Consider the following 144,179-nt stretch of genomic DNA (forward strand, 5'->3'; position numbering starts at 1 on the left):
CGAAGTACTAACTACTAAGTACCTCATGCTGACAAGAGCATTTTATGCAGTATTATTTTTATTATTAATATTATTATTATATTTTATTTATTGTCATGTTAATTATAATTACTACGAGTATATTATATTAGTTATTGTACTATTCCTTATTATTTACTAGATGAAACCCGTGCGATGCACGGGTCGGTCTATTATTTTTTTAAAAAATATTTTTCATATTTATGGGATTATATTTGTTGTTTTATTAGTTGTACGTAATATATCATTTTTTCCGTATTTGTTTTAAAATATTAGATAAAATTTCTAATCTCAAAAGATAACATTTCGTATTTAATTAATGTAACCATTAAAATCTCATTGGTCAATTATGCTTATGTGGCACTTGAATTATTTATTAAATATAACTATAATTTATAATCCTACATGGCACGTTATCTAATCTTAGGTGGCATAATCCTATTGTAACATTTTAAAAATATTAATCCCATGTGGCGCTCTAATAATTTTTTTAAAATAAAAATCCTACGTGGCGCTCTAAAATCTCGCAGAAGAACTCCCCTTTATATATATATATATATATATATATATATATATATATATATATATATATATTAGATTAATAATAATTTAGTTTAGTTCAATTTCATGGTAGGACATTTCACCTTAGGCCCTGTTCACTTCACCTTTAAAAAAAATATTCTGTAAAAATAATTTCAGTTTAGTAAAAATAATTTCAGTTCGGCAGAAAGAAGTTCAGTACAGTAAAAATAAATTCAGTTCAGTGAAAATATTTCAGTTCTGTAAAAATCAGTAACTAAGAAGAAATATAACAATAATTTAAGTTCAGCAAAAATAATTTTACTTCAGTAAAAATAATTTCAACTCAGCAAAAATAAGGTGAAGTGAACGGAGCCTTAATTTAATTTAGGAGTCTATTTCATTCAATTCAATTCAATTCAGTCTAATTCATCTCAAATGTCAAAACATCATGGCCTTAAAAAAAAATAATGCACTAATTAATAGTATAGATGATTAATAATGTATACAACTATTCCCTTCGTCTCTTAATGATAGTCCCTCCTGGCCAAATTTTAGTCTCAATTATAATGTTCACCTCATTTGATTTTTCTTCAAACAACCATTAGTATATTTTTACCAAAATTCCCTCCAATTTGCAACAATATTTGTGCAAATCTAATTAGATTTCCCATGTAAATTTTGCATTTGCATATATTATATTACTTTCTCTCTCTATTTTTTTGCATTACCTTTCCAATGTACTTTTACTATTTCTTATTCACGGAGTAAATTTTTTAATTCCCGTGAAATTTCACCAAAAAGGACTATCATTAAGGACGGGGGAGTATTATTAAATAAGACTAATTTTGCTTATATTTGGTATCATAAAATAATAACCCCTGTTATAATATACTCGATCTCATATAACAAAGTATTACGTACCGTTGTGATCACAAATTCTTAATTAAGGTGGACTTTCATTAAATTATTGTAAGATGGGTGAAAGTTACCCTAAAATTAAATATTTAAAGTTTTCCTTGTATATTACATAAGTTACCATTTTTCTACTTTAAAATTTAATCCTTAAAAACACTTATAGTTTTAGGGTAATCATATATTATCCTTCATAGCATATCATATACAGTATCTATTAGAAATCAATACTATATATTAAAAGGCGTTCTAAACAAAGTATACGTGCCATGTGGTGCTCTTCTCCCACATGTTTTCCATTGTATGTTAAATGTCAATAATAATCCTCCATATGTTTCATTGTATGTCAAATGCCAATAATAAAAATAAAAAGGTTATCCAACAAAATCGAACATGCAACTTTTAACTGTAAAGCTAAATGTCTTACCACCAATCTATGTCATACTTATGTTACTTTTTTTAATGCAAAACTAGTATGTACCCCGGGCGATGCCCCAGGTCGCTAGTTTGCGTACTTCTTGCTTTAATTTAACAATTATGTTCGACTATTTGTATAATTAGTGTCACCTTTTTTTTTTACTTTTTATTTTTTACATCATATGTATTTATATTTTAATCTTGTGAAAAATAAATGAATTATATTGGTATTATTACCTCTAATTTAATTAATAAGTGAAAGGAATATTATAATACTAGTTTTTAGCCCCGTGCAATGCACGGATTTATAAAGTAAGATGTATTTAATAATAATAGTAAATTGAAATTGAATTAATTGAAATTTTTTCAAATTTGAATTTATTACTGTAAATCCTTTAAATTCTTAATATAAATATAACAAAAGAATTTTAATTTTTTAATAGATTTTTTTAAGAAATTAAATAGAAAGCATTTTGGAGGGAAAATTTTTCACAAAATTATGCCAAGTGTCCCCCTTTGGTGATTACTTTAGTATATAGTATAGATTATGTGAAACTTGAAACATTAATAATAGTTGGTTGAGATGGTAAAAGTATTACTTATATATATCGGAGGTTATGGGTTCGAATCTTGTTGAAAGCATATTTTATTTTGTTAAATGAAGTGGCTAGCTTACATGGTGCATATACTTATGATGATGACGTGGCATTGTGACATAGACACAAATACTTTGAAGAGTGCCACGTGGCACCGTTCCTTTAAAAGGAACGCCTTTTAATATATAGTATAGATAGTAATAGGTAGTGAATGACAATATAAATATATAGCAAAATTAATTACTCTCTCTGTTCCTGAAAGTTCGACTTTCTTTGAAATTGCGCGATCTTCAATGAAAAAAATTGTAAAAAGTTGATATTTCATGGATTGTTTATAATAAGGAGAATCTAATAAGACAGCACATGCATGCTAATATATATTAATTGTATAACTCATAAATTGTGGTCAAAGTTATTTAATTTTGACCACATGAATAGTAAGTGAGTTGAATTTTTTGAAACGGAGGTAGTACGACAAAAAATTGCATAAATTGAAATGAAATTTAAATGTCAATCCCATGTAATGACCCAAGGGATTGCCCTGGCCTAAATATTAGTTACACATTAAAATACAAACAAAATCATTTCAATTTGAAAGTTACCCTTAAATGGATTAATTAATGTTACTATAAAATTATTAGAGTCACCCTTAATTGACCGCATCATTATAATAAAAAAATTAACGTAGGACTGCTTTATACAAGATTCATTATTTTGCCCGTCAAAAAAAAAAAAAAAAAAAAAAAAAGATTCATTGTTTTGTGATAGATTAGTATAGTTAATACTATAGAAAAACAAAATCACAACCCCTAGACGGCTAGGCGATATTTTTGTCAACTTTGACTACATATTAAGGCCCCGTTCTCTCTTTAATTTTTCTAAACTGAAATTATTTTTACTGAAATGAAATTATTTTTGCTGAACTAAAATTATTTGTACTGAACTTAAATTAATTATATTGAACTGAAATTATTTTTGCTAATTAAACTGACATTAATTTTACAGATTTTCTATTGTAATTATTTTTTAAGAAAACTGAATTTTACTAAACTAAACTTATTTTTACCGAACATGAATTATTTTTACTGAACTGAAATTAATTTTACTGAACTGAACTTATATTTACTAAACTGAAATTATTTTTACTTAATATTATTTTTGTTGAATGTATAAATATAAAATATGCTATGTATTTGTCATAAAACATAAAAATTGGAATTTATCAAATACATACAGTAATGTATTAATGTAGATATTTATTAAATAAAATAAGATACGTATAAATAATGTTAATACTTTTTTTTTTTTTTTTGAGGGATTAATAATGTTAATATTTAGTATAGAACAATGTTCATTGATTCATTCCCTAATTAGTCAATACATGATAAAAAAAATTCTTCTTTTTGTTGAAAATAGGTGATAGATTTACCTATGAGCTAAAGATACATATAAAGATATACGAAGTACATTACAAGTGTCTTTTTGATCTTTTTAGCGTGTGAAGTTGTACACTTACAACTTTACAAGGTCCATCCTAAAATTGTCAACTACTTTTTCTGAATAATTTATTTGGGTTAATGAGCAACTTACTTGTTAAAAAGTACTCCGTAAGAGCTAAGTACGTAGGTAGTCGTAGAGTATGCATACGTAATACGTAGGACATGAATACTTATCATAATTAATTATTTTAATTTATTAATTAATAAGACAATTAATGAATTTAAATTCTTTAATTATTATGAGGGACCTATTACTCTATTAGGCTAGCAAGTAGCAAGACAAATCTAAATTAATAAGCCTTCCCTTCAAATTGCACAACTTTATTATTACTCTTATATTGTCATCAATGGTGTCTATAGATAACATATTTTTAATTGACAATGACAATACTAATCACCTAGACACTAAGTATCAATGAAAACAAATAATATTGCAATATGAGGAATTACAAATCAAACACCAACTTTTGCCGACCTTTTTAGAGTTTTAGTATTATAATTTCTTTTGAAGAATATTTTAATTCGGACAAGTATTGGGTGAACATGTCTCATCAAGATAGTACTAAGAAAAGTATTGGGTAAGACATGTCTCAGTTCATTATGATATAGTATACATTCTCAGCCCTGCTCTTTTATTATCAAAGATATTTTGATTTTGTTCTATTTTTAATTAGCTGTATACATGTATTAATGTATTATAATCATCGCCCAAAACCCACATGTTTCACATCTTTTCAAAACCCTTATCCAAAAAATGTGTGAAATGCATGAGATAGGACCATATTCACAAATCGCAAATAATGAGTCCACTACCTCTTGCATTACAACATTCTACGTAGACGACGCATTATATAATTTAGGTATTATATAAGTGTATATAGAGCCACATATTTTAAAGATGTAGATGAGAACAATGTGGTCATCTTGTTTGGTACACAAATCTTAAACTTTATTAATAAAACAAGATGACATTTGCAAATAAAGTTACTTCGCACTTCTGTTCCTTAGAGAATGCTTTATTATTTTTTGTGTAAAAAATTTAAATCTTACAAACTTTGAACTTTGACCATGTTTCTTTTCGGAAGAAAATTATGGGAAATAGTACTATATCAGGTTTCACTAAAGTTTGAAAACTTTAAGAGAAATAGTTCAAACAAACACATATTTCTTTTGTTTAGAATTAATTGTAACATGAGTGTGGGTAGAGAGATTAAGAAAAGAATAATGCTATACATAATTCTTAAGGCTACATATAAGCATTAAATACAATTTAAAAAATTGTTTAAATTTATGATTTCATTACAAAAACACACTAATTACATTGAAAAAATAATCAATTTGGATAAGCAGTGGGTTTTGGTCCCCACATGGACATGATATTAATAATAAAAAAAAAAAAGTCTTGTACAATGAAAAGGAAGTTAGTGGGTGTTGATTCCACATAGGATACTTTTGGTATTTTAGTAGGAAAAACTTACTAAAATTAATTAACATTGCAAATAAACCTATTTTAGAAATGTGTTACTCAGTACAACTTAGGGCCTGTTTACATTTACTTAATTTCAGTTCAGTTCAGTTCAGTTCAGCTCCAATCAGTTCAGTTCAGTTCAGTTCAGTTCCAATCAGTTCAGTTCAGTTTAGTTCAGCTCTTAATTTCCCTCTCACATAAAATATTCATTTCAGCTCAATTCAGTTCAGTTCAGTTCCAATCAGTTCAGTTCAGTTCAGCTCCAATCAGTTCAGTTCAGTTCAGCTTAGTTTAGTAAATATGAACAGGCCCTTATTCTAGAAAAAGTTTATTAGATTATATTTATGTTTATTTTAAAATAGGGAAATTCTCATAGGTAGTCTCGTACTTTTACATATTTCAGTTGGTAGCCACTTTTTTTTGTGAATTATCTTTGGTAGCCTCAAACTCTTAACGTTTTCACTCCCGTAACCATATTTAACATAAACTGTTAAGTGGGTGAAATTTAATCGAATTAATTTTAATTTAATTTTTTTAAAAAAATTAAAACACCCCTCCCCCACGCACTAGCCCAGCACCTCCCTCACCAAACAAGTAGGTGGCTGGGCACCGCCACCAACGCCGTCAGTGAAGGTGGAGATGGGAGGGGGTGGCTGGGCAGATTAGGGGAAGGGTTGTTTTTTTTTTTTTTTTTTTTTTGAAGCATTATTTTTTTTAAGATTAATTACATTATGATATAACTAATCTTAGACCTTAGTTAAGCAATTTTTTTAATCATTATAAAGCTAATTTCGGTTAAATTTAACATCAACTAACGATTTTACCTCAATAAAGTTATGAAAGTAATTTCTTAAGAGTTGGCGGATACCAAAGATAATTCATATAAAAAGTGACTACCAATGAAAATACGCAAAAGTACAAGGTTATCAATGAGAATTTCCCTTTAAAATATTAGTATCTAAATTTTGTAATTTATTTGCATTCGAAACAGAAAACATTTACTACGTTTTTTTTTAAATGTGTTGTGAAATACTAAAAACAGTATAATTTAATACCAAAACGTTACTAACGTAATAAAAGACTAAAACTATTTTTTTTTTAAGGGTAAGAAAAAAGGAAAACATCAGGAACCCCTTCTCACGAGGGGTATTCGTAATGCAAAAAGACTCAAACTATTAGAGGACCGATAAATCATCTTTAAAAAGTGTACAATACTATAATAATACGAAAAATTTAGCATGGTACATAGACTTGCGATTTTGAGGTCAAGAGTTGTGGGAAACTCACCTTGTGACTTTGAGGTCGATTCCCTTACCTCTCCCTCTACTCTCAAGCAATGACCTGGGAGCTGGGCTGGCTAAACCTGTGAGAGGTGCCGGCTAAGGGCCTGTTCATATTTACTTAATTTCAGTTCAGTTCAGTTCAGTTCAGCTCCAATCAGTTCAGTTCAGTTCAGTTCAGTTCCAATCAGTTCAGTTCAGTTTAGTTCAGTTCCAATCAGTTCAGTTCAGTTCAGCTCTTAATTTCCCTCTCACATAAAATATTCATTTCAGCTTAATTCAGTTCAGTTCAGTTCAGTTCCAATCAGTTCAGTTCAGTTCAGCTCCAATCAGTTCAGTTCAGTTCAGTTCAGTTCAGCTCAGTTCAGTAAATATGAACCGGCCCTTAATATAGTCCTTCTTCTTACCTTAAAAATTGAATAATAATAATAATAATAATAATAATAATAATAATAATAATAATAATAATAATTAAAAAAAACATAGACTTTGTATATCCATACTATTTACAGCCTCAATATCGAGTATCAGACATAAGACACATTGTTTCCCCTAGGCTAATGTGGAGATATAATATACTGAAGGAGACATATATGGCCATGTGAGTGGTGAAGTTGTGTTGAAATAAAAAGGAAACTTTTTAATTCAACTGCTACACTTTTACGCTGAACAAATTAATGCTAGATTTCATTTTTCATCCTTTTAAGCTGAAACCAGGAGGAAAGAGAATTAATTAGAATATAAAATATTCTCAAATTTGGGGGGTCTTTCAATAATCGAAGATTTGAAGGCTTAAGTTTGGAGCTTTCAGTATCACATCATCTGAAAAAGATTTAACAAATAAAGGGTTTATATTTATTTGACCCACCTTTAAATATTTTTTTTTTGTCCCTATTTTTCACAGAAGATAAGCATATTGCAGGAGAATTCTTCATCTGCTTTGTTTTTTCAATCTGGGTATTTCTCTATCTCTTAATTTCTGTTTATAATTTCTGGGTTTTTCTGGGTTTTTAACAATTTGTTGGAAGGTTGACTATATATGTTGTCATATTTGAGTTCATTGGTTTCATCATCATTGCTATTACTTTATAAGTATGAATAAAGCAAAAGATTTATCTAGGATTTTGTTGTCTTTTTGTTTTTTGTTTGCTGTAACTTTTTGTATTATTTAGGTTCTTTTGGAATTACAGTAACAATGTTTTAGATAAATGATGAAGTGGTGAAAGTGTAACAATAGTGACAATCTTTTTGTATTTATGTTTAAGAATTTTTTTGCACAGTGTCCTAGGAATATTGATCCTTTTTATTTGGTGTTTTTGCTGGTATTGTTGGTAAATTTCTTCAAGTGCATCATCAGATCCATGGGGATGTGTCAGTAATATGTTTGTATAAGTTAATAAAGTCTTCGGGTAGTATCGGAAACTTGGGATCAAATTCCGTCTACATCTATATCTTCGCGGTGTCTTATATACCATAATTTGAAAACTTGTTGAATTTGCACCGACTTTTGTGATAGAAAGTGAGCCTAGAAATTGCTTGTTGATGTTTGAATTCTTTGGAATAACAAGGGTTGGTGGAACTACCATTTTCCACTTTCTGTGGATGGACCCCTAACTTTAAGCTTGAAGTCTTTTGGGTAGATTCTTTTGTTTCCTAATATTTGGGTTTTTATTTTTCTTGATTGTGTATTTTTTGGTCCTGCAGTTGTAATTAGACTTTGGGGCTGTTAATGGTACTTTGAGGGCAATATACTCAACCTGAAATTTTTGAGTCTTATGCATGTCTGACCCCGTGGCAGCTGTCGAAAACGGGGGAGGAGTAGCATTGTGTCCAGCGAGAACTCAATCTCTTAATGTCTTTGCTTCGAATTTAAAAGACGGCATTGGTGCTGTTTCGAATGGGGAAATCTCTCGTACATCTTCCACGGCTTCTGGATTTCGAGTGGGAGATATCGAACTACCGAATGGAGAATCTTATTCAGGGTCATTGCATGGAAATGTGCCTGAGGGGTCTGGGAAGTATAAATGGTCAGATGGTTGTGCTTATGACGGTGAGTGGAGAAGGGGGATGAGACACGGGCGGGGCAGGCTTAGCTTTCCTTCTGGAGCAGTTTATGAGGGTGAGTTTTCGGGTGGTTATATGAGTGGCCAAGGTACATATTCGTGGCCAGGGCGTATGACATATAAGGGTCGATGGAGACTTAATGTTAAACACGGATTGGGATATCAAGTTTATGCCAATGGTGATATCTTTGAGGGATCCTGGATGCAGGGATCTCCAGAGGGGCCTGGGAAATATACATGGGTAAATGGGAATGTTTACATAGGAGATATGAAAGGAGGAAAGATGTCTGGAAAAGGATGCCTTACTTGGATTAACGGAGATATGTTTGAAGGTAGTTGGCTGAACGGAATGATGCATGGGTTTGGAGTTTATACATGGAGTGATGGTGGTTGTTATGTGGGAACTTGGACACGAGGCTTGAAAGATGGGAAGGGTGCATTCTATCCGAATGGTAGCAAACTTCCAGCTGTCCAAGAGCTCTACTTAGGTGCTTTAAGGAAACGAGGGGTATTACCAGATTTGAAGAAGCAGAACCAGGTGTCCCATCTTCATCAAGCATCCACAGTGAACATGGGAAATGTCAAGGTTGGCAGAAGTCGTGAAGCTCGTCGCCATCCATCTGATAAGCTTTCAAAAGGTAATTTGCTAAATCTTGAGCAATCCCGTGAAAAAAATATATCTCTTGAGAGACGTTGGAGCCTTGAAGTCGCAATTGAAAAGGTTATTGGACATGATACATCATCTGGTTTCGCTGAATCACTTACTGAAGGAAGAGATAAAGAAGCTGAGACAAATATTCCTATTGTTGAACGGGAGTATATGCAAGGTGTTTTGATCAGTGAGATGGTTGTTAATAATTCATTTTCTCCAAGGTCTAAAAGAGCAAAAAGGAGGCAGAGGAAACTAGCAAAAGACGTAAAGAGACCAGGTGAAGCTATCATTAAAGGTCATCGAAGTTATGATTTGATGCTCAGTTTGCAGCTAGGGATAAGGTAAATTCACCTTCTTTACTCTGATTTAACACAGTTCTCCAGGTATTCATTTTTGTTGTTGGTTTTCATGCCATCAAGCAATTTATTTATTAAGATAGAGTCTTCACACTTTCTTCGGAATAGTAGAACATGATGCAATTGTTCAATTAATATCTATAAATCATTTGAGATTTCATAGCTCTGTTTTGGCCTAATGGTAGACCAAAGTTTGTACTGAAATTGGAAGTCTGAGACTCAGAGTTATGGGCTGCTGTTTTCCACAGTCTAATTTGATTTAGCTGATATAAGTAATGTTCTTCTTAGAGCCTTGGATCTTTCTCAAAATTTTTGTATTCCTTATCCCATTTTGGTGTTAGACAATTTTCTTGTTTATTTTGTAACCAATGTTTTTTTGCCATTGTTGGAAAGAGTTGAAAAGGCATGCTTGTGTTATCATATACGTTTTCATACATATGATGGTGGATTCTTCGGTATGCTATACTGAACTTGCATTAGATTTTGATCAGATATACTGTGGGAAAGATAACTCCTATACAAAGACGAGAAGTTCGAGCATCTGATTTTGGTCCACGTGCAAGCTTTTGGATGAATTTTCCTAAAGAAGGGTCACAATTGACACCCCCTCATCAATCAGATGATTTCAGATGGAAAGATTATTGTCCAATGGTTTTCAGGTTTGTTGTGGACTCTGAATTCCTTAGACATCTTTGCATATACATTTTAATTCATAAAGTCTATAAAGAGTCTGATCAGACCCCAGAATTAAGTAGATCTTTACTAGTTGTCATTAAGAATTATGCCCTACTTGCCGTCAGCAATGCACATTCAGATTTAATTTAGTGAAACTCACATTTGATGACTCATGGTCATGTTCTCATGCAATGAGCTCACTTTGAAATGCATGGTCCTTCATAGATATAACTATAGAATGATTTAATCTAATTTAAGAATTGAATTGTGGGTGTTTGATATGTAATAGCAACCATGAAGATAATGCTGTTGCTTCTACTTTACTCTTATGCTAATGCATTTCTGAGGTATCACTTCTGTTTTAAATATGATAATGTTTTGGATTGGGCTCCAAATATTACACATGTTGCAGACATATTTAATAAGCAAATTATCTTATCATGAGAAGGTTTTCTTTCATTCTTCCCCCTCATCTTCACTTTTTCTGTGGGGTTTATTATCAAGTTTTTGTCATATTTGCCATGATAACTTTGGAGTGGGTGTCTTTTCATGGGCCCAGAATTTGTAAGGCTTTCATGGCTGTGGAAGATGGGTTTCTTAAAAGTGCTTAGTATCAGGCCTTTTTCTTTCTACTGACTTTTAGGACTTTTTAAATAAACTTGTTAGTATCATATGCTTCCACCTACTCAATAAGAGGGTAGTGTTTTTTTTTTTTTTTTTTTTTTCCCTGTTGCAAAGGTTCGCCTAGCAAGGAAGGTAAGAAAGTCAAACACTCATCTCGGGGAAGGTGACAGGAGACTCTGATCTCTGTTTGGAAATGAGTCTCTACAGAATGTAAATATTTAACAGATTCTTTCTGCAGAACATTTGTAAAGTTCTATGGCAGCTTGCAAAAACATGAGCAGTGCTTATTCAGATGTGTTTTAAAGTTTGCCTTTCTTATATCAGAGTATCTATAGGATGTGCTTCTTTAAAGTTATACTTGTCCATTACGTAATGAGAGACTTGTCTCTTCCTCCCTCTTCATTCAGTTTATGGGCATTCATCACACTCTTTAGATCATCAGCTTTTACACTTGAAAGGCTAACATGCTTATTTTTGTAGAAACCTGAGGGAGATGTTCAAAATAGATGCTGCTGACTACATGATGTCCATCTGTGGAAATGACGCCCTGAGGGAATTATCATCGCCTGGGAAAAGTGGCAGTGTCTTTTTCCTCTCTCAAGATGATCGCTTCATGATTAAGACGCTGCGGAAGTCTGAAGTAAAGGTTGGGGCTTAGCTTATATCTTATGTTCTGTCATAAATTTCAGTTTTCTTTCTATTTCACATTTTCACTTCACCTTTTGCATGTTTGACTTCAATTCTCTCTTAAGTAGATATCATGTCTTTTTTTTATAATACTGTGTATTCTGTTGTTAGAACCATGTGACCTTAGTAGTTGGTGTGAAGTTTCTAATAGTGTTAGTTTTCATATGCTTTATTTAGCTTTCATGATTTTTTTAGACAATTATAACTAAAGGTCATATGCATAAAAATCTCTATTCTAGAATCTAGACATTATATCATCCTTCACAATCACCATGTATCATTCATTTGTTTGGCTCATAAAATTCTTTTGTTGGTCCAAATGTAATCTCCTGCCCTGTTAATAACTTTGTACAGTACACAGGCTGTGTTTAGTCTGAAGCAGTATAAACAGTAATTCTTTACGGATCCTGCATTTCTGCCATCAGTCTAGGAGACTAAGGTTATGTAGCCTTTACGATTTTGTGATAGTGTAAACATGTGGGGAGCTTGTTTCAAAAAGATATACGAATAACATCTATAAAAGGGATAGATTGACTAACCAAACTATAAAATCGGATTGTACAAGCCATTTTTGTTATAAGGAATGTAGTAGTATGTGATGTCAATTTCACTCAGTCGCATACTGCATATTATCAATAGTGGTTTCAAAAAAAAAAAAATGTTGTAGAGCTATAATAACATCAACTAAAGAATATAGAGGTTACTACGTCTTATACAATTTTACTATAATAGTAGCTTAATAAGCATCTAGAGAATGGATGCCTTTCTAACATTTGCTTCTATCTCGTTTGACTGAAACTTCTACATTTGTTAGATGGTGCTATAAGTCTTTTCCCATCCAATTTTTGTCCGTATTCTTTATTCAATCCCTAGATATGCTGATTTAGCTGCTCTTTTTGTTTTTTTTTTTTTTTCCGAATTCCAACATTGTTGCTGGTGCTTCTAGATTTTGTATGTCAAATTAAACCTCAACAGTTCTCATTACTAACTGTTGGTGCCCTTCTTTCAGCTTTAACATATTAAATTTCTATTCACATTGATGTTAGCAGCATGAGAATACTTTTATTTTGTTTGTTTGCCAGTTGTTCCCTTCATATATTCACTGAAACTCGAGATTATATCAATCATCTTTTGAAGATGAATACATGATGTTCTAAATTTGAAAGTCTACTAGAAGATTCCGTAAGATTTCACTGGGATTGTTTATGACCATCTCTGGCCAGAGAGGTTCATAGTTTACTGATTGTATTCAAAGCCTGTAGGAGTGTGTAAGTTCTGGTTTGATTAACAGATGAGATTTTAGGCATGTGAGCTAAGTGGGGCAATGTATTGATTGTATTCCTTTAGTTTGTTTAGATGTTTAATAATCTATTCTGGAAGGAGGTATACCTGCGTATCTGTGAGGCTAGGCTTAAGTTTGAAAAATGATTTATCATCAATAGTAGACATAAGTGGCACTGCTGTTGATGTTTTGCATGCTTGGTTTCTCTAATAAATTTTGTCTCCATGTGAATTTCACTATGCTGCTTACTACTGCTTAACTAGATTGAAGGCTATAAATGTCAATCTGCTATTATTCTGTTGCAAAAATTGTGTGGAACTTATGATCAACTTCTGCTAATAGTGTGCATTGATTTAGGTTCTTTTGCGGATGCTTCCTGAGTATCACCATCATGTGCGTACACACGACAATACACTTATTACCAAGTTTTTCGGCCTTCACAGGATCAAACCTTCTAGTGGTCAAAAGGTAACATAGTTGTACTGTATTGAGTAACAGCATAAACTACCATTGGGAGCTTTATAGTTTATCCTAGAGTTATTCCTTTTCTAATATAATCCCTTCGTTTTGAGATAATTGTTACATTTTTCTATCTTGGCCGTTTCAAATTAATAGTTTGGGACTTTGGGTCATATGACCCATAATATTTTAGTACTATTTCTAAACATTTGCCCCCACTTGCCTTGTTTTATTTCTCCCCCGGTCTCTATTTGATGTACTTTCCACATAAAGGCATCCTTATTTACTTGACACATTTCTCTATCTTTCCTTAAATTGCTTAGACCCATATATATTTTTTTTAATTATTTCTCTCTTTTAAATTTGGACCTACTACCCACAAACTACAATAAGGAAATACCTCAGCACCCACTAAGTATAATATAAACTCCAACTACCCACAAAATATAATAGGATTTTTTTAAAAGAAGAAAAAAAAAACTCCACTACCCACCATTAATAATTAAAAAAAATGTCCTACGACTTCTGGTTACTGTCATAGAATAAAATAAAAAGTCAATGAGTTTGCATGAAATTATTTGCCGGAGAAAGAGTGTCGAGTACATAGGGACGGAGGGAGTGTTCTTCTATTACAATGTTCTACTCTTTACACTTCTCTTATTATCGTAGTGATCACCTTGGTTTATTAGAGAAGAAAAGTGTAACCATTATGCCGAAACGGAGGAAGTAACTAAAAAATGTAGCAGTAGTTAAGGCTTATATTCTTTTGGTGACCATTTGTCATCCCAAAAAGTTCGTTTATGATTTGGATTAAGTCCCTAGAGACTTAACTTTGTCATGATTTGGTTTCTTGCAGTTTAGATTTGTGGTGATGGGAAACATGTTCTGCACTGAATTAAGGATTCATCGAAGGTTTGACTTGAAGGGATCTTCTCTAGGGCGCTCAGCAGATAAAGTTGAAATTGATGAAAACACAATTCTTAAAGATTTAGATCTAAACTACAGCTTTTACTTAGAGCCCTCTTGGAGGGAGGCACTATTAAAGTAAGTCATGATAAAATTTTAACTGTGTGTCTTAATGTGTATGTTATTGGACTTTGTATCCGCATTGACCATCTCACTGGCCTAAGTAACTACAAAGTGGGGATCCTGCTATGTTACTGTCACATCCTGTAAAGGTTTTAGCTATTGAATGTCCCTTTAATTATTTGCCTTGTGAGATGGATGGATTAACAAAGTTTTGATTTACTGAAGTGACTGTATGATAATTGGAACAATTTTATATGTTTGAAGTATTTCTGTGAGCTTTCAGGCCATCTGCTCTTATCATCCATTTTGAACTTCTTTCTATAATGACTGAACAGGAATTTGTAATTATTGATTCATGTATGATCTGGTGGTTTTCATATCTGACTAATTCTGTATGGAACTTTGCAGCCAGATTGAGACTGATAGTAAATTCTTGGAGTCGCAGCACATAATGGATTACAGTCTTTTGCTAGGAGTGCATTATCGTGCTCCTCAGCACCTCCGTTCAATCATGTCTCGTACTAGGAGCATGAATTCAGATGGTTTGGGCGTTGTAGCTGAAGAAGGTTTGTTTCTGAGCTACTACCAACTATTTTCCTTTATATGAAATTTAGCTTTTGAAATGTAGCTTTTTCAGAAGTGTACAGTTAAGGAGTGAAAGAGTTTCTAAATAGAGGTTTATTATTAAATTTCTGACTTGAGTGCTGCCTAAACATGTCCACATTGGATCAAATGGATCAATTTTTTTTTTCACTCTGATAGGATTTATACTATCCAATTATATAGCAGTTGAGCTTAGTCCATTGTTTTCTTGCATGTTTATATGACCATATGGGGGTGTTTGGGAAGTGGGAATTGTGGGTGGGATTGGGAATTTTAATCCCAATTGAAAAAATAAGCCATGTTTGTTTGGTGGGAATGGGAATAAAAAGGGGATTGGGAATGAGATTATTTATGGGTGAATTCCCACCATTTTATTACCTAGGGAGGGTAGGTAATAAATGGATGGGAATGGGAATAGGGGTGAAATGACATTTTTGCCATTACTAAAAAGAATAAAATAGTATTCTTAGTAAGGATATATTTGTAAAATTGTTATTTATTCCTTATATATTCCCACCCACTATCCAAACAAGGTATTGGCATATTTTCATGTATTCCCATCAATTAATTCCCAATCCCATTCCCACCTTTTAATCCCCAAACTCCCATTTCCACAATCCAAACGCCCCCTATATGTATTTGGAAAGAAGGAAATTTCACTGCTTTACCCCTTCAACTCTTCAACTAAGATTCTCTTAGATGAATTATATGCATGATGCCAGATTTCTATATCTACCCATGATGGCCCCTTTAGTTGGTGGTAATAAACAGAGGTAATGAGAACAGATTTTAAGTGTAATCTAGCAAGGAAAGTATCATCCTAATGCCCTTGTTGGCATTGGCATAAGATTTTCCTTACAAATTCATTCTCATTACCAGACATCCTTTGAACTTTGTTGATACTTGATAGTACTAATTTTGACAAACGTGGTCTTCTTCTCCACTCTTTCTTCCGTAGCTGTTATTTGCCTTACAGCATCAGTGCTACTGAATGTCATTGGGCTTGTAAGCTTTGTTCTTAAGTCACTAGCAGAGCCATGTATGGTTACAGTGTTGAAGGAAACTGTAATCTAATAGGAACAAAGAATTTTGAGTGAACTTGATCTACTGCTTGACGTGATATGATGCAAGCTTAAGATAAATATTCCCAGTGGTGCAAACTCTTGAAAAAGTGGTGATGACTGTAAAGTCGTGAATCATTTCCTTTTACCACTTGTCGAGATAATGTTATTTGTTGGTAATCCATGAACTTACTAGAAAATGCAATGTGCAATTTTTCTATATTTTGATATATCTAAATGGACATAATGGTAGATGCTTGGGATGATGGCATGTTTGCTTATCCACAAAGCCTTGTACTGGTTCCAAGAGGAGACGACAGCAGTGTTGTTGTGGGTTCTCATATAAGAGGCAGTAGACTGCGGGCAGCTTCTGCTGCAGGTCATGAAGAAGTGGATTTGCTCCTTCCGGGCACAGCTAGGTATGTAACTCACTTTTCAAGGTTTTCCTCAGTATGTCCACCAGACATATCTGTATGTGCTTTATTCTTTTCCTTTTACAATATATATACTAGTTCTTTGCCCGAGCAACGCTCAACATATTCACAGGAAAAAATTATATTTATATATTATTATAAGTTTGTATTTGTTTATAGATTGTGTATATTTTTAATATTTTTTTTATTTAAAATTGTAGTTATTGTTCTATTATTTAGGCTATTTTTTTTTTTTAAAAAAAAAGGTTTTTTTTTCATCAATTATCTTTTTTTTTTCCTAAGGAAAATAATTAAAAAATTAAAAAGTTTTTGGCGGGAATTTTTTTAATGTAAACATGACACGTGTAATTCTAGAATATTCCTGGTGATTACTTTAGTATATAGTATTGATTGATATATATATATATATATATATAAATATATATATATATATATATATATATATATTTTAAATCGATTGGTTTCATTTGTGATGGGATGTTCACCCTCTGCGAGTCTGCGGGCCACTACATGTAAATCAAAGGACAAGTATGAGACTTAATGACCTTTACGGTAACCATGAAACTAAGTCATTGTTGGGAAAATAAGGTTTCATTTGGTCATATAATGTGTTTATGTGAGCTTAATTGGAGCCTTGAGGGATCTCACTTAGTCACTTTTTCTTTGAGTGTTGAGGCATGTTGCTTATCTAGCTGTCAAATACTTCTGTCTTTGACTTCCAGTTAGTGGTTTTATCTGTCTCTTTTGAAGGACATTTTGAAGTGAAATTTAAATTTGATTAAAAAAAAGATTATTCAATTATAAAACAAAGTGAAGGTTGGAAAAAGCTGTGTATTTCTTTCATATTCTTTACCATTTTGCTATTCTCTTGACCGAAATTTGAGGGTGTCAGATGAATCGGGAAGCTGGGCTATTGGAAACTTAGAAGCAAAAGTTCCGTCTAAGAGAAACGTCACATGTATATCTTCTCTAGTGGTGGCTGCCTATATATACTTTCTTGCATGATACTTTCTTCATGAGAGGATTTATATTAGGGGTAAAGGGTAATATAAACTAATAGTTGCTGTCTACACACCCACTATAGCAAGGTTTATCTCTCTCCTCTCTAATGCTAGGCCTTGCAGCCGCAACTGCCCACTTTTTTCTCTCTGAACCTCTTTGCATAATCTTCATGCAACCCTGCCATATCTTTCTAAACTTAAATAGTTAAATATAGGATATAGTATGGATTTTTTTCATGTTAGCTAAGGGTGACAATGACCTTATGGTTTTCTGCTAATTCCATCCGCATCTCTATCACTGATACTTCTTGATCTAAATTGATGGTTTCCATCTTTTGACTTTCTTTTGCTAGGCTTCAAATCCAACTTGGAGTGAACATGCCAGCAAGAGCGGAGCGCACTCTAGGGGAGTCTGAAGCACCACATCATGAGGCTTATGATGTTGTCTTATACTTAGGTATAATTGATATACTGCAGGATTATAACATGACCAAGAAGATCGAGCATGCGTATAAATCTCTTCAATTCGATTCATTGTCCATATCAGCAGTCGACCCAACGTTTTACTCTCAACGTTTCTTAGATTTTATTCAAAAAGTTTTCCCACCTTTAACTGAGACTTGAACAGTTTCTGACTACTACTTTTATTTAATTTTCAACAAAAAAAAAAGCCTCTGTAAATCTAGTGAATGTCATTTCTTGTTTTAAAGTGCGTTTATTTTCTTCAAAAGCAACAAAAAAAGTGTTCGTGAACATGATGGGGTTTATAATCTGCATCATCATTTTTGTGCTTGGTCTGTATTAAACTATTATGTATAGTAAATAGATTCATTTTTGTGTATGATTTTTGTTAGGGGTGAGCAAAAAATCAGGGTACTTGAATTGAAACCGGAACTTGTTAGGAACTAGCAGTTATGAGTAGCAAAATTGGGAACTTATTGCAACATGTTACAGTTCAAGTCCTCAATTTTCCGGAGCCAAAACCCCACCAACACCAGTGTTAATATCAGGTACCTAGATGCTAGAAGTCTAGAACCACAACCGGAGTGTATGAGCCCACATCGTTAATCAATCTAAGCCAAGTTTTAAAAAGAAAAAACGAATAGAAAGACAACTTTAGCCTAGATCATAAACATATTTATGTCCAAATCATGCAACACATCTTTTTTCTAAATAAATCGGAAAAAAAACTATTCAAGTATAATGGGCACCTGCACTCGGTTGTTCAAGTTTCGGTTTGCATTCTTTGCAACAAGCTTCGGCTTTGGTTCTAATCTTGAGGAACTTGTTGTAGTAGGTTTTGACCCGGGAATTTTAACAGGTACCTTGTATTGCTCACCCATCCCCTAATTTTGGTATAGTTGTGTGAAAGAGTTGATTTGTTCATATACCCGCTAAGGCCCTGTTTGATTCACCTTAATTTTGCTGAACTGAACTTATTTTTACTGAACTAAACTTAATTATACTGAACTGAAATTATTTTTACTGAAATTAAATTATTTTTACTGAACTGAAATTATTTTAACTGATTTTCTATTATAATTCTTCTATAAGAAAACTGAATTTTACTAAACTGAACTTATTTTTACTGAACTAAAATTATTTTTACTGAACTGAACTTATTTTTACTGAACTGAAATTATTTTTACTTAATATTATTTTTTTTAAGGCGAAAAGAACAGGACCTAACAATCTCAACAAAAAACATACTTAGAAAATAATTTACAATCGTGCACAAAATGAAAACTTAGCGTTGTAAATAGGCAATCTCCGACAAATGTAGAAAAGAGAGGGATGAATTTCCATCCTCCTAAAATGTCAAATGTAATTGTAGGCTAATGTAATTCTAGAAACTATTTCCTACGATAAAGAGGTTTCTTCCCTAAATATAGTGTTATTTCTAGCCATCCATAACTCCCGGAGTGTGGCTATAAAGTAAATCATCCTGCTGCCGTGAATAACATTGTCGCTCATATATTGACCTTGAACAAAAGCATAATGTTATTCAAAATAAGCTTGATAGGACTTGCTTAAAACAACTAGCAATGCACACTTACTATATATAATTGCAGAGAGATATAATATTAAAATATCATCCCAAAAATAAGTTTAAATTTTTTTTTTATTTTTTTATTTTTATGAATAGCACATGGATATTTATATCCCTAAAATGTTCTTTTACATATTTACCCCAATCAATTATTTATATATATAAAAAAGTGTGCTTAATTCAATATTTAAATCCATCTTTTACTCTCTTCATTTCTTTTTGTTTTTCCTATTTGTATTTAGGCTCTAAAAAAACTTTACAAGAATTATGTAATTGTGTGATGTCTTTGTCTTAAAAAATATTTAATATTTATTAGATATTTATCTTTTTAGAACTCGATACTTTTTTTGTTCTCTCACTAAATCAAAGAAGGTCTACTAAAATCTCGTACATTGCACAACTACATAACATGTAACCCTTTTATCGCCTATATACCAATAGTTATAGTAAATTATCATGCAAAAAGGCATTGGACATAAAGAACACCTGCAATGATTCTTCTCAAAGGACCTAGATTACATGGACACTTCATCCATCTACGTGTCCGTGTCGGACACCTTATCAGACCCCGACACTCATGGGACACACGACGATACATCTCGGACCGTATCATACTATTATATGGGTTGTTCAAATTTTTTTTTTAAAATGAGAAAAGTTAAGTAAAATATAAGATAAGAAATTGTTAAATACTGTAGGTGCATTCTAAATAGCTCATTGTTAATGTGATACAATATGATCTAATGAGATCACGAAATGACAAATATGTGGTCAATTTTATTTTTTTTTTTAATAAATACTCCGTATATATTATTATATTATAGGAAATTTTTACTTTTGCTACCAGCAAAGTACATGCATTTCACTTTTGCTACCGGAGAAAAATTTTATTTTATTTTGCTACCATACAAAAGCAAGTTTGTTAAAAATTACTACTACTTAACGGAATCCTTTAGTTTATTCATAATAATAAAATAAAAATTAAAAAAAAATAACCAACTACCCTTAAAAACAGTCAGCCCATCCTGTTAGCCACCCTCCCCACTCCCCCTTCCAGCGGCCGGCGCCGGCGACCCTATCCCACTTCCTTTCCCCCACAAACGCAGCCAACCCCTTCCCTTTTCCCCTTCGTTCTTGCTGCCCCACCCCAACCAACACACCAAATAAGCTACTTCTTCTTCGAGGGACAAGATTGCCGCTTCCACGACGAATAGGACTTCGTCTTCACCGGAAAATAGGGGGTGCAACTTCGCCAATGAAGGTGACAGTCTCTGGAGTTGTCGAAATCCGACGAATAGCGGTGGTTTCGGGGCTCCGGAATTTCGATCACGGATGAAGGTTAACCCATTTTTTAAATTTTTGGGGGAAATATGATTGTTTTCGGTGTGGTGGATGGGGTCGGGGCAGCAAGAAGGTGAAAAGGGAGGGGGCTGGCTGCGTTGGTGGAGGAAAGGGAGTCGGATGAGGTCGCCAGTGTCGGCCGCCGGTAGAAGGGAGGGGGCAGGGTCGCTAACGGAAGAGGATGGGCTGGTTTTAACTTTTAAGGGTGGCTCCTTTTTTTTTTTTACAAAAAAATTTTAATTTTATTTTTTTTGTTGGCTTAGGGGGAGGCAGTTAGGGTGGCTAAGGAGGGAGGGGTGGCCTGAAGGTGATAGTGAGGGTGGCCGGATCTCACTAACTGAAAATGTTAAGTGGTAATAATTTTTAACAAACTTGCTTTTGTATGGTAGCAAATAAAATACTACCTCCTTTACATATTATTTGCAACGATTAGACATTTTTCCTCTTTACTTTATGTCAAATCGTTGCAAATAATATGTAACGGAGGTAGTAAAAATTTTCTCCGGTAGTAAAAGTGAAATGCGTATGTTTTGCTAGTAGCAAAAGTGAAAATTTCCTATATTATACGAGTATGAATTTTAAATCTTAAAAAATGGGTGATAATAACAATGTTAGTTTTAAAAAGTCTTTTAAAAAAATTATCGATTGCAGATTTAAGCCCCGTTCTCTTCACCTTATTTTTGCTGAACTGAAATTATTTTTACTGAAATAAAATTATATTTGCTGAACTTAAATTAATTTTACTGAACTGAAATTATTTTTGCTGAACTGAAATTATTTTTACTGATTTTCTATTATAATTATTCTTTAAAAAACTAAATTTTACTGAACAGAACTTATTTTTAATGAACCGAACTTATTTTTACTAAACTGACATTATTTTTACTTAATGTTATTTATTTAAGGTGAAAACAACAGGGTCTTAGACCCTGTTTGATTCACCTTAATTTTGCTAAACTGAAATTCTTTTTACTGAACTAAACTTAATTTTACTGAACTGAAATTATTTTTACTGAACTTAAATTTTTTTTACTGAACTGAAATTATTTTTACTGATTTTCTATTATAATCCTTCTTTAAGAAAACTGAATTTTACTGAACTGAACTTATTTTTACTGAACTGAAATTATTTTACTGAACTGAAATTAAGTTCAATTCGGTAAAAATAAGTTCAGTTCAGTAAAAATAATTTCAGTTCAGCAAAATTAAGGTGAATCAAATAGGGCCAAAGGCTATTCAGTCGTTATCACCTTAAAACTGACTAAAAAAGAGTTTATTAGTTAGGAAAATTAGGATTACTCTTGAAGAAGCGAAGGAAGAGAAAAAAGATGGACAGAGAGTGGGGATCGAAGCCAGGAAGCGGTGGCGCCGCCACTGCACAAAATGAAGCCATCGACCGTCGCGAACGTCTCCGTCGTCTCGCCCTGGAAACCATCGATCTCGCCAAAGACCCTTATTTCATGCGCAATCATCTTGGCAGTTATGAGTGTAAGCTGTGTTTGACATTGCACAACAATGAGGGTAACTACTTGGCTCATACCCAAGGAAAGCGCCATCAGACTAATTTGGCTAAGAGAGCTGCTCGTGAGGCTAAGGAGGCTCCTGCTCAACCTCAGCCGAATAAACGCAAAGTTAATCTTCGTAAAAGTGGTTCGTTTCGTTCTTTTAATCTTTTCGTTTTTTTCTAATTTCTGTAATTTTCCCTAATTGTTTGTGTGATTAATTTTTGAAGATTGTTAGATATGTTTTTTGTGATGATTTAGTTGTTGTTTAAGCTATAATAATGGAAGATTGGTGATGTTTGGTGAATTGGGTAATTGTTAATTTTATTTAATTTTTGGGTTTTGAGGCTAGGTTTGAAGTTCAGCTTGAGTACCTTATAAAGGGATTTTCTTTGATGATTTTTGTTGATGAGAAAAGTTTGTGTTTAGGAGTATGTTTTTGGGTTCGAGGAGTGTTTTTTTAGGGTTTTTGGCCTTTATTTTTGTTGATGCTTAAGAGAAAACTTTGCTTGAACCTCATTGAAGGAAGGGAAAGGGTTTATGTTGGGGAGGTGAGGGGAGAGTTTTCGAGGGTTTTAGTTCCGGTTGATTCTCGAAGTGATTGGGTTCACTCTTTGGTTGATGCATTTTCACATTTGTCAGGCAGCATGGGGGATTTGAATTTCTTGAGTATAATTATGGTAACAGCATTACTAGCGACAGAGTATTATTTATGTGTGGGGCGTTCCCTACTGAGCGACGCGCTGCACTTCCCAGACCCGGGTGCAGTGATAAGTATGTAAGGGTTGCTAGGTCGTCGCCCAGAAGCGACGCGCCATATTGCCCAATTGTGGTGTCAAATAATCAAGGACTTGGAGTTGGGATCAGGAGGGAGCGTGGGAGAAAAGAATTTAGTTTGCGGATTGGTTCTTGGAATGTGGGGTCTCTTACGGGAAAATCAGCAGAATTGGTAGAAGTAATGAAAAGACGACGCGTGAACATCATGTGCCTCCAAGAGACAAGATGGACAGGAGAAGGAGCTCGAGGCTTGGTTTTGGGGTATAAGGTATGGTATGTTGGGCAAGAAACGAGCCACAGAACAAGGAATGGTGGAGCTAGGAACGGAGTTGGTGTGGTTCTCGATGAGAGGTTGGCAAAAGAGGTGATCGAGGTCTATCGGAAGAACGATAGGTTGATAAGGCTGAAGTTGCTATGTGGCAAGGAGATTGTGAATGTTATCAGTGCTTATGCTCCCCAAGTGGGTTTAGATGCAGAAGAGAAACGACAATTTTGGGAGGACCTAGACGAGGTGGTGCAGGGTGTCCACCACTCAGAGAAGTTATATATTGGAGGGGATCTAAATGGGCACGTTGGGGCGAGCCGAGATGGCTATGAGAGTGTCCATGGAGGCTTTGGGTATGGGCAGAGGGACGCCGGTGGTGAAGCTATTATGGATTTTGCCCAATCATATGATTTAATTTTGGCTAATACTTGGTTTAAGAAGAGGGATTCACACTTGATAACTTTTCGGAATGGAGCAAATGCAACTCAAATAGACTTCCTGCTCACAAGGAGCATAGATAGACAAAGTTGCATAAACTGTAAGGTTATCCCAGGGGAGAGTGTGGTCACCCAACACCGGCTATTGGTAATGACTATTCGTCTGAAAGAGAAGGCGAAGAAAAAAGTTAGACAAGAAGAACCAAGGATAAGATGGTGGACCCTAAGGGATGCAAAAGCTAAGGTTTTTACAGAAAAGGTAATTGAAGAAGCGGATTGGGATGGAGAGGTGGATCCGGACATGACCTGGTTACGAATGAAGAACTGTTTCCTAAGAGTGGCCAAAGAGGTCTTAGGGGAAGTAAGGGGAAGAACTTCGGTACAGAGAGATACTTCGTGGTGGAATGAAGAGGTGAAAGCAGTAATTAAGCAAAAAAGGGAATGCTATCAAGCCTTAGGAAAATGTAGGAGTGATGAAACCTTTGCAGCGTATAAGGAGGCTAAGAGTAAGGCAAAGGCAGCTGTTCGCCAAGCAAAAGAAAAGGCATATCAGGAGGTTTATGAAAAGCTTGATTCCAAGGAGGGAGAAAGGATCATTTATAAGATGGCAAAGAGAAGACAAGAGGCAAGGAAGGATATTGGCATGGTGAAGTGTGTCAAAGATAAGAACCAAATGGTCCTAGTGCAAGAGGAGGGCATCAAGGACAGGTGGAAGGGGTACTTCGATGAATTATTTAATGGAAGTAATGGAGTTGTGATAGGAGATACCTCTATGAGTGATGAAGAAATCAACATGGAGTATGTGCGAAGGATTAGGAGAGTAGAGGTGGAGATTGCACTGAGGAAGATGAAACCTAAGAAGGCGGTTGGCCCTGATGGGGTACCGATAGAGGTGTGGAGGTGTTTGGGTAAGATTGGTATTGATTGGTTAACAAACCTTTTCAACAAGATATGGACGGCTACAAGGATCCCACAAGATTGGAGGAAGAGCACCTTGGTCCCGGTTTATAAAAACAAAGGAGACGCTCAAGATTGTTCTAACTATCGAGGAATTAAGCTTATGAGCCATACTATGAAGTTGTGGGAAAGGGTGATTGAACAAAGGTTGAGGGCATGCACAAGCATTTCAGATAACCAATTTGGTTTTATGCCTGGGAGATCTACTATGGACGCAATCCATTTGATAAGACAAATGATGGAGTTTTATAGGGTAAAGAAGAAAGATCTTCATATGGTCTTTATTGATTTAGAGAAGGCATATGACAAGGTGCCAAGAGAGATACTTTGGTGGGCAATGTTGAAGAAAGGTATCCCACGAAGGTATGTAGACCTAGTTAAGGATATGTATCGGGATGTGTCAACAAATGTGAGGACATGCGGAGGGTTGACAAAAGATTTCCCTATTACAATCGGATTGCATCAAGGGTCTGCATTAAGCCCTTTTCTTTTTGCAACGGTTCTAGACGAATTAACTAGACCAATTCAAGATGAGGTTCCATGGTGTATGCTGTTCGCAGATGATATCGTTTTGGTGGATGAGACTAAGGATGGGGTTAATGTCAAGTTGGAGCAATGGAGGCAAAGGTTGGAATCTAGAGGGTTTAAGCTAAGTCGGAGTAAGACTGAATATTTGGTATGTCGTTTTGGCACTCAGAGGGGGACAAGCAATGAAGTGGTGAGTTTGGATGGAAAGGATTTGACCATGAGTGAATGTTTTAAGTACCTAGGGTCGATCATCCAGAAGAATGGTGACATTGATCAAGACGTGACCCACAGGATTAAGTCAGGGTGGCTTAAATGGAGAGCGGCCACGGGAGTGCTATGCGACCGCAGCATTCCCTTAAAGTTGAAGGGAAAATTCTACAGGACTGCCATAAGACCAGTGTTGCTCTATGGTACAGAATGTTGGGCTTCTAAGAAAGAGCATATTAAAAAGATGGAGGTTACGGAAATGCGCATGTTAAGGTGGATGTGTGGAAACACTTTAAGAGATAGAATCAGAAATGAGGTTATTCGCAAGAAAGTAGGTGTGGCGGGCATTGTAGATAAATTAAGGGAAAATCGTCTGCGTTGGTTTGGACATGTAAGACGGAGACCCGAGGGTGCACCGGTGCGAAGAGTGGAAGAGTGGGACCATGGAGGGATTAAACGAGGAAGAGGGAGACCAAAGATGACTTGGTTGGAAGGAGTGAGGAAGGATATGAAGTGCATGGATTTACGTGAGGATGAAGTTTTGGATCGTAAGGGATGGAGGAGAAAGATTTATGTTGATGACTACACGGAATAATCAAATTTGGTTCATGTTAGCCGACCCCACTTTTGGGATTAAGGCTTTGATTGATTGATTGATTGATTGATTGATTGCTCTAACTTGCCAATGTTGGTTTCATAGACGTGTCTTACGATTGGACAAGGATAAGGGTATGGATTCCATACCCGACACTTACCTTAGTCACCCTACAATTGGACATTTGACGAGTTCATCATATACTGTAAGGCCCAAGACGAGATTGATGGCAAAGAAGTAGCATAGAAGAGTGCAATCAATTTATATGAAATAGACCTACTATTCAGGGAATGATAGAGGTCCAGGGTTGTGTTGGAATTTTATATTCATGTATCTAAACAGATTTAGTAAAAAAAAATTAAGTCGGCGTCATATTAAGTTAATTACTGGGTTTTGGGGTCCCAAACTCATAATATTATCAGCTCCATGTTTCAATATTTTATAAGAAACTGTATTGCTTTTAATATCCTTTTAGATATTATCCCACTGCAGTAGTACTTGCTTTCTTGCTGAAAAGAACACCTGTGCTGTGTCCCAAGCAATATCTTGAGGAAGCTTTGTCTACTTGACTGCTCAGATATGTACTTGGAAATTCATATCCATGTCTTAAGCAACATATGTTTTCATGATATATGGGTGGTCCTTTTTCAACCCTATCTGTTCATTTTATCTTCAGTAATTAGTACCCAAACCCATGTTTGTAGTCTCTCAACGCTTTATCGCCTATAATCCTTAAGCCTCGCTTGAAATTCTAGGAAAAGTAATCCCTAGCTATTCTCTTCATGGTGGTGGTCTAATTGGGGAAATTAATTTGGCCAAAGGGGCAAAGATGCGTAGTAGGAATACCTTTTTGAAAAGTTTATTAAGGAAACGGAGAGAGAGAGAGTACCAAGCAGAGAAAAGCAGACCAATTAGACTTAAAGGTCAAAGACTTGATATGTGAGAAAAGAGGAAGGTGCCATAGGAAGAGGAGAGAGAGAGAGAGTACCAAGCAGAGAAGAGTAGACTAATTAGACTAAAGGTCAAAGACTTGATATGTGAGAAAAGAGGAAGGTGCCATAGGGGCAGAAAGTACCAAGCAGAGAAAAGTAGACCAATTAGACTAAAGATTTAGTAGCAGGTCGGATTTGGATCTGACCAAGACAAGCGGTGTAAGCGTGTACGTGTAGGGTCTGGGTTTGAACCGACTATTTTTCATGGACTCGGACTAGGAATTCCTTTTATAGGATTCAGATCGAACCAGTTTCTTCGTTACAGGTCGAATTTGAATTTAATTGCCGTCCCTAGGGGTAAGGGTAGTTCAAGGGGTTTGACAGAAATGGGATAAAGTGAAAGTACAAAGAACTTTTTAAACGGAAAGTGTTAGGAGCTTTCAGAAACGGAAGTATTATATACGTTGGATCTTGGTAACTTTCAGAACACAAGTCATGAGATTTGGTAATGCGATGTCTGACATTGTGTGTGTGCGTGTTTTTTTTTTCTTTTTTCTTTCGTAATTAGATAACTGTTTGATATTGTTATTGCATCAACTATATGTTTCCTGCTTTATATGTGTTAACAATAGAGTAGTATCATGAGCTAGAGTTAACTGCGTCTATGTTCTGTTACTTGTAGCAACTTCTGATACTTACGCTAAAATTTTGTTGAGATGTTATCAACTTCTGATAGTTTTTACTTACTGTTTGTCTATGTTCTGTTACTTGAAGCAACTTCTGATATTTGCCAAAAATGGGTCATGGGTGGAGAACCTCGTTTTCAATAATGAAAGCATAATGTTGGCATCTTTTTTCTAGTCTGCAATTACATTATGATATACTCTTATTTTATCAATAACCAATTATGGGGAAGAACATGTATCCGAAGTAGGATCAATAAACTGGTGGCCTATGGAGATTTTGAGTGGGAAGTAGTCTAGTATTCCTGTAAATGTTACAACTTACGAGTCTTTTGTGATTTTACTCTGGACTCCTGAGCATTGTTAGTGACACCATTAATTTAATTTACAAATTTATTAACAATGGGTAAATCAAATATTGTCATACGATCTTATCCAATTTTTGGGTAGTAGATAGATAATTTTATCGGCATCATGTAGTAGCATTTAGCCGCATGAAAGAGGATTTATAAATCAGGATATGAGGTTATTGATCAAAGTCAGCCAACTGGCTTTCCTTGATATCCTTCGTTCCAGGATGGATTGGACCTTACTTCTACAGTCTTAGCTATATTTTGTTGCAAAATGATTGTCACTGTTAGAAAAATTTAAAGATATGAATGGAAAGTGGTGATAGAGATTGGTTGGGTAAAATGAGCTTATCCTGTTATATCTTGTAAACTTTTTACTTTGATTCGTATAATTGTTTATGTTGTTATCTTGAGGTCCGTCATAATTCATGTGGCTGTTTTAGTTGGAAGAATGGCCATTCGAGTTCTTGTGAAAGTACATGGTTTCTCAAGGAGAGTGCAGCCTTTCCCCTGTAACTTTTACGCTGTTGGCTGTACTGTGATGTGTGATCTTCAAATTATAGTGTCCAACTAGCTATAGTGGAAAACTTTTAACCACAGCTGTGAAGCCCAGTTCTTCCTCCGTTGGTCCATCATGTTCTCTGTTTGGAGATAATGTGCCCTTTCAAATTTAAAATTATGGTTTCTTCTGAAAGATGCTTTTGTAGAAAGGTTTTTGCTAATTTTTTCATCTCTGTTTTGAGTAGCTATATCTGAGGTTTAACGATGCTTGTAACATTGTCTATTTGTTTCACTTTTATGGGTATTATTATGTTTGGAGTCAGAAGTCAGATAATCAGATATGCATGTGCTTGTCATTCATGCTTATATATTTGTATGTGGTTCCTTTTGAAAAGATGCTTGTATTTTGTTGTCCTTATATAGTACAGTAATGGTTTGCACTATTATTTCTTATACAGTAATTGTTTGTGCTATTATTTTTTATACAGTAATTGTTTGCACTATTATTTTTTATACAGTATATTAGTTGAAATCCAAAGCAGAAAAACACCGCGTATGTTTTTATGTTAATGTTGAAGTTTGATGCCTTAATTAGCCATTTGTCTTTGGTTATTGGAAAGACCATATTAAACTTCTGCCCCTGGAAATAGCTAGCATCCTATTCGTGAAACTGAGGATTCATTTGATACAAACAAAATACCTTGTGTAGTAGTGTTTGTGTGTTCGTGCCCATCTCTCCCTCTATCCATCACCCTGTTCAAGTCATGTATGTTGAAAGTCTTATTATGACGTGACAACTTCTCAGACATCCAAAATAGTACCCATGACTTTTATATCTGGGAATTGCAATTTTACAATTTCATTTAAACTGCTATAGTGCAAAAGGACTAGGGCTGTTTAATACTGATTAAGCTTAGCATATTGGAGTTATTTTCATGCCTACTTAAAACTTGGGCAACTAATTTGTGGCCTTTGTTTCTTCAGTTATTTTGGTTGAAGTGACTGTTGAATATACATTAGCTTGTTGGTACTGATATTTATTTTAAAGCTTGTGGGCTGTTAGGATTGTTGATTTCGGTCTTCCTTTTCTTGTAGGTGAAACATAATGCGGCATCCTGCGTAACTTTATTGCTATTGTGTTTTATGTGGAACTGGTAGTGCTTAGTAGCATTCTCTTCGGTTGATTAACGGTTTTGTACCATAATGTGATTGTCTAACTTTTTCTCTCATATTCTTGCAGTCAAGATTGGCCGACCTGGGTACCGGGTAACTAAGCAATTTGATCCTGAGACAAAGCAGAGGTCTCTTCTTTTCCAGGTACTTGCTAAATGCATGCTTGCTATTTGCAGAATTTGCTTATGGACCTAGTACTCTGTTTTAATTTTAGATACTTATATCTCTCCATGTGATTGCAGATAGAGTATCCTGAGATTGAGGACAACTCAAAGCCAAGGCACCGGTTTATGTCTTCCTTTGAGCAGGTAAATTTCGATAAGTTGGAAATTTTGAACTTTACAGATTGCCCAATTAATGTTTATCTTAATGTTGTTTACTTCTTGAATAGAGGGTTGAAGCTTTTGACAAAAGATTTCAATATCTCATGTTTGCTGCAGAGCCTTACGAAATTATAGCTTTCAAGGTAAATTTTATATAACGTGTAACCTTTGTCAAACCATACAAATTATAAACTAAAACTCGTAGTGATCTTGATCTCTTATTTATATTAATTGCTTATGCATTCAGGTTCCTAGCACAGAGATCGACAAATCTACCTCCAAATTCTTCTCACATTGGGATCCCGACTCCAAGATGTTCACGGTATGTCCTAAACTCTTGCATCATACTTTTTCTCTGTTTCATATACGTTGACACATATGTTTTAGGGCTTTAGGTGCGTATGCCAATGCATAAATTCAAATATGAATATCTTTGATTAGCTATAACAAAAATAATAAAAATGTGGTTCTCCGTATGGAGTATAGACGTTGAGACGATTCTAAAAAGACCTCGTATCATGTGTTTTCTTATATACAAATCACAAAAGGAGGTCAAAAGTAAATTACTCCGTGTATGAATAGTGACTTAAGTAAAACGTGTCACCTAAAAAGAAACATAATAACTTATTAATTACGTAGTATTAATTGTTAAATTCTTTTCACTTTGATATTCTGCTTCCAAGATGTTCATGAGATCACAATGCCATTTCTTGCATTATACCGAGTATAATTGGGAAACAGTACCTCCTAACCAAAATTGCTGTGATCTCATTTCTCAAATTTATTCTGAATTTTGAGCTTATTCTTGTGCAATTTTGCAGTTGCAGTTATATTTCAAGGCGAAGCCACCAGAGGCGAGCAAACCACAACCTCCTCCAGCACCAAATGGAACTTCTGCTCCAGGGGTCCCACCAAGGCCTCTTGCCCCACCTCCACATGCTCCTCCACCTCCACCCCCGCAGGGACCTCCACCCCCACAAGGACCTCCACCCAGTGCTCCATCTGGAAATCCTCCAAGAATGCCGCCACCTCCTCCACCGCCATCAATGGGCAATGGTCCAAGGCCCTTGCCTCCTGGTGCTCCTCCAGCTCCACCACCTCCCCCAGCTGGGAGTGCAGGAATGTCAAACTTCTCGATGGGGAACCAACCGCCTCCTCCACCCCAAGGTTTCCCTGGTCAACAGATGCAAGCTCCACCACCCCCACCTCCCAACATGGGCCAGTAATTGAATCTACAGTAATTTTGGTCTGGGAATTTTGTGCTAAATTCGAAGTTGTTTTCATGATCGCCTTGTATAAGATTGTACTATTATAGGTTCGTTTTCTAATGGGATAAATATCAGTATTAACAATCTTGTGAGAAGGATGGACGATTTTTTTTTTTTCCCCGTATTACACTGCCAATTATCCTTTGTAATTGCTTGCATTTTTTCCCCTTGTTTGTCGTGTGTGTGCCGCTGTGCGCTAAACTTCGTACATCATTATGGCTCGAATGGCAAATCCACCAGAACAGTGGCTTGGCCCTTTGTTGCCATGAAAAACGTTGCAAATTCACTTATTCACGAAAGGCCAGAGAGTTTGGAAGGGGTTTACTTGGAAAATATTTTAGTTCTACACTCCCTACTACTAGGAAAGGGAAAATACAAGTTGATTTTTAATCTACTACCTCCGTTTCATATTTTTTGCAACTTTTGTCAAAAATGGATGCTACACATTATTTGCAACTAATCTTTTCTTTCCTTTTTAGGTTGTCATTTCTCTCTTTCTCTCTCCTCATCACATGCATTCTTAATTTTCTCTCTCTATCTTACACTCACAAACAAATTTTGCCTAAGAGTCCGTGCACTCTTCAAAGTTGCAAAAAATGTGAAATGGAGGTAGTATTTATTTGAAAGGATGACATATCAACATTTAAAATACTACTCCGTACTATTATCTTTTTGAAAGTTCTTTAGCCTTGCGCAAACTCTTAACAATCTTTAGCAATTAATATCTTTAATTTTCAAAAAAAAAAAAAAAATTAATATCTTTAATTTTGTATTACAAAAATTATAAAAGTTAATGGAAAATCAAAGTGAATTTTGAGACAAACTAAGGTATTGTTTGGTTGACATGGGAAATGAGTTTTCATGGAAAAAATAGTTTCCCGCCCATTTCCTAGGAATTGACCTAAGTTTGTTTGATTGATAATATAGGAACACAAATTTCCTAGGAATTGATTTCCTACGTTTTATTAGTTAGCTTGATTATTTTTTATTTAAGTTAACTAATTTAAAGAGAGAGAGAAAGAAAGTAAATTATTAGAGCCTATTCTCATTGACTGAACTCAGTTGAACTGAACTGAACTTATTAGAGCTGAACTGAACTGGACTTATTAGAGTTGAACTAAATTGGACTAAATATTTTATAAGAGAAGGAAATTAGGAGCTTAACTGAATTGAACTGAACTTATTAGAACTGAACTGAACTGAACTGATTAGAGCTGAATTGAACTGAACTGATTAGAGCTGAATTGAACTGAAAATAAACATATTAGAACAGGCCCTTAGTACTAATAATGCAAGTAGGCCCCACATTAATTGTGGTAAATGTGACTTACCATGTAGGCCCCACAATATATAAGGTGAAATTTTTAAAATAAAGTTTCGCAAGAAGATATATGATTTGTTTCTAAGTACTTGCAACATTTTTTTTCATTTACCACAATAAAGTTCTAAATAAAGTTCCCTAATTACGAACTTTAATAGAAGTTATCTATTTTGTGATACAATTCTCTACATTACTTATTTATATTTAAATTAAAAATATGCAAGAAGGTAAAATGTTATACTCCATACCCTGTAGTCGGTATGAATATTGCACAAAATTGAAGGAACAAATACAATACAAAGTCGGTATTTTGTATAATTCTACATAGTACTACAATTACGAGTAGTATTAGTATAAGAAATTATTTATATTTTTCTAGTGAGTAATGATATATGCAGCTTTTAAAATGCTTTTATTCAAGTATTAAGTTGGGAATTTATCAATAATTCACGGGTGAATAGGTGTAATTAATGTTAATTTTTTGTCTATTCTTTCTATTTTTAGCTTTTTATATGCAGTTCTTAAAGCTGTTTCCTATTCTAATTTCCAAAATAAATTTCACAATAAGTTTTTTTTTTTTTTTTTTTTTTTTTTTTTTTTTTTTTTTTGAAGGAAAAATTCACAATAAGGTTAGGACAAAAAGAATTCAAATTTTGAAAATTATTTCCAATTAATTTGTAACCACAAAGGAGGGAAAAATGAAGAAAATATCTGAAAATGTGACATCCTAAATGGGCCAATGAAGATGAAATTGACCCCATAAACAGCTTGTACTTAACTCATTAAAAATACTTAAAAATTAAGAACTGTACTTATGATGACAGCATTTTCTAACTCATTCGAACACCTGGATTATCCAAAGTGCATGCTTCACCTGCTCCTTTTTAGTCTTTCGTATGATTACTTAGCTCATTCCTCAAACCTGTCAATTGCAAAATCTTCATTATGAATTTTGGTTTAATTTTGCTTATCTTTTCATAATCTGTATTTGTTTATGTAATTAATGATGTCTGAGGCTATCTGGTACATTGTTGTGACGGAGTACATAGTACAATGCTCCATAATTTTTATCACATTAATCCTTGTTGCATATTGGTTAGGTCGGGCCAATTTCGAATGTAATTTCTTATTTTCTACTCCGTATAAACATGTTCTATTAGGTGTTTACTTTTCTATTTAGAGCCTGTTCTCATTGACTGAACTCAGCTGAACTGAACTGAACTGAACTCAGCTGAACTGAACTCAGCTGAACTGAACTGAACTGAACTGAAATGAATATTTTATAAGAGAATGAAATTAGGAGCTGAACTGAATTTCAACGTAAGAGAACAGGCCCTTACTCCATCCGTCCCCTTTTGATAGTCCCTTATGGGCATTTTTCACATGAATTAATAAACACAAATAAGAATAGTAAAAGTACATTGAAAAAGTAAATTAACATTGGGTATGCAAAAAAGTAAAGAGAGAAAGTAATAAAAGTACATGGGAAAACAAAATTTACATGGGAAATTTAAATTTGCACAAATATTGTTGCAAATTGGAGGGAATTTTGGTAAAAAATTAGTATTAATGGTTGTTGGAAAAAACAAATGGGGTGAACATTTTGGGACTAAAATTTACCCATAAGGGACTATCAAAAGGGGACGGAGGTAGTATGAAATATGTTTGCCACTTTTTAGTTTATGTGCAACCACGAAAAGACCAAAAAAAAATCACATGTTATTCAATCGAGTCAACTCTTAAAATTGAGATAAATTTAGCAGGATGAGGTAGTAGAACAGGTTTAGTTCAACTAACTATGAGTAACTTTTAGGATTGATTGTTGCCCCATTTCAATATGGTTTCACTTTATAAGAATAATGTTAAATATTGCATAGTTTTGTGATCAATATTTTTAATGTATAATCTCAATGTCATTTGATCAAATCATGTAAAAAAACATGTTGTATTATCAAACTTGAATAATCACGTAGATGTAAAGATGCAAACTGACTTATATTTCGCGTCCAAACTCGCAAACAGAGTAGCGGGCTTGTCGAACCAAAATGAGCTTCTTACGAGCTGAATTTGGGTTTTTAATTAAAATTACGTTTTAGACTTGCCTAAACCCGCCCGATTTCGGGCTGGGTTGATAATTACCTTTAATATCTAGGCATATGAAAAGCAACTTTTAAACTTGAAATTTATCACCATTCCCAAAGTCACATGACTAAATTTGACCTACCTTGAAAAAAATCAATAATACAATTTTTGATGTATCAATATTTATAGAGTTCTTGCAAGTCTTTTACAAGTAGTTAGACCCTAATACCAATTACCAAACCCAAAAAATGAATCTTTTAGAATACAACTTAATCTAAATCAACCCAATTCGATTGTCAACTTAGGGTTTGTTCTCATTGACTGAACTCAGCTGAACTAAACTGAACTGAACTGAACTGAACTGAATTGAGCTGAACGGAACTAAACTGAATATTTTATAAGAAAAGGAAATTAGGAGCTGAGCAGAATTGAGCTGAACTGAACTGAACTAAGCTGAACTGAATTTCAACGTAAGAGAACAAGCTCTTAATCAAAATTTTAGAAAAGTGAAATAAGGAAAGCTATAAGAGTAGAGTATTCCTAAACAATCCCCCCATTTTAAGCTTGGAAGTTGGAACCTAAGTAGTCGAAACGTCAAAATCAAATAAATAGTAATCCAAAAACTCCAAACGACCAAACAAAAAAAGACCCCGCCTCGAAAATAACGGGTTTTAAAATTTGCACCGTAACAATTAACTCATTAACACCAACACAATTACACAACACAACATTTCTCTTTCTTTCTTTCTTTCTTTCTTTCCCTCCTTCCTTGATCTTCCTCTGTCTCTTCCTTGTTCAGATACCACCTGCTTTTCTCCCAAACACGCCACGTCACCACACTTTCAAACTTAACAGAACTACAAAGCAAAGAATTCTCTTTCGCCGTTTTTTTTTATAAAATTTAAATAAAAGACTCTTTATATTCTGTTAGCTGATCTTTTTATTGCAATAAAAGCAACATCAGCTGCATTTCAGAAACAAAAAAACAAAAAAAGAGAGAGAAAATAAATAATAAAAATAAAAATAAAAATAAAAATGGGTTCAAGTTCGAATAATAGTGGAAGTAGTAATTATGATTTATCATTCAAAGTTTTGTTAATCGGTGATTCTGGAGTTGGCAAAAGTAGTCTGCTTGTTTCTTTCATTTCTAATTCCACTCATGATCAATCTCCTACTATTGGTAATTTCCCTTTTTTTTTTTTTTTGGATTTTGAATTTTGATTAACTTCAAACTCACCGACAATTGGAGTTTCTGAAATTATTTTTAATTTTTATTTATTTTTGTGGATCTGGAAGAAGGTTTGAATTATTGAGATGATTGCTTGTTTGTTTGTATAATTTTTCCAGATAATTTAGTCAATAAAATAGTACAATTTTCGTTAATTGTTCGTTTTCATCTTAATTTTTATATGTTTATTATTATTAGTTCATTTTATTTGAGTTGATAGTTTTACCAACTTAGGCAAATCGAAATTGAAAGCGTAACCAACTTGAAGAGGGTGGAAGTAGTTTATTTAATTTTGTTTGATTGATGAGTATAAAATATCTATGGTTGTATGATAGATACTGTATATAATTTTTTTTTAATAAGAATGAATTTCATGAATTTATGGAAATTTAATTGAAGACCAATGTTCCAGTAAATTACAACAACTACAAATTTTTATCTATTTTCCAAATTTCATGTAAGTAGTAATTATGAACTACGGATGTAAGCTTGCTTTTTTTTTTTGTGTGTAAATCGTCACTAATTCATAGGTGTAAGGTGCAACCGCGTACACATCTATTTGCAGGAGTATTATTTTAGTTCATTTTTCGAAATCAAAATAAGCTCTCTATGTAAGGATAGAATGATAGATGGTTGTGGAATTAGGTATCTTGTATTAAGTCAATTAAACTGCAATTACGTCCATTATCATAATTTTGGTAGAGGGAAAACCAGATAGGATAGAATTTAATGAGCAATGTGTCTTTCTTTTTATTGACAATTTGACATTGCCAAGATGATATGCTCGATAAGCTTGGTTTTTGTATCATTTTTTGTAGGTGTTGATTTTAAGATAAAGACGCTCACTGTTGGTGGGAAGAAGTTGAAACTTACAATATGGGATACTGGTAAGTGGTTACTAGTTGCACAATGCACTTCTTTGCTACTCCATATCTTAAGGTTCATCTGTTTTTTGTATCTCGATTATGTGGACATAAGAATGTAGTAACGAGAGAGAGATCACTTTTTTTAGACTTGCACGAATAGGTGGGCATTGGTTGTTGAAGCTTGTATAATTATATCCCCAAAAAACATATGTAATTGTCCTATATTGATACAATAAGAGAGAGTTTATTACTTTATAAGGCTAAGTGACTACTTCGGTTATAGTCCTGCAATTAAGGTGGAACCTATTTGGACTTGTTTAGTGGTCTCTTTATGATGATGGGCGCAGCCCTGACCCAAATTTGTGAAGTTGACTCTACTCTAGGCCATCTCACATCATGAAAATATGTTGATCAAAATATGAGATGAGTTTTAGTTTTAGAGTGGAAATGTGACTTTTATACATTATCTATCTATGGTCTCTAGCCACCCCTATCTTACTGTACATACATCTTAATGTTTTCTCTATGATTACTCTACGTAAAAAATTTATTGCAAATTCCAACATTGAATTATCTTCAATTTGGTAGAGCAGTGCTAATATATAGGCATTATCTACTTTGCAGCTGGTCAGGAGAGGTTCAGAACACTGACAACTTCCTACTATAGAGGTGCCCAAGGGATTATTCTTGGTATGCTCTATTTCAGAATATATCATTTTTTATAATTTAGTTTTAAAAATAATCATTTTCATAACTAGAATAATCCATTTCGGAGTGTTGTTTAGGTATTCTAAGGTAGAATTACAAAACTCTCTGTCAAGAGTTGTTTAGCAGGTGTATTATTGTATTAGATTTTAGGGAATTGATAATAGGAATTCTACTTTCTGCTCTCCTCTCTTTACATCACTCATTTTTGAGTTTTTCATAAATCAAATTTATGCAAGTGTTAATACTGTATTCAGAACATGCAATTAGATTTATGTCTGATCTTATGTCTACTTATCAATATGTTGCTATAACAAGCATGGAAAAGCTACAAAGCTGAATAGCATATACTCCATCAGTGTGTTTGCACTTTGCAGTCAGTGCGAAGAATCAATTAACCATTAAATCTAGCATCACCCATTCATGAGCATTGCTTGACAAAACCATTTCTTACTGCTGGCTGATTTTTATGTAGAATAGTTTCATGTCCTCCTTTTGACTTTTTCCCGTTTCAATGTCTTTACTTTTTTGTCATTTTAGTGTACGATGTCACAAGAAGAGAAACTTTTACCAACTTGTCTGATGTTTGGGCTAAAGAGGTTGAGCTTTACTCCACCAATCAAGATTGTGTCAAGATGCTCGTGGGAAATAAAGTTGATAAGGTATATCCTGTTTATCCACACTTCTATGCAATCTTGAAAAATATCTGTTCTTTGTATTATTAGGGCTTGTACTGCAACATCTACAAACCGTACATTAGATATTACTAAGTGTTTAGGTAACTATATTGATCTCTCCTAGCCAAGACTCTATTTTCCGATGAATCTTGTTTAAGTGTCTTTTTATGCTGACTTAGCTGTCTCCTATTCTGTACTGGAGGCTTGTGTAGTAGTTGATATCGTTGTTGATTTGTTTTTCATCAGCATCATAAGTTATGTGGCATTGAGGGTGATCTTTAGGACGACTTTAAATTAACAATTCAAAGGAAGACTTCTGAATTTGATATTATCCATCCTTTTTGAAAAGCAGACAAAATGGTTTTATAAATCAAATCCATTTATTTACTAAAAGTAGAGTTTTTCTTGCCCCAAAATGGTTTTATTTTCTGATATATTATATTGGAATATTGTGCTTGTTAGATATTGTGCTTGTTAGATATTAGAACTCACTGTTCTCGCTGATTTTTATTTTAGGATTCGGAAAGAGCTGTGACTAGGGAAGAAGGGATAGCACTTGCACAACAGTTAGGAAGTCTATTTCTTGAATGCAGCGCTAAAACTCGAGAAAATGTGGAACAGTGCTTTGAAGAGCTTGCTTTAAAGGTAATATATTTTCTCTAACCTTAAGAGTGTTTCTGTTTTTAAGTGCCGTAGTGTAGGTCTTTTGGACTTGAATGTGTGTCTCAAAACATTGATAGTTCATGCTTAAAATTCATATATATCATGAATATAAGATGGCCTACTGTCTTTCTAGTAATTGTACAATTGCTGGTGGTTCCACTTACATTTGATATTCCATGGTTACAGATCAAGCTTGGAAATTTTAGTGCTCTAAAGTCAGGAATTGATCATGTTTAGTGTTTGTTTGGTTGGATACATGCACTTACATATATCCTATTAAGTTTCTCTTAGGAAGTTTAGTGCTTTAGGTTAGGAATTGATCATGTTTACTGTTTTTTAGTTAGGTACATGTACACCCTAGAAAGTTGCACTTTTCACGGGAGGTGATTAATAGTTGGATGGTCTGCTTAATTGGGCATGTGGGAGGAGGAGGAGGAGGAGGAGGAGGAGGAGGAGGAGGAGGAGGAGGAGGAGGAGGAGGAGGAGGAGGAAGGGAGGGTGGGGGTAGGGGACTTGCAAAGCAACTTCGCACATTTCTAGAGTAACTTTTTGAGAAGTTCAAATCCCCGCATTCCAGCTTAGCTTATATCTCTGTTATTTAGTATAACAAGTCTCAAATAGAAAGGTATGTAGAGAAATTAAAAATTGTTGAGTGGATAGAGACTTGTAAAAATAGAAACTAGCTCAAGATCTAGCTTGTATAAACTATTTTAACTTTCCCACTCACTCTTCTAGCATACATCAACCCTAAGCCTTGCCCATAATGGCACAGGACCTTGGAACAATTGTGCATCCACATACTCTTCCAATCCTTTGCATAAAACTACCGTATAAATGCACATAAAACCTTGACTTAACGTTATTGTTAATAGTTTGTCACTTCAAAATGCAATTAATGCCCCAAATAACCTCATGTGATTGTGTATCAATGTTAGTATTCAAGTCACAGCTCCACCAAAATGGTCACTTGAAATCTGTCTGTCAATGGTAGGGTAGAGGAATTTAGCTTTGTGTTAAAATTATGATGTACAGAAACTGAATAAGGGTTGGCATTTGAAGTTGTAATTACATTTAAACTTAATCAAGGTGTGCATGGAAAAAAACCATACAAAACTGGTATTAGGGGCTTATTTGTAAAGTTCATAGTGGCTGCTAAAGTATTTCTATAATTTTGGCTACTTAGCTCTGTTATCTCTCCTTTATTTGTCCCTGAAAAAAAGGGGTGATGCTCAAGGTATGCTTAGATTAAAAATATGTCTGTCTTACTCTTCCATAACATAATAATTGTAACATTGTAATTACAAGATACACTAGAAGTTCTTCTAGTTTAAAATCTTACGATTTAATTTGAAGAAATTTTTTAAATTTATTACTAATTCATAATTATATATAAAAAATAGTCATGCAGAGTTGACTGTTTTAAGTTGTATTAGTAAAATCTTGAATCTTAGATTCATGTATGTCACACGATTCGATTTACAATTCCACCCGATTTTACATATTTTTCTTAACTAGCGAAATCCTTACAAACTTAAAACATGTCTGTGTAGGTATTTATAAATATATATTGTCAGCTATTGGTTGCTGAATGGGTAAATAACTATTATCTATCAATAATTAGGTTTCAAACTCATAATTTCAATATTTTAATTAAATTTAGATTAGATTTGACGTCTTGATTATGCATGTTGGTAGAATCTTACAATTCTACGATTTGATTTTACAATTCGATTCTAATAGCCCCTTCTGATTCAAAGTAGAATCTCGGTTTTTATAACTTTGCTTTGAAGAATATCAATTTTGTATAAAATTTACTATTAACATGTAATTATAAGATTTTAATGATCAAAGACTTATATTGGCAAACATGCATAGTTGACATATAGAGGCAGAGTGTTATATACACAGAAGAAATACAATGATTAGGGGCATGAGTCAACATGTCAAAGCAGAGGGTATGAATTAATTTATATATTCTAATTCTCTTTCCATATTTGGTAAGTTTAGATACTTTATTGGCTGAAGCTTAAACTAAGCATTTTACAAAACTTACCGTGATTGTATTCATGGTGCGTACATAATTCTTGCTAATTTTAGTTCATTCTGTGTTGTAAATACAATGTCAGTTTTCCGTTAAAATTTTACATGAAAAGTTGATTGGACGCTTAGCCCTCATATAGCAGTAATGTCGGCAACATGCTCTAGTCAAATGATTTGGGTATTAATAGTGCTACTTCTACTAAATAACTCAAGACCTTGTAATATATGGAGGGGGAATGGTTGGGGAGAGTAGCTAAGGAAGGAGAAGGCAAGGGATGAGCTTTGGACAGCATTTTCAACCCAAATTATGCAGCATTCAAAAAGTTTGATTTGTTAGATGGATCTCTATTTGTCCTGAACATATTCTAACCAGCATGAAGTATGTATTAACAAATCTACATGTAATTAGTATGAAACTGTAGGAATCAGGATAAATTTGACACTGCTGACTATTTACAGATTATGGAAGTTCCAAGTCTCTTGGAAGAAGGGTCAAATGTGGGAAAAAGGAATGTATTGAAACAGAAGCAAGATCAAAGAGCGTCTCCTCCAGGTGGTGGTTGTTGCGCTTGAACAGCCACTGTGACTCTATATACTTCAAAAAGGAGTCATGTACCGCAGTTGCAACTTCATTATTGGTAGAAGTTTTAACATGTTGCGGTCAAATTATGTACATGATAATTCTTTTTTTCACTTTTCTGCTGTTTTGTGTGTTTCATTATGCTGTTTAGCTGTGTATCGTCATTCATAGGAATTAGAGCTTCTACAAGTTTGTGTATAATAATAGTAGACTTTCTTAGGTGTGGCTTCTCTTATTTACTTGGATTCGTCCCTTCGCTTGCTTCGTGAGCTTGTATGTATACGTCAACGAAAAGTTTATATATCGTTGATAATTTAAGAGTTAATCATGCTATAATATCCATGAAGGGGTAGGTTGAAGTCAGTTAGGATTGATCCTTAAACAAGAGCAACTACTTTCACACAATCTGAAGATTTGAGCGCACTCCTTCCTCAAGAGCACAACCTTTGCCTACCGACTCTTTAGAGGAATGTGGTGTTTCTCTTCTCTTGTTCAGTGCTATTGACTTATAATGTTCTTTTCAGCCATATGTTTCAATGTTTTCTAATTTCATTTCTTTGATTAATAATTTAATATAAAACTAGTTTTATGCTCATACCATGACTCGAATAGTTGATTGATTTTTAAAATTAACTATCTTGGCTGAATGTCGTATTTTAACGTACTTCGTCTATTTTTAATGTTGGTCCTATTTATTTTTTGGGATTTAACGTACTTTGTCTAATGCAGTATTGTAACTAATACTCCATCCATTCTTATTTTATTGACACAATTTTAACTTTGTACACTATTCACATAGCTTACTTTGACTTCATGTGTGATTTAGCACTAGAAAATATACAATTGTGTGGGCTCTTGTTAGATTTGTTGCATCATCTTTTTTCTATATATCAAATGTTTATTATTTTTGCTGATGCGTAATTAAAGGGTTTTACATTTTAAAGTATGTGGTAGCAACATGCTAAATAAAATGTGTTAGCTAATATGGAATGGAGAATATATAATTTAAGTTCAAATTAACATTTAAGTTCAGTTCAACACTAACACACCATTAAAAAATTTTGTCTCTCTAGTTTTCTAGAGCATCTCTCTCTAAACCTTTCCTAGGTGCTGTTTTTTCGAAACCTTTTGATTTCCTTTAGTCTTCTTCTAAATTCCTCCTCCTCTTCTAAAACTTTCTTTCTGTTTGTATCATGAACCACGACATTTCTGTCTTTATTAATCCTAGGAAAATGGGACCTGTTTTTAGACCAACTAAGGAAGAAGAGTTGAAAGCCTTGAATGATAAGAGTATCTTGGTAGTAGGGAAATTCAAGGATTGGAGGGGCAGTACTTTCTCAGAAGAGGAGATACAAAGCTGGATTTACTCCTCCTGGAGATTTAGAGGCTTGATAATTGTGGAAAAAGTTGATAACCTTTTCCCCTTAAAGTTTACTAGGGAGGATGACTGCAATGCACTACTTAGGTATGGACATGGTAACTATAAAGGTGCATTAATCATTTTCAAAAAATGTTACATTGGTCATGCTCTACGTTCAATGAACTTTGATGGTGCCTATTTATGGGTGCGAGTTGAGGGATTGCCGGTACATTACAGCAATGTATCCATTGCGAGTAGGGTTCTTGCTAGGATAGGGCGTGTGCTCTGCTTTGACAGTGATTCACTTCGACCTCTAGTACGAGAAGCGTTCAGAGCGAAGGTTTGGCTAAGCCTGAATCGGCCTTTAATCCCAGGTTTCTATTTTGAGTTTGAGCAAGGAAGTTTTGAATGGGTGGACATCAGGTACGAAGGAGTTTTTGTGTTGTGTAGAACGTGTGAGAGAATAGGACACAAAGAAAAGTACTGTAGACTAAGCCCCCAGAATAGAAGCAGGGAGTTGCAGGCGGCAATGTACGCGGCGTGTGATAGCTCGGGGGAAATCAGGGTAGACCCAACATACTTGCCTCTGTACACGAATAAAATCATGGGCCTGAAACGTGTAGAACGAAATAGAACCTCTAGACTCAATTTAATTGAGATCAGCAACTCCAGAGAGAGCAAAGGCGACAGTGAATCTGAGATGGATTGGTCACCGGAAAGTCCAATACAAGAAGAGGCGGATGATCAAGAGGATGCAGAGCAGACAGGGGAGGATGAAGATGATGATGAAAGCAGCTCAAGCTCATCAAATATGAAGAATAAAGAAGGAGATGAGAGTGAAGATGATGATGATGGGGATGACAGTTCTGGAGGGGGAGATGGTAAGAGTGAAGGTAGTAAGAAGGAAGGGGATGGAAAGGATGGGGATAAAGATAATAATGCAGGAGGTGGGAATGGAGGATACGACACTGGTGGTGGAGGTGAGAGTGGTGGAAGTAAGAGAAAGAGAGATGATGGTGATGACGGCCGGAGAACATTGTATGAGAGGAGAGGTGTACGGATTTCCTGCATCATTTGCCCGAAGAAACGAGCTCGAGAAGGCGCGTGGGGGACACAGATGAAGGAAGGAGATGAAAGGGAGTTAATGGCTTCTGACCTGTTAGCAGGAGCAACTCTTGTTGCAATTCGGGCGGGCTGGAAGATGAATAATATGGGCTTTATGATGAATACAGAGACCCGGAAGCGAAAAAGGGGATACATGCCTATTAATGATACTTCAGTAGGGAGCAGGATTTCAGCTCGCATCTGCAAAAAAAGAAGAGCGTTAATGGCTACTGGGGGTGTATTTATTTGGAGAGCAGTGAACTTGAGATATCTATTTTGGAAATATAGGTATCCGTTTTTTGAAAAACTTAGTTCAGAAAGATTTGGGTATTTATTCAGACTGCTTTACTTAGCTACCCGATTGGCGAATCCGCATTATTCTTATTCTCATTCTAAATGGACCCCTACTTCCCTCCAGATATTATTTACTCCACACTCTCAGTTCTACCTGCATTCATTGAGCCTGAATATTCTCAATACTGAGTTCACCCACCCTTATATATTCGATGTTGACTTTCCTCATTTGGTTATGTTTCCTTTTTTAAGTTCTTTGGTCCCCTACATTTTCACATTTGTCTTTTTCAAAGTCCTTTGTTTGTCTTACACAATCCCAACAACCGCTCTTGTTTCACTTTTTTATTGCATAAGCATGGATAATTATGAGTCACTTGCGGATATACTGCTTCATGATGATTCGTCCCCAGACTTTCTCTCTGTTGCCTCATCTCCCTCAATTTTTGAGGAAAATGACAAGCTGGAGGACGACAAAAAGGAGCTGGTGGATGTAGATAACACTGTGCTTTTCTCTCCACCTAGTCCAAACAACTTAGCGTGGGAACCTGAGCCAGACTCACCAATCCTTAGCTTCGCCCAGGCGCTCCTGGATCTAGGCCTGTCGAGCAGTGATAGTGGTGGGGAAGCCCAAGGAAGCGCACCGGACCCAGCTAGCCCAATATTGGAGAATCAAGGTGGTGTAAGTAATACTCTCTTTGACTCTTGTGATGAACTAGGAAAAATTGTTGGATCTTACTTGAGTCCTGTTGTAGAAAAAGGCTCATGTTCTGTTTCTCAGCCCAAACACAAGCCCACAAATGAGAATGGCCCAATTGTTCCCCTAGCTTATAAATTTCCCTCTGAAGAACAATGCCCGAACCCGCCGAATTCCCCGGTTTCACCCATTGCTGCTGATTCCCCACCCATCCACCCTTTGTCGGATCTTGTCTTAACCCAAATGAGGAAACTTCGTGACTTGAATATGGATCTGGCCCAAGAGCGCTTAAACGGCGACCCTAATAGTAGCAACTTGGGCCTTGGGTCTCAGGACAAGGGAAAGGGAATTATGAGGAGTTCTGAAAGCCCAAAGCGAATTAGGCCGGCTTTTCGTGTAAGGTTCAGCCCAGAAATAGTGGAAATTAGCTCAGACTCGGAAGAACAAGTGGGAGTTTTTGATCTGAATGAAGTGCCTACTATAGAGGAAGAGGAGATTAGTTCTATGGTAGCTTCAGCTGGAAAGAAGAGAAAGAAGAGTAGTGATGCAAGGAAGGGGAAGGGAGTAAAACTTGGTTTATCTGATGGTGATAGTGCTGACTCGTCGGAAGATCAATTGGACAGGAAGACTAAGGCCAAGAAGGTATACAGAGGAAAGGTTGCGCGTGAAGAGAAGGGGTGGAAATTCCAAATGCCGAGAGGGTGTCGATGCTTCTGTGGATGCGTAAGGGGCTTGGTGGCTGGCCCAAAAGAGCCACATGGAGACAAATGAGGTTTTGGAGCTGGAATTGCAGAGGCCTAGGCAACAAAGAAGCTTCTGCAATTCCGTTTATTAGTAGTATGTGTAATAAATTTAACTTAGATGTTTGTTTTCTTTCAGAAACTAAGTGTAATGTTAGTAATCTAGTACCAGTCTTTGTTAGAATGGGTTTCAGGAATCATTTTGGTGTTGATGCTTCTGATGAGAGTTCGGGGGGGCTTTTTATTGCATGGAATTGTAATCTCGTAGTAGTGTCTTCCTCTCCCAGCACTATCTGTTGTAAAGTGCGGGATGTGTTAAATAATGAAATCTTTGTCACTTTTGTTTATGGATCGCCCTACCTGGATCGAAGGAAGGATGTATGGGGTTTCCTAGATGATTTCCTTAATACTAACCGAGGGATGCATCTTCTAATGGGGGATTTTAATCAGATCGAATGGAGTAGCCAGAAACGGGGGGGAAGTAGCTTGATTAGGGGTGCTCTTGATTTTACAAAGTGGAGGTTAGATCATGGCCTTATAGAACTCCCGCATAAAGGGGTGGAGTTTACTTGGACAAATAATAGATTAGGGGAGGAAAACATTATGGAAAGACTGGACAGGGCTTATTGTAACTCAGCATACATGGATTGTTTCTCGGAGGCTCAGTTGTGGAATCTCCCCATTTTTACCTCTGATCATGGGCCAATTGTGCTTGACTCGAAACCTCAGCAGATAAAGAGATCAAACAGGGCGTATAAAGTGGAAGCATGGCCCCTGGCGTTTGAGGAGGTTAGAAGGGCAATTGAGGAGAGTTGGAAAGTGGAAGTTGAAGGCTCAAGGATGTTTTCTCTACAACAGAAGATTAGGAATACCCGGACAACAGTGAAGAAATGGTGCCTGGACTATAGAGATGTGCACAAGGTCAATTGGGAGAAAATAAGAGAGTCGCTGGATGAAGCCCAACAGCTAGAGGTATCAGATAACTCCATCCGGCAGGAGAAGGAGCTGCGAGAAAGACTTGAGCAAGAAGTAACGGTTAAGCACTTATTCTGGAAACAACGCTCAAAAAGTAGGTGGGATCAGTTGGGAGATAGAACAACTTCGTTTTTCTTCAGATCAGTTAAAGGAAGGAAGCTGAGGAATGAAATAAGAGCACTTCAGATGGAGGATGATAGTTGGAGCTGGGATCCAGGGACCATCAAGCAAGAATTTGTGAAGTACTTCAAGAGCATTTATTGTGGTAATACTCTGCAGGACGCTGGGGAAGATGGAATTGGTATGGAACAAGAAAGGGAATGGCTTCAATTCCTCCCAAAACTTACTGAATCACACTTGAGTCACTTGAACAAAGATTTCACTCTGGAAGAGGTCCGCAAAGCAGTTTTTGATATGAAACCATTGAAGTCTCCAGGCCCTGATGGCTGCCCTCCGGTGTTGTTTCAAAGGTGCTGGGATACAATGGATGCGGATATTTTTGCTGCTGTGCAGAGCTTCTTTTTTGGAGGATACATCCTGAAAAAGTGGAATAAAACGTTTATCTGCCTTATCCCGAAAGAGGAAAATGCAAGCAGGGTTGAGCTGTTTAGACCTATTGGGCTGTGCAACACGATTTACAAAGTGATCTCAAAGTGTCTGGTAAATAGGTTGAAACCGATTCTTGGAGATCTAATTGGTGATTTTCAGAATGCCTTTGTACCAGGAAGGCTCATGGTAGATAGTGCAATGATGGGGCATGAGCTGATTCAGTGCATAAAGAGAAAGAAAAAAAGGGATGGAATTTTTGCGGGGGTCATGAAGGTGGATTTAAACAAAGCTTATGATAGGGTCAGGTGGGATTTCATAATTGAGATTCTACAGCAGATGATGTTCCCGGAAAGATGGATTAAGTGGATAGAGCAGTGTATAACGACAGTCAGATATGCGGTGCTGGTGAATGGAGATCAGTCGGAATGGTTCTACCCAGGTGCTGGACTTCGCCAAGGGGACCCCCTTTCCCCATACTTGTTTATACTTTGTATGGAGGTTCTATCCAGGAGGCTAGTGTGGTTACAGCAACAAGGAAGAATAATTGGGCTGAGAGCGGCTAGAAAGAGCCCAGAAATTTCGCACTTATTTTTTGCTAATGATGCTTTGATCTTCTTCAGGCCAAGCCCGGAGGTTTGCAAGGAGCTGCGTGCTGCGTTAGATGAATTCTGCAGGATCTCAGGGGAGCTGGTGAGTGCAAAGAAATCCTTCGTTATGTTCAGCCCAAATACCCCTTCGATGTTTGTGAGGCTGCTAAGGAAAACTTTGGGGATGGTGAGTAAAAACAGGTTCGGGACCTATTTAGGCTGCCCCATGGAAGTAGACGGAAGAAACCTCACTCAGTTTAATGGGTTAGTGGAGAAAATGACAGCGAAGATGCTCACATGGAAATTTAGCTCTCTTTCTCAGGTTGGGAGAATTATCCTGATAAATTCCATCATGGTTGCTATGTTCTCCCATATCTTAGCATTATACCTAATGCCGAAGAAGGTATTAGCAAGAATAAGGTCGACTTTCTTGAGATTTTTCTGGGCGGGGACGAGAGAAAAGAAGCCGATCTACTGGGTAAGGAAAGAGTTGCTTGAGAAACATAAGGTAGAAGGGGGTTTAGGGTTGAGGAATGCTTTGAACCTTAATTATGCTTTGCTGGCAAAGCAAGCTTGGAGGATTCATAAACAGAGGAGCTTGCTGGTGAGCAGAATTATGATTGGAAGATATGGAGGATCACCAGTGGACAAGGTACTTATAGGAAAGAATGTGCAGAGGAGTTCGTGGGCGTACAGAGGAATGCTGACAGCAATAGGGCAATTTAAAGGAGCCTTCTGGTACAGAGTGGGGCATGGGCGGAATGTTAAGATTGAGGGGGATAAGTGGACAATTGGAGGAAGAGTTACCTTGAAAGCAAATATTGGGGTGGAAGCTAGAAACAGGTACAGAATGGTAGCAGATCTCTTGAATGAAAGAGGGGACTGGAAGGTAAGAGACATTTGGACTCTGTTTGCAGAAGAAGATGCGAAGAAGATACTCTGTACCAATCCGAATGTTAAAGAGGAGGATGAAGTCCTTTGGGGGGAGACACAAAACGGGGAGTATTCTGCTAAATCTGGATATTGGTGGTTGATGGGTAAGACAGGGGAGGAGAGGGTTATCAGGTTTTGGAAGGAATATTGGAAACTACCAGTAAAGCCTGTCTGGTTGCTGCTTGGCTGGAAAGTTATTCAAGACGCTTGTAGTGTTAAGGCAGGTTTGTTGAAGCGAGGGCTGAATATTAACCCTGTTTGTGTCTTATGTAATGAGGAGCAGGAAACTACAGCACATCTCTTCCGGGACTGTCAGGTGGTCAGGAGAGTTTGGTTATGCAGCCATTTAGGAATTAGGACCTCTGGTGGAGAAACTCTCAGCATTGCAGACTGGATAAGGAATTTTCTACAATATGCAATTAAATCAGAAGCTACAAATCCAACCCTTGCTGGTTCAGTATTGGCAGTTCTTTGGAGTATATGGACTTTCCGGAATGACATAATTTTCAGAGGATGGCCGCGGTCATCGTTCAGATTAATGGACCTTTGCAGCGAAAATATTGCTAAAGTGTGTAGGGATGTGAAGAGAAAGGACGATTTGAAGGGAAAGGAGCAGCACGCTTACTTGGACAGAAAAGACTCAAACTACTGGCAAAGAGGAACGCATGATCCTGACCAGGTAGTTATAGTCACAGTGGATGGAGCCTGTAAGAGAAGACCAAACAGGCTAGATGAGGCGGCAGTGGGTTGGGTTGTGGAAAAGGAAGGGGTGAGAATTAAGGAAGGATGCAAGAGAGTCCTGGGGTTCTCAGCTCTGCATTGTGAACTGATAGCTGTAAAGGAGGGAATGTTAGAAGCATAAGCGGACCATACTCAGATGGAGGTCAGAACGGATAGCAAGCTAGCGTACATGGCCATAACAGCCCCGCACTTGGCACCCAAGGAGTTAAAGGGACAGACTCAAGATATCCTTTCTATGACTGCTAGACTCTCATATGTTTGTTTTTGTTTTGTTCCACGAGGTGTGACTTCCAAAGCCCATGACCTGGCGATTAAAGCCAGGAAAGGGGTGTAGAAGACACGCTCGTTTGTTTTTTTTTTTTTTTTTTTTTTTTTTTTTGTTTTCCAGCTGTCAAAAAAAAAAATAAAAAAAAAAAAACATTTAAGTTCAAATAACTAAAAAATATTTATTGGAAAACTAAAAATCTAGTCAAATACATCAAGATATCAAAGTTTCGCAGAAAATAAGACATTAAAGTATAGTATGGTTGTCATAGGGAATAATGATTTATGAAAATTGCATTGCATTTAATTAAATACGTAGTATGTTATTCATTAATAAAACTTCGAGCCTATAAGCATATATTTCTAGAGTTAAAATTGGTAAATAATCTTGGATTTTTTTTTTTTTACTAAATTCTCAGTATTTTAGAATTGTCCTTCGTTGCTGTGCTCTATCAAAATTGCTTTACAAAGAATAAGAAAACTAATGAGCTTGATCGATCATTGGAAGGTTGTTTGGCGAGCACCAGTGTAGCAAAGAATATGAGCACACATGCCATGATTTGAACGAAGAACTCTATCTGTTTAAGTCGTAAGCTCACTAATGCAAGAGACAACTACCTAGGTTATAATTCTTCCAACTTAAAAGAGTTAGCCTCTACAGGACCATCAGTTTTCACAAGCATTTCCTCGACTTTGTAATCCTTATATGGTCCAAACGAACAATTTTAATAGCAAACTAGAGATACTGGACACAAATGACAAAAATAAGACATACATTGACAGCTAAAACCTAAACGAAATACAAAGGTTAAACAACATTAAGCAAACCAACAAATACGATCGGGTTATTTACTTTGAAACTGCTGAAATCTCATAATATCACACACTTTCCGGGATAAACTGCTCCTAAATGCCAAAGGCAACTCACCGGCAACCAAAGGAACTGAGGAGGCCACCAGCAAGCTGCCTCTACATTCTGTTTCAGGACTATATTATTAGGAAGTGAGCAGGTTAGTTGGCAGTTGGGAGTTAATCCTATTTTTCCGTATAGAAAATGAGCTAATTGACTCTCAACATGTATCGATTTTTTTTTGTTATTAATTTATACTATACAGAAACATGTAACACAAATACTCAAGAATATTATGCCTTTCCTAAAACAGTAAAACCTTAAGCGTTAAAAAAGATGCTACTAGCAAAAGGTCTCTCTCTCTTTCTCAAAACCCCCCTCCTCCCCAAAAGGCCAAAAACATAGATTAAAAAACATATATATAAGAAAGACACTATTTAGACGGGAATTACGGGACATGGAGAGAGAAGATAGAGAGCTTATAATGACAATATACACAAATAACCTATCACTACATCTAATTTTTTAAAGGACTACATCTTCTAATCTACCTACGAAGATTCAATCCCTCAGCTAACAATTATGTAATAATAATATACAAGCTACCAATATGCCTAATTACACAACCAGTTGCTGCGAGGTCATCCAAAGTAAATAACCATTGCTGGCAACACAAATTTCCAATTCACCTTCTCTGTGGTGGCGGCTTCCCTTTCTTCATGGCTCTGCTATCACTTTGAATCCTATCAGCATACATGGGTAAGCGAATGATCTCTCCTATCTCGTTTAATAACACCTCCTCAGTTATATTGTCCTTTATACTTTTCATAACCTGCGAAATGCAGTTAAAAAGGCATTACTATTACTGCACCAAGTTGGAAAAGTACAAAGAATTACCCCATGAGATAACATAATTAAGTTTTAACATTTGTGCTGGACCTTCCTGTAGGTGTTGAATTCATTTGGAGTATTCTTGTCAATCCTGACTCGCATGCAAACCCAAATGTTTTCCTCTGAATCAAACGAGCATTCAACAATCTTACCAGAGTACGTAGAGGGATCCACATCATCTGCATGTAATCAAATTTGACTAACATTAAGAGTCTGCAAAAGCATATGGGAGAAGAAGAACTGAAAGTCATATCAGCACCTTATAAACTAGCAAGACCACCATATAACAAATCTTTATAAAGGTATAAAGAGAGGTAAATGCAAGCAACTGAAAGAAGGATGTCTGTGTCACCAACAGCTCAGAGGATCAGATTGTCTAGGAAATCAATTACACAAATAAAATGTTTTTTCCAGTAAAATTTAGTTTTAATGTTTAAGATATTATTTCAAGTTGATGAATGTCTTCAAACTCTATTGACATATCCAGTCCACATATGTTTTGTAAATTAATTCAAATAAATGTCATAAAACTCTAAGCCATGAAATTGAAACATTTTGATGTTCAAAGTTTAACTAAGATGTCATCTAAATCATTAAACCACGTATAAAGCTATTTAAGCGAAAACTAAAGGATAACACTTCCTCTGCTTTTTATACTCACACCTCGGCAAAATATTTGAGGAGCTGAAACAGACGGATTAACCTATAAAATTTAAACTGCGACAACTTAATACAGTAAATAGAACGGAGGAAGTACTTGTTTAGGTAATCATCACCCAACGTAACCAAAAACATGGGGAGATTATACACCAACCGTCAAAAGCACAGCCTAGTGCCCCTGTATTTTGGAACTTGCATCCTCATCAAATTTATGTTATAAAGTAGCAAAACCGGACCAGAAATTAGGAAGAAGGAAACAATTAATTTAAAATCTGAAATTACAAACAATGTAAAGTACATTCAAGCTTGACGGTTTATTCTAGAACTGAAAATTTCTTTGCTTTCTCTCTAATTACCCAGCACATTACAATCATTTAGACGTTCTAGATTTCTAGCTACAATCAGAACCTCTCTTTTCATACATTTGATTACAAATACAGCACAAACTCTCTTAATCCACTCGTTTAAATTGACTTTCACGCAGTGCAACCCAGCAATGTTTAAGGGTTCCCACTTCCTACTTTCCTAGTTGATTCCTCCCTCTTCTTCCCGCGACTGCTTTACAAGGACTAGTTTCTAGAATACCCAAGACAGGTACCACAAACTAAAGCATTGTAACAAGTAAAAATTCAAAATTTTCTAAAACTGGATTTAACCACAAACATAGGCTCCAAATACTGCTTCACTAGTCCAAGTAATAGCACCAAAACGAAGGCTACTATTTTTCTTTTCATGGATTTAGAATCCAACAAAAAGTCAAGGTGGAAAAATACTTTAAAATGGCATAAACCAGAAGCGCCAGAATCAATCTAAACATACTTCATTTACATATTCAGCTACAACTTTATAGTAGTTTGGTTATTTGCAAACAAAACAAATATGGTGAAAAGAGTCGGCTAAATACCACTGTGCAAACATTTAGGGGGGGGGGGGGGGGGGGAGGAGGAATTTTAAATACTTCACAGATAAAAATAAAAAATAAAATAAAATAAAAAAAAATAAAAGTGTAAATAAAAAGCTTTACTAGATGAATATATATACCTCCAAATGTAACCCTGTTATTGTCCATCAATCGCTTTTTTCCTCGATCATAAAGATAAAGGTTTTCAGTGCCGTCTTCTCCTATCTGCCAACAGAAGTTATCAAGAAACTTTTAGATCATTAGCTTACTACAGATGAGATTTCACTATGTTAAGGAACTGGGAATTCAAATGCGCCTTTGTTCAACTCGGAGTAAAATAAAATTTTACTCAGTGTTGAATAGACGGATCACCTGAAATTCCTGCATTTAACAAGTAAATAATTTTGATTGAATGTGTTTCAAGAGAGATTTCATGCGCACAAATCGCCACATTTACTAATGTTTCCTTTATAAAAGACAAAGGCACAAGGCTCAAGACATTACCTCAAAGAGAAAATCAACTGAGTTCATTTCAGGATATTTCCACTTTAAGAGGCCTTGATGCGTCCTGGGAACATAGGGATCATCCCACCCCTGATTGATAGAAGAACAGATGCGTGATTATCATTTCAGGGTTTTTAAGGGAGTCATCAGAAAAAACAAAAAATGACAAATACTGAAATAGCTCCCATACATATGCGTAGACTTTATTAGGAATTCCCCTCGTGAGGAGGGTTTCCTAATGTTTTCTCTTTTCTTAGGAAAAAAAAAAACTCAATTCTCAAAGCATTAATAATAATATTTTGAAACTCATAAATATTTAATTATTTTAATCAAAGAGAACTTTAGCATTGAAGTTCACAAAAAAAAAAAAAAAAAAAAAAAAAAGAATCAAACCATAAATTAAGCAGCCCACTCTATCCTAGGATCAGAATGACAGATATTTCCCTTTTGAATCTGCCACAAGCCTCATAATTAAAATCCACTGTTAAAGGCCAAAAATTAAAGCATGAACAATTGAAATGCACAAGTTACTAGCTCCAATAGTTCAAAATAAACAAACCCTGCCGCAAAAAACAAGAGCCATGGCCTTGACATAAGCTTATTAAAAACAGTCCAATAAGAATGCAACCACATCCAATATCCCACGTCACAGATGATATACATCTTCAGATTTAGGATTAATAATTGAAAAGTAGATCTATTAATCAGGAAATAGGAGCAATAAGGTGGATTTTTTCATACAAGCCAATATAGTTGATGTCACAAGGAGAATAATCTCTGAATCATGTTACACATTTAGATACTTCTTGATATGGATTTTTCTCTCTGAAACTGATTATTACCCCTCGTTCGAATGAGTTAGGTGCAACCTTGTTTCACACCAGACAGCTACAAACAAGGACAAAACGGACAGGTTACCTAAGTGTGAAAGATGGTTTCATTAGCAGTTTTAGCAGTTCATTCTATAAAAGAAGCTCCAGTTTTGATGGTGTCTTTCTGCACACGATTTTATATACCGGATACAATTACAAAATGGTAAAAAGGCACTTTTGTTTTTAAATCAAATGATTTACAGCTATCATGGCCTAATACCACAAATCCACAATTGCGGAAAGATCAGAAACCTTGACAATGCAAATGTGATGCAGTTGTGCTAGATCAAATACTCAGGTTCTCATAAGTAATTGACTTATCTTGATATTGAAAATAATCTGTTGCATAGATTGTGGACATGAGTTCTATACTCGTTGAACCAACTGGGAAAGTAGGAATTTATAGGAAAAGTGAAACCGTAAGGAAGCTAAAATCATTTACGTCAGCCCATGCGCTCTTAAACAAAAAAAAGGGGGGGGGGTATATCACTGTAAATTCAATCAGGATACCTGAAAAACAAGACCATCAGCTTCATGTGAAAGGTTAGGGATAAATTCCTTTAAAAGCTTCCCAACTGTTGATAGCAACCAAAAGTCCTTCCTTCTAACCTGAAAAATTTGGAATAGTATCATTATGAACAGGCATAAAATGAGCCAAATTCAGTATTAAACATACTGTGTTTCCTCATAACAGCATCTAGAATGTTAATTGTACATACCCTGAATGGTTCTAGATCATATCTGTAAAGTGGTTTGCCATTTGTGTCCATATTCCGCCGCTCTTGATTACGTGGCTCAACAACCTCTTTCTCGATCAGTTTCCAACGCTCATAAAAAGGCCTCTGCAAGGTACACAATAATGAGAAACTCGTGAACCATATATAGTCAGAATTATAAACTTAGTTAAATAGATCTTTTATCTCTGCTGTACAAAGGTTTAGATCTCAACAAAATTAAAAATGTTTTTACACAGAATACCTAATGGATATAGCTCAATGCATTACAGATTAGCATGGCTAGATACCGATGTGAATTGCATGTAGAATTGACCTGGTGAATGGGCTATTGGGCTGTTTAGGACAGCAGGATTGCAGGCACTCAAAATTGTTAGCAAGGAGGGTCAAGTCATGGTCATGGTCCTATGGGGAAGGGCTACGGAAAACCTGATGCAGATCATTGATGGGCCATGTTTATAATGTAGCTTTTTCATCAATGGATGAAAAAAGCTGGTTATTCGTTTATTAATGCATTCCAATTTCATCTGAAGTGGCTGATAGTTGTAAGCCATAGTAAAGCACATAAAGTGGAAAGAAATTCAAATTTTAAAGCAAATCAATTTATTGGTATCCAAACTATCAGTAGAAATAAATTAGCAAGGTAGTCTTGAAAGATAACAACGGAGTATATAAATAGAACAGGTTAGGAAGAGGGATATCATGTTGAGTTTTGATGACAATTGGTTTAGCATTTAGGTTGAATGTCATACATGTACCGAAGTTTCCATATCATTAATCTGTCATCTTCTTCTTTCCTTAAATTCTTCCATTAATGTTCTCTAAGGTCTAAGCTATTTTAATTCATACCGCTGGCCCTATACTGATGCCAAATACGTTTTTTAAGGATTTTTATTGGATGTTAATTATGTTAAAAATATTTGGAATACATTATTCTTATTCTAGAATTAATAATTTTATAATTTAAGTTTTGGACACAACAACAACAACAAAGCCTTACTCGCAAAATGATTTAGGGTTGGCTAACATTAATCGTCATAAGAAACCGTCCGAAAAGGAAAAAGAGCATCGCAAAATAATAAATTGAATTAAAGTTGGAAAAGTGTGTAAAGTGGATGATAGAAAACATACAAAAAATTCACGAGAGTTTAAAAGAGTGGAAATCATTGAAAAAGTGCTTTGGAAAAAGTGAAAAAAAAAAAAAAAAAAATGAAACTTGTCAGCTAAAAAAAATGGAGGAATTATATTATACTACTCCCTAAAGTACCCTTCCCTCACATATTGACATAAAGCAACCAGTAGTATAGTGATGAAACCTCATTCAAAGTGAATGTGATCACATTTTATATCCAGTTACCAGCAACATTGCAAATTTCTCTCTCATCAGCTCCCTTATTATATCAAGTGAAAATAATAATCCAAATTCTTATATTTTCCAAACAATATTTCAATTTAATGCAACATTTATATATTGAGGCACTCAACTACACATGAACAAAGTACCTCCATGCCGTTTAATCTGTACAGATTAAAACTTATTCTTTCACAATAAAAAGTATCATCTTAAAGAGTAACACTCAAAGAAAAATATAATCAACATAAAAAAGACGGTGGAATTAAGCAAACTTGTAAAAGCTGAATACCCAACCTCAGCAAGGGACACACGATTAATAGCAATCAAATCATAGATCAGGTATCTCCTTTCTTGCCTCTGGGGATTTATAGTATCAATAACCATTTCTCCATCAAGCAAAGTATACTGGTGAAGCTGAGACTCAAATAAATCAAGAGAAAATAAACATCAGCCAACATAATAAGCTCAATTACTCAGGTATAAAAGTAAAACAAATTTATTTAGATCTTCTCCACATACATCTGTCATGTTTTTACATGGAAACCGCATCTGGACCCTCCGAAATTTAAAGCTTCTATCAACTAGGTAAGCCCCATCAGGACAAAGGAGCAGCATATATCTTGTGCCATCAGCTTTCCATGTAGCATAATAATACCGCTGCCTTAGCAGTTGTAAATTGTCTCTGAAACCAATAAATGCCAAATGAAGCTAATAGCTGTGTTTAAAATAAAAATCATGCAAGAGATAATCATAAAATTATAACAAATTCTGCCAGTTCAAATATGTTCATGGAAACAAATAATCTAAGATGCAATGACATCCAAAAATGCTCTTTTCCAATACTATGAGAATCATCAACCTCTCCTCTACAATGAAAATTCTATGTTGCTTCTGTTGGCACCAATGACTTTATATATAACACTTGCTTAATTGATTCAGGCATTTATAATTTGATGATCAACAATGAACTGATTATGAATCACTTCACAGATATCCTGATCTACTTGTAGGCAGGATCTTGATATAATATATTATCAGGACAAATTTCAACCTATAACTCTACTTGAGAACTTATTTGTCAATCAGGGTCGGTAGAACTCTAAACTACTCTCACCTTCCATCAATCAAGTTGTACTCACTGAAAAAGGATCAAGGTAATTTGTGCCCCAAGAACTAATATGTATGTAGTAAATATTTTAACTATTTCATAACTTCTCTTATTCAAATGAAGAGTGGAAAGCTTTTTTCTGATAAGTAAATAAGTAATGTGGGTATATATGATATATAACAGAAAAATACCCCTGCCAATAAGAGGCCTGGGAACACAACAGCTCAAGTCCCTCGAGTAATCATGAAACACTTCTTCATAAAATCACAATCAAGAAACTTTAAAAATTGCTCAGAGACTAATACATGACTCCAGTCCAGCTATAGAAAAGACTAAAATATGGGAGTTTAAAACATTGATGAGGGAGAAGAGAATCCTCAAAAATTTATTGGGTTTTTTCTTTCCAACTACACCAACAAATTGCCAACAGAAACATCCAAAAAGAGTATTGATAAAGACTATTGAATTTAGGATCTGGAACACATGAGCTAATACACAATCACTAATTCACATTCAATTTTGTCACATAAAAAAAATTAAGGAACAGTTTCGTAAGAGATATTTAATCCACAAGCCCCTTCCAATTCAACCCATATCGCCAGACTACATTGACGGACGTACTTTGAAACATAAGACCCAAAGGAAAACATAAAAATCATCAATTGATCCCGACACTATAGACTTTACAAAAATTTTGACGACAAAGGAATGTCTTGCTTCATTGTATCCAAAATCACCCAGATAATATCACAAATTTTCTGAAACGCTTCTCAGCAAATGCCCATAGCCCCATATTGCTGTTCCTTTTAATCATTCTCCTGCCTTATTTTTCTAATTTATTATATAACTCCACACTAAGGCCCTGTTCTCTGCACCTTAAAAAAAATAATTTTAAGAAAAAAATAATTTCAGTTCAGTAAAAATTCAGTAAAATTCAGTTTTCTTAAAGAAGAATTATAATAGAAAATCAGTAAAAATAATTTTAGTTCAGCAAAAATAATTTCAGTTCAATAAAATTAATTTAAGTTCAGTTTAAATCATCTAAGTTCAGCAAAAATAATTTCAGTTCAGTAAAATTAATTTCAGTTCAAAAATTAAGGTGAAGAGAACGGGGCCTAACATTACAATTTCTGGACCCTACACATCTTTGGAAGTAAAACTTTTAACAGAGAATCAATAAAACAACTAAGGATAAGAATAAACAAAGTTAAGGTGATATAATTTCTAGCTGGCTGATTTAGAGGTGAATTAAAATAGATTGTCCTGTAAACTTTTTGTTGGTGATTATCAAATATCTGGAATTTGTTTTGGTTTAGCCTGTAGGTCAGTAGGTGATTTTTATTATATTTATTCTTTTTCTTTTAGTTTGTGTTCTTTATTACATTACAGAGTATATTGTGTTGTATAGATTGTTATTTAAATAAATCTATTATGGATTTATATTTTGCTGAATTGTATTTTTTTTTGGCCGTATCCGAGCTGTACCCGTTTTTTGGACCTTTTATTTTGCTGTATCCCATTCCCGTTCCCGTTTCTGTACCCGTATCTGTTTCCGTGAAACTGACGGATGGAACCTTGTGTAGAGAAGTAAACAATCCAACATTAAGAAGGCAACCAGTGGCATCTTGAATCATCTATTGACCTAGTAAACTTCACTACAATTGGAAATTTTCCTCTTACACAGCAACATACTGCTCACTTTGTAGTAAACAGAGGTAATCTGACATAAAGTTGAAAATTCTCAGATCTTCAAAGAAGCAACTTTTTGTTTATATAATTTTTTTATTGCAAAGTACAGATACAGGCAATCCTAGGAAATGTAACAACAAAGTTCCTCCTTCAGTATCCATCCTCTATTCTTTCAGGTTATATATGCTCACCCAAGTCCATGGTATTTGGTTGTGCTACCAAGATATTAATGTAAATATATTCAAATTTAATCAACTCTTTCTGCAAGTTACGAGTCTTACAGATACAATCCAGCAAAAGGCCACAAGACAGCACATATGAAATAATGGGACTTTATTCTACAATGAGTTAGAATACAGAACCAAAAAAATTGGCGGAAGAGATTAGTGACGAGGATAAGTATATAACGGATTATTAATAGTGTTTATAGTTTCTTGTAGATATAGTCTCACTCTTTTTAGGATAAATCTTATGCTTAGCTTTGTCATCTTACCCTCTCCCTTATAATTTGATTCTTTTGCTAGAAGATATGAGCACATGTGAAACTGCAAAGTTATTTTCCTGATGGAAGATGATCCGAACAACCCACTGTAATATTAAAAACCTCTTGAGATAAAATAACAAATGGTTTACATTTCCATACTCCATGCCACAATAGTCATTCCATTTCGTTTTGGCACACAGTTTAAGGAGAGGGTAAAAAACTTAAGCAATGTTCAGTTCACCTGATAGATTTTTCTAATCTGGTCTGATATGATTTCCTAATTAGACAAACTTGAAATTATGTTACACTAATCATATTTGCTTAAGTCGAACAGTAGAAAGCCTAAGTGGGATATGCTGGGGACATGTTGACTGAGTAGGCAAGTTGGGCAGGACAGAAGGGAATAACAGTTATTAATTCGTCTGTTTTTATTTACTTGATGACCCATAAGGCCTTTGGCACAATATCAAAGGAAAGGACAGAGAAATTGTAGTTGGTGCAAATGCTGTACTTTCTTACCCCCAATTGTTAACTCCACATGTACTTTATAAGGGTAATTTAGAGAATTTGTCTACCAAAAGCTTACCAAATACAGTATGGTTCAAGTAGTATGACAATTGCATTTTAGGAGTGTTAGTCAAGTAAATAAAATAAAGGAAGTAGTTTCTATTGGCAGATCCATGCCAAATATGGAATTGGGAAGAATATTTGGAACTAACAGAAATGGTAAATTTGGTAGACTGCTCAAGGGCAAAGGGATTAACAACTACATTCAAAGTAGAAAGCCTAAAAGCTAACAAAATCGGTGCAACTGTTACCTATCAAGAGACACGGGATGTGACCCTGGAAATTGTAGATTTCCCCGACCCTGCAACATAAAACAGTGTGGTAAACAACACAGAACAGGAAAAAAAAGATTTGAGAGCAACAATTTAGGTCTATATCATGTTTAAAATTTACATGATAGCACAACATGCAGTAAGGATCATATGATTTGAGATTCAGTAAAAATAGATGTACCACAGATATTTAGATCTTAGTTCTCAAACACATTATTGTAAGGAACCAAGTGGAATCTTGGGAAATAACCAAAGTGAAATATAAACAACTCAAATTGCAAATCTTACCAAGCAAGTGTTTGAAAATTCTGAAAAGCAGACACAAAGCGAAGAAAAATACTTGTTTAAAGGCAGGAAAAAGAAAAGTGTAGCACAAGGAGCAACACTGAGACAAAGAGTAAATCAACATGCTATAGCTCCAATATAGCACCAAATTAAATTTAAAAAGAACAGAATTGAAAGCTGAAAACCAGAGACAGCCCAACACAATTATCATGCTTTTGAAGCCATCAACAAAAGTTTTTTTTTTTTTCTTTTCTGAACAAGAATAACCCAATATCTCCCACCACTTACTCTCCTTAAACTATGTGCCCAACAAAGTGTGTAAACCTTTCAAGGACAGAGAGAGTAATAAGGTTTCTAAAATGAAGAAATGAGGCATAGGTTGTTCTGCTTTGATCTATTCTTTTTTTTTTCTTTTTCTTTTTTTTTTCTTTTTTTTTCCTGATATGTTGTCCTGATGTGTTACCTACAAGAACAAAACATTAAGTTCTTAAATAAAGTTAAAAGGATGAAAAAATTAAAATTAGAATATAAACAAATCAATACTATATACTAAAAGACACACGAGCAATGACACGTGTCATTTCCTGGTGTGTCGATTATATTTTTATTTTTTTTTAAATTCCATTTAAAAAACAAATACATAAATAAAAGATTTGATCCGTCCTAATATTATTGTCAATTATAAACTTAAGTATAAAAATAAATTTCTTATTTACATAAATAAAATCTTTGATGTATGCATGTATCCTTCCACAATCAAATGCATGATATGATAGATCTGCTTGACAAATAGGCTATTTTATAATCCATCATAATATTCACATATGTAAATTTATTTATACAATGTTAATTTAAAATTAGTTATTAAAAATTTCCGTGCATGGCACGGGGTCTAACCTAGTAAATAAAATAAAAAACAGTTCCTTCCATAAAATTTCATCCTAACTAAACACACTACACAAGTACTGAAGGAGAGACATTTTAAGACGTTACTCTTTCCCTAATGGAAAATTAATTACAAAGATCAGGTATGAAAAGGTAGCCAAAGTACAGTCAAAGAATAAAAAACAAATTACTTCTCACTCAAAGGAACCCTAGCCCAATCCTTTGTAGATTGGGCTACCATGGCAATTTTAGCAAACAATAAACCCCAATTATTACCATTTTGAAGTTGCCTACTGGGAAATGTTCATGTTTTCTTCAATAAAGAACATCTCTTCATTTGTAAAAGTGAGCTATCTCATCTATTAATGGTTGAATGATCTCTCCCTTATATTAAGAATCAAACGTCTGAAAAGGTCTAATAATTTAAACACCCCACACAAATTGTCTAATGTAATTACATGGGAGCAAATAAGATTAAAACCCTAATTTTCTTACGGAACTCAACTTCCCAATCTAAATAGGACATAAAGTATGTGGACACTTGAATAATGAGCTAACTAAAGAAAGATCTACAAGATGAAAATCCCCCAAAAGGCCAAACAACTATATATTGAACAGACCCATACATCTTGTTCAATAAAATAGGAATTCCTGACAGATAAATTGCCCTAAGAATATATAGTTTGCAGCTTCAGAAGAAATCAAGTACCGCAGTCTTAAGGATTTCGCAGCAAAATCTCTGCAATTGAAATTCTTGCTGATCAGGTATTTTATCCCCTAAGACATCATCATTGGTCAATACTACAGCATTCTCCAGTTTTTCCTGAAAACGGAAACTACACATCAGAATGCATTATACAAAAAATTAAAGCAAAGTTATCAATGTCAGCAAAGACGCCAGTCTAATTTATTGACTAATGGTCTAACTTACTACACTACAAAAGCAATTGTAGCAGTTAGTTGACAGCAGAAACCACTAAACCAGCAAAATTATAAGAGAAACTAAGAAATTTCAAATAAAGGGCATAGCCTTGAAGAAGATATGGAATAAAATATCAAGGAGCTCTGAAAAGTCTTATCACTAGTTAAAAGTGCAATGCATTACAGTTACAAGTGGAAATAAAGTTCAAGAGCTAAGACTCTTGCTTAATTCATTTACAAAATTCAAGTGGAGCATAAAAACATGTTTTCCCACTTGAGTATAATTTTGCAAGTACGGTCCACAACTTGGGCTATCAACCTTGAGGAAAGGACATAAATGCATCTAAGTGTTGCTGGGACTTTGGCCACACATATATCTAATAGATTGACAAGTCAAGGCTTAACTAATAATGGTGTGTTGCAGTATGATGTCCCAAACAAAGAAAATACATACATTCGTCGAAGCATATGGAACCCCATCATCATCTTCTGGAAGAGCTTCGCCATTTAGATCAAAATCGGAGGACCTCTTCCACTCCGGGGTATGGGGACATACAACTAAGTCACTTCTAGTTTCATGATAAAAAGCAAATAATGCATCAATGTAGTCTGGTTTATAGATCCCTGGAGGCCGAGCTGTTGCAAATCTTTGTATAGCCTGCTCATTAGAAAACAAAGTACTTAAAATATTAAGCATCAGATATTCATAAATCAAACGCTAACTAAGAACAAAAACAAAACTGACCTCAGCAACACAACTAGCTTGCTGTGTACGCATCAAATAATGAACAATCATGTAACCAGTTCGATTGTGGCCATGAGTGCAATGAACTAATACATACTTCTTGGGCTGTCTCTCATTCTGATTGAATATAAATTGCGCAACCTGAAATTCCTCAAAGAATGTAAGAATGTAAAATACAAATATAGATATATGAGCAACACTTGGCAATGTATGTTTACCAAACAAAAATTGATACGAAGTAATGTGCCTACACCCAAATACACTCTCCCTCTGACATAATGTTGGGAGCCAGATAAAAATTGTTAAGAAAACTAAATATTTCCTCCATCCTCTTTAAACTGCAATATTTGACTATCACACTTGCAACACACAATTTTGACCATTATATCTAAATAATTTAATTATCCAACAGAAGAATTCTGTAAAGTTAACCTTTTGAAAATATGCATTGAGACTCTAATGAAACAGCCTTTAGCATAATAATATTTGTTCTTTATGTATAAATAAATAAATCAGCTTATGAATATTGCAATAGTCAAATCGATCCAATCAAAAGAGAATAGATGGATAATTTACCAAATAAATAAATGCAATGCTACATAATTATTTATACGTTGATAATCCTGATTCTTGATTCATCCCCTCATCATCAATACTTTACTGGTGAAATGTTAATGTAAAGTATTGTGTAAGGAAAAAATAAAAACAATAGAACATTAAAAATAATGTAGAGTAATTGCTAGCATAATTTTTATTTTATTTTAAAAAACCCTCACTATTTACATTTACTATCCAGACAGGTCCCAGAATTAGGTGGTCAGGATATGTTCGCTACTCTAAATGTGCACGCACACACATAAAACATTCTAAACTGTACTCACCTCAAAGACAAAGGTGTTTACAGACTCATTATCTGGTACAGAATCACGACCCTGGCATCGAATCTATAAAGAAAGTGTATAGGTCAATTAATAAAACATAAAAACCAACATAATTAGTTCACTGAGGTGCTTTTAAGAATTTAAAGGTACCTTTAGATATTTAAGACCTTCCTTCTTAAAATCACTCGGTGAATAATACCGATCTGTATTTGTCAAATCAACTATCATACCAAGCTGAAAAAAAGCATCTACATCAGTCATTTACTTCACCGATATAACAATCACATCATACATTAAAGGACAGGCAAGACAATGAATTAAAAAAACAAAACGTAAAGTACACCCAAATATTCAGTTCATATCAGACCCAAAACAAAGACCTATGAAAAAGAGAATCAGGAGCCATCAAAAGGACTCTTGCAATCAAAATGAGTAACTTTCTAGAAGAATGGATCAGTAATATATCATTCAGTCCAAGGAAAAGTTAAATAGAAATCGAATTTCTGCCCACTATCAAGTAAGTACAAAACCAGAAAGGCCAAGATATAAAATGTGCAACTTCTTTTCCCTGAAGTTCATAAACTAAAATATAGTAATATACACCTTGTTCAGTTATCAACCAAAATCATCTTTCTGGACTCTGGAGGTGTTAATGGATGCCTGGTTAATGGATTCAGCCTTCATCCCCAATTCTCCAAGGATAGGCTACTCCCATTTTCCAAAAACTGAATAGACAACATCAGGAATAGAAAATCAAGTGGGTGTTTCCCACATGCCATAAGGTGGATCGGGAAAAAAAACACCATACCCGCAAAAGCATTGAATTACCAAAGAGGCTAAGACAGAGAATTTAATTCCAAATAGATTCCAAAGCTTGTGATACTTTCTAAAAGGAGGATGACGGAATAGTGAATGGCAAAGGGATGTAACAACATTCCCAATTACTTACTTCCTCCGTTTTCTTTTACTTGCAACACTAAATGTCACAATACTTGCAACACACTATAAAAGGAAAGTTGCTTAGTGAAAAACTATACTATTTCCCTTATTCAAAGCACATGGCCCACTAAATTACACTCCTAACAACCACTCATCCCATTTTAAAGTGTATTATATCATGTGAAACCCATATTTCTTAAATACCGTGAAAAAGTGTGTGTTGCAACTAAAAGAAAACGGAGGAAGTATTACTTAACACCCTTAATTATAAATGTTGAAATTTTGGAAAAACACGATGAGTCAAATGACCACACAAAAAATTGATATTTCTCAGAAACTAGTGTCAAAATACGGCCAAAGCTGGTTCAAATCAGGAAATGACCTAAAAATATGAAAATGAACTTTTAAGAATTCAGACCAATACACCCTGTTTCAGAAATTAGTTTGACTTATTCTTGATTTGACACTGCTAATCCAACCAGATAATATGCAGGAGCACTAGCTAATCCTATAGAACTCAGGCCACCGATAAATTGGGTACCTGGCATAGCACCCTATTCTCTACAGCTACTTAAGTATCAAAACAAAAAATATGACAACAAAAAACATATCAAATGCATCTGTCTATCACTTAATTAGACCCTAGGAAAACAGTTGGAGCTATAAAGCAATCTTCATAAAAAAATTGATCACAGCTGGAGCCCTCAAGAAAGCCTTAGGCACTACTAAAAACACTACCAGAAATGTACCCAATTAAATATCTTCCTTCACTATTCAAATCATAAACAAGTACATGTCATTCAATTTTTTATCAAAGGACATGCCATACTTATAAAATACAAAAGAAATAAGATAAGGGGGTGAAACTAAAAGACTGAATGGCTTCACTATGAAAAAGAAGATTTTTTTTTTTTTTTTTTTTTTTTTGGAAAGAATTTGAAAAGGAATAATTTTTAAAAGAATAAACCTTGAGTCTACATAAAACAAATTTATTTCTGCCCAATAACCCTGGTAAAAACCTATCAAAAAGCTTCAAATCAATGCTCAATAAGTCAAACTTTATGTACTTTGACAAAATTAAAACAACAAGTTAACATACATGCTTCCAATTTAGATAGTCCATATGCTAGACAAGAAATTCATTACACACTCTAAAATTATCGTCAGATAGGAGAAGAAAATAAATGATATAAGTTAGTTTGAATATCTTACTTTGATATTCTTCACTCTTGTTAAATGAAACAATTGACGGAAAGCATATCTTTTGCCTGGACCGATGCAATCATTAAAACTTTCATCAAGTGGAACTTTAGATGGGACAATAAAACCAACTTCCTGACCAAAATTTGGACAATCCAGCCAACCTGTTTATACACAACAAAATGTATTCCAGAAAAGTGTCATAAAGAGAAAACATATAATAAGAAAGGTTAGGTAAGAAGGTATTGCAGATAAATAACCATTTAACATAATGCCATCCATAAATTTTAAATGGTTCATTTATCTTGCGCAGACACCTACACAATCATATATCTAAATTATTTATTCTACAAACACAAAGAGTAACAGTGTAGCCCTTTAATAAAGACTTAAAAAGTATATGGACTACAGTAAAATCTAACCAAAAAAAATTTCCAAGTTTAGCCCAGGTTTGAACATGATACAGTTGATAACCTAAAGCTTGAAGAAGCTTACCAGGGGGTAGCCTGTTTCTGTCAGTTTTCAGCTTCTTCAAAATAGGCCCTTCATCACGCTCCAAGGGCCTGGTTACTCGCATTGGTCTATCATCTATCGGGTCTCTTCTTATTCGCTCCCGTCTTTCTTCACGCTCCTAAACAATAACAGTTAAACTGAGTTTATCAAGGCCAATAATATTACATGGCTGAATCATCAACCAAATATCAAGAAAGAGTGCTAGACATATAAAATAACAAGGCTTGTATTGGACAGCTATAAAATGCTTCTTAAATGGCAATCCCGTTCTAGACGAAGATATTAGACAACAATATCTAATCACAACACTGTTACAATATTTATGAGTAGTAACAGCATCAAAAGATGTCAACGAATTTGTTTAGCTTAAGACCTTCTCTTCCTTTTTTTAGTCACAGGGAAAAGGAAGGAAGAGAATAATATCAACAGAAGGCCCCAAAGGCCCAAAATGACAAAGAATAATAATACTACCACCATCAAGGGAAGATCCTACCAATATCAAGAGTGAGGAGAACAAGATGCACACAATCTTTGTCCACTAAATGATTCTTTACGAAAGCATTTCAAGGGAGGTACAGCAGCAATGACAAAATAACAAAAAAACATAACCTACCCACATATTGTACATAAAAAAAAATGGCAATAGCCTCAATGCCCATTTTCATTGCCATGCTTTGTGTCCCTTAACAAATTACTAAATTATGCTTTGTATAATATAAATTTTTAAAATTTTCCCTCTGGCTGCCAGTGTTTCCCCAATAAATATGGCTGCTACATGAAGTGAGCCCTTGACAAGAAAGCTGGGTTTAAACAGCCATGACAATTTAAAGAAAGATCCTTCTCAAGTAATATTATATAAGCAAATGGCTCGACAAAAATATGTTATTGTTCATTGGAGCACATTTCCTGTTCAAATTCTTAGAAAAAATAATTGGGAATGGGCTATTAGATATTTAGGTTATATTCCTTTGACTTCAACCTTTTGGGTTGTCAGCCTGAAGAAAGGCTGGTAGCCACACATAATAACACTTATAAGAGTCTTTCGTGATTCTGCCTCTCAATTCCCAAAATTTTGAGACATGGATGTTTTTACCACAATCTCACAGGCAACAATAGGACTCAAACTTCTTTTCAGCATGTAGGGTTGCGGGAAAGTAGAAATAATTAGATGGCAGAGATAACCAAAACAAACTTGAGATGAGATAAATGAGAGGGAGGATAGACAATAATGAGGATTCCTCAAACATGTGAACCTATTAACTTGAGCACACACACACAATGGAGAAGAGAGGAAGGAGCATAGTAGGGAAAAGAGGAATCAAAGCAAAAGCTTAGGGGGGGAAATGGAGTTAAATAGCAACTGATAGGTTGGGCTAAGAATATCATCTTGTATCAATTTATAGGCCATTGCACAATGTAGACCTAGTTATTGGGCGGTAGAGGCGGGTAATAGCTGGTCATCTTGTAAAGGGCCAAAAGCAAGTTGTGGGTCTTTAGTGGGCCAAAAGCAAGTCGTGGGTCTTTGGTGGGTGAACCGATAAATGAGCAAGAGAAAAAAGAGAGGAGGGAGACAAAAGTAAGTACTTGAGAATAGTAAACAATACATGAATTTTATTTAGCCTTATCTACTACATGAATTCTATTTAGCCTTATCTATTTTCTTCTATATAATTATCCGGCTATATTCTATTGACCATGTCCAAAAAGAATCCTATCTATTAAGAGCCTTGTCCAAAAATAAACTTTATAAATTGACCCCAATCCTATACCCATTGGTTGACACTATCCAATAACAACACTCACATCAAAACATAAGTGTAATGGATATTGACCATCATACTCTAACTCTAGTTAAATCGGATTTTTTTGGAAGATCGCAAAGTAAAAAAAAGCTCAAAGGCGCATTGAAGCAAGAGGGGTTCTGCAGCGCCTAGGTGCGCCTCAATGCGTTAAAAAAAACTGGCTTATGTTTGGTTCAGGAGCCCCTCATGTGCGCCTCGGCTGCGGCTCAGGAGCGCCTCATACGTTTTTGGTGCGCCTAACCAAAATCGCCTTGCCTAGACCATATTAAGCGCATACCCCTCATTGTCTTGCGCCTCAGCGCCTAGGCACGCCATAGGTGCGCTTTTTAATACACTGGAAGGTCGGAGTTTCAATTCCAATAAAAAAAATATAGCATTGGTCACAAAATAAACACAAGGAATCCTGGTAGTAAGTGCACAAGACTAACCTCAGCAAACAACCATATACAGTAATGTAAAACCATAATATTAGCAAGTATGAATAAAAGACGCTCCACTATCTCAATGATCAAATAATCAAAATTACACCACCATCAATCATATGTAATGAGCACTTTTAATCTCATTTGTACTATGAACAGTCAAGGACAAATAAAAATCGAGGGTCATAAAACCAAAAATATCATCATTGAGGAAATGCTTTGGCAAACCCACTACCTTAAGATGATCATACAACTAGCATTTCATTGTGTAGAAGACCTTGTAAGTAACCTGGGTCCGTATATTCATCAGAGTACTTTAATTAAATAAACACTAGCATAGATGCATAAAGTGGGGTGTCGGAGCTTGGTTCAACATTTCAAATCTATATATTATTGAAGTAAAGCTGGATGAATGTGAGGGCTCTAAACCCTAAATACTCTTCTCACATAGTAACATGTCATACACGCTAAAAAGGAAACCAAGGTAAATACATTTTCAATCACCACCCAATCAAGCTACAAAAGGGATGATTATGTCTCATTTACTAATATAAATCATAGTGCCACGTCATACACACTAAACAGGCAACCAAGATAATTATATCTTTAATCACTGTCCAATCAAATTAAATAAGGAATAGTAAAGTGCTTAAGTCTCACTTACATACATAAATGCAAGATTAATCTCTTTCCCTCTAGACTAATACATGTTTAAGTGATTAATATGACGCAAACAATGAAACATTGAGAACCATAATCAAATAGAATAAAATATTCCATTGTTTTTCAATTAGACAGCATCTAGGGAAATAATATAATATTTTTAGTAATAATTGAAGTCTTGATATGATGAAGAGAATGGGAATGGGGAAGAGTGAAGGTGGTAGTGATATTACGCTGTAAATAGGGTAATAGAATTCAATTTTAGGACGAAATAAACAAGTTAATTTTATAAATAAATTCTAGTTTATTTTACTTTACAAAAACTGAAAGCACGGGCAAAATCTAGTAAGTGCAGATACAAGAAATGTATATTCTCCTCATCAGATAATTATATATAAAACACCGAAAAATCCAATCAATCAAGTACAGAATTCAGCATACCCGGCGAAGAGTTTGAACAGATGTCTCTACGTTATCATGTCTCGCCACATCTTCCTCAAACTGCTGTTCAAAATACCCTTCATCTTCTTCCGGCGAAGGTGAGACATTCAAGTCCATTAGACTACTCAATCAACACCGAGCATGAACCAAAAAATTTAATATCTGCATTACACATCATCAACCGCAACATTAACCACATGCAGTCGACAGCAATCATACTCTCTTTTAAAAAACTTTGCAATCATGCATTTAAAATAGCCGAGAAGAGGTCTAATTCCATAGTTCAATCCTAACACTAAAGGGTTCTGCAATACATTAGCAACCAAATTTGATTTAATTATCAAAAAAATCTCGAAAAATCACATAATTTTAGGGAAATTTGATTCAATTATCAAATTAAGCTCATAATTATCATTCCTAGCAACATAATCGTTGGTTATAATCTTTCATAATCTTAATAATTAAAACCAGCAGTTAAGATTTTCGAACCCTAAACTTACTGCACTGACAATTAAATCAAATAAATTTAGATCAAAGATAAACCCTAGATTGTGAAATTGATATGATAATTACAAATAGAAACAACAACTTACCTCAGAAGCTGCTTCAATGGCGGATAAAAGTAGAAAAAGTCCCTCAATGAAGAAAGTTACGTGCGCTTCAATGGAGAACGTGAAGTGCGCTTCAATGGAGAACTGAGAGAGAGAGAAGAGAAGGTAGGGCTACGTTCGTTTTTTTTTTTCTTTTCTTATTGACAAATGACAATTAGAGCAATTCAATGGTTTGAAGCCCCATTGAATGACCCGCCCCGGTTATAAATGGGTCAAATCCGTCCCATAAATAAATGGAGCGGTCGTAATACGGTCGTCCAATTATGGATCCTTGACGGGTTTAAAAATTAGGAATAAATCTAATTTATGAAGTATCAACTAGTGTTTAGCCACGTGAGTGTGATGCTCTGGTCTCTGGGTCAATACTTTAAGGGGCCGTTTGGTTGGGGTATTCATCAAAGGGAAAGGGAATTAACCACCCTGATTCTCTTTATTGCTGTTTGTTAGCCGTTTTTTCCCATTCCCTTCACCCCTCCATTCCCCCAAATCCTTCCAATTTCATTCCTCACCCTCTAGGTATTTCCATTCTCATTCTCTATCCACCACCACATCACCACCTTCCTACCTACCCACACCCCTATCCCCGTAAAACCGTCGCCCGCCCATCGGTTCGGGTAGAGGGATGTACGGGTGGTGGTTTTACGGGAATATGGAGGGGTTTCTAGGGTTTTACAGAGTTATAGGATGTTTTTTAGGGAAGGGGAAAGTTTTGAGGGAAAAGGGGGGCGGCGAAGGCATGGGGAGAGGCAATGAAGCGCAGCGGTGGTGGGGGAGGTGCGACACATGGTGACGTGGTTGGAAAAGCTAGGAAGTGAAGATCAGAGATAGGTTGTTGTGTGGTGGTGGGACTGGTGGCTTCATTCCCTTTGTTTTTTAAAACAAACAACATAGGAAATTTGAGGGATTTTCATTCCATTCTCTTTCTTTCCCTTTGTTCATTTCATTCCATTTACCCCATGCCAACCAAACAACCCCTAAATATTATTGCATTATAGTTTACATGTATTATATTTTATGTAGATGAATTTGACTTTTAGTTTGGTTATTTTAAAATGTACGGAGTACATAATTATCTTAAATACTTTTATTTTATTATATTTAGTCTAAGAAAATAATTTTGTCTTCTAGTAAATATCTGGTGTGAAGTACTACTTAACAAATCGCAAATGTTAAAGTACAAAAGAAAACTACTCTCATGGTCTACATTAGCTAAATCAAAGAAGAATAAATAAGTGTGTTTAAATTTCCTTAGTCTTTTTGTGATGAATTGCGATCTCTTTTTGTGATGAACCGAAAAATAGTCGTGATATGATAATTAACTAGCTTTTAACTAATGGGTCAAATTTAACCAAAAATGCAGTTCTCCATTAGTTAAAAGATAGTTGATTATAATATCACGACGTTACATGTAATCAAAAAACCAAACTATATTAAGAATAAATAAGTGTGTTTAAATTTCCATCGTCTTTTAACAAACTTCATACTTAGCAATCATGCATTTAACAAACTCTATACTTCGCAATCATAGCACAATTTTGGTGGGGGCAAAACAAGGAGAAAGGAAGGTACACTAGTTAGCTTAGACTAAACTTTGCAAATAGAAAATTGACAGAGTCTTGGGATTTCGTGACTTGAAAATGTTCAATTGGGCACTTCTTGGCAAACAAGCTTGGAGGCCTATGATAAAGTCCGATAGTCTCTTTGAGCAAATTTTAAAAACTCGTTATTTTCCTAGTACGACCATTATGGATGCTATCATTGGCTTGGCACGGTGGGTTGTTCGAAGGGGTCTAAGGTGGAGGGTGGGAGATGGTCAGCATATTCGGGTTTGATCAGATGAGTGGTGCCAAATACTCAATCTAGGAATTATTTCTCCACGAGATTTAGCTTGCACTACATGAAGGTCAGTGATTTATTTTCCGTCTACTTGCTCTTGGAATGAGGAGATGGTGTCTCAGTTGTTTCTTCAGTCTACTTTCATTTCTAAACAAGTGAATGTCTCGGACGATGCATCAAATTATTATTTTTTGTAATTTTTTTGTTCAGTGAGAAAATTGTGATGTCGTGATATGATAATTAACTAGCTTTTAACTAATGGAAAACTGCATTTTGGAATGTATAATTAATCAAAACAAAAACTTGGTAGGTTTTCTTTAGCAATAATTCAGCTTTAATGAAATAAATTAACTAATGGAGATTGAACAACTTCATTTATCAACGATCAAAATCAACTAAGAACCTCAACAAATAAAAAAAAAACCCACAAAATTTTGGATCAATCCAAATCATGATCATTGGTCAAAACATACACAGTACATTAATTTTACACAAAATCAATCAATCAAACAAACACAAATCAGTTTAAATTAATCCAAAAACATAATCTAAAACATGATCTTGAAACAATTCAACAATTATAGCTGTATTGGAAAATTTATTCGAATTTTCTGAATTTTCTGAAAATAAGAAAAAATCAAATAGTTATGTGTAGGGGTGTCAGATTCGGGTACCCGGGTTTTTAGGTACCTGAAATTTCGGGTACCCCGGTTTTTAGGTACCTGAAATTTCGGGTAGTTTGAACCTTGGCCCATGTCCCTACCCGAGAAGATCGGGTACCCGGGTTTCGAGTACCCGATTTTCTCGGGTCGGGACATAGGGTACCCAGGTATACTAACTTACATTTTTTTTAGGAAAAATTGACAAGAATAATCTCAACTTTGCCACATTCACCCAAAATAATCCCAACTTTTGATTATTTTTACATAATCCAAACATTAATATGAATTGGCTTTCAATGGTCCTAAGTGACCAGTAACTTGTTGAGTAGGTAAATTTTTTTAAAAAAGAAATTAATTTTGTAAAAATGACTATTAGTTATTAAATAACACTTAATTAATTTGGAATGGGTGTAAGACTGAGCTAGCCTTATTCTCAATGAGAGAGAGAGAGAGAGAGAAGGAGGATTTAAGGCAATGGATTCTAACTGACTGAGATTGAAGGCATAATTAAACTGAAGAATCCATGATAGAGAAAGAGGAAGTTGTGATAGAGAGATAACATAGTGAGTAGCTGCGCTTTTTTTTTTTTCCTTCTTCTGAGGGAGTGAAAATAAAACCCTAGGTGGCTAAGAGAGTAAGTGGGCAGGGCTTAGCTCAATTGTAGGAGGGATCTATTTTTTTCTGTCATTAATTATTATCGGGTAACTGGGTACCCGCGAAAAATAAATAGTAGCCCATGACCTAACCCGCGAACTGGTTATTTTGTCGGGTCGGATACCCGCCCCGAAAAAATAGAAAAAGTTTGACAAATACCCGTCTGGTTTTTTGCGGGTCATCGGGTAGTCAGGTCAAGTCAGTCGGGTCGGGTTTTTTGAACACCCCTAGTTATGTGCAATTTTGGTGCACATAACGGATACCAATGCAAAAGATAAGGGGCAAAGATTAGAGACAGATAAGGGAGTTAATTAAAAGGAGTGGAGAAAGAAAGTAGGATCCCCCACTTGCAATTTTGTATCGTCCGTGAAAATGTCACTAATGCCCATAACTTTTCAAATGAAAGTACAATAAAGCCCCTTGATATACATTTGAAGTTTATCATATTGATAAACTTGAATTTTCTCAGATATAATAAGGGTAAAGTTAAAAGAATTAAAATTTTTAAGTAAGGGTAAAAGTGTAATTTTCAGCTTTTTTAAAACTAAAAATAGAAAGAAAGGGGAAAGTTGCATATAACCTCGATCATCCCAAAATAGGTTAAAGTTGCATGTAGAGATTGAATTGCTTTAGGCTAACCCCGATCATCCTGAAACTATTAACAGAGGTAGTATATTATAAACCAAGAAAAGAAATCAAAAGAAGCCTGAATTTAGGAGAAAAAAATTACATGTAGAGATTGAATTGCTTTAGGGTTCAAACAAGACACAACGTTGATGAAACGAGATAGAAACCCCAAACATCATCTAAAATTTTATCATTTACATTCAAATTACTCTGACACCATATTGCACGTCGAGTATCCAGTGTCTTATCCTCCGACACTTCAACATGACACAACACCCAAATATATAGTGGTCTTAAATGAAATTTTATAAAATTTTGTAGTGTCAAAGGATCCGACACCGTGTTGAATATTGCACCCAAATTCGAGTTAGTGCAACATAGGCTACCAGCATTTAGACTTAACAAAAGGATTATCCCCTTAAGAACACTTGAATTTTTGGTTGCGATTGATTTGCTGGGTTTTGCGACGTGTCGATATTCTCATCTTCTCCAAATCTCTGATCATCGTCTCTTCTCTTGTTCAATCTCTGTTGCCGCCATTGATTTCTCAAGCTCCTTTATTACTATCGCGCTCACACTCTGTCCATCACCCTCATCTAACTTAGAAGGTGTGAAGATTGTAAGCTACTGAACCCAAGAGAGGATATAGAACAAAGAGTTCTCAATAGCAAAAACAAACCAGAAAAACTAAAGAAAGAGTGCTATCTTAGCACGCAACCAAAAAAAAAGAAAAAAAAAAAAAGAAAAAAAAGAAGCTGATGTGGCATAGCAAAGGGCAAATCCGTTTTCACACTATTCATTTGCTACAGTACCCAGCTCTATGGAACTTTTATAAGAAGCTGATACGGAAACCATTAGCAATAGCGTACCTTTCCTTTTTTTTTTTTTTTTTTTTTTTTTTTTTTTTTTAAAAAAATGATTATGCCTAGAACAGATTAGACAAGGAAGAAAAAAAAAAAAAACAAAATACCTACAAGACAGTTACAAGTTATCAATGATTCATTTTGTTTTCATTTCCTTGCAGATACATGAACAAAAATGTGAAAATCTCTTTGCTGACAATGGAAATAGGCTGACTACTTTCTTGTAGGGGGTAAACCAACATTTAAAATTTCCGCCAAAATCTATGGTTCTTCTCTAGTTGGTCACCAAGATGACACTAGGTTCAAGAGACTAATCATCAACAACTAGAATGCTGTAGTATTCGCAGCAGCTTCAAGAAATCTCTTTGTTTCCGTATCCGGTTCAGCTAGTTCAGCTGGAATCTGTCCAATAAGATAAGAGTGTCAACACTTTACATCAAAGTGGATGATATACTCAAAAGTAAAACCAACCATCTAACACCAACTTACTTTGTCGTAGATGTTTTTCTTGGTAGGAGAAGCCCCATGTGCCAGCAGCAACCTTATTACATCCAGATGTTCACCTCGTGCTGCATGATGAAGAGGCTGCAGAATGCAGGAAGGTAAAAAATATTACAAAATCTGATCTATCAGAATAGGAAGGTAAAATATGTAAGAAATTGACAAATCTGATCTATCAGAAATGAAAAATTCACACGGTAGATGAATGTCTCCACTAAACAGTAACCAAATATTCAACGATATACAAAACCGGGTTGTAAGAATCATTTCGTATTACTTACAGTGTCACCTTCAACATCAACTGTTTCAAGCATTCTTCTCAAACATTCTGGATCAGAGGCCCTGCTAATCAGAAGTTGGACTATCTCAGTATATCCTGCGACCAAATTCAAGAAATCATGACACTTGAAAAGTAATGGTATAAGAAAATAATGCATTTCTTGCCTAACAAATGCAAACTGAGCGAATTTGACCCACCCCCTGCACAAGCATCATGCAAAGGAAGTGCTCCATCTTCATCTTTGGCCTCCACAGAAGCTCCTCGTTCCAAAAGAAGCTAAACAATTGCAACACAAACCATCAGCAAATGGACTACATTAAGTTTGTAGGGGGAAAAACCCATAAAACAAAACAATAATAACTAACCTGAACACAGTTCAAATGCCCATACAGGCAGGTAAGGTGGAGAGCAGTATCCCCATCTTCGACTGGCTCATTAATGTTGCCATCCAAGTTATCTACACACACCAATCACACAACCAAAAATTTTAATAAAGACAGCACTCACAATCCAACAATTTTTTTTTTTTTTGGCGACAGATCAATATTACCTACAAGTTCCAATTACAAGTAATCATGCACCTAAAGAGCCAACTAGCATTCAAGACCCCAACTGATAATCAAATGATATAAATATCAGAAAAGAAACAAAAATGTGATTCTTTCTTTCACAAAAAATTCCTAATGTATCTCATATCCCATGGCAAGTTTAAAAATAAAGCAAATTTTTTGACCAAATATGAAAAGAAAAAAAGCATTATTGACATTGGATTCAGTGATTCACACAAATCTCAATAAAGATATTTGTTAAATTGAGATTCTCACATAAAAGATATAATACGCATACTAACATATGCAATATATCATATACTTCATATGTCATAACATATACAATATGAATTATATACAATATTTTTGGTACCCCAAAGCAATTTTATCGCTAGATATGTTTACTAAGGAGGCATTTAGTAAAACAAAGGGAAAGGTGATGATATCAAGAAAAAAGATATTAAGTTAAAGGGAGGAAAAAAAAAAAAAAAACCCTTATATAAGTTATATTTGTATTGTTTGTAAACGAGAAAGGGAAAGGAAAAAAAAGGAAAAAAAAGAAAAGAAAAAAAGCCACAAAACACTACCATGCATCTCTCCTCAATCTGTCCACCTACACAACCACACTAGCACCACCACCACCCGCACCACTGCCACCAGCACTGCAGCCCTGCTCTTGCACCAGCCCACCTCACCGACAGCATTGCTTATTTATCTCTATCTCTCTTTCTATTTTTTTTTTCTCTTAGATCTAATTTCTTCTAGGGTGAGGGACAAGGGGTGGATGGAGGTGGATTTTTGGGTAGGTTAGAGTGGATTTAGTGGGTGGAAGTGGATTTTTGGGTAGGTAAGAGTGGATTTAGCGGGTGGAGGTGGATTTTTGGGTAGGTTAGTGTGAATTTAGTGAGTGGAGGTGGGGTTTTAGTTATAAAGTGGTTGGATTACGTTCGTGGATTTTTAAGTGGGTGGCAGCAATGGCGGTATTGGTGAGGGTAGTAGGGTTGGGCAGTGGATGTATGTTGGTGTGATGGTGCATTGGTGGCTGGAGAAATAGAATGGAAATGAAAATACCTCGAGGAATAGAGAGGGTAAATGGATTAACTAAAATAACATTATGGGCATGCCTGATTTCCCTTGACAAATTAAGGGGGAAACAATAAGTGGGGAAAGTTTTACTAGGGAAATATTATAAGGATAATCTTTCAAGTTTGGCAATATTCCTTGGGTTAAAATCCCCCTCTGATAACTTCAAGCCACTTGTAAAACCACTCGACTCTACAAAGTTAAACCACTGCAAACCCCACCACCTCCTTGCAAACCACCTTAAGGAACACTGGAAATCAGGATTTTAGAGAGAATGAGAAATTAAGGGGGAAAAAGGGAGCATAAGTAATTTTTGCCCTCATTTGAAGGGAATAACATTAGCCCCTGATAATTATTTTTCCAATCCAAGCATCAAAATTTCAGCACTTCACCCCCCCCCCCCCCGCCGTTTTTTTTAATATCTCTATTACCTACAACCCAGGCATGCTCTACATTGATTACGAATAACAACAAATGGAATCTATTACCCTATGCGGAATCCTTAATAGTGAATACCCCATATCAAATGCCCCCAAAATTGTAGCTTAAGACACATCAGACAATCCTTTCTTTCTCCCCCACTTAACGGAATCTCTTACCCTATGCTAAATCCTGAATACCCCATATCCAATGTCCCCTAAAATCCTAAATGGCATCTCAAGACACATCGTGAACTCCTTTCTTTCTCCCCCACTTAAAGAGGCTTGATTTAGGTGGCATAACTTCAAAAAAATGGTTCTTATAGAGTCAAACAATATTCATCATTAAATTCTAAAACGATAATTTATACCCTTTTGTTTGAACCTTCATATTAGTTAAAATTTAACTCATATGTTCTTTCAAATGCACACAATACAATCAAATTGCAGCCAAAGAATAAATACCAATCAATCATAAACACAAACAACAAAAATGATTTCAATTTTAAACAAATTACGGCCAAAGGTTAAAAACCCATCAATCAAAAAACAGAAACAACAAAAATGATTACAGTTTCAACATAATTCACCATCATTCAATACAATCAAAAGTCATAACAAAGAAAAACAAATTAAAAACCCAAAACATAAACCCTAAAGAAAAACAAATTAAACTCAAAATCAAATAAAAAAGCATGAAGAAGAAAGTACCAAGAGCAAGGCGGAGAGCAGGGAGGTCGCCGGACTGAGAAGCGGCGGCGAGGTCACGAAGATGAGGAGGAGTGTCGTCGAATTGAGCGTCGACAACGAGAGCATCTTCTTCGAAGAGACCTTCTTCGACGTCGTTGTCTTCGTCTTCTAGCATGCCATTTCTTCGCCCTGGTACCGCCATCTCTTGCAAACTTTGCTTGCTTTGTTTCTTAGTTGCTGATGCTGCTGCTGCTGGAGTTTTGTTTACCTTTACCAAGTTTTTAAGTGCCGAATATAATGGTTTGTGAAATGGTAATCGAGGTTTAGTTTAAAGGCAGGTTCGGGGCGGGCCTGATTTGGTGTCGTGTCGTGCCCGGTTAACCGTAATTGGAGTCGGGCTTAATTAGGGTTCGTTTGGCATTGCTGTGGTTTTCTGTTTTTTGGTTTTTTGTTTTTTAAAAGTATATGATATGTGTCCCATAATGAATCAAAAATTATATAAACTTATTAAAATCACGATAATTTTGAAAACTGACAACTGAAAAGTGGAAACACCTTTTTCTTGTTTCCTGTTTTTGGTTTTTGGTTTTCAAAAAAACAGGAAACTGAAAACCAAAACTGATACCAAACAAACCCTTAGTTTTTTAGTTCCAATTTTCTCTTAATTTTCGTAAATTGAAATATTTTGATGTCCTTAGGCCATGTTCTTTTGGCGCATAGGCCTTATATATTTCACTTGCAAATAAGATGACAATTTTGTAAATAATGGGAATCTGAGAAAAACCAGTAGAAAATATGAAGATAAAAAATATAGTACCACTAAATGCATTACACTATAACAGTACATAAAAAGTGCTATTCATACAACTTATATTTTAATGGTACATTATACATGCACAATATTACACAAAAATATACCATTATTAAAAGAGAGAAAATGTACCACCGAATCCCAGATTACCCTCTTATATGCATGCGAAACACATAGGCCCTATACGCCTAGATGCACTCTATTTTTTTTTCTATGACCCCCTCTACTAATGACATCAATGACATAGGTATTTACATTCACAGGATCTTATGATTACAATTTTACCATAACACAAATCAACAATGGGTACTGTGGTCAATGTAAAACAAAATTTTTATAATGATCATGCAACAGAAAAATGAGAGATACTTTAGACATTAAAAAAGAACATGTTTCCAAAGAATAACAAAGACCTGAATTAAAAATATAAATAAAATTACACTTAATAAAGTAGATGCTTAAACATTGGGTATCCTAAAGGAGCTGATTTACACTCCAAAATTAAATTTACATTCCAAGTCCTACTACAAAAGCACTTTTCCAATCCAGATTACCTATCCAATATTTCTAAAGGAAAATTTGCCAATTACTACCGCGTATTAATGCGTATTTGAAAATTACTACCGCGAAATAAAAAACTTGTGACTTACTACCGTAAAAACTTTAAAAACTTTGCGATTACTACCAAACTCCAATTTAAGTAGTTTATGATGTCACTAACCCAACTTAAACCCATGGTTAACCTATTTAACGACCTAAAAATAAAAGAAAAATAAAAAAAAGCCTAACCCATGGTTAACCCCCCCCCAACTACCCCATTCAATTTCCCTTCTCTTTCTCTCTCATACTCTTTCTCTCTCTCTGAAATCACTGTGACTGCGAACTCCATTGACGACCTAATTGATAGTGACGCTTGATCATTGGAAATTTTTTTGGCTTTGCTTAACTCACCCTACAGTGACGCGAGCTATGATGGAGGAAAAGGGGACCACTGAAGGAGGAGGACCCAAAAAGAAACAACTGACAGTACCACGCATAATTGGATCCAAGTAAGTGAACCTAATTTCGTTTTTGAGTAATTGCATTACTAAATTAGTATATAATGGTAGTTGGTAGTGTTGATGTTGTTGAAATTGGTGAGCTAAGCATGTAGTTTGACCTAGAATTTTAAATTAATGGTTGGAGTATGCAAAGTGTGAATTTTTAATTGAATTGATTTGTTTATGCTTATTTGAGTAATTTTTAATTGATTGTGTGAGTACATCAATGCATGCATTAAATTAATAGTAGATTTTGATTTAGGTTTGTTGCTGATTAAGTAAGTTCATAAACAGGGTTGTAGAAGTTAAAGTTCCTGCCTTTATTGGTATGCGCATGTGGTATGGGGAGAAGTTTGAAACTAGGCATAACATTGTTTATTGGACTGGAGGGGCTATGCTTTTAGAGGGTCAAGTGAGTACTAGTAATTTCAACATGAGTTTCTTAAATAAGTTTGTGATAAGACACTTTAAAGTGAAGTTGGGGGAGTTTAAGCTATGGTGCAGGAGATTTGGGAAGAATCTAACTACAGGGAGGAAGGTGATGACAGAAGATAGTGATGTGGAAGAGCTTTTAAAAAGCATGGATAAGGAACACATGGTAACTTTGTATGTGGTGTTTGAAGTAGATAGTTGGGAAAAGTTAAATGTGGGGCAATTGGAATCTAATTCAATATTAGTAGGTGGTGGAGAAAAAACCAATGTTAATGAAAAAGCCTTGTCATCCCCAACCAAACTGCCTTCAACCCACTAAAAACAAATCACCTCACCTTTCTATCAAAATAGAAAAACAACCAGCCTCAAATAACCCTAAATTCAAGCTTCCCAAACATGAGTTTAGGGCAAAACTGCCAATAAGAAGAAAACTTATACCTGATTCCTCTAACACTTCAGATAGTGTTCCTGGACAAATAGAAGAAGCAGTTGTGATTACAGAGAGGGAGTATTTGAAAGGGCTAGATGCATTGAGAAGGCATGAGCAACAAGTAGTGGCAGGCTCAGGTAGTGTAGAGACAGTAGCAGGTATTGAGGAGCTGGAGTTGGGTCCATGTTCTGGGAAGACAGTTACCACCCCTGGATCTGCTTCAAAGAAAAGGAAGCACATAGCTACTAAAGGCAAGGGAAAGGAAAAGGGGAAGGACAAAGGAAAGGATAAGGGGAAGAACAAAAGTAAGGATAAGGGGAAGGGCAAGATTAAGGGTAAGGGGGAAGGAAACTGTTCTGATCCTGACTATGAGATAATACTAGGAGAAGAAGAAGAGAGTGGGTCTGATGCTCCTTTAGAGGATGAAGATGTTGATGACCATGTTGATGAAGATTTGTTTGCTGGGGGTTTAAGGGATGAAATTCTAGACAGTGTGAACACTTCACTGGGGCAAGCTGCTGAAGTTTCAACAAGGGTTACCAGAAGTTCAGCAAAGCTTAAAAAAGACCTTGAGGGTGGGTTAAACTTGGATGCTGAGCATGAATATGATTCTGAAGAACCTGGCAGCCTTGATGGGTCAGATGATGAGGTGAACAACTGCCCTGTATTTAATGCAGAAACAGATTTCCACCATCCAATTAGGCTGAGATTGGGTTTAAGGTTTGCATCTGTTGAGATCTTGAGGAAGGCACTTAGGCAGCATGCAGTTGAGAACAAGTATGATTACTACTATCTTCATAATGGCAAGAAAGTAGTTACCACTTACTGTAAGCAAAGGTGCAAGTGTCCTTGGGACCCTAAAAGATCTAAGAAGCAAGCTTGTACTTGTGGACAAGTGCTTTGTGATTTCAAAGTATTAGGCAAAAAGAAAAGGTTGGAGGACACATTTGTGATCAAGAATGAGGCTGAAGCACACATGTAGAACTGAGGAAAGGAATAGGAAGGTCACTGCACAATTTTTGGCTGAAAAATACCTTTAAGATTAGAGGAGTGACCCAAACTGGCATCTCACTAAGGGTTTTGGTGAGAGAGTTTTGAGGGAGACAGGAGTGTTCTGTGGTTACTACAAATTGTGGTATGCTAGGGCAAGGGCAAAGTTAATGTTGTATGGGGATGGGGTGGATCAATATAAAGCTATTTGGGACTATGTTGCTGCCATTAAGAAGTACAATGAGGGAAGTATGGCCATATGCATGTGTGACAACATAGAAAGGCCACCACCAATTTTTCAAAGGATGTTCATTTCCTTGAAACCTGTCATGGAAGGGTTTCAAAAGGGTTGTAGGCCACTGATAGGTTTAGATGGCTGTCATCTAACTGGAGCATTTCCAGGCATATGTTTGGTTGCTGTAGCAACTGATGGGAATAATAACATTTATCCCCTTGCTTGGGGTGTTGTTGAGGTGGAGAAGAAAGATTCTTGGATATGGTTTCTGGATTTATTGGCTTCTGCACTTGGCACAACTGATGGGCATGGTTATACTTTTATGTCAGATAGGCAAAAAGTAAGCATCTAACTGCTCTATCTCTCACCCTTATATGTCAATACTTATATCCTGCTATCTTAGCTAACCCCAATCTCTTGTTGATTTCCACAGGGATTGCTTGAAGCATTTAGAGCAGTGGTGCCAAAATCTGAAGTCAGATTCTGCTGGAGACATATCTGGAACAACTTTAAGCTGAAATGGAATGGGCTTGCATACAAGGAGTTGCTATGGCAAGCTGCTAAAGCAACAACCAAGGTATGCTATCTAACTGCCCCTAACTCTGATGCTTCATGTTTGACTAAATTTAGTAAACTTTTTTTTTTTTTTTTTTTTTTTTGAAATATGACTTAATTTAGTACATGAATGTTGCTGTAATTGGCAAAAGTAATTGTATTTGTTGACATGTGACTTTGTTGGAACACTTTTTGACTGTCTTGGGCCAAACTCTTATGCTTATGTATGTACTTATTATAAACAGTTGGACTTTGACAAGCACATGCTCACTCTGAAAACCATGTCAGAAGATGCACATGCTTACATGGATGCTATTCCACCTCAATGTTGGAGTAGACATGCCTTCTCTACCACTCCTAAGTCAAAAATGCTCCTAAATAATACGTGTGAGAGTTTTAACAATGTATTGAGACAAGCTAGGGACAAGCCTATCTTAACACATATGGAGTGGATGAGAAGGTATGTGATGCAAAGAAACTGTCAAAAGAGAGAAGGAGTGCAAGCAGTGACCGGTAGGTTCATGCCATATGTGAAAAAGCAATTTGACTGGGCTGAGAGACCAAGAAAGTACAACATTGTGACTAGAAGCACTGAGGAGCTATTTGAGGTTGAGAACAACACTGATAGATTTCTAGTTGATCTTGGGGCACACAAATGTTCTTGTTACAACTGGCAATTAACTGGAATTCCTTGCCATCATGCTTATGCTTGCATCTTATACATGAGAAGTGACCCAGAAGACTATGTTGATGATGTGTACTCCAAGAATAGATACAGAGCTACATATGATCCAGTGATACCTCCCATGCCTGGTCCAAAGGAGTGGGTGAAGACTCCTTACCCAGAACCTATGCCTCCACCATTCAAAAAGATGCCAGGAAGGCCTTCAAAGAACAAGAGAAAGAAACAGGCAGGGGAAGATGCTGAGAAGGCTACTGAAGAAGCTCAGCAACAGTTAAGGATGGGTGGGAACCCTAGGAGGTGTTCAAACTGCAAGCAATTTGGTCACAATGCCAAAACTTGCAAGAATGAGTATGCTGACCCACCACCTCCAGAACCTAAGAATAAGGGGGGCAAGCCTTTCTCAACTGACCCTTGGGTTGTTCAAGATAGGCAGAAAAGAGCACAAGGGAAAGGGAAGGGAAAGGCAACTACTAAACAGGTTTGCCAACTAACCTTTGAATTTGAACTGCTATTTTTGCAAGAATCTTCTGTTGACTTTGGGTTTTTTTTTTTTTTTTTTTTTTTTTTTTTTTTTTTTTTTTTTTTTTCATTTTGTTCCAGCAGCAACAATCATCAACACAACAACCAAGTCAGGATGCTGTGGTGGATATGTCTTCTCAAGCTTCAAACATTACCTTTGCAGCCACCTCACAACACCCAAACAGCCCAAGCCATTATGTAGGAAATTAGGTCTATTTATGCAAGTGTAGTTTTTGGAATCAGGCACTTAACTTATTTTTGTTGAATTTGCAAACTTGCTGACCCTACTTTGTGATGTTAGTTATTGATAATACATTCATCACATTTGTATGAATTTGCAAATATTCAGTTTTGTAACAACCATTAACTACTTTTATGTATGCTTTTAACAATTTGATTATTGATGCAATTTGTCTATACCATTCTATGCTATTGTTTTAAGCAACAAGAAACACAAAACAACCATAAATATGTCAATAATCTTCTTTTCATTCAAACCGAAATCTTTTACAACTATTTTTGGTCTTACCACATAACTAACTTCAACAACATTACTACCAACTAATAACAACTTAAACTACCTCCTGATAACAACATAAACCAGCTCTCAACAAGCATTACAACCTACTTCACAACACCCCAAACAAACCCAATCACAATAACAACTAAGCTAATGCATAAAACAACCCCTAAATCTGCACCAGTGTGCCTCATTTTCAGCATCACATACTGAGTGTTCATCTTCCTTGCGTTGCGGTTAACATCAGCAATTTGTTTCTTCAGACTCTCATTCTCCAAGCACAAGGTCTTCTTGTCTTCTAGCAGCCCCAAAATTAAGTCTCTCTGCCACATTGTCATTTCTTCATCATACCACACAAAATATTTGCAGCCTCTTGTATTGTTCTCCGCATCAAAGTCTGGACAAGCTACAAACCTCCTACCTGGGTTTTCTTTGGTCCAGGACTTCATAATTGAAGTGTTCAACCCACATTTGCATTTCCAACCCTTCGACCTTGCCCCCCTAAACATCTCCCTGTTGAGTCAACAACAACAACATAAACTTTTATCAGTTATTATCTCTAAATCTTAGTTTAATTCAAAGAATTATATATAACCACTAAATTTGTCAATCAAAATCGCACTCTAAAACCCTCAATTGCGAATTCCAGAACCCTAGAATTCTAACACAATTCAACAACACGTTTGGGAGCGAAATTAAACAAATTGAGATTTTACCTGAATCGATTTGAGGATACCTACGAGGTATTACTCTTCAATTTTGAGAAAGAGCAGCAATTTGGAGAATTTTCTAAGTTCCTTGGATTTTTGATTTGGGGGAAAATAGAGAAAGAGTATGAGAGAGAAAGAGGAGGGAAATTGAATGGGGTAGTTGGGGGGGGGGGTTAACCATGGGTTAGGCTTTTTTTTATTTTTCTTTTATTTTTAGGTCGTTAAATAGGTTAACCATGGGTTTAAGTTGGGTTAGTGACGTCATAAACTACTTAAATTGGAGTTTGGTAGTAATCGCAAAGTTTTTAAAGTTTTTACGGTAGTAAGTCACAAGTTTTTTATTTCGCGGTAGTAATTTTCAAGTACGCATTAATACGCGGTAGTAATTGGCAAATTTTCCATTTCTAAATTTTAGTACTAGCATACAAAATTGCAGGCCCAAATCAAGCGCCTTCTCATCAATAACCGGGTTTAGAGCTCTCTAATCACAGTCGAACTCCCCCCAATATCCCCCCCCCCCCCCCACCCAACACCCACATACCTTGCAGAAGAGAGGGAGGTGTGTGTGTGGGGGGTGGGGGGACATGATTAAGATCAGTTTTTAGCCAACTGCCAAGATCTTCCAAACGGCAGTGTCTCTACCATGTATGTTAAACACCACTCAACAATAATGGGGGAAGAAAGATGAGCAAAAACAGCACAGAACAGTCCATCTCATACTGCAGATGTCTCTACGTATTCCTTGGCCTTCTTAATAACATACTGAGCCCGGTTTTCATCACCAAGTGACTTCTCATATTTGTGATACTTCTTGAACAAGAACTGCAATAAAATGTAAGAGAGAAAGAAACAATGAGCAAAGATCACACAAAAGTACAGGGATATAAAAAGAAAGAAGATGATTGAACCTTCATCTTCTTTGCAGGAAGGCTCAAACTAGTTGCTCTTTCAAACAAAGCACGTGTGATGTCAACGTCACCCAATCGAATTTCCTGTACAATGAAAATGCAAATTATGTAAGTTGTAAAGTTGAGGGTGAAAGAAATTTTATAAAAACTAAAAAAGGCCAACAGTTATTACTTGATCAAGATAAACACTCCAAAGGTCTCTTCTCTTTGGGTATTCACGCAACATTTTCTCAAATATAGATCGCGCTTTATCAGGAACTCCAATCTTGAACTGAAGGATAGCAACTTGTGAAAGAAACTGTATGTGTTCATGCTTTGGGAGAGATAGAAGTGCACGATTCATCATCTTATCAACTTCCTCTGGATTTTTCTTCAAAAACCACTGCATTCGCCTCAGCCATACCTAAAAATCAGAGTCAACATTTAAACCAAATAATCTTGAAAAAATATGTAGCTTGAAAAAAATAAATAAAGAGGAATAGCCTCAACAATTCCTAAACAATGGAAATGTAATATCTTCAAATATGGGATTTTGGATTACATTTTGTTTTGAAGTAGTAACCCGGTGCAACGCCCGGGATACACACTAGTTTATATAAATAAATTAGGCATTTTTCCAAAGCATTCGGCGCGCCACATAAGTAATGTATATTTTTGACCAATTAAAAATTAGATTTCTACTCCCTCCGGCCCCGAATGATAGTCACTTTTGAAGAAAAATCACGGGAATTAAGGAGAATTAAAGAAAGTACATTGAAAAGTGAATTTACATTGGGTATGCAAAAAAGTAGAGAGAGAAAGTAATTAAAATACATGGGAAAGTAAAATTTACATGAGAAAGTTAAATTTGCACAAATATTTATGCAAATGTTAGAGAATTTTGGTAAAAAAATAATATTAATGGTACTTGAAAAAAACAAATGTGACTAAAAATGGCAAAAGTGACTATCATTCGGGGCCAAAGGGAGTATTATATTTTAGAACTAGTATAGTACTCGTGCAATTGCACGGTTTTAAAAGCTCAAATACTACACGGGTAAATCTTATAAATTTAAACTACAGTAGTTAATTTAATCTACAATAGTGAAGCCCTATAATTATTCATTATTTTGTAACAATCACTATCACAATAATGTGTATCAATTCAATTTATATTCATTAGTGCTGTCAAATTTCAAACCGAAACCGTTTAACTGCCCGAAACCGACCGACCCAGATGAAAACCGAACCGATTAAAAACCAATTTTTTTGAAACCGAAAACCGACCTGAACCGTATTTTAGTAAACCCGGAACCGAATCGGCCCGATTAATGTTAAACCGTATAAGAACCGAATCCGTTAACAAACCGAACCAAATATAAACCGAACTGAAAGAAAACCGAACCGAAAAAGAACTGAACCGTATCTAACCCGAAACCATTTAAACTGGCAAAAAAACCGTTTACACCGGACCGTTAGCAAACTGCTACCCGTTTGCACCGAACCATTTAAAAACCGAACTGATTGTAACCCGAACTGGTTATAAACCGAACCGTTTATGAACCAAACCGAACTGGTTATAAACCCAAACCCCAACCCAGATCTACCCAACATTGCAATATACTGTCACAACATTTAGTAAACCTTAACTTCGAACAGTAATGTTGAATTGGCATTTCAATATACTGTCACAACATTTAGTAAACCCAACATTGCAATATACTGTCACAACATTGCAATTTACCCGACTCGAAAATCATAAAGGTATAAGGAATTTCAATGACATAACATTTCTCAGTAATTCTAGCTCAAAAACTTCAAGTTCAGCACAATTTTAGAAGCTCAAACAATCTAGCAATACAATCACACTAAAACCACCAGAAAAATCCATAATCCAACACTACAACAAAATCAACAGAAACATGTAAGAATTGCAAAAGTACGCAATACTCAAGCTCAAATCAAGCAATCAAACAAACAAAATTAAGTTGAATTCAGCATAATCTGAGTAAAATAGAGAGAAATTACAGTGAAGAATGAACCGATTTGGAAGGAAGAGGAAGAGGGAAACACAACTTCTGGCGACAAGACCAAGCACGACCAAATTGACGACAAAAACTGGAAAGTTTACCGATGAAAGGAGAATTGGAGAATCGAGACCAAAGATAATTGGAGTAGAGCAAAGTTAGGGTTCTGAAATTCTTGGATTGATCATTCTCTTGCGAAGGTGATGCAATTTCCATGGAGTTTCTCGATTCGGAGTTCATGGCTTTGTTTTGGCGCCGTTGACGAGTACAACCGTTTCGCCGGAGTAGTTCTCAACTTGTAATTGAGCTATAAGCTAAATTTGATCACTCAAAACCTCGGAATTGGGTTTACAAGGCCAAATTCGACCATGAAAACTCTAGATCTAGAGTTTTCATGGTCGAATTTGACCTTAAAACCGTCGTTTTGCACCATTGATGTTGATGTAGAGTCTGTGTTGGTGTTGCTCACGACGGTGTTGTGGCATTTGGTGGTTGATAGAGTTGGCTGTGGTAGTATAGTTGATGGCGGTGGATAAATCAAAAGAGGGGGGAAAGAAGATAAGGAAGATGAGAGAAGAGAGAGGTGAGAAGAAGAAGATGAAAGAGAAAGGGTTTCAAAAGGATTTCCTGTAAATCTAACCATTGATTTTTTAATCTATGGTTTAGATTGGTGATCTGTGTGTGTTATGGGAGAAAGAATCTAACCATTGATTTTTTTAATCTATGGTTGAGAGTGGTGATCCGTGTGTGTTGTGGGAGAAAAAATCTAACCATTGATTTTTTAATCTATGGTTGAGAGTGGTGATCCGTGTGTGTTTGTGTGTTGTACATTCATCTACAAAAATATTATTCCCTCAATTCTTTAGTATTTTTTGCCCCATTTAATCGGGATCAGTGCCCAAGACACGTATTAAAACATCTACTAGTAGTCTAGTATATCTTTATTTTCATACACGTAAAAATTATAAAAACGTTATATTAATAAAATGTATAAATAGATAAATTTAAAAAGATCACTAATGAGTTTATAACTTTGTACTAATACATACGAATAACGATGATACGAATACTTAACTATGAGATGGTTAGATGCCATGTGTTAATAATGTGTACATATGATCGATTGAACTAATCAATATTACCTTGTTAATTAGTCATAAGTGTTTTCTTTCATTATACAAATCAAAGCACTTTGTAATATCTTCATATATAATGATAAACGAGTCATAATTATCAGTCTTGTTGACTAATCAAGTATCAAATTACCAAATTGCAAATTTCCATTTCACAAGAAGTCAAGAACTCATCAAATCATGATTATGATACTATGCGTAGTATATAAATGATTAAATAAGAAGCATATAATAACTTAATTGTAAACCATAATACATTAATACACTAACTCTTATAATCTACTTCGTAATAAAATAGTAAAATCAGTATGACTAAACTTGAAACAGAACATAATATGTATTTATAAAATCAATGAGAATTTGTTTATAATATGATGCCTAAATAAGAAATGATTTGCGACTTGCCAACTTTATATAAAACTTGTGAATGCAAAAGGTTAGCAAGTACTATCAAATTTCAAACCAAAACCATTTAACTGCCCGAATCCAAACAACTCGATAAACAATTTATTTTTTGAAACCGAAAACTGACCCGAACCGTAATTTAGTAAACTTGAAATGGAACCGATATGAATAACGTTAAAGTGGTTAAACCATCGAAGAACCGAACCTATTATAAACTGAACCGAAAAAGAACCGAACCAGTTATAAACTGAACCAAAAAAGAACCGAACTGTTTCTAACCCGAAACCGTTTCCAATCCGAAACTGTTTGAACCGGGATAAAAACCGTTTACACCGCACCGTTAACAAACCGCAACCCGCCTGCATCGAACCGTTTACTACCCGGACTGTTTACAACCCGAACCGAATTAAAACCGCTTAAGAATAAACCGAAACCGAATCGAACCGATAACTATTTAAACCGAACCAAAACCGACCCGTGAGACAATTAAACCGATTCCAAACCGACCCGATTAACTACCGAACCGATTTCAAACCGAACCGAAACCGAACTGTCAAACCGTTTTGACAGTGCTAATATTCATGTGTACGTTTGTCTTAATCATACGGGGCAAACCTGACCCGTCCGCCCGCTTTAATGGTTCATTGAGTTTATTGATTGAATTTGATCATTTTTCTCTACACATATTTGAAAATTAATATCTAGTTTATTGATTGCGTCTGGCCATTTGCCTACCATCCGACATTTTTTCCTTATCTCATTTATCCATCTTATATGTATAACTCTTACACAGATCAATAACAACAACCTCCTACACAAACTATCGATCCACACTAATATTCCATATCCCGCATTATTGTTATGCATGCCACATTGGCCTAGCCTAGCCTCCTCCTTTAATTTTGTAATGTTTACAAGTATTTTTTTAATTATCATTTTTTATTAGTTAGGAATTGATGCACTTTGTGGTGATTTAAATTATGTAGTAGCCATATAATGGCTAAACATAATATTATTGAGAATATTCGATTAAAAGTTGAAAAAATAATACAGTAATAGAAAAGTAAACTTGAAAATCATAAATTTCTAAACATTAACAAAAATAAATAAATTATATGAATTTTTTTTTCTAAACCGTTGGGTTGACCTAAAACTTTGGGTGAGAGTTAACATATCTCGACCCGTGAAATAAAGTGACCCAACCTGAAATGACTCGTGGTCTATAATGATTCGACCCGATTGACAGGTTAACAAAATTGTTGTAAATCGTTGGGTTCACCACTTCTTGACTCGTGAAATGAAATGACTCGACCCGACCCCGACCCGATTGACAGGTCTATGTCCATCTTTTTATCAAACTTATTTAGGATATAATTTTAGGTATATGTAAATTCTTATTTATAATTTTGTGTGAAATTTGACAATTGTAAAATAGTATAAGCTACATTTTTTTTTTTTGCATCAATTTAAGATGAAATCAATATTGTGACATTTATAGAATATATTACAAAGTATACTTACAATGTATATTGACATGATATGATGCTATTTTGTTAACATTATAAATTTTAGGAAATTTTTCAATACGTATGAGTTGTAAATAATAGTACGTTTTACACTTATTTAAATTAGTTGATATTTTGTTAAGTATGTGTAAATTAATACTATTTGATCAAATATTTTCGTTGATAAACTGTAGCTTACTAAAAATAAAAAATTATAGGATGTTAAAAATAATTATTAAAAAGTATCCATATGTAAGATTTATAGAAGACATATAGTATAAGGTTTAAAAAATATTTTGGTATTGAAAATTGAACTCTTTAATTTACATGATTGCTAAATACAACCTTCATCTACTCAGCACACCCCCCTAAAAACCCAAATTTACCCTCACACTCAAACTCTCTCTTAGGGCCTGTTCACATTTACTTAATTTCAGTTCAGTTCAGTTCAGTTCAGCTCTTATCAGTTCAGTTCAGTTCAGTTCAGTTCCAATCAGTTCAGTTCAGTTCAGTTCAGCTCTTAATTTCCCTCTCACATAAAATATTCATTTCAGCTCAATTCAGTTCAGTTCAGTTCAGTTTAGTTCCAATCAGTTCAGTTCAGTTCAGTTCAGCTCCAATCAGTTCAGTTCAGCTCAATTTAGTAAATATGAACAGGCCCTTAAACTCCTTGTCATTTCTTTCGTTCCTCTCTTTCAACCTAAAAAACCCAAAAATTTCCAATCAAAAAAGTCATTCAATACTAAAATCAATGTGAGAACTTGTGCTGTCATTCTTCAATCGAAATTTGTCGCTTGATCTTCCCTACAAATTGTTCATTGTTGTTGTAAAGATAATCTACACAATCTCTCATATTTTTGGTGCTCCATTTTACAAATTAATTTAGGGTGTAATCTCGTTTTGTTTTTTTTTTTTTTTTTTTTTTGTTTTTTTTTTCTCGCTTGAGTATGATGAATTTTGGGGGGTTTTGTATACTCTTTATTCTATTTGTGGGGTGTTTAATCTTTGTTGGGATCGAATTTTCATTCAATTGAAAAAATCAAATTGGAATTGGGTAGTATTAGATAAGTTGACAAATGCAATTTCAACTATTTTGTGTTACTGGTATGAAATTGATTTGACTACTTTGTATGGACTGGAAAAAATGGAGGAATGTATTCCATATAACTGGGATATAATAGTTGTAGTTTTTTTATATAATTGGAATATAATAGTTCTAGTTGTTTTGTTTAACTGGGTAGTAATAGACATCATTATTTCTTTCATTTGAATCTGAATTACTTGTTTGCATTCTAATTTGTGAGCTGTATATCCACTGTTGATTTATTCCTCATACTCCTTGTTGCTTAATACATTTAGCAAAGAATCATGACTGGATGTTAAATTCTTAATTCTTCTAAAGAAAGGAGCAGGGTATAAGATGAGTAAGATGAATGACAGCTTGTTTCTTAATAGCCTGCTCCTTTATTGTTTGTAAGCTGTGATCTAATTTGTCTCAACTAGTATCTATTTTCATAGTCTGGTTCAAGCCTGCTAAAAATATGTTTAATTCTATGATCTAAATTGTCTTTCATGCTTCTTGTTCCATTTGCTAGCAAAATCATGCAACACTTGTATCATAAAATTTATGTTAATCGGTTGCTACACTTGGGAGGGGAAGAGAAAAGATAATTTTGGTACTTGTGTGATAGAAAATTTTAAATTTATTAATATGTTTTACCAAGTTGAAAGACGAGGAGAAAAGATAATTTAATTTTTATAATTCTATTAGGGTTGAAAAAATAAGGGAAAAAGGGTTGCGTCAAGTAAACCTAGGTTGCGTTTAGCAACCCCCTTAATTTATTTAGAATAGCGGAAATGAGCAAGATTGAAGTGTACCAAATCCATACAATTCTAACTTTGATCTTCCAGTTTTCTTTGAGAGAGGTGAAATCGTTAATTATTTCATATGCCATTTATAAATAAATTATAAAGCTATTAATTTTAGTTATCGTGTTTTAGTGTAATAAAATTATGTCACTATGTGTATGTAAAAAGGTAATAAGATCAATTTTTATTTTACTTGCTTAATCACTATTATAGAAATATTATATCATTATTTAATCTATAAAAGATTTTGTGCAATCAATAATTGAAATTTTAATATAAATTGTGATAATATATTTTGTTATACTAATACAACTTATTAGTATAAGAATGTTTTTTTTAATTGTATGATTGTATGAATATACATATTTATAGTGATTTACAATATCACAATAAGATTTAGTTAATATTTTTAAGATAAGAAAAATAAGCAGCAAAATTTTTAACCACAGGGTGACATGTGTTAGTTGTAGATTGATCAACCTCTATATTAGTGTATATATATAGATATAGATAAATAGATAGATAGATAGATAGATATAATAGAAGCTTAATACATAGTAAATATATGATGAAAAGAACAGAGCTTAGTTGTAAAAAGGTAACTACAAAAAAACATTTAAAATAGAAGTAACACCCAAAAATTTACTATCTTAGTAATGTAGTAATATTCTTTTATTTATAATCATTTAGAAATTTTAAATGATCGATTACATAATGACCCAATAAATTTTAACAACTTCGTACTTCAAATTATATTATATTATATTATATGTTTAAATAAGAGTATTATATTAAATATGATTGCATATTGCTATCAACTATGATCGTAATTTATTTAGGTAAATATAATTTCTTGAACCATAAAATATATTCCTAAGATTTTATAGGAAATAAAAAGATATAAGATACATATACTATTAAGATTGCTTTATTTAGATTATGAAAATGAGCGGGAAAAATTTCAATGAGATAGCGACATGTGTCAAGTTTGCTTCTAGTGCCCTCTGTTTGAGTATAGATATAGATTAAAAAATTTACTTGCCACCTAAACAAAAGTGACGAATGAGATTTATATATCTATCATTATAAGATAAATTTTAATAGTGTTTATGAAAAGAGATAAAATTATTCCTTAATTATAATTAAAATTAAAATTTGTGATATATACCATTATAAGTTAACTCATCATATGACACCAACAAATTTTCGTATCAATGTAAAATTAATTCAAGCGAATTTTTTTTTGTATCACTAATTTTGTGTCAGTTTTATTAGGTCAACAATGGCTGGGTAATCCTTACTTAATTTTTAAAATCCATATTTAAATTTATATTTGTGATTATTGCTTACATTGTGTTTATTTGGTATTTTAATGATTACATGTTTATATTTTGTTTACTGAAATTTGTTTTTACGTGAAGATGTAATTTAATCAAAGAATTAAATTCGAGCAAAAATAATTAGAAAATCAATGTACGAATTTCTCACCTAATGATCCTATTGGATTAAAGGTATTATACCTTTGTAAATCATTTACACTTATTAATTTAAATTTGTTATATATTTTATTATACATATAAATTTAAATTTGTGATATTTACCATTATAAATTAAACCAACAAAATTTCGTATTAATATAAAATTAGTTCAAGCAAATTTTTTTTATATATCATTAATTTTGTGTTAGTTTTATTAGGTCAGCAATGGCTGGGTAATCTTTAGATTATTTTTAAAATCCATATTTAAATGTATATTTGTGGTTATTGCTTATATTGTGTTTATTTGGTATTTTAATGATTACATGATTATATTTTGTTTACAGAATTTTATTTTTATATGCAGATTTAATTTAATCAGATAATTAAATTCGAGAAAAAATAATTGAAAAATCAACGTACGAATTTCTCGCTAATGATCCTATTGGATCAAAAGGTGTTATACCTTTTTAAATCGTTTATATTTATTAATTCTTTTTAATAAATCTTTTAGTTTTTATTAATTAATTTTATGAATAAAACAGTTTTTTTTTTTTTGTTTATTTAGATATCTCAATCAAGTCATTAAATTAACTTAATTTTTTTATTTTTAATCACTGGTGATTACGTTCATGTCTCAATTAAATCCATCTTTGTTCAAAATTTTCGTTCTAAATTGAATGAAAGAAAATTTTACCTCATTGTATACTTTTCAATCGTTAAAAATAAGAAGCAATATCGCACGCATTGTCGAAAAAAATTTCAATTCATAAATTTAATTATGTACAATTACAATTTCTAGATCAATTTCACAACGATTATTCACTTCCTGGTAAATATATTGATTAATTTAATAAGACAGTAAAGATTAACTTTATGTAAATTTTATTTTTTTCTAACATGTTCTATTTGTTCACTTCAATTTAAAAGATATGAGTGTGAACAAAGTTGGTGATTCTATAATATTCTTACCAATAAATTACATAAAATTAATAAATAAAACATTATCCTTAACAAACAATAACAAATTAATCAAAAATATTATGTGTATGATCTAATTACAAACAAAAATTATTTTTTTGTGCGATTTTATGTATAAAAAATCGTGGGATAGAAACTTATTTTATAAAATTAATGATTTTATCTAAATATTCTATTAATAAGACATTTTTTCATATAAAATTAAAACTTATAACTCAATTTTTTTTTTTTTTAAAAAAAAAACTTACAATCTTAAAACATTTATATAAAATTTACTACAAGTTTGAATAGACAAATAATTTCTTAGTGATCAAGAAATCACAAGAAATATAAACTTTTCACATTAAAGATTTTATCCTAATATGTAATAAATGAAATATCATATTTACAATTTTTGTATAGATATCATATATATTGTTGTCATATAACTAACAACAACAAATATAAATACAAATTATAAATCAAACCCGTCTTGTGTGCGGCCGGCCACACCTTGTGACCAGTTAAAGTAACCTCTATAACATTGATTAAGTAACCCCTGTAATACCGACCGAGTAACCCTTATAGCACTACTCTATAACAATGACGAAGTAACTCCTTTAACACTAACCAGATAACCCCCATTACACTAGTGAAGTAACTCCTATAGTGGTTGGCCACACGGTGTGCCAAGCCAATATATAAGACTTTGTAATTATAAATTACATTAAAAATTAGCTTATAAATATAATACTTTTGTAATAGGTGATAACATTTTAATTAAATTATTATGTGTTTTTTAGATTGAAATAAAAAACTTAGTGTATATAGGAAAATAAATTTTCTTGAGATTTAGGTAAGAAAAGCCATGCATCACACGGGCTTTTATCTAATTTTATAGAGATCACATAATAATTATTTTTTCTTATTTGTTTGTGTAAGGAAATTACATTCCATTGCCGAATTTAAATAATGGAAAAGTATAAAAAGTTTATATCTCAAGGTTCAAACATCCCTCTCTTTTTCCTTTTCCTTTGGTTACCAAAGTTGAAGGTTAATATCGGTATATGAGTTGCTTGTATGCATCCTTGTTTTGCGAATAGTACGCCACTTCAGCCTGCAAAACATAAAACCAAATACTTAACAATACAAGACAAAAGACGCAAAGGCAACGAAACTCAAGCACTTCAGCATAAATTGGAAATAATGTTCAATACAAACAGCTTTCGGTTGATACATAACAGGTCGCCTAAAGATCTAATATGCAGGAAAGTATAAAGTGTCCTACTATTAACACCTTATTCAAAATAACTCATAAGGTTGATCACGCTTCGAATACTTACAAACTTATATCACATAAATGGCCAACTTCAAAAGTATGGCAGAAGGCATTAAGATCATAAATTGAAGAGGGAGGAAAGATATTACTTTGGAACTGGCCTGGGGTAGATATTGACATGAGACTAAATTTCATACATGTAAAACCATTAGCTATTGTAGGCCTTCAATACAATAAGGTTGTAAAGTGAAACATTGCAATCAAAATACACTTACCTTCCTAACTCCCTTTACTGCTGTCAATAGCTTCTCACCGAAAAAGTCTTTAAAGAAGGTGTCCTTGTGAAGAGCTTCTAAGGATTCAGCAAGTGATGTTGGAAGTCTCTGAAGTTCACCATCAAGGCTAGAAGGATTCGCTTCTGCAACACATTAATATCAAAAAACATGTCACTTAACATGCAAGTGCAAACTCTATGTTATCAGGGGAGTCAATGATTCACTTCTTGTTCGTCTCCTTAACCAAATTACTTTCTAAGGACTTTCGAAGGAGAACGAGATATTCTCCCATCTACAGTGAAGCACCCCCTCCCTAAATAAAAGGATACTTTTATGCAAGGAAAGAGTAGTTACCTTAGTTCTTACCCAACCCTTCCTAAAAGGGGAGAGGGGAATAGTTTTGGAAGTACAGCAAAATTTTAGTTTGAAAATTGTTATGCATGACAAATATTCAATTTTTTGTATTTGATAAAGTTTGATTTAATTGCGAACACTTCCTTCACCTACACTTCATTTCAAATATCTTGTACACAATAAGCTCATACTTCAAATCTAGGTAATCTTACCAATTGGAGGAGGCAAAGTGAGGTGCCTCCGCAAGCCATCGATCCCTGCAGCAATTATAGAAGCCAAACCCAAGTGGGGATTTGCACATCCATCAAAAGATTTGATTTCAAAGTTGCTTACGAGACCATCTTCAATTCCAGGAGGGCAGGCAGTTCTCAAAGGAACTTCCCTGTTCTCTTTTCCCCAGCAATGATATGCTCCACTCCATGTATCCGGTTGTATACGATCATAGCTTTACAAAGATGCAAATTAGATAGTATATGTCAACAACATATGCTTCATGCATGTTAAATAAGATGAAAGGTTACCTACAACAATTTTGCTACATAACCCTTAATAAACAACAGCTAAATAATGTTCCTCAAAAGCTAAAAAATGTTCTAATGAGCATAATATGTTCTTGAATCAAATGGTAACAATCAATGCCAATATTATTTGAGGGAAAATGCTCGTAAGGGGCAGAGGCGGAGCTACAAATGCTAACACTGAAAGTGGCCCGGTGCAATTTTGCTGAATTGAGACCTAAAATTAATTTTTTAAGGAAAAGTATGTTACTAAATTAAAAAGTCAGGGCCCTTTTATAATAGTTTCACTTAGGGGCCCTGTGCGGTCGACCACCCTGCACATGCTCAGAACCACCCTTGGTAAGGGGTAACAATGCTGAATATGGGATCATGCTCACAAGCTAACTTATATGAGAAATGATATATAATGCACAGACTAAAACATTTGGAGAGAAATCCTCTGCTCAAAATGTTTCACATAATTAAAATAAAAGTGTTACCTATTGGGATTTGGAGCAGTAAATGCCAAAATGGCGGGAAGATGAAATAAAACTCCAGCCATAAACTCCTGACCAACTTTAGACATTCCATAGCCAGATCCAGCAGACCCAGTAAAAACATTTACACCATTTTCCGACAAACTTAGATGCACATGAGATCCAGATCCAATGTCATCCAATTTGTACCTAGGGTGAAAAGAAAAAAAACGATTAAGAAGTTGATGACACCAAGATAACAAACATAATGTCGAGAATATTTTAAAGACAATCATCATAATCAACCTATACACACAAAAAGAATAGGGTTGGAAATTCATGTGCAAATACAAATTATTAGTGCAGTCTATGAAACTGAGTATCATACAATCAACAGGTAAGTAATAATAGTATATGATTAATAACATATAGAGATTTAATGCTCAATTTTAGGTGGATATAATACTAGAAACCAACTTGGAACTATGGGATATTCAATTGACAACTATAAGATCAGTAGATCACATACTTTTAAGTATGAGATGCAACAATATGAGGATCATCAAAATATACTTGCCCCTCCCAAGAGATAGTTGTGAAATTCTTCTATTTTAGTAAACAAATGCAGGTGATTTAGATACATGCTTGTGTGAACCAAGAAAGGGAATCACAATCGAAGTTCAAATTCAAGTATGGGACTACACACATACATCAAAGTTATATCTAAATACTTTATAATTCACATCACTTGGATTTGCAGAAAGAATTTATAAATATAGTTTACTAGAATTCTGTTGATAGCATCTAAATTCCTATAATTGTAATATCAGCTGACCCAACAGAATTAAAACCATGATTAACTATGATATTAAATACTCTACACCGTACAATTATTTTTCGCTGTTGTCTAGCACCTCAATAGTAAAAGATCTACACAATTATTTGTAATAATTAATAACAAGATCAACGAATAAGAGCATTTTTCTACTGCAAGTAACCAGGGGAAAAAGATTCAACAAAAAGAGCTGCAAATAAGTACTTGAAATTTTCATAATAGGATGACAACAATCTTGCTTTAGACAAATAATTATATTCATCATCTTGCTTCACTTTAGGTTCAGACATGATAGTTACTTTGGTGCAAAAGTTGCGAGCAATCCATGTTTTCTAGCCACGCCCCTGATAGCTTCACGGGCAAAAACCAAATTATCAGCAGCACTGGTACAAACACTGTGTCCCAGTGCCATCTCAAATTGGCCTTTCCCTGCTTCTGCATGTATCTAGAACATATAAGGAAAAAATTACTAGAAGAATATCTGACTTAAGGAATTACACCAATAAAAAGAAGAAAAATGAAATAACTTATAAAAAGACAGGATAAACGCATTACCGTTTAATGGCAAACAATTATCATCCAGAACATTCTATAGTGTAAATTTATAACCCTTGGAATTTGATGAACTGAAAATTTCCTCACCCATCAATATTCTATGTAGACACTCCTAACATTAAATTATTTGTTTCTTATAATTGATTGATGGAGACTCATGTCGACTTTTCCCAGAGGGGAAAATATTTCTAGCATTCAGTAATATAGTATAAAGAATTGTGATGACACTAAATTACAAAGGCAACACATGAGCTATAATTATATACTAATTTCTTTAGAATGGCAAAGCATTTGGTTAAACACCCTGGATACCTTCTCATTCGGTTGTTACTTCATGAATGTTGGGCATACTTTGCATTAGAGAAGAAACATTTTCCCCTCCATTTTAGATTCTTGATAAGTTTTAAATATGTTGGAGAGGGGAGAAAGTTGTTGATTTTTCTAAGATAAATTTCTTTTGACATCTAGGCTTGTAGATTATAATTACACATTTGGGTTGCAAATGATAGTGCATGTTTACAAGGTACCTTATAGCTATGATGCACATTTGCTCTTAAACTATTTCCTACATGGCTTTGTGATGCTTATGGTATGAAATTAGGTTTTGTTTTTCAACAAAATTTACACATTTGATGTAAGGCACCTTGATATATGCATTGGTAACAAGTAACACCAGAACGAGAGACAACTTCTAAGTCCTACTTCCAAATTCCAATCATGTAGTCCCAATTAAAAATAATCTACTCCGTACCTGCTCCACTGAAATATCCAAAAATTGAAGTGCTGTAAACATTTCATTAAGGATGCGAGAAGCTGCATCATATGATGAAGTTGAGCAATATGGAGTTGAATCAAATGGAACCCATTCTTCACTTCCATCCCTACAAAAATTTTGAATACTAAATACTTGATACTATAGAGTCTATAATATCTTAAAGCTTGTGGATATTAATGAAAGAAAAGTGAATTAAAAGAGTGGAAGAATTAATGTAATAACCTTGTAATCGGTTTCAAGAGATAAAATTCATTCTCAAAACCTGCATTCATTTCCTAGACATGATAAACACAACATTTAGATATAGATCGACTTAGAATTGTATATTGTTGAAATACTAGGGAATAAAAAGATACCAGATTAAACTCTTCTTTCATAACTTTTGCAACCCTCCTCAATGCCTCCCTTGGGCAATATTCCCATGGTTCACCCGGCTTCAGATGCATGTCAGATAAAACCATCTCCTCTCCATAAACCCTGACAAAGAACATAGAAGAACCCAATAAGTTAAATGAGAAGAAAATATTAATGTATTATTTCTTAAAGAACACAAGCACAATAAACATCTGTGAACAAAGCGCCTAGAAAGAAAGAAAATGATCCGGCATTGATAATCTTGAAAACAAAACAATGTAATCACCTTATAGTGGATACTTCCTATAAAAATTTTAAGCAGTACAGTTCAAGCATGTGAACTAGTGGAATGAAAAGGTACATTAACAGCTATTTGGACTTTGTCTTACACTGCAATACTTCCTTTAAATTGTAAAGTACAACCAAGAAACATGAAGCAACTTTCCCAAATACTGGATTCATGTAATCAACATATGGTGCATAACATATATGAAGTATATGATCTCCCAAATCTCCTAACAGGATTATACAAACTCCATAAGCAAATTCCACAGCAATATTCGAATATGCCACAAAATTTTTGATTTATGTCTGTACGAGTAAGGAGAGAAAATTGTGAAGATTAAGATATTACACATATTCTATTAAAAATAATTACCATGGGATTTTTCTAAGGGTTGACACATCAGGAATAAGTCTGATCTCGCCTGTTCCTGTCAAGTTAGACTCAGCAGCAGGACCATCCATAAAAGAGGGCATTCCCATGCACGCAAAAGTTAAACCAACACCATTTTTCTTGACAACATCATGAAAGCGCTTTACAGGAACAACCTGTATATCAGATACATTAAAGACAACTCCAAATAGCAATAGTATTACCACAATGTATTTAATTTACAAAACTGCAATCAGTGTATGCAAATGAAATTTTCAATACTAATAAAATTTTTATTTTCAAGACTGCAGGAAGGATAGTGTTTATAGGAAGAGGGTACAATTAGGAGGACAAAGTACTATATATGTTAGGAGATGAAGAAACTTTTAGTTAGACGTTAAGTATAAGAATACAAGTGATTGATAACACATAAACACCAGGAACAAAATATACAAGGGATACAGGCTACAGATTTTTATTCAATCAATTCAATAATATTCACCAGGTAAATCTCATGATCATATAAGTGTGTCAAACAATAAATCTATATGTAGCATGACTTTAACACAATCTCTACATTCTTTTTCCTTAAAACTTATTAATTAGTCACAAGTCAATAAGCTAATCAGTGCCTAAAAGGGTCCTTTTCAAAATATAAAATAAACATAAGAGTAAATCAAATTCACAAGCTAGGCCAACGAATATACTTTGCACAAAAACTTTCAGAAATTCTGAGCAAAGGAAGAATATGAACCAGACCGAAGCTAGACCGATTATTGAAAATTCTACAATTTAAGAAGAAAAAAAAAACAGTGAAAGATCTAAAAGGTAAACTCATGAACGTAGGTATACATATAATTTTAAATATGCGTGTGAGGTGACTACAGAGTTAGTGGAACTAAGCCCTTTGTTGAGAATATAATTAGGCATGCATAGTTGTAAAATTATTTTTTCATTTGCAAATATGTATATTCATTGATAAAGGTAAAAGTGAAAATTATTCTTAGTATGTCTAAGCAAGTCCATAAATATTTGGGGAGGGAGGGGCGGCAGCTCATTAACAAAAGAGTTAATACTTGAGGTTTCAGCTACTAGTCACAGACTCACAGAACATACAAGTAAGGTTCATACTAAATGGTACTTTGATTTAAAACCGAACCCTTATAAGGCATGAATATCCTCTGTAACAAGCAGAACTCGAATATAATAATGATGCAAGAAACCAAATATTCGAATTCTTTCTAAAGAAAACTTAAAAAACTTACACGACATCTGCATTGCCCTGAAGTATCGATCCAGATTACACGGACTAAAGTAATATGACTTTTTGGCGAAACAATTGTAGTCTCTCCATTATTATAAGGTATGGCTTTATTAGTTGGGTCCAATTTAACACTCTGTTTGATCTTGTAAAATTGAATTGCATTTTCAGCAAAAAGGTCCTTGGCTGCTTCCAATGCCTCAGGAATCGATAGATCTTCATCAATGCAAGAATCACGTAAAATCGAGAAGATAACCTCACGTGCTCGCCTGGCACCTATAGAGTTGGAATGGGAACTGTGAGGATTATTGATTACCTTTTGAAACCTTAACTAAAAGTGGCCAAACTACATCTCTAATGCAATTAACCTTGGCTACTTGAGGTTTCAGCTAAAGATACTAGGCCCATCCTAGCCTAGCTAAGGATGCATGTGTCACCTTAAACTTGATCAGATAATCAGACAAAGAGGCATGGTTAAGGAGGACATAATGTTACATATAATCTTAGAAGGTTCAGGTTTTGGAATCATGTGGATGTGGTTAATGATCCGAAAACCAACCACATAGTTGATAATTAAGATTTCAGCATGGGTTAGAAGTTTATTACAGTTGTATAGACTCGAAACACTTGTTCCTAATTTTACAGTGCCCCATATGTTTAAATAAAATAAATATATATACGGACAAATATGAACTTATTGATATATGTAGTCCATTGTACTGCATAGATACTGTAAGAATTAACTTGAGATAAAAATTTGATCTAAATTAAACCAAAGATGAACACACCTAAGTAAAAGGCTTCGGGAAATGCATAGCCATCAGTGCTGAACATCACCTGTAGAAAATCACCCCAATGTAAGATATAATGTTACATACTTTGTATTAAGTGTCATCTTACAAGAACTCAATTCTGTAGCACATGGTCCTCGTAAACATGTCACCTTTTTTATGGGAGCCAGCTCCAGTAACTCTTTAACTGCAGATTTCATCCCATTGTTGCTGAGTAAGAGAAGTCCCAGTCCAAAGTCAAGGTAGACCTAACACATTAAGAAAAGCTTAACTAACACTTGTAAAATTTAGCTGTGGTATGAAACGAAACAAGTTTAGTGGCATATATGATACCTGGGGATAAACGCTTGCCAAGTATGATGCTTCCTTTGAGAATGGATAGGAAGCATGTAACAGAACAAATCGACATTTGTCAAATCTTGCATCTTCAAGTACCTTTCGAAGATGAAGCGGGTTTGATGTCCTTAAATCTTGATCTTTGTCTCCAAATCTATGGCCAATACCAAATACAATCTTAGTGCAAAGAAAATTACAGTAAAAGAAAAAAAAAAGTTTATCTTAATAGAAGAATAGTTGCAACATTTATTATTTAAGAAAGGTAAACAACTATTGCAACATCTCTGCTTATGAAATTCCAACTTCACTCACATAGGCACATAGGTGTATTTTTCTTTTTTCTTATTGTGGTTAACACATGGGCAATTCGTTCACTTTCTTTTCTCTCACCTCACTTTTACCCTTAACTTTCGTGTCAACCCTCAAGTAATCATGTTGCAATATTAGAGGCACGGAGGAAGAAAAATACTAGAAACTCATATTGTGTATGGTGCTTCCATGAGATGTGCTATTTAAGCTAGAGCAATACAACACTTCCAACATACTACCTCCATTTTGTTTTGTTCTTTACACTTTCCCATACAATATACATTTTCCCACATTCTTACTTTTGCTAGTTGCAACCCAACTTTTCACATTATTTCCTTTTATTAAGTTACATGCAGATAGTAAGTGTCAAGAATATTAAGGAACAGAGCAATTGAATTATTAAGTATGTAAATACCCTGTGTGTATTTGGATTGGCAAGTCAAATTGCAAAGCAACCTCCAAACTACGAACAAAGATATAGTCAATTAACTTCTTATTTCCAATCCGGACAGGCTTCCCTGCTGAAAGATAGAATAGACACAGAAGTAAGTATGTATGTTGGTTATGAAAAAATATGACATCTCTCAGGCTTCACTCACCACTTAAAACTTCAGACAGGCCATTTTCAGCATCCTTTTCGCTGATATATGGATCGATTTCTAGACCACCACGATATGCAGCTATACTTTTCAATCCAACCACAGTGGTAGCTAATGTGGAAGAAGGTCATGGAAGCCCATTACAGATATTGAAAAGGCACCATAATAATTATTCACATTACCATAAAATAAACATAAGGATTATAAATTATACGAAGTAAATGCAAAGGATATGACTTCAATTTTTCAACAAAAACTTCAGTAAACTTGTTCAGTGTCCATGTAGCTCCATCAGGCAAGTCCTATAATACCACGCAAACACAAAAAAATATACTTATTGATCAGAGAAATGTTACATATGCAAGAATTGAAAATATAAACAAGAATGTGAAACCAAAAACTAAAACCATCATGTTTAAGAATGTGAAAAAATGTTCTTTTTCCCATATTTGTACTATTAAAAGCTTGGAATTCAAAAAATTTTAACTACTAGAGAACCAAAATATTCTTACTTCATCCAATATTTTTCCTGCCAAGTGCTCAATTCGTAATATTCTCCCAACAAAAGGCACATAGCTCTTATGCCACTCAATCTCATACTTGTTATCAAAATCAAGACCATCATCAATAAGCAATCCTGCAATCCTTGCAGCTCCAAAACAAGTTGAGCTAACAGAATCTATTCCAGACTGTTTCCGATACTCTTCAATGTCGTACAAAGATGATTTGCATTTATATAGTTCAGCAATTTCCCTCACCCCCCTCTGAGAAAAAAAAAAAAATCATCAACAAGTGTTGTAGCAAAATTATGAAATCTTCATTATTCAATTTAATTCCAATAAAGGATGCAGCACGACATAACTTGATAATTCAGGAGAAACAATCCGCATAATAAGCTAACTTGTTAGTAAATGAAAATGAAACAGAAAGAATTAGCTGTAGTTTCAAATAAAGTTATCATTGGATTGCAGTATTATTTTACATGCATCGAGCACTCGACTCACTCATGTCAAAGATGCTTAATATTGGTGTAATGTCTAACATATTTACTAAGGCATCGCATCAATGGAGTAGCAAAACTTGGCATCAATTATAGCTGTATAAGAAACACAGTGATGCTTTTTCTTATTGTTATTGCAGGATTGAGGACAAAAATTGATACTAGCACTATTTTCCTTGATAGATATAGTTATCAAAGCAAAAAGCTACCAAAAAGGTAGTAGATATGGAAGCTTCATTAGAATAAAATCAAGGATTTCGGATAAATTTTATCGATTAATGATTGCATATTGTAACCCATGAGACTTGGGAAGTTTGGAGTCAATGCAATAAATTGTGTATAAACTATTAACATATAAATACATTAAACCTTCTTATAATGAACATTTGGTTCACAAATGATGAATATAAAATCTTACTATGCATAATTTAGACATAGTACATTTTCAGGCCTTGTACTCTGTGACTACTCACTTTTTACACTTAGGCCCCATTTAACATATAATGGAGAAAAAAAAAATCATGTTGGCTTCATTTCAATGTGTATTTTCATAATATTATTAAATTAAATATGTATTGGAGGGAGTTATAAACTTAAGTTGTAAAATATATTTAACATAAGCCATTTTAAAGTGCCTTATTTATACAGATATGAGTAACCTATGTTACATGAATTCTTCATTTCACCTCAAGTACTCATGTCGGACCCTCACAACCCCCCACCACCACCCACAATCCACTTTGTGCACTTATTTCACACGCTTTATCCGCATTCAAAAAGTAGGTGTTTATAGCCTTAAAATGGATAGAAAGAGCATTAGAACACACATCATATTAAACCTCTAATAAGGACTAAATGTCACAATCTGTATGTCAAGACACACTTGTCAAACTTTCTTAAATAACATCATTATCATAATCTAAATGTCATCATATTAAACCTTTCTTGTTAAAATTCGTTGCATTAATAGGTAGCAAACCAATTATGAGGGTAATGGGGCATTAAAAGCAATGAACTACACTTGAATTTAAAGAACTCCTTTTAGTTTAGAAATAACCATAGTTTGACCTCTTTGACAAATCTATAAGTAAAAAAGTAAAACAATATTTGTCTCAATGTGTAGTTGTGAAATTCAAAATTAACATTTTACTCCTTCCGTGTTATCATTTTAGGATGACCCACAATGTTAGGTCTATTTTCAATATTTCTGTTTTTATTTTACATAAGGAAATTTTGTCAACAACTACTGATTAAAGCACGTGTTTTAAAAACAACTACCTATTAAATTTTTTTACAAAAATAATTACCACAAAGTTGTAAAAAGTTTAAGTAGCACTAGCACTCTAACAATTTTAGCTAGAATATCCGATACTTGGGTTTAACTTTTTACCACTTTTTACCTTTTTGAAGGGTAATTTAGTCAATTTAGATGGTTATTTTATGAGGTAAAAGTAAAAAATGGAGTCTATATGTTGAATATTCTAGTTGGAATTATTAGAGTGGTAGTGCTACCTAAACTTTATACAACTTTGAGATAGTTCTTTTAAAAAAAAATTATAAAAGGTAGTTTTTTTCAAAACACGCGATTTAATTGGTAGTTCTTGACAAAATTTCCTTTACATAATTTTATCATTGTACACATGCTTATTTTATTTTTCCTTATATGAAATATCCTTACATTCCCTAATTTTTTCATGTCAATGTTTACTTCTTTTTAACATTCCTATAAAAAACATCCTTTGTGAAAAATGAGGAACATACACTATCTTATGCTTCAATAAAGTATTAGGAAATGTACAAATATAAAATACGGAGTAAAAATATAATTTTGAAACGGAAGGAGTATTTCAAGTATATGACATATTATCACTTTATCGGTCATAATCCATGTACTACATAAATGTACAAGTAGTGCAACAACCAACCTTTCTAGGAAATTAGGGAACATATTTTAACACGCAAAAAACAGATTAACAAGCAATAATTAAAGAAGTTGTCAATAACTTAATGACACAGACCCAACGACGACACTCCACCTACTCAGCCACCAGTTTACCACTTTACCAACAAATGTCGTTTTTAAGAAACATACATGTTGATTGAAACACGCCGGCACATAGGTAATACTTTCTCCGTTTTGAATTAGATGCATCACTTTCATTAAAAATGTGAAAAGTACAGTATTAAATTTATTTTTGACAAAACAGTATTAAGTTTAGAGAATATTCAATTTTAAAAAAATAAATAAATTAATAAACTTGTATTATGAATGCACCCTAAATTGTTGAAGTATAAAATTTTTAAACAACACATGTAAAGATCCTACATTGAGAAAAGAAAATTGAGTTAAACATACTTCTCCTATTGTCATATAATTTTGGGATATAACCTCCTTTGAATTTGAAAAGTGTGCTCTCTCTTGATAACGGGTGCGAGCCAAACTCGTGTTTCACATAAATTTTAATAACTTTTCGTTTACATCCGGTTTTTTTTTTATTTTTTATTTTTTTTTTGTAAGTGATGTGTCATTTTCAAGTCAGTATGGGGACCAAGTGAGCATGATTAATCAACAACTGCGAGTAGAATTTTTGACCAAAGAGAATAAATAATTAGGTGATAATAATGCATGTAATATTGATGATTTCTAAAATAATGAAAATTCATGGCCAAAAACACAAGTGAATCAATGTACTAGTAATTCATGTTTATTTATCATGAATATTTCCCTTTTTCGGCTTATTATATTTCACCGCTATGTTTGTCATATTTCTTCTAATATATCCAACCTTAAACGAAAAACAACAAAAACAAGTGTTGGAATTTTAAAAAATAATTTTAAAAACAAAAAACAAATTGAAAAGTTTGAAGCCAATTGAAAAGTTAATGCATATTCCAAGTGAATCTCCAAAATAGCATTTTTTTTTTCCTTTCTATTTGGTAGTACAATATCTATCAAACAAAAAATCAATAAATATCAAATGAGAAAAAAAAAAAAAAAAATCACTCTCCTTTATCTTTGATAGATGAATTTTCAACTTAAAACAAAAATAACATGTCTCTCATAAGCACTTTTGGCATGATCTAACGATAATCAGAATTTTGCAAATAAAATTACCAAAGAAAGGTAAATTTTAGTCTATGTCAAACCATTAAAAGATAATATTAATTACCTCCATTCAACATTATTTGGAACTTTGAAATATAATATGAAACAGAGATAGAATAATTAATCACATAATGACATAAATGTACTTATGTACTCATCTCTCATCAAAGAAGCTAAAAAAATATTTTCAAAATTATCATCTCCAATTTTGGCATGAACTAAGAATAATCAAAATTATGTAAATAAACTACAAAAAAAACATATTAATTTGTTTGAAAAAATTAATAAAGTAGAAAAAAAAAAAAAAAAAAAAAAAAACAAGTTACCTTGAAAGAGAGAGAGTGAGGAGCAAAGGATAAAGCTTGACCATCGGCTTCGGAAAAGCATTTGATGAATGGAAATGAGGAATTAATAGCGACAATATTGTGAGCATGAGCGTCGATTAATTCTAAATTGTCAATTGTATTTTTCAATTCTGCAAATTTATCCACTTTTCTACACCTCAAACTCATACTTGTAGTAGATGAATTTTGTTTGTTTTTTAGTAGAAAAATCAACTAAACTTTGTTGTGGCTTTGCGTTTGCCGCTTTGGTGTTTGGGTAAGGTCTTAAAAATTTTATGTTTTGACTTTGGTGGGATTATTTACATTACTTTATTATGAAGTGCTTATATATAATGATAGCATGTCTTATCAATTAAGGAAGTATTTAGTTTTTTTTAAAAAAATAAAAATAATTAAAGTATTTGTGTAAATGAATGTGGACAATAGTTTGTTGTAATATTAGACTATAGTATATTAATACATGAATGTGGACAACAATACAAGTATATTAGGAACCAAGTAAAGTTTGATTTAGTGGGAAAATTGCATCTCACGTCTAAGAGGTTGTGGGATCAAACACCGTTAGAGACACTTTAGGGTGGGGGTTCCCCTATCCTTCTCCCCGCTAATTCGGGTTGAGAGGACATGTGAGAGTATTTAGCCCAATAGGACCTACCCTTGTCCTTACCAACCTAAAAAAATATGAGTATAGAAAGAGAAGTGGGAGAGTGAAGTATAGCTCGAGTGGTTAGAGCTTTCCTCCCGATTTCAACAGATTATGGGATCGATTCTCACCCTCACCCTTGTGGCTCTCTAAACACCAAAAAAAAGAAAAGAAAGAAAAAAAAAGGTGAGAATGTAAGGTTAAAGACAAAAATACCCTTATACGTCTAAAATATGAGTCAAACCGTGTTAATCTATGAGAACAACATCTAATTTTATTCAAGGTATTCTAAGACAATAATTATTCTCGTTGTGTATGACAATAGCAAGTATATAATTTCAGTTCAATAATATATAATTTCAGTGTAGTATGTTTAGATGCCATGAATTATCAAAAGAGATTAAATGACTGTATTTAACATTCAATCCAAAAAAGTTTATCCTAGACTTTTATCATCCATATGGCATCGCCCGATTACAAAACTAGAGAAACAAAAAAGGCAAAAATAAGGTAACTGAAAATGTCATATGATTGGCAATGGAGGAGGGAGATGAGGTTTTGGGCTTGTTCTCTTCATCTTTTTTGGTTCATTAAGTTAAATAAGTTACAATAAGGTCCAATAAGTTTAATAAGGTCTAATAAATTCCAATAAAGTTCTAATCAAGTATAATAATAAGGTACAATAAAGTATAATAACAAGGTCCAATAAGTTTTAATAAGGTCCAATAAGTTTTAATAAGGTCCAATAAGCTTTAATAAGTTCTAATAAGTTCAATTAGTTGTAACAAGTTCTAATAAGTTTAATATATAAGATAGTAACTTTAATAAGGTTTAATAAGTTAACTAGTGTATGGCCCAGGCGATGCCCCGGGTTGCTAGTTTGTATTTATTGGTTTCGAGTTTAAGTCTTGCTATAAACATTTTTTAGTTGCCAAACTCAATCATTACATAATGGAAACAAATAGTATAATAAACCACCAATTAACTTATCTAAGTTAACTATAATTTTGTTGGATAAAACAACACAAGTAATAAATGGCTAAGATGGCAAGACTTGTAACTTAAAGACTTGTTGGTCTTGAGCTCAAGTCTTGTTTAAAGCATTGGATGCAAACCTAATACATGTTGTGAAGGTGACATGTCATGGTTATAGTGACATGTGGCACATATTGCTGACATGCCGAACATAAAAAAGGTGACACGTGGAACATATTCTGTTTTAGGAACACTTTTTAATATAGAAGTATAGATATAGATATCAGTGAAGTTAAGATAAGTTCAAGTCCAATAAGGTGAAGAAAACACACCTAGGTGGGGGTTGGGCGGAGGTATGGGTTGCAAAGAGAAGCGTTTATTTAGGGGGGCTTTAAATGGGTTATTCTTTGGAAAATTGGGTATGTTACAAGGAAGAGAGAAGAGAGAATAAATGGTGCCCTATGGTGTTTGCTAGACTTGGCAAATGGGTCATTTGGGTCGGGTTTGGGTCGGGTCACTTCGGGATAGCTAATATTCGGGCCGGGTATGGGTCGGGTCGATTCGGGTTTCGGGTCAACTTCGGGTCAGTATCGGGTCGAGTCAGGGTCGAGTCAATTTCCGAGTCGGGTATGTTCTGGTCGGGTCAATTTTGGGTCAAGTATATTCGGGTCAGATCAAATCTGGCCGGGTCATATTCGGGTTGTTTCATTTTTGGATTAAGCTCAAATCAATAACTTTATAAAGAGTACATTTCAGTTTATAAGCTTAGCTACGGTTGAAAATGAACAATTTGAGTTATTTTTGTCATAAGACATTTTTTGTTTAATTATAAGGTAATTTTAATTCGGGCATTTCTAGTATTGGGTCTGTTCAGGTCAAAATCGGGTTTGTTCGGGTCAATTTCGGGTTTCGGGTCTATTCGGGTCATACACTTCGGGTCGAGTCAGTTCTAGTGTCAAGTCAGGATCAGGTCAACTCCATTTTCGGGTCGGGTATGGGTCGGGTCGGGTCAATTTCGGGTTTCGGGTCATTTTCGGATCAATCTTGGGTAATGGGTCGGGTCATTCGGGTCGGGTCAACGGGTCTGGGTCAGGATTGTCAGGTCTAGTGTTTGCTGTCATGGTGAATCGGTGATGAATCTGATCATGGAGGTTGGGGGTGGGGGGATAATAATTAATGTTATTGATGTGAGCAATGTCAAATAACGATAATTTGTTGTGCTTAAATAAAGTGATTGTTCATTGATCATGCACTAATGCAATTGTTGGTGCAGTGGTGATTGAGACTGCACATTGATTAGGAGAACCTGTGTTTGATCCCCCCAAAGGATGAATCGGGTGAAAAAACTTATAAAAAAACATGCACTAATGCAATATATTAGGATGTGTATGTTCTTATAAACCTTATTGCACCTAAAATTATATGAACTTATTTTAATTGAATTTATCTAAAAATCATTTACCTTATCTGAACTTGTTAAATCTTATTAAACTTATCAAATCTTGTTGAACTTATCAAAACTTATAAGAACTTATTTGACCTGATTAAACTTATTGGACCTTATTATACCTTTTTATTAGAATTGATTGTATGTATCTTGTTTACCATATGTCATTGCTTCTCGGGTAAAATTTTTGTCTTCCTACATGTCTACTTAAATTATTGGTTCCTAATTTTATGAATTAAGCCTTTATATATTGTGTATTTTTTCTATTTGACCATTGCAGATATTTGATAGTAATCAAGAAATTGTGTACCTTTTTATAAACCATATCTTTAATTTTTAATTATTTAAAAATCTTTAGAAACTGAATAGCTAATTTACTGAACACTACTACTAAAAACTACTCGTAAAAAATATATAGGTAACAGCTAATTGTTAGCTGCTCCCTCCGTTCCTAAATATTTTTTTACGTTTCCATTTAGGGTGTTCCTTTTTATTCTTTACATTTAGTATCTTTCCTATTTTGGTCATAAATTTTGGACAAAATTACCCTTGTTTTACAATTTTTTTTCCTCAAAAGTCCTTACTTTTCCATGTGCTATTGTACTTTTTGTACTATTTTTATAGTTTTTCAACGCTTATTATTACTTTCTCTCCCCTCTCTCCTCTAATTTCTTCACTCCACATGCTCAACATTGTATTTTTCAATAAAATTGTACTCCCTCCGTCCCCGAAAGAACGACCCATTTGGGTTAATTACGCGGGTATTAAGAAAGTTAAATAAAAGAAGTAAAAATATATTGAAAAGATAAATTTACATGGGATTTGTAAAAAAATAGAGAGAGAAAGTAATAAATTACATAGAAAATCAAATTTTTATATAGGGAAGCTAATTTTGCACAAATATTGTTGTAAATTGGTGGGTGTTTTAATGCAAATGGGTCATTCTTTTTGGGACTAAAATTAGGCCAAATGGGTCGTTCTTTCAGGGACAGAGGTAGTACTTTCAATCATTAAAATACTCCAATATACCTCAACTTTACACAAATGCTTAATTAACGCACATAATTCCAAACGTAAAAAACATTAGGGAATGGAGGGAGTAATAACTAGTTGTTGTACAACTAACAACGAACTACTACAACGGCTTACAACTACCCACACATCTACTTTTGCCGAACACACCCTGTAAGTATATGTATCTCTATGACTCAGCATGCAAGCAAGTGTGCAACACTATTGCAAGTGCTTAAACTCTATATGATTTTATAAAAAAATTGTCAATGCTTGTCAAATCATGTTATTATCACAATTTACTCCGTATATGGTATTAAAATTAGGAAAAATTGTAAATTTGATTTAACCAACAATTGTAAATTTACTATATACAAAGTATATGATATTAAAATTATCAAAAACCTCAAAACAACAAAATTTGATGTAACTTTTTTTTTTTTTTATTATTAATATTTTTTGTTAAATTTAATAACCACCAAAAAAAATGCAAAAGGTTAGATTTCACCACCTCTAAATAATTATTAATTCCAACTTTTAAATAAAAACATCGATTTTCATGCCAAAACTTGATCTATTAAGGTTTTTGATCTGAGGTTATAATTGAAATAAAATTATTGGAAATGCCCTGTTTTGTCTATTGAAAATTACTTGGATTGCATGAAACTCTCAAAGCAAGGCATTTTCGATACTTTATTTGGGTGTTTTGACCTCAAATCGGATCCAAATGACTAAAGTGACCCCCCAAAACTTTAGTAGACAAAGTTTCAGCATAAAATCAGTAATATTTAGTTAAGAGGTGGCGAATTCTAACTTCATTTAATTTTAGGATGTTAATTAAATATAAACAAAAAAAAAAAAAAAAAAACCAAGTGATAAAATTAAAATTAGGTGTATTGACGGGTAGTTATTATTTACAAGTTTTCCTTAAAATTATTATGTTATGTTAAAAAAAAACTGATTTTTTAATTTAAATCAATTTTAACACTTATTTATATCAAACTTTGTACGGAGTATTAGGCCGGACACTATAAATCAATAACCAATGAATGCATAAACTGATTGTGCAATTGTATGGATTTATCATGTACGTAGTATATATTTCTTGTTTATCACATGATTGCTTGATATGGAGTATTAAATTCAATTTATTTAATATTAGTGATTTTCAATTGTAAATTTGTAATGTATAATTTAACATGTTAAAATTTTTTGCCCCTAATAAAAATTTTCTAAGATCCGCCACTACTCATATATAGATATATGCTTTTCCTTGGTTGAATGTGGGGGGGATATTTTCAAGTATTAAACACTTCTTCCCTGGATCTCATTGGATATTTCTACATGTCTAATTGTTCAAGAAAGTCCATTACTGAGAGAAGTCACTTTAAAAGTAAGAGTATCAAAACAGATTCTTCACCTATAATGCTCTATCGTCATATTTGACTTTAAAATGACTAGATGAGAGAGTATCATAACAAATTTTTTACCCAAAAATATACAAAATTAACTCTTAATTTAATTTTATGTACTTCCTCCATTCTTGAAAGTTTGACTCACTTACTATTCGTGTGGTCAAAATAAAAGAACTTTGATCACATTTTATGATTTATATAATCAAAATAAATTAACAAGTTTGGTCTTATTAGATTCCCCTATTGATAAAATTTTCAAATGTCAACTTTTTAAACACATAGCCGAAGTTATTAATGCTAAAAAATGCTTAATAATCTAAAGACCGTGCAAATGCAAAGTGAGTTTAACTTTCAGAAGTAGAGGGAGTATACAGTTTTCGGGATTGCATATAACATTACCCAAATAACAATTCATCGATCCTAAGATAGTTTTTCTTATATAAGGAAGTCAAGGTCATAATGACAATCATTACTGCTTATCTGTCATAACTTTTAGAGGATGATATTATACTAAATATAACATTTATTTCCATTTTTAAGAATCCACTCAATTAGAATCCTTAATTATTGGAAGCCAAACTTTGCGTGGCTTCCCTACCTATCTTTTATATATATGTACAGTAGTGTTGGGAGCTAAGTTGCGTTGCTTCTCTGCCTTATTATTATTAGCACATATAATATATATAGACCATATATCACATATGTGCATGTCAAGCTTATCTTAGATTCAATTTGTTGAAAAGATCACCTTACTTTCAAAGATGACGAAAATTACCAATTGTATTGCTTTGATGTTCATCTTGTTTCTGTTCCTCGTTTCGGGTAAGTATCACTTTTGATTGTCCCACATTGTTCAATTAATTTAGCTAGGTCTAACGTTTGGTGCTTAGCACTCACAACCACATGGTTGTGAGATTATTTATCCCATCATTTTTGTGGATTGGGAAGAGGAGGGGGGGGGGGGTTAATTTTGTTATCACCCCCCTCTCACTAAAGTTGCTCGGAATTATTGGTCAGTGCAACTAACCTGGAGGATATCACCCGATCCACGCATAGTTTGTATATTTTGTCAGAGGACTAAGTCAACCATATGTTTAACTTGATGGTTAAAGCCTTAAAATTTTATTTACGTATGAATATGTACCTTTTGTTGATTTAAATTGTATGTTGAATTTTGCAGGAACAAACTCAACACAATTCATATTCAAAAATAATTGTCCAAACATCGTATGGCCAGGGACCTTAACAGGTAGCGGGCCCGCATTGCCAACTACCGGCTTCACTTTGGATCCTGGTGCAACTTACAATCTTGCTGCTGCCCCTTCTTGGTCGGGTCGCATTTGGGCTCGCACTCTTTGCTCACAAGATGCTACCACACAAAAGTTTGTATGTGGCACTGCAGATTGTGCATCAGGTATGCGTTGTAGGCCGAATTTAATATATTTTCTCGATAATATTTTGACTTTTATGCTTGTTGTTAACGTAACTGTAACTTTTAACATATACACTATAATTTGAGAATCTTAATGCAATTTAATCATCTATGAATGAAAATTAGCATAATGAGTTGATACTTCGTACTTACTTGAATTTATACATTGGGACTAATTAAGTTTCTTTTTTATTTTTTTTCATTATTATTACTATTATTTTTTAAAATTTTATCACCTTTTCAAAAACAAGGTTATTATTTTTTTAATTTTAATCACCTTATATAAGCTTATGTTTATTTTACCACTAAAAAAAAAAAACCACTTATTAACATCTTATGTTCATCTCGGTAAAATCACTTGTTTTTTGGTGGATTTAATCATACTTTGATGGACTAGACTTGTTTGCAAAGTCTACAAGTAGTTGGTAGACTTGGTTTTGTTCATAGTAATTTATAGCTATGCATGCAATTTGGCAATTTGCTCATGGTAAAAGTAATAAAATTATGGCTTTGTTTTTGGTGCTAAGTTCAATAATTGAGTGATGTTACAAGTTGCAACTAATCACACAATATGTATGTTGAATTCCAAATCTAAGATTATTGTGAAACTCCTTAATGTTTCATTGATCAATATGTATAAGGTGTACAATATACGTCATTCTTAAATATATTTGAAACATAACAGATTTTGATAATATTTGCATAACAAAAAATATCCAAGACGAAAATCTTTTAATAATTTTCTCTATCAATAAAGAGCTTTCTTAAGAAACTTTTGTGAATTTGCTTCTCGTAGGTCAAGTACCATGCAACGGAGCAGGGGCAATCCCACCCGCCACCCTAATAGAATTCACCCTAAACGGGAATGGTAATTTAGATTTCTACGATGTTAGCCTAGTCGATGGATACAATTTGCCAGTATCGGTGGTGCCAACGAGCCGAAGTTGTAAATCCACGGGTTGCCCCGCGAATATAAATAGATCATGCCCACCAGAGTTGCAACTTAAAGATGCTCATAGTGGTGCAGTTATAGCATGTAAGAGTGCATGTTTGGCATTTAATAAGCCACAATTTTGTTGCACTGGGGCATATGGTCAGCCAAAAACTTGTCCACCAACAAAATATTCCAATATTTTTAAGACACTTTGCCCTCAAGCTTATAGTTATGCTTATGATGATAAGACTAGCACTTTTACATGTCCTAGTGGATCAAGTGATTATACTATCACCTTTTGTCCTTAACTGTATGCATGAAAGACATCATGCAAAATTGTAATGGCTAGTTAGAACTATTGTTTTAATAAACAATACATTCAAATCTTTTATTTATTTTTATTTTTTAATTATGTATTGTATTTTTGGCTTTTGGTTCTTAACCTAATATGGGGAAACTATTAACTCATATTGGCATTTTCCCTACACTAATATTAAGACACCAAATCAAAAAGTATACTTACTCTTGTTTATTTTTAGATGCACATTTTACATTTTTTTTTTTTGACAACGGGCAAATAGGAGACTAAGGTCATGTTTTGTTCACCTTATTTTCATTTATTTCAGGAAAAATAATTTCAGATAAGTTCATATCAGGGTTAATAAGTTCAAATCAGATAAGTTCATGAAAAATAAGTTCAGAGGAATGAGGGTACAACTTTCTTGACTTGCTAAGCAATACAAATATGAGGATTGACAAATTCCATTGTAGACACTAGACATTTTGCATTTTATAATATTCACATACACTACTATAATTTCTGGTGATTCATAATTTAAAGAAAACTTAGGCATATCGGAGCAATTCAATTTCGAATATCGGGTCTCATATGATCCAAATCATCAGATATTTGAATTGGAAAATATGTGCTCTTTATCTGATTCGAATATTTTCGAATATTTGTCTTTTCGGATATCCAAATTACATTTACACTCGGTGCAAATAGAAGTGTTACATTAAAAAAAATTGGATAAAGACTCTATTCGGTAACATGACCTGATACAATAGTACTGAAACTGGTTAAGTAATGCCTGAAACAAATAAGGTGTTCAAACTGATAAGGTAGCTCTCTGTATAAACTGTTTATTAGATTAAGTTGCTGAATTACAGAAATTTGTCATCATTGTAAGATTCTGTATAGTTCCACATCTTTGCCTTTCTTTGTAAGAAAAGTTACAAATAAACAAAGTCATGAACTCATGACTTACGGTTATCACATTAATAAACAAACTTGTTTGGTTCGCCTTATTTTTGCTTATCCGATCTGGTCAGAATGTCTAATTTGATCAAACCTTGACCTTAAATATACGATAATCTATACAGAAAAATATGTCAAGTAGGGTCTTATTAGATTCGAAATAATATGCATTTTATAAATATGTAATTTTCATAATTTTTTTCATTACGAAATTAAAGATATATAGCGATAAAAAAAACTGCACATAAAACAATGATCTGATCTGAATTTTTTTTTTTTTGAAACAACTAAACAAGGCTAAAATGTAGTACAAATTACAATTACAGGGAATAATATGAGGAGTAAACACAAATACAAGGTACCAAACTTTTTATTTAGGGTTTGTTCACATTTACTGAAATAAGCTGAACTGAACTGATTGGAGCTGAACTTAACTGAACTGATTGGAGCTGAACTGAACTGAACTGTACTGAACTAAACTGAAACGAATATTTTATGAGAGAGAGAAATTAGGAGCTGAACTGAACTGAACTGAACTGATTGGAGCTGAACTGAACTGAAATTAAGTAAATATGAACAGGCTCTAAGTTGCATTGGAGTAAGGCAAGCAAATCTATTAACTATTACTACAACAAAACATTGCTGACGTCAGCAACTCTCAAATTATCCTACGTGTCATTCTAACATTAAAAATTTTCCCTCCATTTTCAATGTGTGATGTGATCATTTATTTTATTTTTTTAACCTCTACACTACATATTTTTCTAACAAAAAAAAAAAAAGAAAAATTAACCACCTTTTTTTTTTATATACAAATGATATAACATTATTTTATGCATTATAATAAAAATTAATTAATTCGTGCAACACACGAGTCTAATCTGGTAAGAAACTCAAATAAATTATGACCTTCTATAATCAGGAATCCTTTGAAAAAATTAAGGTAAAAATAAATTTATTGACACCTAAATTAGAAGGTGCTGAAGTTTTTATTGAATTAAAAAAAGAAAATTAAATTAGAAAAGGAAATTTAACCGGGAAGTCCTCTATTTTTTCTTTCGTTTCTCTCTTCTCACAGATCTATTCTCATTCTTCTCATGGTTTTTCTAAATCAAAACCCTCCACTTTCTCACTCCTCTTCGCCCCTGTGAATTTGTGATCCCGTTCAGATTGGATTTTTGGGTTCCTTATTCTTGTTCATCACTTTCTTTTGTAGTTTAAGTGGTCGAATTCGACTATAAAAATTTATAGGTCTAGTGATTGGTTTGAGCTTTTTCAATAGAATGAAATGGATGTTGTACCATTCTATTGTTTAATTAAATACCTTTATATGGTTCATGATAGCCAACCATAAATACTTCTGGGATTAAAACAACATTTTTAGTTTAATAAGAATAAGTTCAGTTGTATAAAAAAATAAATTCCTTTTAGTAAAAATTAATTTTAGTTCATCAAAAAAAGTCTAATTATTAAAAATCAAAAACTTTGAAGAAAACTTATAATAGAAAATTAATAAAAATAATTTATAAAAAAAATTTCAATTTAACATAAATAAAGTGAAGAGAGTAATGTTCCAAAAAAAAAAAAAAAGCCAAGAGAGCAAGTCCTTAGTCCAACACAATTAAGCTCTTAATAACAACTCTCAACATCAGAGAAGTCTTTTCATTATCATGTTCAAAAAAGGTATATTTTTCCGTGGCTTTTGGCAAAGTGAAGCCTTTGCTGGGGCACAACATCAGATGAATCCAATTCAGCAAATGAGTTTGAGGCGTAAACGTGTTACTTTTGTCGATTAGAAGTGTCAACAAGAGCCTATAGTAAATTAGTCAGATAGAAAGATCTGACTTTTAGTTGATTCACATTGGTAATGGAATGAAAACCAACAAAACAATATCCCATTTACAGTAAAGTTTTAGAGTACACTCAACAAAATTTACGAAGCTTGAAAAACAAAGTATTGCAACCAGAAAATCACCATAACAAACTGATCTCAATCAACGTGAGCTGTAAGCCTCGTCAAATAGTGGATAACTCAAGAAAGTCTTTCCACAAATGGATCCAGTAAAGTCTGGCCATTGATTACCTTTGTCGTGGCAACGATTATATCATATGCCATCAGTTCCTGAAAATTAAAAATTGCAATCAGAGGTTTCACCAAGGAAAATCAATAAAGGACGGACGGTGTCAACTTTAGCTCCATGGGAGCAATAGTACCAGCGATTGCTACTGAAGCCTATACATACCCTGGCCTTCTTTCACCCGGGACTAACATCAAATTAAGGTTCTCATGCCTACTCTTAATGCTAACTTAAGAATGACAGACTGACAGTTCAAATTCAGTCCGGTAATCACAAGATTGAACAAACCTGAGAACTGAGAAAACGGAGTGCAGATATCTCAGCAAATGTCACCCCACCAACAAAAACCACCAGTACTACAGAGCGTCTTCCAGATGCTGCTCTGTAACATAGGAAAACCACCACAAAGGCAGGAGAAGTCAGTATATGAAGCAGCTTATTTAAACTGGGAAAATAGTTAGATACAGAAGCGACGATATGAAGAAAATCACTATTTCGGATACTTATTTAACCGTAACTTCAAAGTTTCTGAATAGAATATAATCTAAAAACATAACTGTAAATCTTTAATGTCAATAAAGCATGGTCAAATCATGCACATTGTTATTTTAACCATACAGAAAAAGGTAATAATTCATAAGTTTTTGTAACACGTAATGAGTGCATACTTGTCAACATTAGCTGATCCTCCTGACAGCGACTCCACTGATGGACCCCTAGATAATGCCCCCTAAAGATAAAATTTCATAAATTATAATCATAGCAATAAGAAAATAAAAAAGAGTTTGCACTAAATCTATAAACATACGACTATACGAGGATAAGAAAAGCTCACTCTTTTTGTTTCTAAGTGTGGTCCAGGTAGTAGCTTTAATATTTCTTCAATGGAACGCCTACATAATCAATTATGAAATCAGAATCATGATACTGAAAAAAAATCCTTAGAAATATGCCAGCAAAACTATGTATTTCATCCTCAGCATATGGTGGGAACTAAAGAATTTATAAACATAAGAGGAAAATGTTATGAATATATCATGGACATGGACTGAGTTTAGGGGTAATATGCAAGAACTAAGCAAGGAGTATGAATGATTATAAGCTGGAAATTATAACCAAATGGTAATTTTACTTTCTGTGTAATTCACAATACAAAGTATATAGGTTTAAGGTGTTAGCTATATATTAGTGATATAATACTGTTGGACATAGGTGTTTGCCAAAATTTTAAGGACTGATACTCCACGCACATCTGCTTATGGACTCTTTAATTCCTAAAATCAGATCCATCACTAGTAAAAGACAGTTGAACTGTAGGAACAGAGACAACAGGCGCATGGAGTAAGGTGATTAAATACTCAACCTACATTAATAGTCAAAGTGTTTGATTGCAGCTCATACAAAATGACTGCTATCTACATTCACTAGTTCATATCTATAGACCAACAGTGATGCATTAATTTAAAAGTCTATTAGTATGATTAAAGCCAGTGCAGTCTCTTTAAAATTTGATTCATGACTTTGAAAGTCTACATGGAAAACCTTTTGATATGGGTACTTATTCTTTCCATGCCATATTATTCAGCTCTGGTATGCCAAAGTCAAGAGGCAATACTGTAAGAATGAGTTGTTTCATAATATTCAAAACACACACACACACAGATATCACCTAACAAAGTGATATTCAAGCAAAAAATCGAACTCTAGTAGCAATCATGCATGGTAAATTGGTAAGAACACACAGAACCATTTCGAGGGTTTTTTTTATTTTTTATTTTTTAGTTTTTATTTTTAATTTTTACAACACTTTGTAGTGTAGTTGGTGCCTAGATAATTGGAAGTAAAAAAATGGCCAAACATAAAAGAAGAACCGCAGAAAAGTTATAGTAGAAATAAGTCAAAACTAATATCTCAGGGATGAATTTTCTTACCATCCAGATCTAATGGCTTGCTGGATCAGACGTATACTAAGTGGTGCATACCCAGAGAAGACATAAGAAATATCGTTGGGGCTGTCATAAACCACACCACAGGGAAGTCAGCATAGCAGCAATAGAGATGATATATAGAGGATTCAATTAACACATAAAATGAAAGCAGTATCAGAACCAGAGCAGCCATACAAGGATTTGCTAAAAAGCACATTTATAACCAACAATATTATACACCAGGTCATAACTGGAAGCAGTGGAGACTATTTTTCGCTCCAAAAGACGTTAAAGAAAATAAAAATACCATAATGCAACAGAGACAAAGAAATTACACCTAACCAGATTGCAATACACTTCACACCTTACAGGAAACAACTCTAAGCAGCTATTTATGGCCTACATACTTTAATAGTGAAGAAGATTACTTATACTAACTAAAAACAAATGAAGATAAGGGTGACAATCGTGACATGTTAGCTTCCTAAAATTGTAAATTCTGCAAAACATATACATAACATAACACTTTTCGTAGAATTCAACAAGGTTTCAAAAAGATGAACTCCAAAAACCATCTAATACAAGAATTATTCATATGGGCAAGGGCGGTTTATGAAGTTCCGTCAACACAAAAATTCAATCAGAGTGTCAAAATTTTACATAGCTATTCATCATAAAACAGATATTCATCAAATTATTCTTCAACCTCACTGTGAAGATAGAATAATGAGAATCAATGTTGGTAATCTCACTAAAGAAAATGAATCAATGTTGGTAATCTCACTAAAGAAAATGAATCAATGTTGATAACAATACCAATGTAGGCTCCTTTGGCACAGCAGTCAAGAAAATAGCTTAGATAGGTAGCAGAGGGCTTATATTACTATCTGGGGGCTTAATTAGCTCATTTACTTGTGTATATCCATCATACTATCTCTCATCAGGGTCCCTGATTGCTCATCCAACATGCTAGAAATTATTAAACAATAATTTTTTAATTTGGGTTGAGACTTGGAGACGGTGGAGGAATAGGTAGAACTTGGTGGATTGGATCTAAAACCGTATACTTCAGAATACATTCGAATTTCTGGAATACTATACCTAGAATAACCCAGGTGAGAACATTATTTTGGCATTTTTATGAAACTTACTCCCTTCAGTAAAATACTATAACAGGGACTTGTGAATCATGCCTCTAACACTAACTCCTGGAAGTTTATCTCATAAGTATTTTCCTCTTACAAATCTCGCAAGGCTACCGTCATCTCGAATCATTATGGATACTAACCTTTACTCTATCACCTTCCTTTATGGAGCTCTATGTAACTCACCATAACCATTATCTCAATTGTCCTTCCTCCACACTCACTGAAGCCTTGCGGTCACCCCCACATTCAAACATCACCCAGAACCCCACTCTAACAACTGTTCTCCCGTCTCTTTCCTCTTTTCTTTCCCTCTCACATTATCTCTTTCTCTCTCCTCCAGGCAAACCCTTCGCCGCTCTCTCGCCATCCACCAACCTCCACCAACCCCCTTGCTTCTGTTCGCCAACCACAGATAAACCCCAAATAGAATTGGTTAGGATTTATTATTCGGGTGAAGGTGATTTTCTAGGGGGGGATGGGGTTGATTTTCAGGGGCATGGGTAGTGAGATGGTTTGGTGGTGGCTGAGTAGCAGTGACTCGGTGAGGTTGGAGAAAAAGGAGAAAAATGTGGTGCAGGTTGCTCAGGTTAGGGTTATTGTTGGCTAGAAGATGGAGGAAGTTGGAGTGAAGGATAGGAGATAGAGTGGATAGGATACACTGGGAGGTAGGGTGCTAGTCAACAAGAAGGTGGAGACATGGGATGTTGTCGGCTTGTCACTTGTGGGAGTGTGGTGTAGATTAGGGAAATGATGTGGTGAAGGATTTGCCAAACCATGGTTAACATATAAATGAAAACTAACTCATTTGAGCCTCATTAAGGTCATTTGTAGGAAACCTTTATTTAATTAGGGTCATTTTGTATAAAACACAAAAAAGGATCGCCATTTGGGGGCTACCATTGAAATTTTCCCATTTATAATCATATGTTCAATACTTTTACTCATACGTTCTAAATATTTATTCAAATGATCTAGATTTAAATCATATGTTCTTAATTTTTACTCACATATTCTGTATCATAACAGCTGTTTTAAGTTTTATACATATGTTATAAATCTTAAATAAAGCTTTCTAAATTTTTTCTCACAAGTTCTAAATCTTAAATCATGTTATTACTCATATGTTTTAAAATTAAAAAAGATGTTCTAAATTTTACTTACGTGTTCTAGAATTTAATCATATGTTCTACATTTTAAATCATCATATGTTCTAAAATTTTACCAGTACGTTCTAAGTTTCATTGACATGTTCTAAATTATAAATTTGTTCTCATTTCTCATATAAGTATGATGTTCTCACATAGGGACCTATTCTCACAAGATCCCTCCCTTGTAAATTACTAGCGTCAAACAATAATTGAAATTTTTACATCATTATGTTTAAAAAATAACCTAAATAGCCAAATTTCATGATTTAAGAATAAAGGTAGTCCGATATGTTGAAAATTTTAAGCAAAAGTAATAAAAAAAAGTAAACCAACCAGTTATATGAATTCTAAGTTCTACTCAGTTACTATATCTACGCAAATCAAGAAAAAGTAAAAAAAATGGACCCTGCATGTGGGTACTTTTGCTTTAAAGTGACGAAAGATAAAGTATGGGGGTTTTATTAAATATAACTGGGCCCACAAAGTAGGATTGTGCATTATAAAAATTGAATAAGATGTTACCATAAAAGGAATAAAATAAAAGTGTGTACAACTTAGAAAAACGGATGAAAACGGGAAGTGAGGAGAATTTTTTTGCCCTTATTTTACAATTGCAGTATAAACCAAGAGGATACCAAGATCTTTCAGGGGGACACCTACCAAGCAATGCTTAGCTTGCTTGATGAAGTTCTTACATCATATTCTTGAGGCATGGGGTTCAAATCTTTCCAAGTGAAGGTGCTTGGGGGCAAGGCTTTCCTTACATTTCCCCCCTATTCCCAATCCGCAAATACTGGACAAAATAAAAATGACCATGAGGGTAGAGGTCTAGTCAAAAGGGGTGGTTGTGGGTGATTGGAAATAAGGATAAAAAAAAGACGGGTAAACCTAATCCAATCTATTCATCACAAATGTGGGGCTGAAAATTGTGAACTAAACACATACAACGCAAATTCCTTCCCTTTTTAACTTTCCCTAAACTATGATGCTTAAGTACTCTTTGGTATCAATGTATCAATACTGGGGAGATTCCCATATTAACATTTTCTCAAGTACAACATACATATGCTTTCTTTTATGTCTTGGTAACTGTTGGAAGATTGAAGGTCTTTGTTAAAGTGTTTCCATTACACATTTAACTAATGGTGGCAGTTTAGTGATTCAACCATCAGCAAGTCATTATGAAATATATTTTGGTACATCGACTTACATAATGACCAGTAGGAAATTCTCTCACCGTAACAACATATATTATAAAAAATATATATTAACGCAAATAATAAATCAACAGGAAATGATGACAGATATCAGAGTGCATACTTGGCTGTATTAGTATCCTCAACTACAAGACGCATAGCTCGTTTTACAGTCAACCAGTTGCTTCTCATTTCCTGTCAGGATCAGCAAGACAACAAGCATTAAATAACTACCAATAAACAGCACCATAATTATGATTGACAAATCAATATTACTTAAATTGCCAAAACAGTTGAACAGAACCTGCTTTCTGAAAAACCCAGCCTTTTCCAGATTATTCAGTGTGGCCATGTGCTCGAATCCATAGCTATGAAGTATCTCTTTCCTTCATCAAACAAATGTACCATATAACATTCATAACACAGTATTTTGAAAAAAAAAAAAGTGTTGCCATGATATGTATGACAGAAATTTTATTTATAAAATAAAAATTAAATAAAATAAAGTGAAAATTAGACAGCAGGTATAGATACCTCAGAGAGTCATACTGTCTCTTGGGCAATCCTGAATTTGTAACAGAAAACAAGATGAGAAGTCGAAGGACATAGGCAAGTGGTTCCTGCTTGTGAATCATTTCTTCAATATACTCGACAGATCTGCATATTACATAAACAATGCATGTGTCCTTTATGTGACTAGCAGAACCATACACATAAAACCCTTGGCCAAACACGTAATGCATCAACAAAAAGCAGTGGAGCTAACGTGAAACCCACCAACATTCTTCTGGATAGCTAAAATGAACTCAAACTGTAAAGATACTAAATTCACAAACAGGTACATTTTTCCAGATTCTAGACATCCTCTATTGATACAGAATGCACTATGAAACTACACTTCAATATTATATGTAAACTTCTTTTTGAGTAATGTCATATAGGATACACAAGAGAATTCAAACTAGACCATTTTATGACATAAAAGCTACTTTGCAATAAAATTTAAGCTTGCCATTTTGCAAAATGTTGTTGGGTAATGTGGCTTTGACATCAATCAAAGACCGCTAGTTTACTGTATCGATGCAATTGGAATCACATTTAAGAAAAACTTGCCTCTTATTTCTATTAAAAAATAACAAGATAAGTGGTAAATAGTAGAACAATTTATGCTGTACTGTAAAAGATGTTTTCTTTTCCTACTTTTACATTTGTCAAGTCACGTCACTGGCCACAAAATGTGTCAAACAACCATGAGATGCGGCTTCCATGACACTGCGACCATGATATTTTTCCACATGGGCATACAACTCATTTTTACTGTAAAATAGACATGATCGTCAGCTTTAAATCCGCAAACAGCATTGTATACAGTAAAAGAGACATGCTTAACTATTTCTACGTCCTAGAAATTGGTATTTATATCTACTTTCATCAATGATCAGTTCTTCTCTCTCACTAATTTGACAACATAATCTATAAAGAACCAAATTACTCCACCAAAGCCCCAATCATTTGTTCTTGATTTAGCAAAAGAAGTAAATCAAATTATTTTCCCATGCTTATTAAACTGTATGTCTGTATCAGCAGAAAATAATAGTAACATACATTTCATAGCTCTCAGATTCCACAATAGTATGTTCCATGTCAAGACGCCCAAGAAATGATGGCTTGGATGTCAATGTGGACAAATGTTGAGCAAGATTTATGTGCCTCTAGACCAAAAAGAAAGGCAAGTTAAACCCTTGAGCTCAATTGCTACAATCAAAAAGTTTGGAAACTATACACAAGATATCACTTACAGTCATCTCTGGCAAGGAGTTCAGCTTCTTGACGAAGTCCTTCAGTTCAGACACTGTTTGATTCTGAAATTATGTTTGACAAATTCAATTAGTTTTGAAATTGATATCTAAGCGCGCTACACTACAGCAGAATTTAATTTCTACATTTTCTTATTTTTCAGTAGCAGATTATAATATTACCAGCCTTACTATTTCGGTATTTCCCATACATGTGCAAGATTCTTAGTAACATATACAGATGTACTAAGGTTCATTCTAGAAATTTTTAATCACTCTCCTTGAAACAAGAGGGAAGACATAATCCTTAGACACCGTCACACAAAATTACTTTTGAGAGACTTGAGTAACACTTTATAACTAAAATTACCTTAAAGGCTCGCCAGTTAAGCAGGTAAAAACTGCAGAGCGCTAGGGGTTCATTTTCAAAAAAGGACATAAATTGCAGAGGAAACATAATCAGCTAGCATTTACCCAGATCCAAGTAATATAGAACAACTATGAATATATAAAACAGATACTCCATTGCTTAGCATACTAAAAAATGAAGGAATCCATGTTTTGTGAATCACATCCACACAAAAGTTAAGAGATACAAAATTGGAAGGGGTTTCAGCAAGTAACACATATTATTCCACTGAATTGATGTAAGCTACAAAGCACGAAATGGGCACAACAGTTGATAACTTACATTGGTTGTTATGTCAGTATAGTCTTGTTTCATGGATGTTGCTTTTTGGCGTAAGACCTACGATTTTGTGTAAATATATCAGACGAGATCAACTGGGTATAAAATAATAATAATTATAATAAATAAAAATTAAAAATAAAAATAAAAATAAAAAGAGAAAAAGATTTGAACAATTAGCCAAATAAAAGTAATTGGGGATTAGAGCAATTGACAACCTGAACAACAACTTCAAAATTGAGGTCCCGAGTCTCCTTAAAAAGCTTGTCACTGAAAAACAAAAAAAAATGGTGAGATAGCTGAATAGGTTTACTTAAAGATGGGATATCTGTGGAAAACACCAATGACCTAACATACACAGTTTTTGGAAATAGTTTCAGTATATTAAGTGGGATGACAAAAGCTTATTATCAAGCAAGAGTATTTTGGCCTTAAAGTATATTGTTTTGGCACAATTGATAAAATCTCAAGTGCCAACACAATATACTTTAAGGCCAAAACACCGAATGATACCAAGCACTTCAGAAGGTTTTTTTCCTCCTACATATCACAACCCCTAACTGTGTACAGACTTGGAAAGTCAAAACAAGAGCTTACAAATAGTTCTCTAATAACCACACTAGCATATTATCACATCTAGTGCTTTTAGAAGACAATGAAACTTCCTCAATTTTTCTATTTTAATATTCCACTTTGAATTTCTCGTTTGCAATTTTGAGCGTTGATATTTGTAATCATCTACAAGTTATAAAATGTTGAAATTATAAAATAATATAAGACATCCATTTTTATTTGCTAAGGGTATGTTTGGTTGATCTAACTTTGTCTGAATATATTAGATCTAAACTTAATTTAAATTAATTTATTTGAATTTTCTGAACTTATGTTGCCAAATATTAGAACTTATCTGAAATCATTTTATTTTAAAAAAGATAAAAATAAGTTCAAATTAGATGAAACAAACATATCATTGGTGAAAAGAAATGTTGTAAGAAATAAGACATGTGAATAATTCAAAAGTCAATATGGAACAATTCAATGAATCAATCAATCAATCAAAGCCTTAATTGCATAAGTGGGGTCGGCCACATGAACCAAAAGTAATTATTTAGTAAAGTCATCTACAAAAATCTACCAACTGGGGTTGGCGTGAGTGGTTAAAGGCCTCTTGCTCCTTAACCAAGGTCTCGAGCCTTGGGTATGGAAAAAATTGAGAAGGATGCTGCCCATCGAGGTACCCATGCAAACTCCCGCGGGAGATTAGTCCACTCGCCAAAGGCGGGGGGAACTCCTCGTAGTAGTACCAAAAATCCTACAAAAATCTTCTTCCTCCATCCCTTAAGATCAAATGTCTCAATCTCATGCAAATCCATGTACATCCCATCCTTCTTAGCTCTTTCCAACCAAGTCATTTTCAGTCTCCCTCTCCCTCTCCCTCTCCCTCTTTGAACCCCTCCATGGTCACTCTCTTCCACTCTTCGTACCTGTCTGCAATGCTTGCCACACCTATTTTCTTTTGAATAACCTCATTTCTGATTCTATCTCTTAGAGTGTTCCCGCACATCCATCTTAGCATGCACATTTCCGTAACCTCCATCTTTTTAATGTGCTCCTTATTAGAAGCACAACATTCTACACTATAGAGCAACACTGGTCTTAACTATAAGAGAATGCTTAAGTCACGTGATAGTCCCATGGCCGCTCTTCATTTTTCTGGATGATCGACCCAAAAAATTTAATATATTCACTCATGATCAAGTCCTTTTCGTCCAAGCTCACTACATCATCGCTTGTCCCCCTCTATGCACCAAAGTGGCATACCAAATATTCAGCCTAACTCTGACTTAGCTTAAACCCTCTAAATTTCAACCTTTGCCTCCATTACTCCAATTGGGCATTAACCCCATCTTTAGTTTCATCCACAAAAACGATATCATCCGCAAACAAAATACACCATGGAATCTCATTTTGAATTGGCCCGGTTACTTCATATAGAACCTTTTCAATACAGAAATGTTGGGGAACTAAAACTTTAAAACTCAATTAAAGTTCCTTAATTTATTTGTTGGACAAAGCAATGCAACTAATTGATGAGGGCAAAGGGAGTATAAGATTTTAGAAAGATACGGGGTTAAGTGATTAAAAGGAAAAGTGCTAGTTGAAAGCTAGCAAACAATAATCATTTGACATTATAGGATAAAGAATACATAAAGACCATACAAGGATGTGTTCTTTTGAACTTATTTACTTATACTTATTCCAAGTTTGTAACTAGACCACCCTTAAAAATAAAAATAAATAAATAAAAAAAAAACCAACTACAACAAAATAAAAATATAAATTCAGACCACACTAGATCTTATTTTTGTTTTCTCATGGCCAAACATTTTTAATTATGCGCCCATAGAAATATACTCTCTCTGTTTCTTTTTAAGTGCATCACTTTCCTAAATCGGTTATTTTTTTTTAATGCATCATTTCCTTTTTAGACATCTTCACTTATTTATTATTATAGCTCTCTCCGGACAAGTTTCCCACTCCTACATATTTTTAATTTCCCTCCACTTACATTCCTTACTTTTAAAGTTTTAATTCCCCAACAAACCCATTCTACAGAATTTTGAACTCTATTTAACTCACAGACTTCAAACTATGTGCTAGTCAAACTAATGTACTTAAAAAAACGGAGGTAGTATACATTTGCAAACTTCACATCAAGACAAATCCAACAAGATCCACTTGATAATGTTTATTTTCTTTTATACTAACATACAAATACATTCAAAGATTAAGGTATTTCAAGTAAAGACAGCAAAGCTATAGATATTTTCAACAGTGAAACATATCCTCCTAAACTCTAGGAACAAGCCACACAACTCTGATAAAATCTAGCAGAAAGGCTATTTAGAGAAAAATGTGTCGTTCAAGTCTTTCTACTCCCTCCCCTCCTTTATAAGCAAAAACAAGTAAATTTAATACCATAAGCATGTTGAACAACCAATGTGGCTTCAGGTAAAAACTTTAAATGAGTAAAATGCAAATGCTAAGGGGTTAAAGGACAATAGTAATCATGGAAGAACTAATAATGCAATAAGTAAACATTGAAGTATGATTCCACAACAATTGAATAAATAACTCCGAAAAGTTATCCGGAGTAAGTTCAATAGTAGTAGATGTCCGAAGATAGTTTAAAAGCATTCCTTAAGATATACCTTGAATTTAGCGGTACTTTGACCTTTTTCCCCTCTTGGGCACCCATAATAGATGCATCAAGCTCCACAGCGCCATTATTAACATGTAGCAACTGCAATTGTCCAATAATCATACAGGTTGAAACAACAACTGAAAAGTTAAAGATCCCAATGCTTACCAACAAGCATAGGATAGAGAAGATAGAGAATTTTAAGTTTTCAAGTAAGCTTTGTAAAGCTTTAACTATTTGTCATTTGTTTTGCCCCAATAATAAGCCAACCCACAAAATTAAATAGCAGCTAAGCAGGCATTTATGAAGATAAGGCCAAATAAATAAATGATTATTACTTTCAAAATAAATGGTTTGACAAGATTGTTGTGAGGTTCATATAATTACTTTTAAAATTGCAATGAATAATTGCATCAAAGTTCAATCATTGCATGAACCATCTATATCATTACTTGTAATACCTTCGGATATGATTTATTGTTTTTCACATCTAATATTTTCTTGGTCTATTGCTCGTACTCTTCAATTTACCTCAACCATATTGAATCCTCGTTAGTCAGACGTGGGGAGGACAATTCGACCCTTCATTTTGGGCTATAATCAAGGAAACTTTTCACAAAATGGCTAGCAATCTACAAAGCTGAGGTGCATTTAAGGTAGGAAGTAGCAAGCTATAATAAATGTTCCAAGTGCCAACAAAATCTCAAAAAATTTCCAAAGCTTGAAGATGACCACCGACCATAAATCTATCTAACACATGCACTTTACGCCATGGGAATTTCTCTTAGGAAAGTTACAAAACTTTTGACAAAATGGGAAACACTCATCACATCACCAGAATAGCTTGTCATTCCCTTCAACACAACCACCTATGAAGTCTCAAAAAAGAAACATTGAAATGCTTTTGATTACAATTCCATGTCAACACTTTTTCATGGTAGCCTACTTAGTAAGACAATTCTAAACAGATCTTGAAATTGAGCCTGTGAGGGTTGATTTCCACACCAAATGGTCATGCCTAAAAAAATTAGCAAACAACTCTACACCGTGAAAACCATCCATGTACTAAAAATATGCAACTCTTGCAAGCCTGATCTTGAGAAGAAGACACCAACATCCATGTACTAAAAACATGCAACTCTTGCAAGCCTAATCTTGAGAAGAAGACACCAACATAACCTCTCTACACCTAATAAACAGTTTGATGAAATTCTTTCATGATGCAAAACCTCCACTGCCACTTTGCCTTGAGAGCTTCATTACATTTCACTTTTAAAAGCATTCAAAAGGCACTCCAATTACAGAACTCATTCTGTGTAATCCCCCGTATTTTTAAATATATTATTAATGAAATTATATTTTATTCATAATATTTATCTGCATTTTTTTCGGATTTAATTTTAAAAGTTTCAAATTATTTTTGGGGTTGATAAACGATTTTATTATAAAGAACTTTTTATGAACCTTTCTTCAATAATTTATGTCCAACAAACAAACCAAACCCACTTTCCTTTCTTAATTGGCCCATTAATTTTATGAGGCCCAATCTTAAAACTAACCCTACACCACTCTCTCTCCTATAAATACCCCATACATCCCCAAAATTTCCCCACACAAAAGGTTAGTCTTATTTTCTTTCTCTTTTGTTTTATTAATTTGTGTAATTATAATTATTGATTATGGGTTTTGATTTTATTGTTTGAAATCAATTTAATTAGTATTAAATTGTATTTTGATGATTAAACTTTATAATTTCAGATTTTATAAATGTTATAATTTTCAGATTTTGTAAATTTAATAACCTAGGGTTTTTAATTATTGAAAATCATGATTTTAGGGTTTTTATGAACAATTGATTTAGGGCTTTAATAGTAATGATGTTTTGAAATTTTGGAGATTATACTACTAATTAGTTTCCAGATTATTTTGAACACGTAAATTCGTGTTTTAATGTTTAGATTTCGGTTCATTAATATTAATCCCGTTTTAATCCCGATCAGGTTCTGAACTCATCCGATTTTGACAAAAAAGTAGTGTTTTCCATGTGGAAACGATGTTTTAAGAAAGACTCACTGGTAGTGAGCACCACCCTCTCGTGGCCAAATTCTGCCTCTAAATATGATTTTCGGGCAGTTTTTCATTTTTAACGAAGTTTTTTATGCTTAAAATTTTATCCTTGAGTTTGATTAATAAAATTAATTATGTTTAAAGTTAATTAAGCATATAAATATGTGTTTTTTTATTTTAATAAGTTTTTCATCATATTATATTGTTGGAAATTACTTGGGGTAGTAATATTAATTGTTGGGTGTTTTCTAGGAAGTGATTTTTCTCTAGGAGACTTTTAAGTAATTAAAAGTGGCGCAAAGAATTGTTTATACGAGGTACGTACATGTCTAATTCGTAGCAAGTAGTATCATGTTTAGGTGCCAAAGAAAAGAACTTAGTTTCATGATTAGAGAACACTTGGATGCAAATTGTTTGGTTATATATTTAATTAATTTATGTGTTTATGTTTATGAGACATGTTTTGGTGAATTGGTTATGTTTGTATGGAATTATGGATGCAAACATGTTGAATTATATTGGATTAATTGTTTGTATGGAATATTGATACAAACATATTTTATTGGATTGGTTTGTCAACCACATTTGGATTATTAAAGGATTGGAATTTAATGGTTTAAGTGGAATGAATTTATTAATTATTCCACAAGGTTATTATTATTTATTTATTACTCAATCAGAACTTGTTAGTATGTTGAGTAAAGGTGGATTAAGCCGAAATGGCTAGGTGAGTTGACTATGTTCAACAATTTTGGATAATTTGGAAATTTAATGGAATTAAAGGTCAATTTGTGATGTGATCACCATTGTCCTAAATAAGATTAAAAACGAATTGATGTATGATTGTTATGTATGGTCTTCTTGATTGAGTCGGCTATTAATTAAAATTGTAATCACGTAAAGTGAAACATGGATGAGCAATAAAACTCTGGAAAGCGTGCACGTCTAGAGTATTGACAATTATGGGTTGGGGTACACGGTGGTAGCCCGTGGCTTTTCAAGGCTTGCTTGATCAACATGTCCTCTTCTCTTTTGGTATTTACATTTTATTTTATAATGAAAGTTAGATGGGATCCTAGACTAACTTTGTGAGAATGGAGTCGCGCCCATTCTTGCATCGCGCTAAACTTTTATTTATTTCAAATGGTCATTTGGGACCAAAATGATTTGGTGGATTGGACAACCTCGTCTATTGCTTACTCCAAACTAAATTAATTAAATTAAATATAAAGAGTCAAGTGTTTGGAATTAGTTAGTAAGTATGTTGAGATAGTTGAATTGTTTAAGTGTGGAGTCTTGATTAATGAATTCGTGTTGTATGTTTATTTATTATAATTAATTGAGCATGCTAGGTTTTGTACGTTGTAGCTTGTATGTACTCAGCTTTGCTGATTGCGTGCTTTTGTGTGTGTTTTCTTTGGTCATGACCTTCGCCTTTCAATGACCCTGTGATGATCCAATTATTACACTTGTATTATTGGGGAGCAGTATGCACAGGTTAGCTTGATGATGTGAAGTTAAGGGATTTGATAAACGCATTGTCAAGGGATTGGTGTGATTGAGAGTATTCGATTCTTGTGTTGAACTTATTTATGCTTTGCTATTTCGTTTATGTTTTGGACTTTGATTATTGGTATGGTTTTAAATAAGGGCCTTATATGGTTCCAATTTGTAAGCTTTGACTTATTCGTTTTCTAAACTATGTTATTTTTAAGACTTAAGTTTGTCTTTCTGCTGCGATACTTTGATAAAGCCTTAACGTTTTAACACGTGGCGGTAACATGTCAATGGTTCTCCACTATTTTATTTAAAGCAAGTGGTTTAGAAAAGGGAGAATTATTGGGGTGTTACATTCTGTCTCTGTTTTTTAATTTTTGTCCAACTCTTCCCTCCTCCCTACTTATCAACAAATTGATTATGTAATTCTTGTAACTGTGTAAACTGGTCCACTACTTTATTAGACATAATTACACAGTATACTAACAGTAAAATTGAAAATCAAGAGCAGTTTATGCATGCATACTCCTACCTCATCCAACAAGCCTTCATAAGTTAACTGGGTACACATTGGAGTTACCATGTCCACCTGCAATGAAAAATTATCAGATAACCGGCCATCACATAGAGCTTGACTATTATCCACCCAAAAGTTAGCTATGTGAAACTTAGATTTGAAGTGATGACTAGCTCATTCAGTAACATGGAAACCTATATCTACTTTTCCAGTGAAATGAAGAACATGTTTAAACAGAAAAAAACCTAGATATTTCACTCTATTATCTTAACAAATGAATAGAAGCATGAGTACATTTATTTTGTATGCATAATCCTAAAGATTAACATTTATCTAGGCTGCTCTTCACATAATTTTCTTCCTTATTCATTACCCAAAAAGGAACAAGAATTGAAGAGTATCATCAAGATTACATATTATATGACCTACAATCAAGCAAGAAATGCAAGGCAATTCAAAAATTTACCTCTCTATCTAGCAAGATCAGTGTACTTATATCTGGTACTGCCTGAAAGTGATGTGCATAAAATATGTGAATAATTAACCAATCAAAAGAAACTACCATTTTCAAACAGATTTCAAATTGAAAAAACACTCAAAAATCAAAGTTCAATTACATTATCTATGTTGACTGGCTCTTCTATCTGCATTCTATCCAAAATCTCTGAAACACGAACTGAAGCCTTGCCTTTCGCCCTCAAATTTGGTATCAACCCAAACGAAAACTATACACATGAAACAGAGAAAGGTTTAGGAAAACTACCTAAATTACTTTTCGAAAAACATCTTGCTACAAAATCATCAAGATACTGATGCACCTAAAATAATTACTTTCAAAGAATGAGCCTAGTTTGATGTTGCTTGATCTCAAGGACTAACAATTAAAACATGAGAGAGTTTTAGAGGATGTAGTGCAAGTATGCAACAATATTTGTTACAATTCAAACCATTTAACTATAATCCCAATCCCAAGGTACCTAAAGTTTAGATTCAGAACTTTGGTTTTCTAAAGAATGAAATCTTCCTGAATAAAATACAACTGCTTTTGTCCCTCAAATGAGTCAGATCCAATTATTCAGGTCATATATCCATGTAATGATTCAAAACTAATTGGTAAGAGAGCTCATTAAGCAAAATAAGTAGACAAGGCATAAAAATTTGAACCTTTTGATGATATGCTAATATATTAGGTCTAATCCTTTAATGTCAAGGCATTTTTAACTTCAACTTATTACTTGTTACTTAATTTTCTTAAATTCAGAGAATACCATACAGTATAGATCGAACCAGAAAGATTCTAAAAAAGAACTTGAAAGTTTAAAACCACAGCATCTTAAATAAGGTTAAGAGAACAAAGCCTAGGCCTACTTAGCCAAAAAAATCTAGTAAAGGAATTAAAAATAGGAACTGCAATATATAACAAAAGACAATCCAATTTGAGCGATGTGGACATCACTTTACAATATTGTGATTTGTAATGTTAGGTTTAACCCCAGTTTTGTAGATAACTTCCCTCTTACAATATTTTTTTCTTAGCAACATAATCACAATAATAAGCATGAGCAGTGTATAAACACGAACAATACTCTAAGAATAGGTACTATTATGTATTAAGCCAATTAGCCAGCCCAACCATTATAATTCAATTATCAATAATAGAAACTGATTGTAGAAGATGAAGCACAGCCCTGCATATCCTGCTAAAAAAATTTGTTATTTTACAAATCGAAAGCCGCTACTCAACAAACAAAGAATCATGGTTGCCACTCTTGTTCCTTTTATAACTGCTATTTTAAGAATCAAGGTTTATGCAGTACAAAAGCAGTTTGGGGTCTCACAAACCCAATAGGCAGAAGGTAAAGTAATAATGGAATCAACAATGTAAACACTTCTCTGTCTATAACATCAACAATTCCTTCCTGAAAAAGATCCCCACTCCTGACCTTCGTTTTTGTTACAGAAATAGTCCCAAGGAAATCATAAGTGCAGTGGCATAGCATGCATATGTGTGTATCACCGAAAGAGCTACATACATTGGAATGAAGGATGTCCAAGAAAAGTATTAAAAGTGCCTAATTATGTCATCAGTGAGTAGACAGAATGATAATACCTAATTATGTATCACAACAAAAAAAAAAACAACATAGGAATAGAGGCATAATAAAGGCTTGAAATCAGAAAGAACAAACCTCAAGCTTATGAATGGCTTTTGCAATATGCCAAAGAGAGCTCGTATCAGCATCAGCTAGGCACTCCTAAACCACCACAAAGGGAAAGGCTAAGGGAAACATCCATTATAATACAAAAAGTATAATGGAAGCATTACAAAGCAAGGCTATTACCTTGTATGCAAAGTCAAGTTCAAAAGATATCACATCCTCGTCAAGTGGAACCATGTATAATGGGTATTCTCCAATTGTAAATAAATCATGTACTTTTTCCTCTTTCAGTATCTGTACTCAAAGAAAAGAGTAGAGTTTAGATTACAAATTTATATTTCCTTAGAGACATATAATCACATGGTAACCATCATACTATAATATTATGAGTGTATATAAACTTACAACATTTCAGCCCCAAAGTTTAATACATTGCAATGGAATAAACAAGAAAATCAAGAAGCTAAATGATAGCAGTTTTGTATGTAAATAATGTAATCCATTTTCATCATCACCTCTCTCTAGCCCACACATTCAAATCAACAGAAAGCAGATAGTACCTGTTCGCATGCCACAGAACGCCGAGGAACAAAGTAAAGATAGTATTCCCTTTGTAATCCCTTTGATGTGTTGTCATGAATATGCAGGGATATATGTCTCATCATTTCAAGTTGATTACACACAAGGTACACCACTTTTGTGCATTCCGTTTGTAGAGGTTCAGCTGACAAATGTCGCAATTCTACCCCATGTTCCTGACCCAGATGTCATAAGACAGCATTAGTATCAACAGAAGTTACACATGCCAACCAACGGAATAAATTAAAATCAGATTTCATTTACACATAAAGCTCTAAATATATTGTTCATTTTCTCTACTGCTAATAAATTTTACATCAAGAAAAACGACATTTGTGTAACGAATTACCTATTGCTTTCTCATTTCTATCTCAAATAAAAGTATAAAACAATAAGAGACCCTTTTGAGTAGTTGTCAGATTTCATTTTCCTCCACATCATCATAAAAAAAGGGCATTTTACACACTTAAACTATTAATTGCATTTTTTTAGATATAACAATCCATACAATGGTCATTCATGCAGCCACTATTCTATCAAAAGTTTGGGTATAGCTATATTTCTTCATTTCTAAACCTACATCTCTACTACTCATTCCCTCTACACTACTTGAAGATTAATAGCATACATGTCATACCTCAGTTCTCATCTGAGATCTGACCGACACTTCAAATAGACAGTTACTACTCTTGTTGTAAGTGGAAAATATTATACTTTCAAATCTTTTATAAAGTTTCAACAAGTATATGTATAAGATAAATAACCATTTTTAAAATAAAAATAAAATATAAAAATTACAAATTATGTACAACAGTAACAGTAATGATAGTGATCTTAGCAAAGATTTGAAGGCTAAACCAAGCTTCCAGATCAGTGATAACAGGACCTTGAATTGATCAATTGGAAAAACTCAATTAAAAAATAAACATCAAGCAATTCTAACAAAATTTTCTCCAGAAAATTACTCTAACTTAGAGATTTGGAATTAAAAAAAGCTAAGTAATCATAAAAGTTTAGAACCTCATATTTCTATACAAATCAACAAGACATGATTCTAAGGAAAATATCTTCAACTATCATTTGAACGGTAAGTCCAAAAACTCTTGAATGGCAATGACAAATTCCAACTTATCAATGGGCACTGCAATTGCCATTAGACTAATACTAAGACTGATAGAGCTCTTTATAAAAATACGACACATGCACTTAAGATATTACACCCCTGCATCTTAACAAAACTTCTGCAAGTTAGTGGCATTATACAGCCCCCCAACTCCAATACAACCTCCTATATCTCTCGCTCTATATATGCATTCTCCACAAGTCCACATTCCCTAGATGGTTATCGAATTTTATAATGTCATATCTATGTACTTATGTCTCTTGGCATTATCCTTCTAAGTAATCAACTTGGAAAATGTTTGAGACATAGCACGATTAAAGCAAAAGCCGATATCCTAATTGATAGAGAGAAAAAAAGACCAAAGTAATTACGCAAAGATGGGGACATCAACATGAGTTACCTTAAGAAGTGCAGTCTGGACAATAAGTGAAAGAGAGCCACTGAGTTTTGGATCAATAACAAGACATTTTTTTCCTCGAATCTGCGAAACACGAGTCATGAACAAAATAATGACATTATCCCAAAAACAAGCTTCATGTTGAAATGATCAATACAAAGAAACAAGACTTATCGCGAACACCAACAGAACTCACATTTTTAATAATCGTTAACAACTCTTTCTGTGACTGTTCTCTGTATTCAACAGATATTTAAACAAACACTACATCATCATATATGAAGAAAAGAATAACATATTCGAAATTCGACAAAATACGAATAATTAAGTACCTGAGAGAAGCTAGATTAATTGCAGCATTATCTAAATTAGGAATTTGAGCCATTGACGCAAGGAATTTGATCCCCTCTCAATCAAATACTGCAGCAATTAGAAACTAAATTCATCTAAATACTGAATATTGACTAATATAATTTCCAACAAATTACAACAAAAATGTAATCAGCAAATCACCAGTAAACAAACTGAATAGAATTTGATTAATTAATCAATGAACTAAATAATTGTTGATGATGAATTTAGTTGAATATTTCATAAGTAAAATGTAGAGAGAAAAGGATAGACTAATTTGAAATTGAGTGAAAATTATAATGCAAAATTGAACCTGAGAAAAAAATCAGCTAATTGGATGAATCAATTAACTTGGATTGAAGGGTGAGTTGGAGGAGAGAGAAAGAGAATTTTCGGCCCTTGCCACCGTACTTTACCGCCGGTGTAGCTGTTGTACCGTTGTTTGTCGTGACTACATCAATAGGTTTTTTTTTTTTTTTGGGGGCGGATAATAGGATGGTTTTTGATCTTAGGTCCCGTTCTTTAGAGCTGTTCTGCTCTATTGAGTCCTGCTCAAATCAAATCTGCTCTATTTAAAATAAATCAAATGATAATTAATAATAACAACAATAATAATTAATATTCAATAATAATAATAACTAGATGTAAGCCCGTGCGATGCACGGTTTTTAAATATTTCATTTTTGTATTTTTTTTTTTTTGTAATTTCTTAATATTTTTTGTTTTTTATTTTCTATTCTATTATTTTAACATTATTTAAGATAAAATATTTTGTTAAGTTTTAAATTATTCTTATTCAAATATTACGTATATAGAACTTGAATTTATAAATTGAAATAAATGTTATCTCATTCATCGGATAGTTAGATAAAATCATTAAATCAAAATATATTTTTTTAATTTCTAATTATTTTTTAAAATAATATAAATCCTAATGTAAAAGATAATATAATAGATAATTTTTGTTTTTTTTCATTATTTAAATCTTAAATTACTATTTTTTTGTTTTTAATTCTCAAATTTCATTTGTTAATTTTTTCTTAAATGGCGACTGAAAATTTAAATTCTAAATTAATATATAAATCTAATTTTTCTTTGGTCGAAATATTACTTTTGCTTATGTGGCGTGCGATGCACGAATTTTTATAACATTTTGTATATAAATATTTTTTGGTGATATCTTAATTGTTTTCTTGCATTATAAGTTTTAAAAATTTTGTATGAAAATATCATATCATCAGATATATACATAAAACCATTAACATCAAATGATAATTTATATTTTTTAAATATCAAAATATAATTTTAGTTTTTTAAGTATTATAAATCCTAATATCTAAAGATAATTTTTAGTTTTGTAACAAATATAAATGATAAAATTTAGTGTTCTTAAATAATTAAAATCCCAATAAATTACTATTCGTCAATTTTACCTACGTGGCAAAAATTTAAAATTTCATTCGTCACTTTTGTTTAGGTGGCGAGTGATTTTTTTAATTCTAAAATAAAATAGAAATCTAATTTTTAATTGGTCGAAAATATACCTTTTCTTATGTGGCGCTCTCAATGCTCTCCAAAAATGCCTACTTTATTTATATATACTAGATGAAAGCCCGTGCGATGCACGGTTTTTTCATACATTTTTTTTACAGGTGTTTTTTCATATATAAATCTCAAGAAAAGTTATCTTTCTTAGTTAAACAATACGGAGTATAATTTAATTACTATTGTCTATCAAATAGGATAATTTTTATTATTTTTATGTAAAAATGTGGCTTTATCTGTTGATGTATCTCGAGAAAAGATAATTTTCTTACTTAAACCATATAATATTTTAATGATAGTAATTTATAATGTGACCTTATCGGTTTATGTTAGTTAAGTGGCAATATTAAATCTTATAATACTAAAATAAAATATAATGAATCACTGATTGTGTCCGTTATTGAGTTCTAAACCAAGAATTTTATGTTGTTTTAACTTCTGAAATACGCTTCTTTGCATATAAATATTGTTGGTACTTGGGATTCCCATAAAATTTTATGTTTTTTTTCTAAATTTAAAGTACTGATAAATTATTAGCATTGAATATGATAAATTTTGTTAATATAATATATTTTATTTGTTAATAGAATAAATGATTAATGATAAGCGCATACTTTTTCTTATTTACAAGATAAAAAGAAAGGAATATTTTTTATTTTAATGATTAATTAGTTTTTTTAGCTAATCCAAAATTGAATTTTTATTTTATTTTTATTTTTATTTTTTTACTATTTTTTTTATAGAACGTAGTTTATATTTTTTTTATTAGATTATTTTTAATTTATATTTTTTTATCACTTTTTTTTTTAAAGAATATCACTTTTCTTATTACATTATTATTTTATCTAATCTAAAATTGAAAATTTTTTATAGTAATTGAACATGATTTTTATTACAATTTTACTTTTTTAACTTGAAATTATCTTTCTTATATAAATTTAATTTTATTACCATCATTATTGTATTTTATAACTTTTCAAATATGATAATTGAACATTTTATTTCTCACAATTATTAACTTGAATGTAGTTTATGTTTACTATCTTTCAATCTTTCTTTCTTTCTTTTTTTTTCTTTTTTTTTTTTTTTGATAAAACTTAAATTTTTTTGTTATAAGTATATACGAAGTATTATTTAATTGATAATTTAAATTCTAATATTAAAATATAACTTATTCATGAGTTCTTTTTAAATTATTTAATCCTATGTTTTAAAAAAAAATTTATTTAAATCCTTATATCTAAAGTTGATTTTTAGTTTTCTCCAAAAAAGAAAAATAACAAAAGATGATTTTAATTTTTTCTTAAAAAAGATAGTTTTCAAAAATAAATCACTATTTATTTATATCAACGTGACAAAATTCTTAAAT

The 144,179-nt window shown here is 33.8% G+C and overlaps 11 protein-coding genes across 11 annotated transcripts; 5 read left to right on the top strand and 6 right to left on the bottom strand.

The window, feature by feature from the left end:
* Positions 1–7,284: 7,284 nt before the first annotated feature.
* LOC145616496 (phosphatidylinositol 4-phosphate 5-kinase 9-like) lies at positions 7,285–18,479 on the top strand. Its single transcript, XM_081671228.1, has 9 exons — positions 7,285–7,669; positions 8,417–9,768; positions 10,275–10,442; positions 11,563–11,728; positions 13,409–13,519; positions 14,367–14,554; positions 14,948–15,105; positions 16,457–16,622; positions 17,992–18,479. The coding sequence occupies exons 2-9, from the start codon at positions 8,492–8,494 to the stop codon at positions 18,260–18,262; spliced, it is 2,505 nt and encodes an 834-aa protein (XP_081527354.1). The 5' UTR covers positions 7,285–7,669; positions 8,417–8,491; the 3' UTR covers positions 18,263–18,479.
* Positions 18,480–22,322: 3,843 nt separating this feature from the next.
* Positions 22,323–31,642, top strand: LOC145617919 (uncharacterized). Its single transcript, XM_081672686.1, has 6 exons — positions 22,323–22,679; positions 30,004–30,080; positions 30,179–30,244; positions 30,328–30,402; positions 30,507–30,581; positions 31,081–31,642. Exons 1-6 carry the CDS (start codon positions 22,358–22,360, stop codon positions 31,483–31,485), a joined length of 1,020 nt encoding a protein of 339 aa, XP_081528812.1. The 5' UTR covers positions 22,323–22,357; the 3' UTR covers positions 31,486–31,642.
* A 4,026-nt stretch (positions 31,643–35,668) lies between these two features.
* On the top strand, positions 35,669–42,214 carry LOC145617363 (ras-related protein RABC2a-like). Its single transcript, XM_081672053.1, has 6 exons — positions 35,669–36,110; positions 36,977–37,045; positions 37,649–37,714; positions 38,270–38,391; positions 38,923–39,051; positions 41,569–42,214. The coding sequence occupies exons 1-6, from the start codon at positions 35,966–35,968 to the stop codon at positions 41,680–41,682; spliced, it is 645 nt and encodes a 214-aa protein (XP_081528179.1). The 5' UTR covers positions 35,669–35,965; the 3' UTR covers positions 41,683–42,214.
* Positions 42,215–46,064: 3,850 nt separating this feature from the next.
* On the top strand, positions 46,065–49,787 carry LOC145617007 (uncharacterized). Its single transcript, XM_081671716.1, has one exon. It carries the CDS (start codon positions 46,065–46,067, stop codon positions 49,785–49,787), a length of 3,723 nt encoding a protein of 1,240 aa, XP_081527842.1.
* A 1,443-nt stretch (positions 49,788–51,230) lies between these two features.
* On the bottom strand, positions 51,231–71,257 carry LOC145616463 (uncharacterized). The gene is made up of 18 exons (XM_081671188.1): positions 71,107–71,257; positions 70,514–70,675; positions 67,168–67,303; positions 66,685–66,836; positions 64,684–64,767; positions 64,534–64,596; positions 63,653–63,793; positions 63,362–63,565; positions 62,696–62,809; positions 60,796–60,845; positions 57,216–57,378; positions 56,991–57,110; positions 55,328–55,450; positions 55,119–55,217; positions 53,737–53,826; positions 53,373–53,457; positions 51,720–51,850; positions 51,231–51,612 (listed from the first exon to the last, which is right to left on the bottom strand). The coding sequence occupies exons 2-18, from the start codon at positions 70,628–70,630 to the stop codon at positions 51,466–51,468; spliced, it is 2,019 nt and encodes a 672-aa protein (XP_081527314.1). The 5' UTR covers positions 70,631–70,675; positions 71,107–71,257; the 3' UTR covers positions 51,231–51,465.
* A 4,586-nt stretch (positions 71,258–75,843) lies between these two features.
* LOC145618147 (uncharacterized) lies at positions 75,844–79,584 on the bottom strand. The gene is made up of 6 exons (XM_081672938.1): positions 79,309–79,584; positions 76,913–77,004; positions 76,745–76,823; positions 76,549–76,643; positions 76,256–76,351; positions 75,844–76,168 (listed from the first exon to the last, which is right to left on the bottom strand). The coding sequence occupies exons 1-6, from the start codon at positions 79,487–79,489 to the stop codon at positions 76,091–76,093; spliced, it is 621 nt and encodes a 206-aa protein (XP_081529064.1). The 5' UTR covers positions 79,490–79,584; the 3' UTR covers positions 75,844–76,090.
* A 6,024-nt stretch (positions 79,585–85,608) lies between these two features.
* LOC145617008 (uncharacterized) lies at positions 85,609–85,953 on the bottom strand. Its single transcript, XM_081671717.1, has one exon. The coding sequence runs from the start codon at positions 85,951–85,953 to the stop codon at positions 85,609–85,611; it is 345 nt and encodes a 114-aa protein (XP_081527843.1).
* A 623-nt stretch (positions 85,954–86,576) lies between these two features.
* Positions 86,577–87,521, bottom strand: LOC145618601 (rRNA biogenesis protein RRP5-like). The gene is made up of 3 exons (XM_081673377.1): positions 87,295–87,521; positions 87,123–87,206; positions 86,577–87,036 (listed from the first exon to the last, which is right to left on the bottom strand). Exons 1-3 carry the CDS (start codon positions 87,508–87,510, stop codon positions 86,929–86,931), a joined length of 408 nt encoding a protein of 135 aa, XP_081529503.1. The 5' UTR covers positions 87,511–87,521; the 3' UTR covers positions 86,577–86,928.
* A 9,834-nt stretch (positions 87,522–97,355) lies between these two features.
* On the bottom strand, positions 97,356–110,555 carry LOC145617507 (protein fluG-like). Its single transcript, XM_081672216.1, has 18 exons — positions 110,259–110,555; positions 106,339–106,590; positions 106,059–106,128; positions 105,827–105,940; positions 105,643–105,748; positions 104,916–105,072; positions 104,735–104,830; positions 104,580–104,628; positions 103,796–104,067; positions 102,534–102,706; positions 101,878–101,998; positions 101,744–101,796; positions 101,498–101,627; positions 100,491–100,636; positions 99,381–99,566; positions 98,596–98,828; positions 98,030–98,172; positions 97,356–97,592 (listed from the first exon to the last, which is right to left on the bottom strand). Exons 1-18 carry the CDS (start codon positions 110,442–110,444, stop codon positions 97,530–97,532), a joined length of 2,550 nt encoding a protein of 849 aa, XP_081528342.1. The 5' UTR covers positions 110,445–110,555; the 3' UTR covers positions 97,356–97,529.
* A 5,973-nt stretch (positions 110,556–116,528) lies between these two features.
* On the top strand, positions 116,529–118,441 carry LOC145618364 (thaumatin-like protein 1b). Its single transcript, XM_081673136.1, has 3 exons — positions 116,529–116,589; positions 116,948–117,181; positions 117,996–118,441. The coding sequence occupies exons 1-3, from the start codon at positions 116,529–116,531 to the stop codon at positions 118,439–118,441; spliced, it is 741 nt and encodes a 246-aa protein (XP_081529262.1).
* A 2,712-nt stretch (positions 118,442–121,153) lies between these two features.
* On the bottom strand, positions 121,154–141,717 carry LOC145616608 (vacuolar protein-sorting-associated protein 33 homolog). The gene is made up of 23 exons (XM_081671363.1): positions 141,579–141,717; positions 141,247–141,334; positions 141,111–141,150; positions 140,918–140,998; positions 139,376–139,570; positions 138,999–139,109; positions 138,846–138,911; positions 137,274–137,381; positions 137,123–137,164; positions 136,672–136,728; positions 132,586–132,677; positions 129,592–129,643; positions 129,377–129,433; positions 128,689–128,751; positions 128,495–128,601; positions 127,424–127,546; positions 127,194–127,275; positions 127,014–127,084; positions 123,401–123,481; positions 122,305–122,362; positions 122,138–122,199; positions 121,758–121,851; positions 121,154–121,513 (listed from the first exon to the last, which is right to left on the bottom strand). The coding sequence occupies exons 2-23, from the start codon at positions 141,297–141,299 to the stop codon at positions 121,424–121,426; spliced, it is 1,785 nt and encodes a 594-aa protein (XP_081527489.1). The 5' UTR covers positions 141,300–141,334; positions 141,579–141,717; the 3' UTR covers positions 121,154–121,423.
* Positions 141,718–144,179: the final 2,462 nt, after the last annotated feature.

Source organism: Chenopodium album, chromosome 26 (genome assembly GCF_948465745.1).
Source record: "Chenopodium album chromosome 26, dcCheAlbu1.1, whole genome shotgun sequence".
Lineage (NCBI taxonomy): Eukaryota > Viridiplantae > Streptophyta > Magnoliopsida > Caryophyllales > Amaranthaceae > Chenopodium > Chenopodium album.

Coding starts and splice junctions, on each gene's coding strand:
- LOC145616496 (XM_081671228.1), top strand. CDS start 8,492: ATGTCTGACCCCGTGGCAGCTGTCGAAAACGGGGGAGGAGTAGCATTG. Junction 9,769..10,274: donor AGTTTGCAGCTAGGGATAAG/GTAAATTCACCT, acceptor GATTTTGATCAG/ATATACTGTGGGAAAGATAA. Junction 11,729..13,408: donor TGCGGAAGTCTGAAGTAAAG/GTTGGGGCTTAG, acceptor GCATTGATTTAG/GTTCTTTTGCGGATGCTTCC.
- LOC145617919 (XM_081672686.1), top strand. CDS start 22,358: ATGGACAGAGAGTGGGGATCGAAGCCAGGAAGCGGTGGCGCCGCCACT. Junction 22,680..30,003: donor AGTTAATCTTCGTAAAAGTG/GTTCGTTTCGTT, acceptor ATATTCTTGCAG/TCAAGATTGGCCGACCTGGG. Junction 30,403..30,506: donor ACGAAATTATAGCTTTCAAG/GTAAATTTTATA, acceptor TTATGCATTCAG/GTTCCTAGCACAGAGATCGA.
- LOC145617363 (XM_081672053.1), top strand. CDS start 35,966: ATGGGTTCAAGTTCGAATAATAGTGGAAGTAGTAATTATGATTTATCA. Junction 36,111..36,976: donor TGATCAATCTCCTACTATTG/GTAATTTCCCTT, acceptor CATTTTTTGTAG/GTGTTGATTTTAAGATAAAG. Junction 38,392..38,922: donor TGGGAAATAAAGTTGATAAG/GTATATCCTGTT, acceptor TTTTTATTTTAG/GATTCGGAAAGAGCTGTGAC.
- LOC145617007 (XM_081671716.1), top strand. CDS start 46,065: ATGGGTTTCAGGAATCATTTTGGTGTTGATGCTTCTGATGAGAGTTCG.
- LOC145616463 (XM_081671188.1), bottom strand. CDS start 70,630: ATGGACTTGAATGTCTCACCTTCGCCGGAAGAAGATGAAGGGTATTTT. Junction 63,794..64,533: donor TAAACACCTTTGTCTTTGAG/GTGAGTACAGTT, acceptor GAGGAATTTCAG/GTTGCGCAATTTATATTCAA. Junction 57,111..57,215: donor CATGTAAAAACATGACAGAT/GTATGTGGAGAA, acceptor TTTGAGTCTCAG/CTTCACCAGTATACTTTGCT.
- LOC145618147 (XM_081672938.1), bottom strand. CDS start 79,489: ATGGCGGTACCAGGGCGAAGAAATGGCATGCTAGAAGACGAAGACAAC. Junction 76,824..76,912: donor GGCATTTGAACTGTGTTCAG/GTTAGTTATTAT, acceptor GCAATTGTTTAG/CTTCTTTTGGAACGAGGAGC. Junction 76,644..76,744: donor GCATGATGCTTGTGCAGGGG/GTGGGTCAAATT, acceptor ATTTGGTCGCAG/GATATACTGAGATAGTCCAA.
- LOC145617008 (XM_081671717.1), bottom strand. CDS start 85,953: ATGAAGTCCTGGACCAAAGAAAACCCAGGTAGGAGGTTTGTAGCTTGT.
- LOC145618601 (XM_081673377.1), bottom strand. CDS start 87,510: ATGCAGTGGTTTTTGAAGAAAAATCCAGAGGAAGTTGATAAGATGATG. Junction 87,207..87,294: donor GGAGTGTTTATCTTGATCAA/GTAATAACTGTT, acceptor TTCATTGTACAG/GAAATTCGATTGGGTGACGT. Junction 87,037..87,122: donor TTCCTGCAAAGAAGATGAAG/GTTCAATCATCT, acceptor ATTTTATTGCAG/TTCTTGTTCAAGAAGTATCA.
- LOC145617507 (XM_081672216.1), bottom strand. CDS start 110,444: ATGAGTTTGAGGTGTAGAAAAGTGGATAAATTTGCAGAATTGAAAAAT. Junction 105,073..105,642: donor CCAATCCAAATACACACAGG/GTATTTACATAC, acceptor TATTGGCCATAG/ATTTGGAGACAAAGATCAAG. Junction 102,707..103,795: donor CAGGGCAATGCAGATGTCGT/GTAAGTTTTTTA, acceptor TCTGATATACAG/GTTGTTCCTGTAAAGCGCTT.
- LOC145618364 (XM_081673136.1), top strand. CDS start 116,529: ATGACGAAAATTACCAATTGTATTGCTTTGATGTTCATCTTGTTTCTG. Junction 116,590..116,947: donor GTTTCTGTTCCTCGTTTCGG/GTAAGTATCACT, acceptor TGAATTTTGCAG/GAACAAACTCAACACAATTC. Junction 117,182..117,995: donor CACTGCAGATTGTGCATCAG/GTATGCGTTGTA, acceptor TGCTTCTCGTAG/GTCAAGTACCATGCAACGGA.
- LOC145616608 (XM_081671363.1), bottom strand. CDS start 141,299: ATGGCTCAAATTCCTAATTTAGATAATGCTGCAATTAATCTAGCTTCT. Junction 140,999..141,110: donor TGTTAACGATTATTAAAAAT/GTGAGTTCTGTT, acceptor CGTGTTTCGCAG/ATTCGAGGAAAAAAATGTCT. Junction 138,912..138,998: donor AACTTGACTTTGCATACAAG/GTAATAGCCTTG, acceptor GTGGTGGTTTAG/GAGTGCCTAGCTGATGCTGA.